We start from the raw sequence: 139,780 nt of genomic DNA, 5'->3' as shown, positions 1-139,780 counted from the left end.
CCAAATCCCCGACCTTCCACTTTTCTTTACCTCCTCCCTTCATCAGGATTTCAGGTTTCTGTCTCATGGGGTCAAGCTCCTACTATTCTTTTCGGCATAAAGGATATTCGGTTTCCTGCCAGAGCTTTAATGAACACACACAGAAGTCTTCCAAGGTTACCTCGCTCCCCTTGCTTTCTCTCACTCCAGCACTATATTTAACTCCTGGAAAGCAGTTCGCACTAAGGCATCAACTTCGCAGCTGGGGTTTCTTTGCTCCTCTTTTTTCATTTTTTTTCCAGCCCGCATGAACCATCATCTTCCCTGCACACTCTGGGACAACAGGAAGTGTTTGTTTTAGTCGACAATGCCAGTCCAACCAGTGTGGTCCCCTCCGATGTACCGATGTACCGCCACTGTTGGCCTTCACTTGGATTTAGAGAAGTGCTTGTAAAGGAAGGAAGTAGGCCGTCCCCATAGCCCCAAATGTGCAGCAACTTGGAAGAGACCCAGGAGAAAGAGAGATCTCTGTACCCCTGAAGTAAAGGGGCAGTGCTGCTGGTCTCACCTGTGTTGCTAGAGGCTTCTCTGCTGGTTAACCCAGAGCTGCACGTAGACAAAAGCAGCATCCTAAAGGAGCCCTGGGAGAGGCACCACTGAGCGGCTCCTCAGTGTCCTTCCCGTTCTGCAGTCCTCAGTTCCCACACCTGCAAAATTGGGCTAGACCACCTCGTTGTAAGAGTGAAATTATGTAACTAATACATGTGAATCTCTTACGTAATAATAATGGAAGAGTGATACAGACGGCTAACATTTCCTGAGTACACTGTTCTAGGCATGTGCTCATGTGTCAGGGCCCGTTCCTACTGATGAGCTAGGTGGATGTACTCAGAGGTCACCGATGACGTGCACGAGGATGGGACAGTTGTGCAAGTGTCCCAGAGGTGCGCACTAGGAAACAGGGAAACAGGACCAGAACTCACGTAGTCTGGATTGCTCAGTACATGTTAGTTTTCATTTCCTAACAGGCGTCGAGGTTAAAATCCACCAACTACAAAATGGGCATCACTAAATAATGGGCAGCCATATCCACGCAGGGATACAAGTTCAACTAAATGGGGCTTGGAGAGCTGAGCCAGTGGGCTTCTGGTTCCTTTTGGTCCCCAGGGCTTTTTGTGTCCTCTTTTTTCATTTTTTAAGCATCTTTTTACTATGCTGAGCCACTATGAGGACAGACATTGTCTCAGAATCACATTAACTAGCCAGTATACAGGGTTCGGCAGACGTAAGGCCTGCTTATGTACGGTTGGTAGGGTAATCATATGGGTGTAGTAATATATAGTTTTAATTTGAACATTTCACCTAAAATGTCATATGATGTGCTTGCACGTGGCATTGTTACAGAATTATATCATGCTCTGTAATAAAGTCTTTTAATAAAAGATCTTTTAATAAAAGAGGGGCATTATTTGTGCCAGACCCCTGTACTTTATTAACTCTGAAGAAAAATTTGCTTCACAGATTAATTCATTCCACAAGTATGTAAGCACTCATCTGTGTCAGGCACTAGCAAAAGCAGGCACTGTTCCTGCCCTCAGCGAGTTCAGGCTCGTGTGGGGGAAATAAATATTAATCAAAGAAATATATGAGTAAATGTAACATCTCACCATGAAAAGCACCACGGGGAGACGGGTGCTGTGATAGCATAACTGGGGGAAAGGTCGTGGTCCGGAGGACAGGGAATGTCCCCTAGGAAGTCCCGAGTGAATCAGAGCTGCAAGGGCACAGGACTGGTCTCAGGAGAAGGGAGCTCGGGTGGGCAAAGGGAATAGCGAGTGCACACACGCTGGTTCAGGGGCGGAGGAAGAGCCTGAGGTGGCCTGGAAGGAGGAGGGTCCCTCTTTGGCAGGGCCTGCAGGGGTGGAAGGTCACAAGAAAGCTCCTCCTCCTTTCCTTCCCCCACCTCCAAACACGGAGGTCCCACCTGTTAAGTGTTCAGCTTTCCGCTGCCTGGGTCATGCTTCATTGATGTGCTAGCTGGTTAAAACCCAGCATGCAGAGTCATCTCTAAAATCGTGATCAAAACTTTTGAAATAATGCACTGGTTCTCTCTGTGGGCCAGGAGCCTTTGTGAGATGAAAAGTGGGTTATTTTGCTGTTTGGAAATGAGACAGGAAATCTGAGTAAACCAAAAGAAAAATTGTAGGCCCTCTATAAAACCTCATTCTGACAGCTCATCCTATTTTGCATCTTTAAATCATGGCTGTCACGTTTCCTCTGACTTTGGAAACAAAGAAGCATGAGTTTTCTTTGTCCCAAAGACGCTTGTCAAGTAGTGAGGCGGGGAAAGGAGAAATGTGATTTCATTTACTGTTTTGCTGTTACTAAAGTTCTAACTTGCAAGCTGTTTCCAAGCATTTCTGTAAATAGCAGAGTCTAAAAGGTGACCAGGACTGAGATCAGACGTCAGAGTACTCACTGAGCCTACCTGGCTGGAGCCAAAACAAAGGTTGCTATTCCTGTGGTTTGCTGAAGTTTAATTTATTCACTTCTCTCCTGTCATGGAAATTAGACTCAGTGTCTTTGATACTTCTAAGTAAGTCCAGCCTTCCCTGCACTGGAACTGTACTGGCAGCGCTAAACACCTTTTGCTTGAAGGTTTCACTCCGGGTGCATCAGTTATAGACCAGGGATGTGGTCCTGGGAGCAAGTATAGAGCTTAATTTCTGCTCTATACCTTTTGATTTCAATTATGTAGTGAGGGTAGAGAAGCAAAGAGAAAATTTGCCTTAGTTGGATATTCACCAGGAGCAATAAGCATGTTGTAGTCTAATCTTAGATATATTTTTAACTAGGTTTCTAATTTTACTTGGCAAACTTTTCCCAACCCAGAGAACAGTTACAGCCCATCTTGGGTTTCTGTGCCTGCCCACCCCACGTAGTGAAGGATTGAAGACTTATAAACAATGATTAAACCATTTCTTCCTGTGTTTTTTCCTCGTTGGAATTCACTGTACCTCCCTAAGGCTTAACTAAACCAAACAAGATCAATGAAATGTATTCGTGGTTCTAAATAAACTTGAGACATAAAAGACAGGCCTGTCCTTGGTGCCCCCGTCTGTCCTCAGAAAGCAGAAATGATCTAAACCGAGAGCGAAGACCGGAGGGGCAGGTCAGTAATTGGTGACAGAGACCCTTCCTGACTGGGGTGGCAGGAACAGGGTTTCTGGGATGCATTACAGCCCCTCTAGCTGGAAGATGCTGTCTCCCCCCTGCCATGGAGGGGGTCCTCAGAATGTAAGCACCCTGGGGGACGTGGATCCACTGCCTCCCTCTGCCTTAAGCACCTCAAGCTCAGTGTCAGGCCTAGAGCCAGGCCAGTCCATGTGGCAGGGCTGCACAGTCCCATGACGTCCCCTCGCCCCCAAATACCGCCCTCCCTTATGCCAATGGCTGCACCGGCAGCTGCCGGGAGTCACGTATGAATGAACAGCGTGCCCGTTGAGTGCACTGAGTGCTGCACACATCACTTCATCCTGTCTTCACAGTGGCCACGTGAAGCAGCCACTGTTACTACCCATGCCGTTGGCAGGTAAAGAACTGAAAGCCTAGCAAAGCTAGGCACAGCCTGAGCTCCTCTAAGCATCAAGCTTTGTGCGAGTTTAACACAAGGTACTTTTAGTTTCGATTGGTTGTGTGGCCATCCCTAAGTCAGATGACCTCCTTGACCCACATGTCCTTCATTTTTAAATTGAGAGAGTTAAAGTCATGTTTATTAAATAAATGCTCATTAAGCATCTACTAAGATTGAGGCACAGTCCCTGTCCTCATGGAGCTTGTCACAACAACTATAGTAAATCTGTCACTACTATCTGATCAATACTCTGGAGTCTACATAGTCTTGGGGAGTACTGAGAATAGCAGCAGCAGCAATGCAATGACCCTCGTGCAGTGAGTGCTGCTTCCAAGCACAACACCACAGTAAGCACTTCAGGAGCATGACCTAGCCTAGTTCTCCCGCCCTGGAGGCCGGGATGCAATGACTCTCATTTTACAGATGAGAAAACAAGGGCTCGGAGTCCTCTAATGGGCCCATCCGTACAGCTTGGAGATGGCAGCACCGGAGTTCCAATTTACACAGGCCTGACCCCACAGCCTCGCCATCATGTTCTTCTAAGTAAGACTTCACGCTCTGGCTACTTACAAGTTTCTGTAGGGACTCTTAATCTCACCTGGATGACCAGTCATTTCAGAAGGGGGCGTCCAATGGTAAGCTTTTAAGGAATGAGGAGGTCTTCCCACGTCCCTTATGGTCACAGACATGCCCTGTAGTATGTCTTTGCTGGTGGAGTATTTTTACAGATTGAACCTTGGAATGCCTGCATCCGAATCACCCAGATGCCTGGTTGGTGTGTCTTGGTTGGTTCACTGTCATCCCAGGCACCAAAGGGTTGTGGGTTCAATTCCTAGTCCCAGCACGTGCCTATCTGCATTATATGATTTTTCTACAAATTAAATTCTCTGATGGTTTAAATCCCTGTGAATTATCTGTCCTTAAGGACACAGCTGCCATCCAAGGCTCCTCTGTGTGCACTGCACCTGAGAGCTTTTGGGGGAGTTCTATATTATCCTTGAGAAACCAGGCCCTGGCTGGAAGGGCTTTCCTGTATGAAGTATAAGGTTCTCTCTGGGATGAGAGCCCACTCTTAAGTCAGGTGTATGCTTTGAGATACATGACTTTGAGCTTGTTCTTCTTCTTGAGATATTCATAGAAGATATTCATATTGTTAGGATTCTGATGTTCAAAGGGGCCAGTGGGGAGAGGCCCGCTGAGCAGGAATTTCAGACCCACGATAAGGGTCTCTAACCCACCCGGTGAGGGCAGCCCCAGGTCAGGGGCCCCAGTGAAGTCACAGACCGGAGCCCTCAGCAGGAGGGTTTTGAGGGGCTGCCCGCCTGCTCCCCACCCCAGCCTGGCCTCTGCTTGCTCAGAGCCAGTCTTCTGATGAAGGACTCGGGAGCAGGGGGCAAGCTTGGAAGTCAAACAGACCCGGGCTCAAGGCCGGGCCTTACTGTTTACTGGCTGGGTGACCTCATTTCTCCTGGCCTCTGTTTCCTGCCTCGTAGGGCACAGACAGCAATAGAACGTGCCTCTCGTGAGCTTTATGAGGACGGGATGAGATGACGAGTGTGACTGCCCAGCGCACAGTAACGGTCCCTTTTCCGGGAAGGGTGCTTGCCCGTTCACTGTCTACAAGCTGAGCCTTCCCCCAGGGCTCACACTCCCTCCGCCACCTGCTGCCACCAGCTCCTTCCAGGCGGCAGAAACCGCCGCCAGCCCTGGGCAATCCTTCGTGCCTCTGCCTCTCCCAGAGTCACTTGCCTCCCTCATGCTCCTTCCCACAATCTGGACTTTATGACCACATCTCAGTTAAACAAAAAAGACTTCGAGTCGGCGTCCCACATTAGGAAACCTGTCAAGCAACAGGAAACAAAAAAAGTGTAACAAAGCTTGCCTGCCAGAGCTCGTGTTTGTATTTTTAAGTTTTAATTTATTGAGAGAGAGAGCGATTCGTTGCTCCACTTAGACCCGCAGCCTGAGCGTGTTGGGGTGATGCTCTGACCAACTGCACTGCCCGGCCAGGCGCAGCTCATGTTTCTTAATGCAGAGAACGCACTGGCAACCTAACAGTTATTACTTTACAGACAGTTATAACAAAGCTTCCATTGGAAGCAGGAGTGCCGCCACACACAGGCACTTGCTGATAGCAGCGAGGATAACTCTCTGGGACCTCTGTCACAGCAAAGGGAAAAGGGAGCAGAGGGAGAGGTGGGGGTGGCGGGGAGGAGAGGAAGGGAGGGACAGGGGGCGGCTGGTATGCATACTATTCACCAGTTAAAAGGAACAGAGTACTGCTTCACGCTGCAATATAGACGAACCTTGAAAACTTTATGCCGCCTGACAGAAACCAGTCACAGGAGGCCACATCATATTTTTTTCTTTAATTGACATGAAATGGTCAGAATAGACAAATTCATACATTCAATAGATAGGTAAGTGGCTGTTAGGGCTAGGGATGAAATGGGAGTTGGGAGTAGTAATGAAATTGTTCTAAAGCTGATTGTCGCAATGGTCTCACAACTCTGAAAATATAATGAGAATCAGTGTATGGACACTATTTTTTAAAAAGTCCAAAAGAACAGTAATTCTCAGGAAGTTGTGATGGAGGCAAGGGATGCCTAGGAGGTCCCCAAGATGCTTTCAGAGGGTCTCTAAGGTTGCAACTGCTGTCACATAGTACTGAGGACTTAGGTGGCTGTCCACCCTTGTGGTCTCCCTGGCGTCCAATGGCCTTTTCCAGAGGCTCTGTGCCTCGTGATGACATGATAGTTCTGAGGACTCATGAGCCATGTGCCTGTGCACTGTTGTGCTTTAAAGTTTTCTCTATCTTAATTCTTAACACAGTTAATGTTGATAGATATAATCCACATAAAACAAATGCTCATTGGGGTCCTGGGTAATTTTTAAAAGTGTGAAGGACTCCTGAGGCTAAGAAGTTTTGAAACCACTGGTAGAAGGATAAAGAGCCATTGCCCCCACAGCCCTGACATTCCTGCCTGACAATGGAGCCATGTCCTGGATTTCCAAACATGACCCCTGCCTGCAGGCCCCAAGAGAGCTCCGTGGTGGCCTGCAGTGCCTCCTCTGTGAGCGATTGTGTGTGTGAGGCAGGAAGTCAGGGAATGCCCACTGGAACAATATTTTATTCAATTTCTAATTCTCCAACGGGCATATAATTAGTGCTCAGGAAGTATTTTGGAATCCAGTTACCGATTTTTTCAGACTATAAGATGCACTGGACAGTAAGATGCACCTATGTTTTAGAAGAGGAAATTTGAAGCAAAAAATGTGGTCAAATATTGAATAATATAAGTAACATAGGCTGCCACCTCTCTCCCCCCACAGCGAGCCAGGTAAGCTACATTCAGACTATAAGATGCACCCCCATTTTCTTCCCAAATTTGGGGTGGTGTGTCTTATAATCTGAAAAAAAGACAGTAACTGACTTTTGGTGTGTCTGTTGAGGGTGCTGGAGAGGTTCGTGATTCCATTTGAAAACATTTCCTTCACAAAAGCTGAGATGATTTTAAATGATTTCCTACTTCAAAGAGGGACTCCCACCCACCCCGGAAGCCTCTGTCACATGCCACAGCATGTGGCATGGAAAGGACACAGGCCCCGGAGGCAGCAGGGCCTGCGGCCCCTTTCACTCAGGAGCTGAGGTGGGTGCGGGTGCCCCTTGTGGTTACGTGACTCAGCAGCTCTAGGAATCACACAAACTTGAACTCAGCCTGGCTCCTCCTCTTTCAAGCTGTGCAACCATCCCACAGCTACTCTGTCTTCTGAAACGTAGTTCCCTGATAGGACCTGCTCACAAGTGTGGGGATAAAATGCGACATTGTGCAGAAGTCCTGACCTCAGTGGCCAGAAGCAGAGAGAGCCCACGAGGTGGTAGCTGTCAGCCTTCAGCTCATTTCCAACAAATCTGAGGCGGTGACAGATCACCCCAGAGAGAGGCAATGTCACATTTTTCCAACAAGGTACACTCTCTATACTTAAGATTTCTATTTTTTTAAAAACACCTTCTGTGGTCTCCTGCTTGTTCCCTTTTTCCTCAAACTGATAGAGAGCACCCCCACCAAGCAGGCCCCAGACTAGATGCTAAGGAAGCTGAGATTCACCGTACCGTCCACACTTGTTAGAGCCTCGTAGGCTGCAGAGGGCCACAGACGCTCACAGAGATCCGCACAGCACAGACCAGCACGCTAAACACTATGGTGACTGTGAAAACAGCTGAGTTGGCATGAGCATTTACTACGTATGGGGCAAGGCATTTGTGATGCATGGCATAACTCATCTTCACAGGGACCCTAAAAGGCAGGTGCTCTTATTACCCCCAGTTACAGAGGAGGAAACTGAGTCACAGGCTAAGTAACTTGCCAAAGGTCCCTCAGCTAATGAATGATGGAGCCTGGACTTGAACCTAGGTAGTCTGGCTCCCAGGCCAGTTCTCTTGTGCAGGATGTTATAGCCCCTCTTACCCATCGGACCCCACGGCGATGAGTCAGAGTCTCACCATCTCCTCAGGAGGGCAGGAGGGGCCAGGGTGGGGAGAAGCCCATGAAGCTGAAAGTCAAGGGCCTAGAATGAAAGTCCTGGCCCTTCCGCTTGCATCTGTGTGATTCAAGCAGGTTACTTCATCTTCCCTGAGGTTCCTTCCTCTGAAAAGTGAGGCCTGCCCCAAGACTCGTCAGTAGGACTGTATAAAATACTGCCAGGCAACACGGTGCTATGGGCAAAGGGACGGAGCGAGGTACCAGGTCAAGGCTGTGCTGGCCGAGTGACCCTGGGAAAGTTATTTAACTGCTGTCTGAGCCTTAGTTTCATCCTCCAGCTAATGGAGATAATAAAATGCTTGATATGCGATTTAAGTATGTAAGAGATTTTATACAAGTATGAAAGGGCTTAGGGTTAGCTTTTATTATTTTGCACAAGGGTTGGGCAAGTTGCAAATCAGGACAATGTTACTACTGTAATGAGGCTGGTCTTCAGCTCTAAGGCAAACCAAGTTCCTGTGACTGTTCGGGACAGGGAGACATCAATGACATCATGGTCTTGGCACACTCCAGCCTTTAAAGGGTCCTGTGCTCTAGAATTCTGCAGCCCCATGTGGTCTCAACCAGCAGCTGCAGCAGCTGAGAGCCTGTCAGAAATGCACTTTCAGGTTCCACCCCAGACCTCCTGAGTCAGAACCTGCACTTTGACAAGATCCCCCAGCTAACTCCCATACACATACACTCAAGTTTGAAAAGCACCAGTTTAGCATGGAAAGAAGGAATGGTAATGACAGTTGTGGGCCTGGGATGGGAAGGGTTAATGTGCAGTTTGGCGCCTGCCAAGGCACCGGAAACAGAAGTTTTCAGAGATTGAAGTGTATGAACTGATGGGACAGGAAGGCTCCCTTCCTGCCTGTGTCCAGGATGGCCAGGGGCTCCAGCCTGGGACCTGCACTGAGCCCCGAACTGTGGTGAGGAAGGACCCCTGGGCCTGGAAGCAGAGGGCATGCTGGGACAAAGGGAGGCCTGAGTGCCTCTTCTCAGGCTACATTAGTCCTCAGGCCTTATGAGGTCTGAGGTAGAGTGCAGGAGCCCAGAGGAATGTCACAGTTAACTGAGCAGGGTTCTCCCGAGGGAGGCTGGGAAGCCAGCACTGGGACAGCTGCGTGAAGCCTCTGAGGCCTCCCCACTGCTCCCAGCCCTACCCTCTGTCCCCGGCTTCCCTGACCTCTCAGGAGGGGGAGCAGAGCTGGCATCCCGGGTGCAGAGCTGTGATCATGCTTCCTCCTCAGCGCTGGAGCAGCTGCTCCCCGAGCTCACGGGGCTGCTCAGCCTCCTGGACCATGAGTACCTCAGCGACAAAACCCTGGAGAAGAAGACGGCCGTGGCATCCATCCTGCAGAGCCTGCAACCTCTCCCAGGTCAGACATCGGCACTCTGCCTGGACCTCCTCCGGAACCTTTGGTGACTCCCCAGGGCCTGCTGGCAAGAGGAAGCCCAAGCCTTGGGGCATGGCATTCAGCACTCTGAGTGCTCTGGCCAGTGTCCTCATCCACTCAGCCCTTCTCCACACAACCCTGACTGTGCTCCTTGTGCTTCTCCATCCTCAACCCACTACAAATTCCCACACACAAGGCACACGCCACATATATGCACATACCACATGCACACCACATTCTCACATACGCCTCACATGCATAGCACATCCATAACAAACATGCACTACACAGGATACACACTGCACACACTCTCACCAACAGCACACGCTCACATATACAGAACACATGACATACAACACATCTCACACAACACCTACACAGAGCACATATACATCCCCCACTCCTACACACAGACACACACTCTCACACACACCCCTGGCCCCACATCACGCCCATTCCCCTCCCTCTCCTTCCCCCAGCTCCTCTGCCTCCCTGTCTCCCAGCAGCACGGCCTCCTCACCTGCCCCAGCCTTTCTCTGCACCCCAAGTGAGCCCATGAGGTGCCATGCGTAAACCAAGAGCCCAGTGAACTCTGATGAGCTGTACCCATGTCCCACACTATTGGAGGGGTCAGAATGACATCGTGGGAAGTCTCTACCGGATGACTCGCTGAGCCTTACTTCCCAGTGACAAAGCAGTCAATGTCCTTGGCTGCCCTCACAGGACTGGGAGGGGGAAAGGGGCAGTGGTTTGCTGAGCTTGCCGGAGCCCCTGTCCGCTGGCCAACTCCAGAGTAGCGCCCGTGTTCTGTTTTCTGTACTGGGCTCTGGGCACCCTTTCACTGGGAGAAGGAGATCCTCAGTAACAATGTAAAAATGAAAACATAGTTTGAAAACCAAAGAAATCATTTCGGTCCTGCACATGCTTTGCAAACTGAGTGTTGTGTCCTGTGTGGGACAGAAGTCCAGGTGGGGCAGGGGACACCTGGCCCCTCCTCATAGTCAGCAGCCTCCAGTCCCCTCCCTTCTCACCACAGAGATGTAGCAAAAATATTCTCCTTCCTCACAGCAAAGGAAGTCTCCTACCTGTATGTGAACACAGCCGACCTCCACTCCGGGCCCAGCTTCGTGGAGTCCCTCTTTGAAGAATTTGGTGAGTGCCCATCTCCCCATCTCGGGCTGTGGAAGGGCCCCGGACTGTGCAGGGAGATACCCGCACTCCAACCTTACAAAAGTGATCAATTAAGCAAGTTCCTGGGCCTCTCTGGGCCCTGCCACGTCCGAAAGTCTAGTCAAATTTGTACAGTTATGGGAAATCATCCCTAAAATTTGAGGAAAGGAAGGTGTGCAGGCCCAAGAAGGCATGGCACGTAGGGTGCTTTCTTGCCTGCCTCTTCACATTCATCAGCAGTGGCTGCCTGGGACCTGGGTTGGGCAGCTCAGTGGCGCCACAGGCATGGGCACAGCTGAGCCGGTGCGTGCAGGGTGCGTGCGTGCAAAGCCAGTTCTGTCTCCAGGGAAGACGGCACTATTCGACACAGGGAGAGAGCTGTGGGTCGGGTGAGAGACTGTCAGGGGCTGACAGACTTAGGGAAGACACTGTGCTTTCATGACATAACCCTTACACATTCCCAGAGCACTGTGCCAAAAGTAATTTCATCGGATCCTCTCCATAACCCTGCAAGACCGACAAGGCCAGGTTACAGCTGAGAAGACCAGGTCTCAGGAAGGAAGCCATTTGCTCATTAGGGCTACTACCAGAGTAGGTGGTGCAGGCCTTCTGACCCCAATCCTGCCCTCTTCCTGCTCTGCCACACTCATCCTCGGCTTTCTCTGCCCAATGGCCTGACGCTTCATAGACTGTGACCTGAGTGACCTTCGGGACATGCCGGAGGACGATGGTGAACCCAGCAAAGGAAATAGCCCTGAGCCAGCTAAGAGCCCGTCTCTGAAACATGTGAGTCATGGACGGGATTCCCCCCACTTCAGGCCCCTTTTCCTCTAGAGGGGGCGAGGAAAGCCCTCCCCCTGATGCTGGGGTGCTCCTGAGTGGACAGGACCCTGTTCTCTCTTCTGTGTGGTAATTAAGGGCAGAAACTGCACCGTGGAACATTTCAGTGACTCATGCTCACTGTGCCCCTGCAGAGCAGGCCTAATGGTGAACTAACCTGTCCCCACCCAAAGAATGTCCCCACCCAAAGGACATCCCCACCCAAACTTGTGCTTGTAGTAGTGCAGGTAGAGTCATAGAGAAAGCTCTGGACCAGAAGTCTGGTGGCCTCTGCCCTCTTCCCTGCTGCTGTGTGGCTTTAGGCAAATCATCTGTTCTCTCTGAGCCTGGGATTTTCTGAACCTACAAAATGAAGGTTTAGATCATATCTAGGGTTCCCAGCCCTGGGGCCATAGAATTGGGGGAAGGTACCCATGATCACATCGAGCATTGTCTCTCAACTGCATAATTCACTGTCATCAGCACCAACAGTACCAACTGTTAACCACTTTTTATGTCCTTTCCATGCTTGCAGCAACTGAGGTTAGCAGTATCATTATCCTCATTTTACAGATAAGGAAACTGAGGCTCAGAGAGAGTGAGTGACATGTCAGTGTCCCGCCACTGGAAGGTAATACAGTGTAACTGTAAGCCAGGGTTCGCTGGCCCGGGAGCCTAAGCTCTTAACCACGAGGTGATACCGCCTCACTAAATTACATGTCTCACATTTGTCCTGCTGTTCCTCCTACATATGCAGAGGCGGTTGTAGGGTTTTGCAGAACTCACAGTAGCTTTTGATAATTCTGCACGTGCTCATTCGAGTGTTTAACTACCCCTCTGTGGCAGTCTAAAAAACTTTTAGACATTACAGAGGAGCCCTGAGGCTTAAATCATTTGGATAAGAAACACAGGACCAGCCAAATAAACTCAAGGTTTCCCAGCTCTGCCCTTCTGCAAATCTATTATATGTTATGGCTTCGGTTAGATCCTGCCTCCCTGTCCCCAGCCTCCTTCCTGTCCCTTCGCTGCTCCCCTCTGCTCTCCTGACCTTCTTAATCTCACACACACTCCTCTCTGCCCTCCAGGCAGCGGGCCTGCCTCCACCGCTCCCAAACAGGCCTCCACCTGAGGACTACTATGAGGAGGCCCTTCCCCTGGGGCCAGGCAAGTCCCCTGAGTACATCAGCTCTCACAGTAAGTTCTGGTCCCCCTGGGAGTCAAGGGTAAGGAGCAGGAGGCTCCTCTCCTGAAGCTCCAAGCCTTGCCCTCACCCAGCCATGCCCACCTCCCGAGGAGGGGCCGCCTGAGCATGAGGCCTCTTTAGTGATGTCCTGGATGGAGGGTCAGTGTGTGCGACCCTGGAGGTCAGGAGTTCAGGCTCCAGTACCAGTTCTGTGTGCCTTGGACAAGCCCCTTCACCTCTCTGGGCCTCTGTTCCCCTGCCCTAAAGTAGAAAAGAGGGGACAGATAACACACATGTCAATGCACCAAGATGGAGGTACAGAGATCGCCACTGGAACATTGTTCCTAGCACTGGAACTGGTACTAACCTAAGTACTCCTCCTCTGTAGACTGGGGAAATAAAGTATGTTTCGGCAGAGTCACATCTTAAAGGTGGATCAGGCTGTCAAGTCAAGGCATATGGTAAAAAAGCACGTGGTTGAAATCAGAAGTCTTCAGAGTCTAGTGTGGGCACTCCAGGGGGTTGATGAGATGATACAGGCGGACGTAGTAGATGCTCTATTTATATTTAGAGCAACGCATCCTTTTAAAATTTCTGTGTGAATGTTTATAGTATTTATAATCTAATAATAGTATGATGCTTGTAATTAGTTTATATATAATTGTGTATATATAATACAAAATACATAATTATATATATACGTAATTTATACACATGAGTAGGACAAGTATATTTCATGACTATATTTCTACTTATATGTGAGCATAATAAAATAATTTGGAGAGCACTAATACAAATTATCTCTGAAAAATCCCTTAAATCGGCCACAAAGGAAAGTGTTTAGTTCTGACTGGTCCCTCAGTTGGTCCCCTCCAGTATTGTAAGAGGTGGCTGTCCCTTGGAGGATCAGATCAGGTACCAGCGTGGGTATGGGACTCAACGTTCCAGAGAAGAACGCACATGGTGGTTCAGGATGGTCCAGCACGGTGACTGACTTGTACACGGTGACGTTTAAGTGCTGCTGTACTATCGTTCATCAGCACACTGGAATACCTCCCAACCACAAAAAAGGAAAGAAAATAGGTCCTCTGTGCTGATCAGAAGTGAATTCCAGGATACACTCATTGGAAAAAATCAAACACAGAATACCACATGACTCCACTTATTTTTTAACAGGACACACGCAAATCATTTTAACAATTTTTCTAGGATATGCAGGAAACTCTTAACCATACTATACTGTGGGGAATGAAGACAAATCTAGATGGGGGAACATATATTCCCAAATTCTTTTGTGCTGATTGTGCTTTATGCTATGGGTATGTGTGTGTGTGTGTATATATATATTTGTAGTAAAATACAGGTAACAACACTGACCATTTTGGCCACTTTAAGTGTCCGCCCAGTGGCGTCCAGTACGCTCACAGTGCTGTGCAGCCATTAGCACTGTCTAGCTCCCAAACGTCCCCATCACCCCAGAAGAAGACCTGGTACCCATTAAGCAGTCGCTCCCTATTCCCCCCTCCCCTGAGCCCCTGCCAATCACCAATCTGCTATCTGTATTCATGGTTTTGCCTTTCTGGAAATTTCACATAACAGAATCATACAATATGTAGTCTTTTGATTGTGGCTTATTTCACTGAGCATGTTTTCAAGGTCCATCCATATCATTGCATGTATCAGTACTCTTTCCTTTTCATGGCCAAATAATATTCCACATTTGGTTTGTCCACTCATCAGCTGGTGGACATTTGGGTTGTTTCCGCCTTTGGCTACTGCGGCATACTATTTTTATAATTACTAAACTAGTTAAGAGAGAGTGAAATGGCCAGGTTGGACCTGTTGACCAGTGTCTCTCTTCAGCCTTCATAGTCTTGGGTCTCTCGTCACTGTGAGCAGCTGTTTGTATGTGAAACAGGTGACTTTATTTTATCCACTGGAGAATGGGGGAGGAAAAAGGGAGCAAAGTGCTGCTGGGCCCTGACTCCCAGGCAGCCCGCAGCTGGGTGAGTCTGCTCCGCCCCCGCAGAGAGCTCATACCCCTCCTGGCTGGGACAGAGAAGCTGCCTCTGCAAGCAGTGGGGATGCTGGGGCAGCAGGGAAGGGAGGGCCTCAGGAAGGGCCAGGGACCTTGTCCAGGGAGAGGGCGCCAAGCCCATTAGGGAGTATCCTTCCTCTCGCACACAGTATCCAGCCCTGCCAGGTGTCCAAGCACTTTGGCCAGGGTGTCCCCTCCCTCTTCTCCATCATGCCTCCTCCTCCCCCACTCCCACACCTCCTGTCCTGACTCCCCCAGGCCACCTCACAGCGCATGTCACTCTGAAGCCTCAGAGTGCCAGCTGGGAAAGGCGGGCCCTGAGCCTCACTTGGGAGATCAACCGGATGTCCCAGGTGCTGAGAATTTGAGCACTTCCGTCCTCCGGAAACAGATGGGCAGCAGGGTCTGGGAGCCCAGAGCAGTGCTCTGAAGAACAGTGGACATGAGAGCAAGTGGACTGTGTGAAGGAAGGCTTCCTGAAGGAGGGAGTGCCTCCTTAGGCTGGCAACCCCCGTTCTCATCCAGGGGCTGTCACTAGCAAAGGCATATAGCTCAGCTTCCACATCTGTCAAATGGGCACTGGTGAACCGTGTTGTGAGAACTGGTAGAGACAACGATAATGCTGGCTGGCCTTTTTTGAGCACACGGTGTCATGCCCTGTGCTGAGAGTTGACATGCATTGTATCACTAAGCCAAGATGGGACTGTTCATGAGAAGAACCCGAGATGCAGAGAAACTGTTACCTGTCCAAGGTCATTCAGTAAATGGTGGAGATAGATTTAAACTCAAATCCGGTCAATCCCGAAGCACATGCCCTTAACCTGCAGAACTTCAGGGTGTGTTCCAGAGACCGTCTACATCAAAATAACCTTCAAAAATCACTCCAATACACATATTTTCTATTTTTACATATGTTTTTAAATGTCCTATTAAACATTTAGAATTTCTTTAAATGCAGATTCCTCAGCTGAATCCATACCAGTGAATCAGAATTTCTAGGGATACGGCCCAAGGATCTGCATTTTTAAAAGATGCCCGGTAACTCTGAAACAACACATGTGAGGCAGCCCAACCCCTTACGGTGCTGCAGCCCTGAGTGGGGCTGTGTCTGGAAACTCGGCCCAGGCAGCTGTTGCACTCACCTTTGTGTGCTTCATCGCTCCCTCCAGCCCATCAGCCCCTCCGTGGTCGCAGGGACTTAGGAGGAGAACTGCTGTGACAAAAAGAGGGGGTGTGTCAGGGAGTGAGCAGAGGGGCTGCAGTGGCAGAGGAGGAGGCAGAGGCAAAACAGAGAGGGGGTCTGGGATACCACTCTGTGCATACAGGGACCCAGCTGTGACCAAGACACGCAGTCACATGCACCAGTGCTCTGGGGTCCTTGAGGAGAAGCTGACCACTCTCTGCCAGCAAAGGTCAGAGAAAAAAATCTCTGAGCTGGGCCTTGAAGGGTGAGTACGAGTTCTCTGGGAGAAAATAAGACGGCACAGGGAGTATCACGAACGATGCCTGGGGGTGTGACAGGAACACAGAGGGCATGTGGGGAGCGACAGCAGACGAGGAGCATTCAGGAGGCCCCACAGCCTGGCCCGGGACAGCTGCAGGGTGCGCCACTCTCCCTTCCCTGAGGGGGTGGCGTCGGGCGTCTGCACCAGCCCCGGCCCCTGCACTCTGCCTGCAGTTCGCCAAAGTTTGGCTCTTTCCGCCACCCCCACAGATGGCGGCAGCCCAGCCCAGTCCACCGTGGACGCCTACTACGAGGACGCGGACAGCAGCTACCCCTCGACCAGGATGAACGGAGAGCTGAAGAACTCCTGTAAGTTCCAGGCGGGCTTTCATTGAGGTTCTGTCCCCTTGACCTGACCCTTGACGTGCATGTGCCTACCACCCCTGGATCTCCCTGGGGCCACCAGAGAGGCCCCAAAGCCCTTCCTCTCAGTGACCTCAAGATTCAGCAGAAAGATCACTGGCACAGGAGTCAGGGGCCCCTGCCCTGACTCTTGGTGACTGTCCTTAGACAAACCACCTGTTCTCTTGAGCCTCTGGTCTCCTCATGTCTACGATAGGGACTTGCTGGAGCGCCACGAGAATGACCTGAGACAGTGGATGCAGAGATGGCGGGGTAGTGACCATCGCTGGTGGTCACTGAGCACTCGCTGAGTGCTAGGCCCTCAGCTAAACTCTCCACCTTCACTGAATCTCACAACAGCCCAATCTGGTGGATGCTATGCTGCCATTGCTCATGAGGGCCGTTTTACTGAGGAGGAAACTGCAGCTCTGAGGAGTAAAGTCACCAGGGTCACAAAGCTAGTGGTGAACGCAAAACGCAGTGCCCGTGTGGGGGTTTAGTCGTTACCGTGATCACAGCTCACACCCACCCCTCACGGGCCCAGGGCCCCAGAGCAGGGATGCCTGTGGAGGGGCCAGGAGGGGCCTCCCAGCTGATGGCACAGTGGCAGGTTCTTTCCCATGGCACCTGCAGACAATGACTCTGACGCAATGAGCAGCTCTTACGAGTCCTACGACGAGGAGGAGGAGGAAGGAAAGGGGCTGCAGCCCACGCACCAGTGGCCCTCGGAGGAGGCCTCCATGCACCTGGTGAGGGACTGCAGGATATGTGCCTTCCTGCTGCGGAAGAAGCGCTTCGGGCAGTGGGCCAAGCAGCTGACCGTCATCAGGGAGGACCAGCTCCTGGTGAGTGGACAAGGGCGTGTTCCTCTCCGCCTCACGCAGTCGTGCGCTTGCATCTGTGTGTGTGGGCGTGTCTGCCACGGTTACTCTGGGCTTGTGCACAGAGGCTCAAAGCCTGGCACTTTGAAGATTGGAGCAGAATTTTTTTAAAAAACCAAAAACCTCAGAAGACCTGCCATGGACTTTACCAAAAGTTTATTTTGCCAGAGACACATTTTTTTACACTTTAAAATAATGGTTATTGTTTTTCATTATGCAAGTAAAGTGTGTTTATTTATAAAATAGAACAAAACAAAATGAAGACATTATTTTTTAAAACACCTCCTATAATCCCATTGACCGACAGCTAACCACTGATAATTTTTTTTTGAGACTAAGTTCACTGAAGCTGCAGACAGTGAAACAAGGAAGGGCCTAGGACAGAAGAGCATCAGGAGAGAGCCCGGGCGGGCTCCGCGTTGGCCGTCCAGGGCTGCTGTCAGCTCACTGGAGTCAGAGGAAAGGGGGCCTGGAGACAGGCTCAGGGGTCGGCCCAGGACAAGCTGCTACTGCCGACGGCTCCCCTGGGTACAAGTCTTGTGGGGCCCTTAAGAGTTTAGGAGAAAGAAAATTCACTCAAAAAAGTAATTCAACTGGGCATGCCCCAAGGAGGGTATGCCTGTTAAGTTTCAATAAACATATTTCCACCAGCATTTTCACATACATCAGTCTTTCCCAAAACTGGGCCCGAAGCAGCCCTTACTTTCTTAAAAGTTCTTTTTATTTTTATTTATTTTTTTATGGATAATTTTTTTATTGATTATGCTGTTATAGTTGTTCTATTCCCCCCCTTCATTCCCCTCTGCCCTACCCCCTGTCCCCACCATTACCCCCCCTTTAGTTTATGACCATGTGTCTCAAGTTCTTTAGATTCTATATTTCCCATGCTATTCTTGCCCCCCCATCTATTTTCTATCTACTGTCTATGCTACTTATTTTCTGTACCTTCTCCCCCCTTCTCCTCCTCCCACTCCCCTGTTGCTAACCCTCCTTGAGATCTTCATTTCTATGTTTCCACTCCTGATCTAGCTGTCCTTTTAGTTTGCTTTTGTTTTAGATGTGGTTGTTAATAACTGTGCATTTGCTATCCTTTCACTGTTCATGTTTTTTTAACTTCTTTTTCTTAGATAAGTCCCTTTAACATTTCATATAATAAGGGCTTGGTGATGATGAACTCCTTGAATTTGATCTTATCTGAGAAGCACTTTATCTTTCCTTCCATTCTAAATGAAAGTTTTGCTGGATAGAGCAATCTTGGTTGTAGGTCTTTGGATTTCATGACTTGGAATACCTCTTTCCAGCCCCTTCTTGCCTGTAAGGTCTCTTTTGAGAAATCTGCTGACAGTCTGATGGGGACTCCTTTGTAGGTGACTGTCCCCATCTCTCTTGCTGCTTCTAGGATTCTCTCCTTCATTTTAATTTTGGCTAATATAATTATGATGTACCTTGGTGTGTTCCTTCTTGGGTCCAAGTTCTTTGGGACTCTCTGAGCTTCCTGGATTTCCTGGAAGTCTATTTCCTTTGCCAGATTGGGGAAATTTTCTTTTATTATTTGTTCAAATAGTTTTTCCACTGGTGGTTGTGTCTTTCCCCCTTCTGGTACCCCTATAATTCGGATGTTGGAGCGTTTAAAGATGTCCTGGAGGTTCCTAACACTCTCCTCATTTCATTGAATTCTTGCTTCTTGACTCTTTTCTGTTTGGCCATTATTTGCTTTCTTCTGGTCCACTCCATTGATTTGAGTCCCAGTTTCCTTTTCATTGCTATTGGTTTCCTGTGCAATTCCATTCATTTCAATTAGTTTTGCCTTCATATATTTGTCTAATTTGTGGCTATAATCAACCAGTTCTGTGAGGATCCTGATCACCAGTGTTTTAAACTGTGCGTCTGAGAGTTTTGCTATTTATTCATCGCTTAGATTTATAGGCTCTGGGGCTTTGAGATCTTCTTGAGTCATTTTTGGTCTGTTGGCGCCCTTTAAGTGTGAGGAGCAGCACCTTGGACTCCCAGGTCGCTGGGTTGTGATGCTGTATGTGGGGGCGTGGTCAGAGCGGGGAAATGGCGACACCCTCTGCTGTTTCGTGCTGTTGGGTGAGGAGCCGCGCCTTAGGTGGTTCACCTGGGCCCGGCCACTCAGAGTCGCTGGGTTATGACGCTGTATGTGGAGGTGGGGTCAGAGCAGGGAAATGGTGGCGCCCTCCCTGCCGCTTGCCGCGGGGACCCGCTGGGTCCCGGTCCAATCGCCCACTCCCTCGCTTGTCTATCCGCGCACCAATGCACCACCACAGTCAACCCGCAGCCCTGCTCCCTCGCTGTTTCCCCGAGGTTGCTCGCCAGGTCGCTCACTAGGTCCAACCCTACGCCTGGATTCCGCGCGCCTGAGTCCTCTGACCGAGTTTTCCTGTGCAACCCCGCTCTGCCTCCTGCTGGTTTCGCCCCTTACTGGTCGGGCTGAAGAATTTGTTGTTAACAGACTTCCGAAAAGTTCAATTTTCTGTGTTCTGGCTATGTTTTCTGTTGCTAATATTTAGTTGTCTCTAAACTTGGTTGTGTGGGAAGGCACGGCTTATCCACCTATGCCTCCATCTTGGCGGAAGTCCTTAAAAGTTCTTTTTAGTTCACCATCTCTCATCACTATTATTTCATAAAAGAAAGTGTACCCTTCCTGGCTGGTGTAGCTCAGTGGATTGAGTGCAGGCCTGCAAACCAAAGGATCAAAGTTCAATTCCCAGTCAGGGCACATGCCTGGGTTGCAGGCTAGTTCCCAGCAGGGGACCTACAAGAGGCAACCGTACATTGATATTTCTCTCCCTATCTCTTTCCCTCCCTCTCTAAAGATAGATAAATAAAATTTAAAAAAAAAAAAGACAGTGTACCCTTAATTGCAAAGTACAATGGGCATAACTTCAGAAAGAAATAGTTCTTTACCCACAAGTCTGTTGACAAGCCTTGACTCACATATATTCTTTTGAGAGCTGACCTTTCTCATCCTGGAGCAGTAAAAAGCTAATTCTAGTCCAGAATCAGTCCAGGGTCATGACTTAATCTTTCCATTCTGCACATCCTCTATTTTTCTTGACTTATTGCACTGCCTAGGAATTCTAGCACAATGTAAAAAGAAGTGGTGAGAGTGGGTATCCTTTGCTCAGTCCAGATCTCAAAGGAAGGTTTCAGTAATTTACCACCAAGACTGGTATTGTTGCAAGTTATTTGTAGATATTTCTTATTATCACATAAAGGAAGTTCCCTTTCATTCTTGGTTTAGGAATTTATGTTACAAATAGGTGCAGAATTTGATCAAATACTATTCCTTCTTGTATTGAGATAAATAGTTTGTCTCCTTTTTTCTGTTAGTATGATGAATGACATGGTTGGTTTTTGAATGTTAACCACTCGTGCATTCCTCCGAATAAACCTTGGTCTTGATATAGTATGCTTCTTATGTGTATATAAATGTCATTTGCTAATATTTGCTTAGGGCTTTTGCAACTGTTTATGAGAGAAATTAGCCTATAAATTTCCCATTGTAAGGGCATTGTCAGGTTCTGGTATCCAGGTAATGCTAGCCTCATAATAAGAACTGGGAAGTGAGAATCATTACTGATAAACTGTTGACTTCCCAAATTCAACCCTCTATCTCTGCTAGAACTCTCTCTCCCACATTCCTACCATGTAGCCCATTAGTAGCAAGGAACTGACTTCCTTGCAAGCCAGCCTATTTCTTCTCTTCAGAAAAGTTCTTTGGCCCAGAAGTGGTCTTCCTAGACTAGAATATCGCTTCCTAACAGGTAGCTGTGCCCCCTGGGGCCCCTCAGTAGCCCACTAAATCTGAAGATTCCCCAAAGATACCCCCTCTCCTCTGGGGTGAAGAGCCACAGCCCCTGTTTTCATGCAGTGCCCACAGTTGGGCTGGGTGGGGGAGGTCTCGGTGGGGCAGAGCTCCTCCGAGCCTTTGTTCGAGGGTGTCTTCCTCCTCCACCCTCCACTCCAGGAAGCCCTGACCTCTTCTCTTCCTGTCCAGTGTTATAAAAGCTCCAAGGACCGGCAGCCACATCTGAGGCTAACACTGGACTCCTGCAATGTCATCTATGTGCCCAAGGACAGCCGGCACAAGAGGCACGAGCTGCGCTTTTCCCAAGGGGCTACCGAGGTCTTGGTGCTTGCGCTGCAGAGCCGGGAGCAGGCCGAGGAGTGGCTGAAGGTACGGGGCCTTTGCCCTCCGCCCACCTGCCCTCCCTTCCTTCCTCTCCTTCTGGGGAACAGCCCTCAGTGGGGTGGGCTGCAGTCCCTGGAAGAACAGACCTTGCTCAACCGAGGTGTCAATGCCTTTGCACAGCCAGGGCTTACATGTGCAAATAGGCCTCGAACAGCCCCAGGAGACAGGCCTCAGGGTGGAGGCTTGTTTTTCTTATAATTTGAATCCCCTCCCTAACATCCCTACTGTGGGCTTGTGCAGCCTACACTTACTATATACCTCCTGGAATGGAGAGCTTAATATCTACAAAGGAAGCTGATTTTATCATTAGATAAGCTAATCCTCTTTTTTCTTTTTTAAAAAAAAATCCTTCTTTGTCTTATGTGAAATATGCATCCTTATAACATCCCCTGTGGTCCATCTTCTGCATCTTACAGCTACACAGAACTATTAGAGGCATCATGCATTGGCCACTTACTTTGAGTCATGCATTGTGACTTCATGTGACAATAATAGTCCCAGTGGGACTATCATTGTTTCCATTTTACAGATGAGGAAACTGAGGCACAGAGAACTAACATGATGTGCCAAAGGCCACTGAACCGAGTGTCTGGGGCCAAGATTAGAAGCTAACAAGGAAATCCACACCAAAGGCCGTGGGCCAGGTGTAAGTGATGATAAGGGAAGTCTTGGGTGACACACAAACTTGAGTTCAAGTAGCAGGCCTAAGTGGCTGTGCAATTGATCTTCTAAAGATGACTTCGCCTCTGTTTCCTCCTCCATCTACTGGTCCCAGTAAGAATTCTAGAGAGCATTCAATATAGTGTCTGCCAGGCAGTAAATGCTTAGTACTTGTCAGGGATTACTGTGCAATAATGGGGAAGGCCACCCCCCCAGTCCCTTTCCACTGGCCCTCCAGCCCTACACACTGCCTCCATTCACTCTGGCACCTTCCTCTCTCCAACTCTGATCTTCCTGCAGGGACCAAAAAACCAAGTCCCTTCCTCCCCACCCTCCCTTCCTTCCTGTGATAACCAGCTCTCCCACTGGAATGCTGAGCGTCTCCTGGGGCTGCCTTTGTCTCGGGAAGGGAAAGAAGTGAGAGAACCTGACTGCCCTCTAGGGGCAGGGCAGGTCAGAGGAAGACGCCCTGGAAACACAGCTAAGAGGCTGTCTTATCATCTGGTTCCCGGAGGCCATTAGCCCAAAGGTTATGGGAGGCAACTACGGCTCCTTCTCTTGGAGCCTCCTCATCCTAACCAGTAACTCAGGGATCTAGTTGTCACTGCCCCACAGGGCTGCTACAGGGATACAAAGGCAACCATTGTTATTTCTTGATTTGGATGCTGATTCTGTGTGGCCTTAGATGAATAAGTACTGTATTTTGCCATGAATAATGCGTACTTTTTTGCCCAAATTTTTGAGGGAAAAATAAGGGTGTACACTATATGTGTATAATATTACACACCAGGGGTATAGTAATGGGTCTAATAATCCTGAATACAATGTGTACAAAACATGGGTGCACGCTATACATGGCAAAATCCAGTACATGCCTTGGTGTCCCGGTTTCCATATCTTTGAAATGGAAACAGTAGCCCTGGCTGCCCCACGAGCCATTACAAATGTCCAACACAGTCAACAGGAACAAGTCCCTCACCTTGGAAGCCATAGGAAGCAGGGCATCTCGGTTCCTATGGCCCTGCTTCTCACTGGTCTCCAGACAACCCAATGAGGTTGTAACCCCTGTTACAGATGGGAAATCGAGGCCCAGAGCGGACAAGTGACTTTCCTCAAGGCCACACAAATAATTAGCAATGGAGTGAGGTCTAAAAGCCAAACCTCTTGGTTCCCAGCCCCACACACATCTCTTCAATTCAAGGGACAAATAGAGGAGGAAGCCTCTGCAAACCCTGATGTGTCCCACATGGGTGACAGCAAGCCCCATCTGCTCCTCTCTTCCATCCAGTGGTCCCACACCTCAGCTCGGTGGCCCTGGCCACACAGAACGCTTCTTCCCTCTGCTTCTGCAGCACCCCTGCCCCCTGCCCACAGCTGTGCATCCTCTTCACAGGTCATCCGAGAGGTGAGCAAGCCCATCGCTGGGGCCAACGGGGCAGACGTGCCCAGATCCCCAGTCCTCCTGTGCAGACTGGACCTGGACAAGGTACATCTATCTCCACGAGGTCTTCTCTGGGGCAGGCCATGGGGACTTGGCACAGGCTCTCTCGTGGGGGCCCTCTGGCACTGTGGTGAACCAGGCACTCACGGTGGTGTTGTACAAGCCACGAGTGCCCAGCACAGAGCCGGCAAACATTAAGTGGAAGAAAAGGATAGGAAGGGTGGGGACTGTGCCCCGTGTGCTGGAGAAGAAGCGCAATCCCATCCTCACTTAGCCTTTGCTGTTACCCTTAGCCTTTGATGGTGTGAGAGAAAATGTGTGTGTGTGCATCTGCAGCTACACGCTCCTGTGGTGCAGTTCAGAGGGGTGCATGGAGAGAATAAAGAGGCAGGCTTGTAGAGGTGAGCTCTCCTGTGGTTGTGTGTACAGGAGAGGATAGCTAAAGTGTTTAGGGTGGTACTTTCGGAGGACAGTGTGGGTGGGGATGTGGTGCTGGTAGGTCTATCTCTCCATGGACTCATGTGACTGAAGAAGTCCCACCAAAACCATGAAGTCAATTCTAAAGGGCTCACAGTGTCTCTCTCTTGATGAAAAACTTGCTATCTATCGCAGAATAAACAGAACCATAACTTCTGTTTCACAGTTTAGGGGGGTGGTTCATTATACCTTTGCCCGTCTATCCCATATCTGGCAGTTGCCGGGTTTCCAGCCTTTGGAAATTGAGGGGAGTACGTGGCCTCTCCTGTCCTCCGAACACCCCAGTACTGTGTTTACGGGGAAGCACCCCTGAGGCTGGTCTGCAGGGTCCCTGGCAGGAAAGGCAGAGGGGCTGCAGAGCTCTGTAACCCCACCTGGCGGGTGGGTGTCACTTCATCCTGTGCTGAGTCTGGTGGTTGGCACAGTTTAGTTTCCTAAGTGAGATGGCAGCACACCAAGCAGGTGTTAGAAATGACAGCCCGCCGACCTAACAGAGTCACCGGGGCTCCTGGTGCCTCACAGCAGCCCAGTCGACAGAGTGTAACTCAGGTGGGAAAACTGAGACTGGGGGACGAAAGGATCTCTCCACATTCCTGTAGCTAATAGGTGGTACTAGAGATCTCACTTCTTCCAAGGTCCATCTAATTACTCTGTACCATATCCCACTGTACCTCCCAGGCACTTCATTGACCTGTCGTGACTCTTTAAAACGCCACTTCATCTCTTTTTCTCCATCCCCACTGTCAGTTTGGTTCTTCCTGTTGCCCAGGATGACCCTCTGTTAACAGCTCTTTAGCTTCTAATCTTTCTCGCTCTTGTCCATCCCCTGCGATGCCACTGGAACCAACTCGCTAATCTGGTTGCATTATATTAGTATCCTACTTAAATATCGTCCCAGCTCCCCGTTACCCGGTCCAAACTCCTAGGACATTTATCTCAATGTGTTGTAATTCATTGTCTTGCTCCCCAAATAGACTGCGAACATCTCCAAGATCCATCTTAAGTCATCATTGTTCCCCAGCCCCATACCTGGTATGGTGTGAAATACAAGAGAGTTGCTAACAAATATTTGTTAACCAATCCTCACATGCAGGGGTTGTGGGGAGACTGGACTAACAGAGGGGACCTCTGATGTGGGGCTGTCTGTGTCCCTTCCCAGAGGCTGTCCCAAGAGAAGCAGACCTCCGACTGCGACAGCCTGGGCATGGGCGACAGCTGTTCCACCCTTGGCCGCCGAGAGGCTTGCGAACACGGTAGGAGCCTGTGCACGATCGAGCAGATGACGCCAGAGCTGGGAGGGGTCTTGCCCCAGGCATGCAGCGCAGAGCAGGTCCTGCCCACTCTGGAGACCTGGGTGAGGTGACCTAACCTGCCCACATCCGGAGCTGTGGGCCGGGCCCTGGTGTATAGGCTGAAAGGGACTCTGGGAAGGCTAGAGGTGGGCAGGCCTGGGACTTAGGGCTCCCTCCCCCCTCTGACACATGTCTGCAGCAACAGGCAAAGGGAAGAAGAGCAGCCTGGCAGAGCTGAAGGGTTCAGTGAGCAGGGCTGCAGGCCGCAAGATCACCCGCATCATCAGCTTCTCCAAGAGGAAGGCGCTGGCCGATGACCTGCAGGCGTCCTCCACGGAAGAGGAGGTTCCCTGCTGTGGTGGGTACCAGGCCTGCCAAGGAGAATTCGGCACCTGTGAACACAGGCCACCAAGCACAGGCCAGGATGCCCTCCAGGCCTCATCTGCCTTGCCCCCAGGGCAGAGGAGAGAATGCTCCCCCTACAGAGCTAACCTCCACCCCATCGACGGTCCATGTCCTTCTAACCACTTCTCTCCCCAAGAGGCCCTGGTGCTCAGCAAAAAGAAAAGCCAGCTGGCTCCCATGTTTCCATGTTACCGTGGCCCTAACTCCCATCATTACCTGTTTCTGAGCCTCAGTTTCCTCCACTCCGATGAGAGTGTCTTATTTCTCAGCACAGAACATGCCAGATGTGTAAGTTACCACCCAGACTTACGAGGAAATTTCTTGGATAAAAATATTAAGTACTTTTTATTATAAATGCATTCCATCTGAGTTAAAAGTGGTTTGAGAGGGAAAACATTATTTTGTTCATTTAAATGCAGTGTTCCATATGCTGGCATTCAATAGAAAATCATTTATTTTAGATATAGAGTAGTATTCTAACCCTGAAAGAATATTATAAAGGCACAAGGCTATACAGAAATATTTTGTAAGCAGCGAATCAGGTCATATTATGGTAAAAATAAATGTGAATCTAAAAGGTTAACAGGGAATTCCAAACAGACTGTACCTACCCCATTTAACAATTCTTTCCTTGGTTAGATGTTTTTATTCCCGCATGCTGCCACCAGGTGTCAGCATCGCCCACTATTTTCTATCCTCATTAATAGTTTTGATAACTTGGAGAAAGGGAGAGTTGTCTTTTGTGTATTGCACATAGCAGCCCCTGCCCTTTTCATCAACTTGGCATGACTCCAAGGCTGCGTGGAAATGTGCATGTGTGATCGTGAGCCCCATTTCACAGACGGAAACTGGAACTCAGAGAAGATGCCCGAGATCACAGGCCAGGAGGGAGTGCTCTAGGAGGCCTTCCAGCTAGAGAACCAGGGCCGCCCGGGCGCTGTGTCCCTGGGGTCCAGACCCACGCATGCCCCACCATGGGGATCCTCATGGCTGGGCTGTGGGGAGGTCACACTGCTGGTCTCCTGCCCCAGGGTATCTGAACGTGCTGGTGAACCACGGCTGGAAGGAGCGCTGGTGCCGCCTGAAGCACAACACTCTGTACTTCCACAAGGACCGCACAGACCTTCGGACCCACGTGAATGCCATTGCCCTCCGCGGCTGTGAGGTGGTCCCGGGCTTTGGGCCCAGACACCCATTTGCCTTCAGAATCCTGCGCAACCGACAGGAGGTTACCATCTTGGAGGTGAGAGGGGAGGATCCAGGCAGCCCTGGGTAGTGGGAGCTGAAGGGAGCACTGGCCCGGGTGTTGGCTTCTGCCCCGGGGGGGGGGGGGGGGGGGGGGCCTTGCTACTGACCACGTGGGGGCTGAGGAAGAAAGGAAAGGAAGCTAACTGCTGCCAAGTGATCAAGCAGAGTTGCCAGTTAAAGTGCAGAACAGCCACTTACGTCTGAATTTCAGATAAGCAACAGATGTTTTTGATATGATAAGCCAGGCAACATTTGGGACATAACAGCTAAAACTTCATTGACTGTCTCTGAACTTTGCATTTAACAGAGCATTCTACTTTTTATTTGCAAAATCTAGCCACCCTGAAACCAAGGTTTCTTTTTGCTCCCTTATCCTAAAAATCCCAAGTCTGAACCTGGACTTCAAGTGAGAACTAACATAAATATGCATTTAGTTGGCCAGCAATTTCTTGAAGATCTTCCTGTAAATAATTGGCAATTATAATACAAGAAAAATGCGATTGTGTTACGTGAGAAGTAGTCTTCTCTAATAAAAAGTAAATGTGTTTAAAGACAATTCGGGGAACACCGGAACATTGTCTTCACATAGAAATGGTCAGGAAGGCTCTGAGGACAGTGAGCAGAGACGAACAGAGAGACAGCGGGAGCCGCTTGGACTTCTGGGTGCGTGTTGCAGACTTGTTCTCCTCGGATCCCTAAGTAACGGGTGCATAACAGGCACCATATAGATATGGGTTTGGCTGAAGTGAGAGGTAGCCAGAGACCCCGACAGTGCCAGAGTGAACTCAGCTTGTGCCTGTCTCCCTCAGGCAAGCTGCTCAGAGGACATGGGCCGCTGGCTTGGGCTGCTGCTGGTGGAGACGGGCTCCAGAGTCACTCCCGAGGAGCTGCACTACGACTACGTGGACGTGGAGACCTTGACCAGCATTGTCAGTGCAGGGCGCAACTCCTTCCTGTAAGAGTCAGCGTCCCAAGGCTCGTGTCGGCCATGGACAGTTCCGATCTCAACTCCCTCTCCGAGGCTACGAGTCCAACCCGGGGCGATGGGAGGGAAGTCTGAGGAGGGCTCTGCTGCCTTGAGAAGTAGGCACAAGTAGGCAGGACTGAGCCGGCTAAAGGAGGGAGCCCAAGGTCAGCAAAAGCTGTGGATGGAACGAGTGAAAGTGGAGAAGGCCTTTTTTGTGATGACATGGGCTCTGCTCTGATGCCACAAAGCCGTAGGTTCTCACACCCTTGAGCGTCTGGGTGGGCAGGCACTGGGCTGGTATGCAGAGTTTGGTACTAGGAGAACCGAGTCAGCTCTATCACAATCAACAGTTTGGCTGGTTGCGGGCCAGCTTGGATCCTCTGTTTCTCAATTCTGTAGTGGAGGCATTCCTTTTGGAATGCCCATTGCCTGTCCCCTGGGTTGTTGTGAGAATCATGTGGATCCCTGCCCGTAAAGCCCTTAACACTGCAATGGCCCAGTGCTACTGGCAGTGGTTGCTGTGACTAACCTTCCACTATCCATTGTCAGCAGCTGCCAGAATCAAATGAGAGAGTACATATACAAGCACTGCAAGCTGCAGGGTGTCGTCAGCATCATACCTTATATTTTCTAGATATGCAAGATCTTGCCAGGACCAATGGCCCGAGCCCCGTATCTATGATGATGTCCCTTATGAAAAGACGCAGGTACGGTCCCTTGGGGCTGCCCAGGAACATGGCAAAGCCCACTTCTTAGCTCTCCCTGTCTCTTTCCCTCACTACAGTCATGCCCCACTTAATGCCAGGGGCACATTCTGAGAAATGCATCATTGGGCAATGTCATCCTTGTGTGAGTGCCACACAATGCGCTTACACAAACCTGGGTGGTCTAGCTACTACATGCCGGGGCTACGCGGTGCAGGCTACTGTTCCTAGGCTACAAGCCTGTGTAGCACGTTACTCTACTAAACAAAGGGAAATCAGATGAAGCACAAGAGAAAACGATGTCATCGAGAGATGAAGCAAACACGAGATGTATGTATGAGGCTGCGGATGTAACACGGTACACTATTTTATGGCACACTTTTTCTTGTAAGTAGAAAGAGAACACCCTAAAATAACAAAAGTACAGTAAATACAAAACCAGTAACCTAGTCATTTGTAACTGTCCAGTACTATGTACCGGACATAACTAACTGTATGTGATACACATTTATAAGACTGGCGGCGAAGCAGGTTTATTTACACCAGCAGCACCACAAACACGTGAGCAATGTATCGCACTGCCATGTTAAGACAGCTGCGATGCCACCAGGCAACAGGGACTTTTCAGCTCCAGTATAATCTTACGAGACCACTGCTGTATATGCCCTGACAGAAGCATCAGTATGCAGCACATCGCCATACTCCTTTTTCCCTTTGCCTCAGAGAAATTGTTTTGATTTAACCAGCAGCTGATCAGACGCTGGTGGGTGGATCAGACCTGACAGGTAGGTAGGGGAGGGGAAAAATCAAGCTGCCTAGAAAAGTAGCTATGGCAGGACCCCTGCCTTGGACAGTGCTAGATGATACTCTGAGCTCAGGCCTCTAGGACTCCCTTTACATGGTCTTTCTTCAGACACCAATGCACCAGTAGAGGCAGCTTGAGCTCTTTCTCAGTTGCGGAATTTAGTAGCAAGACAGCTTAGTACTTGAGGATGCAGACTTTGGACTCATGGCTCAGTCTGGGTTACCTTCAGCTCAGTCTATGGTCCTCACTTTCAGGCTTCAAATGGATATGATAAAACCTACCTGTTTGGACTATTGCAAGAAGTAAGTGAAGTATTTTAAGGAAAGAACTTAGCACAGTGCCTGGACAGAAAGGTCTTATACACAAAAATAAATCATACTGCTGTTACCAATATCATTATTATGTTATATAAATATCGTATTCTGCTCATGGCTCCTGAACTTTGACAGAATTTTGAAAGTTCCTAATACTCTTCAGGAACAAATGTATTGTCAGTCTAAGTTGTATAACTTCTACAGTAGGCTGATCCCATCCATGACCTTTTTTTTTTAAACAATTCAAGAGACTTTAAGGATGCTTTGAAATAAGGTGAGGACAAACTATCTAAGAGAAATTATACATGATCTCCCATGATCTTTTCAGACTTCTTAACTTTCCTCTCAGCAGATGTTACAATTTAGGGTTGTCTTCGGCGGCCCCCACCCCCCCTCCACAGGCTGGTGTGAGGACCCAGTGGAATGCTGCTAGTGTAAGTGGTTTATAAGCTGTTCCTTGCTGCACCAGTTTAAACATGCAAGGCCAGGAACGCAGAGGTCCCCCGCCCTCACCCACTGAGCACGACCAGAGCACGCACACCCGTGTGGATGACTCGGAGCCTCCCGGCACTTCCTCACCTTCCTCCATCTCCCACCCAGGACGACAAGCTGGAACGGCCCACTGGGGCCCAGGTGAAGCGCCACGCCTCCTCCTGCAGTGAGAAGTCCCATCGCGTGGATCCGCAAGTCCAAGTCAAACGCCACGCCTCCAGTGAGTTCTGCGTGGGAGGGAGGGAGGGGAGGGAAACAGTCCATGAGTGGAGGGGGTCTCAATATCGTATTCCGCCAGGGACCAGGCAGGTAAATAAGTGAGCGCAGTGAAATGTAAGGAAAATAACATCACAAGGACAGAGATGGAGGGCAGCCAGCATGTGGTCTCCGAAGAGAAACAAAGAGTGGGGCGGGGAGGCTGCAGGAGATCTGCCGCACCTCTAGCCAACGGCCCCCACGCAACACTGCCAATTATTCAAGAGAGACCAGAAACCCAGACCCTCTATGAAATCTACTTGTTTTTCACTACTAGCAACTATCTTTTTTTTATTTTAACATCAAATAATGCCAAATATACATACATACATATAGGCACACATACATACATATTTATGTACTTGTAATAAAGTTCCTCCTCAGTTGTGTCTGTTAGAGAAGCTAACGATTGATAATTTCTGATCTGGGGTAATTCTGTGGAGGACCGAATTCCTCCACACACCCTTGAGGCAGCTGCCACGCACGGTATGGCTCACCTCTGTGTCCCGGCCCCAGCTCTGCCTAGCACCCCACTGGGACTCCGTTAATTGCCTGGTGGCCACACTACACAATAATGGCTAAGTATGCCAGACAGCTATGTAATAAGTTCTGTTTGATTTCCAACACTAATCTCTGCTGTTCTGTGATTTATCTTTATGAGCAAGCCAACTTTCCTATAGGATAGCATGTTCCAAGAGTCTTGTATTTGTTGCTTTACATTTCTTCCTCCTGCACCTTAACAAAGTCAGTTCTGTTCTTTCCTTTTTGAAGCTTTATTTTTTAGAATACCTTTTTTTATTGTAGCTCCATTTTATTAGCATAGATGATCCCTTCTGGAGGTCAGGATGCCCATATTCCTGTATCACTTGGTCACTAAATTACTAGTGTCCCTGGAGAAGTCCCTTCCCCTCTCTGGGTCTGAGTTTTCCCTCTGCACAATTAGAGGGTTATTGTGAAACACTCCTTACACGCTATGCTCAAGGACACTGGAAATATAGGACCTTTTGGAATGCCCATTTTAAAATGGAAAACTAACTGAAATAAGCATGTACGATTTAAAAACTCACAAGATATATTTTTAAAAACCTAACAAAAAGATAATGAAAACAGACTCATATCTCAAATCAAATCTTATTTTGAAGCCTGGTTATAAAAGATATAAAGACGGAGCTGCTCTGGTTGGAGCCCGAGGCCCACTTGGCTCACCTCTGCCCCCTACAGGGCCAGTTGGCCAGCCCTGGGAAATCTCAGGGCGGCCACAAACCATAAATCCAACCACGTTTTTCAGGCAAAGAAACTGAAGAATATAAAAGAGAAAGTCTTGCACAAGATCGTGTTTTAATTACTGTTGCTTCATAACAAATTACCCAAACTTTAATAGCTCGAAAAATAAGCGTGTATTACGTCACAGTTTCTGTGGGTCAGGAATCCTGGAGCAGCTCAGTTAGGTAGTTCTGGCGTGGCATCTCTGATGAGGTTGCAGTCTAGGTTAGCCAGTCCTCTGGAGTCCTCTGAAGGCTTGAAGTGCCAGAGGACCTGCTCTCAAGGCAGCGCACTCGCATGCCTGGCACATTATACCAGTTGTTGGAAGGAGGCTTCAGTTCCTTGCTGTGGGGACTACCTGTCCTCATGACAAGACAGCTGGCTTCCCCCAGAGCAAGGAACCCAGGTGGGAGTAACAGAGAAGAAGCTGCAGTGTCTCTATGATCTGGCTTTGAAAGTCACACTCTGTCACTCTGCTGTGTCTGCCATATCCTAATGGTCAGACAGGTCAGCCCTATCCAGTGTGGGAGGAGACCGCAAAAGGACACAAATATCAGAAAGTAAACATCATGGGGGCCAAGTGGATGGCTGAGAAAGTGGTGGTGTGAGAAGCTCCACAGAACCACTCTCCAGCAAAACTGCCAGAACTGGGGCAATTACTAATACAAACGTCTGAAGGCCCTGGAAAATTTCCAGAGCACACAGCAAATGAAGAAAGGTAGGAACAGTGGGAGCAGCTCCACAAGCACAGTAAACTAAACCAAGCTAGTTCATCAGAGCAATCCAGGGAAAGAGAGAACCAGGGAAGCAGAGAGCTAAGAAGAGCCCTCCTGGGGTCAAAACGAGACTAATCTCAAAAGACTGGCCCCAAAAACTACACTAATAAGGGGCTGGATTGAATCAGATCAATCCATGGAGCAACTGATACCACAGGGAATCATCAAAAACAGCAGAGCCGTCTGCTGACAATTACAGGGACCTCACAGCTCGGTTTGATGCCAACAGAAGCAGACAGCTTCACAGCAAGATCGGGAAGAAAATCGGAGCCCACCAAGACCCCTGTCCTCACAGGGTGGCTGTACAGGTGCGCAACAATGTACCTGTGAGAAGCAACATCAGAGGCACTACAAGGGAAATGGGCTTCTCCGAACAAGCCATGTAAGTCACTGAACAAGCAACCTGGGGGTAGGGAGGTCAGTATCCAGATGCCACAAGACAGTATCTAAAATGTCTAATTTGCAAATAAGAAATATGAAACATCCAAAGCAACATGAAAGAGTGACCTGTACAGAGGGAGAAAAGAATGAAGGAGAACAAACAGCCTCAGAGAAAGCTGGGGCGCCGTCAGCACGCTAGCATACGTATAATGGGAGTACCGGGAAGGGAGGACAGAGAGGAGTGCAAACAAGTAGTAAATATCGGCTGAAAACTTGCCAAACTTATTGAAAAGCATTATTTATACACCTAGTATACCAGTGAAGTGCAAGTAAAATAAAAGCAAAGAGGTTTATGAAAGTCACATCGTGGTCAAAATACTAAAGCCTAACACAAGGAGGAAACCTTGAAAGCAGAAGAGAACTTCGATTTGTCGCTTACAAAGGATCCCCAATAAAATTATCAGCTGGCTTATCAGAAACAACTGAGGCTTTCCTCTTAAGATCACCTGGAATATTATTCAGCAATGACAGGGAATACAGTACCAATATATACTACATTAGTGCAACAGTTACACTAGTAACTTGGACACTAAACATTCGTTTTCCTCCCCCCCCACTGTGGAAGCCCACATTTTTCTGGCAGGTACCTGGGCAGTGCTCGCTAACACTGTGGGGCCCACTGAATTATAGCTCCTTACTGCAGCCTGGTTTCCTCCTTCGCCACCGTCTGAGTGACTCAGGTGTCACAGTGGGAGTGTGAGACAAGCTGCCCTCCGTGGTGCTAATATAGCAGGCCACACCAGCGCAGCGGCTCCCCAGACTGCCTCCACTCACTGGGTCAGACCCTCAGAACGTCTTCACGTCCGGCAGTGGGGTGATAAACACAGCACAGTGCATGAGGGTTTTCCCAAAGCTAAACCTATTCAGTGTAAATGACCGCTTTATTCTGCATTCGTGTCCTGTCCAACTCTGGGGGTGTTAGGATATTATCTATTTTATAAATGATTGGGAATAATTAGATGGTAGTTGGGCTTTTTAAGGACCTTATCTGACACATTAACAACCCTTAATTAGGCTACCCATTTTCTAAAATTTTACCAGTCTATAAAATTCAAAAGTCTGGGAGCCAACTCCCCTGATGTGCCGTGTAAACCAGGGAAGTTGGAGGATGTGTGGGCCCCTTCTCTGCTCCCCTCCACGCTTCACTTATAACATGGCTTGAGCTGCAGGGTGGTTGTGGCAGGAACTGAGTTTTGCATGGGTCACTGGATAACCACTGCAGTGTCTACAAGAACTGGAGAGACAAGACCCACACGACTATCAGTAAATCATGGGAATCACTCCACACACACCCGGCTTACAAAGGACTGTGTGCAGCTGTCTGTGGCAGCAAAATCAGTAACACTTTCCCGGAAAGGTTGGACCATGGCCCTGCCCCAGCTAGAGCAGTACTGCACGGCACAGACCCTGGAGTCAGGTGGACACGGGTTCAAACACAGGCTCTGCCATCACCAGCAGTACCTGTTTCCTCAACAACAGAGCCAATAATAGTAAGATTTTATTAAAATTAAGTGGAAATGCATAAAAATGGCCTGGTATATAGTAAACAATAAATTTCTGCTGTAATTATTTGTTGTTTTTGTCCATCGTCACAGTGCAAAGCCCATAGCAGACTACTAAATCCCCGTCCGCCCCCATCCATTTCCCAGAAATAAAATGGGTAATGCCTGGCCCTGGCCGGGTACCTTGGTTGGTGACAGCATCATCCTGATTCACCAAAATTGCAGGCGTGATCCCTGGTCAGGGCACATGTAAGAATCAACCAACAAAAAAAAGAAAGAAAGAAAAAGAAAAGAATCAACCAATAAATGCATAAATAAGTACAACCACAAACTGATGTTTCTTTCTCTCTCTTCCTTTCTCTCTCCCCCCTCAAAAATCAATAAACAAAAATAAACCTTAAAAAAATGGGCAATGCCTGACTTTAGCCCGAAGTCTCAATTCTCTACAGATTTGAGTTACATATTCCTGTCTCTTTGTCTTATGCATACCTGAGAGTTAACTTCCAAACATACCCTTTTAAAACCAAGGTGTGTTACACATCACAAAATTTGTTTTACGTTTTTACTATTATTATCATCATCATCATCATCATCATCTAACCTTTACTAAGCACTTACTATTTTCCAGATATTACGCCAAGTACTTTTCATGAACTATCTCATTTAAAACCTACCACAACGCTAAGACATAAATATGATCAATATCCACATTTACAAATGAGGAAACTGGGGTCAAGAGGGCACGAAAACCCCACCATTCGCTTTTACCGGGCGTCACATGACTAGTAAAGGGCAAAGGAGAACACAGTGCTCTGTCTGTCTAATTCCGAAGCCCTTCTCCTCATCCCTGTGCTCTCCTACCTCCCTTTTGTTCCTTGTTTCCTTAGAGGAGCCACACTAAATATATGTACGGGATTAGATCTGAACATTCCCATTGTGTAGATGGAGAGGTTAAGGCTGAGAGAGAAGCTAACACTGCCCAAGCACCCTTATCAGAGGTCAGAACTGAGGGCCTTTGCCTCACATCTCCTCAGGTGCCAATCAATACAAGTACGGTAAGAACCGAGCCGAGGAGGATGCCCGGAGGTACCTGGTAGAAAAAGAGAAGCTAGAGAAAGAGAAGGAGACGATCCGGACAGAGCTGATGGCGCTGCGGCAGGAGAAGAGGGAGCTGAAAGATGCCCTCCGGAACAGCCCAGGTACCTGCATGGGTATGGCCCTGAGGGCCCTCGGGAGGCTCAGCCTGGACACTTCCTTAGCACAGATCACCTGGGGTCTAACCCAGGACCGATGAGCTTCTTCCTTTCCTCAGTGTCACCACCACTACCATCATCGTCGTCATCATCACCCCTCCTAATAGAAGTGCCATGTATTTAATAGCTGCTTTGGGGTAAAGAGATGAAAACGCATCACAAAAATGTGTACATTTAATGTGGTGAGGTAGAATCTAATTTTAGAAATGTTAAAATGTGAACAACAGAGTGTGCCCTAGAATCAAAGAAATAAAAGACCACTTTGAACCTCACATTAACTCGTTCATTCACAGGTGCTGAGCACCTGACTGTATGAAACATTGGTCCAGGTGCTGGGAACTATGAACAGTGAAAATTTGCCAGGATCTTCTTCCGAAATCCAGGGCCGTGATCTCCATAGGTGCTGCCTGCTCTGGGCTCCTCTGAATCCCAATTTCTGCTGTTTCCTCTTAATTCTCTCTATAGCTGCAATTCCGCTCACTTTCAGTACTGTGTGAGATGTTGGTCCAGATGCTTGGAATGATGGACAGTGCCTGGTACATAGCAAGTTCCCAATAAGTGTTTACTGAATGGACAATTATATGAATGAAAAGAATCCATCACTACCTAGTGCTTGTCTCAGAGCAAACCATGGAGTTAAGTTTTAAACCTGGTAAGGCCCAACATAGTTCTTGGCACAAGGAATGTTCTAATACAGGTTTGTTCAGTTAGAGGAACCCTTGGTCATTGTTATGACTCTTGGTTACAAGTAGCAGAAACCAAAGTTAAACTGGCTTAGAAATTTTTAAAAAAACTGCAACTGAAAAATTGAACCATCAGATATAATGAGGTCCAGGGACTTAAATGATATCACCGGAAAGCATATTTCTCTAACTCTTCCTTCCGCCTCCCTCTACATTGCTTTCATATTCTGCCCCTCATGGTGCAAATGGCTGTGCAGCTCCAGCCCTCACCTAATCCTCTCAGCCACCGCAGCAGAGAGAACTTCTCTTTCCTATGGCCCCCACAAACACTTCAGGATTCACTCTGACCACCTTTGATCCCTAAACCCATCACTGTGACCAGAAAATGAGATATGATTATGTCCCAGGACTAAGTTATGTGCCAACCCCTTGCACTAGGAGTAAGGTCAGCCCCATCTAAACTATAACAAATGAGAGAGGAGAGATGATTTCCCAGTGGAAAATCAGGGTTCTGTATCCAGAAGATAGGAATATGGGTATTGAGAAAGTAAAACCCCAGGCCCAGAGTCCATCTCTTAATCAGGACTGAGAATAGGAAAGGCCCTGGGTGGGGGAGGGTCAGAGTACAGGCCGAGGTCCTGCCAAACTGCTGGATGCTTCAGGCCAGGCTCAGCTATTTTTCATCAATGTCTTTGGACACAGGAGCAAAGATAAAGGTTCTGGAGGAGGCCGTGGCCACCCTGGAAGCTCAGTGCAGGGCGAAGGAGGAGCACCGGATCGACCTGGAACTGAGGCTGGTGGCTGTGAAGGAGCGCTTACAGCAGTCTCTGGCAGGCGGCCCAGCCCTGGGACTCTCCGTGAGCAGCAAGAACAGGAGTGGAGTGAGTCCACTCCCTGCTGCACCAGGGGCAGCTGCTCCTTCATGCCCTCACATGCCACACATCTTGATTGCTCTTAGCGGTTAAGAGTTATGCTCACATACAGGTGACAAAACAGACCCTAAGGGACATGCTGTTGGTGGCAGACCTAGGAAGAAAACTCTTGCAGCAAGTTCTCTGACCTGTGTTCTTTCCATTGACACATCACCAGTTGACTTTGAATCCTGAATGCAGTCTCAGAAGCAGCCTTACTGATAATGATAACTACTATAGTTTGAATAAGACTAACAGACTTGTGCTGATCAATTACCACAGCTCAGTACAGTATCTTGCCCAGTATTAGCTCACATAGTCTTCACAGCAGTCCTATGAAATAAGTACTATGTGCATTCACCCCATTTGACAGACCAGGGAACTGAGGTTCAGAGGTGTGAAATGTTCAAGGTCACCAGCTAAGTGGGAGACAGGATCCCAAACCCAGGAGGTCAGACTCCAGAGCCCTGTGTAAGCCACCTTGCACATGCCCTCCTCCGGGATCCCCAGTGTACCAGGCCATATTCTTGGGGCTTTGCACCCTTTATCTAATTTTCCCAGCAACACTGCAAGGCAGAGACTCTTACCTTGAATGAGACTTCCTCAGGGAGAACTCTGCTGACCCAAGTTTATGTCACAGTGTCTCATCCACAGCGCTATTGACATTTAGGAATGATAATTCTATTTCTAGGGGACTACAGTGTTCATTGCTGGCTGTTTAGCAGCATCCCCAGCCACTAACCCCCAGATGCCAACAGTGCCACATTCCCAGTTATGACATCCAAGAATAGCCAAATGTCCTTGGGAAGGCAAAAACTGCCCCCCATGTGCGAACCACTGGTCTAAATTACCAACATTTCCATCTTATCGGCTATTCTTCCTCATAGCACTTCACCACAATGTGTGTGTGTATAGATACAGAGAGAGAGAGATTTCTATCCTTACTTGTCCGGAGTCTGTCTCTTCAACTAGATAGTATTTTTATTAAGAATTGAACTATATTTTTATCATTATAGCCCTAGCCCTTTAAATAGTCTGAAAAATAGTAGGAGTGTAATAAATGTTTCTCAAATGAATAAATGTTATACTTGCTTTTAGACCAGGAAATTAAGGCTCAGAGAACTGAAGTAATTTGTCTGATAAGTGTGCATTGTCATTTAATCTCATTGTTGTCCAAGGTCACAGCTACGTGGTCAGACTGTACCTTATAACTGGGAAGCTAGGGCTCTTTCTCACATCCTACACTCCTCTCCATGGGGCATTTCCAACCCCATTTAAAAATGAAGAGATTAAGGGCCAGGGACCAAACAACTTTACAGAGTCACCGAGGGCTGGTGGACGAGCTAAAAGTGGTTCATTCGTCCCAGCTGCTTCCTCCCACCCGCACGCCCTGATGTTCACATTCCAGAAGACTTTCCCTCCACTTTTGATCCTTTCCATGCCTTTGGACATAAAGAAAAGTCCTCTCTAAATTCCCTGCAGGCTAAAGCTATGGATATGTCTCATTTAAGGAACGACATACAGTAAGGTATTAAGGGCAATCATCTAGAAATTTTAAGGATTCAGGGCAGTATAGAAAATGGGAAGAGGGAGAGGGTAAGAGATAGGACTGTGGGTTAGAAATCCCAGCTCTCCCACTCACCAGCCATGTGACCCTGAGCAGTGATTTGACCTTCCCATTTTTCTTATCTGTAAAATAAGACAACTAATAGTACCTACTTCATAGGCTTGAAAAGGCTAAATAAGCTAATCCTCCCAGGTCCCAATGCCTAGTACATAGTGAGGGTTCAGTAATTTTAGCTGTCGTTCCAAGGTCCTCCAGCGTCTTCCTCCCCTCACCCTGTTTGATGCTGGCACGTTTGCATAGAGCCTTCTATGTGCATTCTTTTGAGGGCAGGCAGGGAGTAGGTAGCCAGCATTAGACTTCACCTATGTGATTATTTTCTTATCTACAGGAAACTACAAATAAATCCCAGAATAATGCCCCAGAGCAACCTCCACCTGTCAACTGTGTTTCTGAGCTAAGGAAAAGAAGCCCATCAATTGTAACCTCCAACCAAGGACGGGTGCTGCAAAAAGCCAAGGTACAGCAATAGCTCAGCTAACCAAAATTCAGAGATCGGCCAGCCTCCTTTCTATGGGAACTCACCAAGAAACAAAAACAGTCAGCTAATGAGAAAGGCAAAGAATTGCCAATACACAAACACAATAAAATGCCTGAGCTTTGCTCAGAAGAAAAGACCCTCAAATCTCATTTAGAACCTATTTAACTTTTTCTTAACACATAGTTCTAACAAGCTGTGGTCTCTGAGCCTACAGTGTGTTTTGAGACAGGAAAGAAGTGTTCCATAGTTAAGAAAACTGAGGTAAAGGGTCATGCAGAACACCATTGTGAGAGATGCCTTGCAGATCCACCCCTTCCAATTCCAAGTTCAGGGCTTACTCCATGAGACTGGTCCACGATCCCATCTCTGAAACTCTTGGGTCCAGCTTATTTCAGAACATTTTGGACTTTAGAATGATAATATGGTGTATATACTATATGCAAGTTCTCAGGAGGTACCCTGTAAGCAAATATGTTAATAATTCTATAACAAGATACATGAATATTCATATCATATGGAATAAAGAGATTATAGATAGGTTTTGCCACCACATGAGTTTGTACCAAGAAAAATTTTGATCTCTGGACTTACTGGATTTCAGAATTGCAGACGAGAAAGCGACGACCTGAAAAACAAATATCCAAGCATTAACCAGTCAGGAACCAGATCACCTAAACCAGACATCAGCAAATTTTTGATGTGAAGAAAGACCAGACAATAAATATCGGAGGCTCTGTGGACACATGGTCTCTGTCACCCAACCACTTAACTGCTATTGTAGCAGGAAAGCAGCTATAGATAATATGTAAATGACTGATGAACGTGGCTGTGTCCCAATAAAACCTTATTTATGGACACAAAGATTTGACTTTCATATAATTTTCACATCATTAAAAATGATATTTTTTAACATTTAAAAATGTGAAAACCATTCTCAGATTACAGGTCATACAAACCTGGCTCACTAAATGTTTTTGTATAAACATGATCCTTGATTCTCGTAGGCTGCTGGAAGAGCTTTCGATTTTGTTCTAGCATAATGAGAAGTCAATGGCAAAATTTTGAGCAAAGAATTTTTGGATATGAATTATATTTTTAAAAGACCATTCTGGCTACTATGTTGAGAATGGATGAGGGGATGAGAGAGGCCAGTTAGAACCAGATGAGAAAGGTTTAGTGGAGTTAATATGAAGTGGCTAACTTTGGAGGTAGAGCCAAAGGATTTGCTGAAGAGGATGTGGAGGGTGCAGAAGACAAAGGAATCAAGGATGACTCTTAGGTCACTGACCTGAGCAACTGTGGTTTGGGTGGCAAAGACTGGGAGAGGAGCAGGTTGGGATTGGAGAATCCTCCCACCAACAATTTTCTAACTGCCACACCATCACCTCCAGGGCTGGCTAGAAACTCCATGCATCATACATAGGTAAACAGCCATCCACTGTTAGTCATTATTTCAATATCCCCTCAGATGAACTCCTAGACAGGCCCTAGAGAAGGAATGGAGCCCTGTGACAGGCCTGCTCTCACTGTTCCTTAATAACCTGCTTTGGCTCCTCCTCCATCAGCCTCCTACCCCCACCCCAGCAAGGTCCTGTGGAACAGCACTGGGGCCAGAGGCAGTCCCCACTCCACTCTTCATTCTGAGCCTGTTTTCTTGTCTGAGAAAGATGCTTTGTGATATTTTAGCCCCCCTCAGAAATAAGTCCCAGTGTGGAGAAATGACTTACCACAGCCAAAGAAAGAGAGTAGGACTGAGACCTATGGCTGTCTAATATGGCCAGTGGAGATCTTTATACAACTAGGTGCAATGAAATGTTTTTATTCTACAAGTCACACTACACTATTCAACAAACCACTTTGTCTTGTCTTTCTGTACTTCAGGAATGGGAAATGAAGAAGACCTAGAAAGAGGATGAGAGTGTTATCCAAAGGAAATACCAGCTTGCCCAACTAAGGAGGAAATGCTTTTCTCACAAGGCGATAGCAGAAGACCGAAAGTAGCCCCCACTCTCCGGGGCACCCAAAACACCAGCCTTTATTGTCTGCATGATTATAGGGGGTATAGGGAGGGAAGAAGTAGAAGGAAAGAGGGAAATGAAGGGCATCTTTATATAACTTTACAGAGGGTGGAAAATGGGGGTGGAGGGAGACAAAATCTGCACAGTTGTAAAGGTTTTGTTAAATGTCTTTGCCTTCCCTTCTGAAAATGAAAGCACATGTGAATAAGCCATTCCATCCCATGCTCAGCATCCCATTCCCAGTCCTCAGAGCAAAGGAAGGCAGTGCTGAAGCATCAGTGGTGCAATACAGAGAAAAGACTTGATCATCCAATCACACTTGCATCAGTTGGATTTGTGTTGTCATTACTGACAGCCTTTGGGCAACATAAATAGGCTGAAAAATTAATAAAACTATCCCTGTCTACATAAAGGTGAACAAAAGCTATAGAAAACATGCAAATTCCACAGTCATCCTACATCTGCTTTAGGCAGGTGCAACTACCAGAACTCCAGATTTGGGTTGTTTTCATATCAGAGATCTGAGTAGGCAGGAGGTAAAGCTAGAGTCAGTAACTGACATATCTGAAGCTCAGAGTGATACTCAGTGACAGGAGCATGGATTTCTAATGTCCACAAGATGTTGCAAACTTTGTAGGGTGGGGTCATTTGCTGTCATTTAAATCCTTTATCTATTTTATATGACTCTCGGGCTCTAGGAGTTATGATCAGAATTGTGACTCTTTACATGTTTATCCTTATCTTGCACTGAGAGGCCCGAGTGTCTGCTCTTCCTTATCTGCTCTCAGGAAAAACTATCAGGGAGAACCAAGAGGACAGTGGCTCATTTCTGCTACATGAATGCCTTTTAAAACACTTGATACTTTTATAGAGGAACAAGGACTTCAAGTCCTGGTCAGTCTCCTTATGGTGCCTCTCATCACTTATTCAACACTGTAGGCACTTTATAAGTCTTTAACACATTTCCCTCCAACAAAGAAAAATTATTCAGCTGTGTGCACTCAGACGTTAGCTCAATGAGAGAGAAGGGAAATACCGTAACTTCTGGACACTTTCCTAGAGGCTTCACATACTTCACCCTGCCTAAGGCTTTACATACTTGAGCCTCATCCAAACTTTTCCATCCTCTGAGGTTGCTGGAGACCAGAGCAATAAAAATAACCTGACCCAAAATGCCCATTTGGTCAGTGGCAGAGCATAAGGCTTAGGGCTTATAGAGCCCAGATCTGGACAGGGCTGGGTTTGAGCCTTGCCTCTACCACTTAATAGCTGTAACTTTGGGAATGTTACTTGACCTCTCTGATTTTTTTCTTCCTTACCTATCAAACCAAGTTAACAACTGTACTTTCCTCCCAAGACCGTTGGGGGAATTCAATAAGATGATAATACATGGGAAGCATATTGCACAGTGTCTGAGAAATATTAAATGCCCAGTCATTGGTGGTTCTCACTATTAACTGGATAAGAAATGTCTGGCTCAAAATCCTGTGTCCTTTCCACTGAAGAAGAAATGACTTTTGCATAATCAGCAAAAACTATAAGGCAAGCAATCTGAAACTGAGTTTTCGTCCAGATTCCACTTGAGTATCTTCAATGACAAAGGCACTCACATAATCTGTATTGTCAATATGCTCTTTAAAAACGCGGATCTGGAATGTCACCTGACAACCCAGTTGTGCCCTCATTGTCTCCCATACAGTTATTTTGAAGCTAAGTATCTTTTTCCACCAATAGATCTTAGACTCTTTGAGAAGTGGGACCCTAGGAAATTAATAGTTAACATTTACTGAACATTCACCATGCATAAGGCACTATGTCAGCCAGAGCAGGTTTCACAAGCAAGCTGCCTGTGCAGTCATGCTTAGCAGGGCTCTGTGCTTGGTTGATTGCCTTGCTGCTGTACTCTTAATACATTTAGAACAAGGGGCTCCACATATTCCTTTTGCCCTTTAACTTATGTAGGCAGTCCTGGTGCTAGTGACTTTTCTAGGCATTATCCCTTTAGTCTTCACTAAAATCCTGTGAGATAGGTACACTATCCCAGTTTTCACAGTACAGGAAATGGAAACCCAGAGGTTAGGTAACTGGGAGCCAGTATGTGAACACAAGGCCTGACCCTAGACGCCTTGCTCTCAGTTCCAAGGCCCCATTTCATCCGCTTCCCCCCTCCCTGTGCACTGAAGCATTCAGAAGCACACTGGCACTTAATGAATGGATGCATATATGCAATACATTGTAAGTTGGACAACTAAGAGAATCGTAAAGAAAATAGCTAAAGCATACATGCCAGCTCCTGATTGTAAAATGGTTTGTTTGGTTGTTTTTCAAAGTATAGGCTCACAGATCTGAGTTGAACTTGAAACTATCCTTCCCTACACTACCAGATGTTTGGACTATCAGATTTCTAGTGTCACTAATCCTCAGTGGGGCACCTTGAGCAGGTTCACCAACCTCTCTGAGAGTAATTTTCTTATATGTAAAAGGGACTCATAATCCCCCCTTAAGTCATTGTGCTCTTTTCCTAAGGCCAAAAGGAAACAAGGTGTTGGCTTCAACATATCTGAGCTGGGCCTTGGATAGAATAGAAAAATGCAAAAGACTACAGCTCTGTCTTCATGGAGCTCACAGACAAGCAGGGAGAAAATCTGGCCCAAATAGCTACAAGTAAGCCATGTCATGGCATATGCACACAGAGTGATAAAAGCACAACTCCCATCCCTTAATTTTTTTCCTTTAACTTTAGGGGCCATCCAGTAACTAGTTTGCAAACTCCAAATACCCTCAATCCCAATCATCAGTTCATCCTCACAACTGTGCAGCTTTCCATACTAAATATCTCTAAAATACAACCACTTCTTCCTATCTGCACTCATCTTCATTAATTCATTCCACAAATATTTATGGAGCACCTACTTACTGTACCAGATGTGAATAAAACAAACACCCTCGTGAAACTCACACTCTAATTGGGAGAACAAACAAAAAAGAAGGCAAATAAATTACTAATATGGAAACAAAAATGCTCTGGACACACCTAAAATAGTAGCTACTTTAGATAAGGTGGTTAAGAAGGTCTCTGTTGAGGTGATCCAGCACCTTTGCTGTTCCTAACAGCTTGTTTCCCTATGTCCTCGCAGTTTCACATCCTGTGATCTCCTCCCTACAGTAAAGGGCTACTTCTGTAAAGACTTTGTAGCATGCTCCCATTGCATTCAGAATAGGACTCAAGTGCATTCAGAAAGAACGGTGATCTACATCAGCAGACTGACTGTTGAAAATCAACAGACAAAAAAAATCTCTACCCTAATGGAACTCACATTTTAGTGAGAGGAAATGAGAAAATTGGAGGGGGAAAGCGGGGAAGAGTGATGGATGAAGGAGGGGTATCAGGCTCCTATTTTTTTAATCCCTGAGGTGACCGTGTGGCCACGCCCAACCATCCGTCTTTTGTGGTCTCTCCCCTCCCTCCAGTATTTCAGCCCCTACTCGCAGTACTCTCCCCTCCTTGTTGGGTCTTCGCGGAAGCTTCTTACTTCTACCTGAACTGCTTTCCTGCTGTTTCATCTACTCATTCTTCAGCTTTCAGTTCAAATATTATTTCCATTAGGAAAACTTTGCATGTTCGGCCATATTGTACTCTAGGCATCCGCAGCACCATGCCCCTCACCTTTAAACCTTGCTCTTATTTTGACTTTATATGGCTTTGCATTTGTTTGTTGTTATAATTTCACATAAGCTTCAAAAGAGCACAGCTGGGATCCCTTTGTTCGCCGCAGACTCCACAGCTAGCACCGAACTCATCGTTGTGACAATAACACATACTACGCGAGAAACTCACTTGAAGACCAGAAGTGTTGGGGGGGGGGGCGGGGGGAGGAGGAGGGGGGAGGAAACAGCACCGCGCACCGGAAATGAATGTTAGCGTCCGGCTGCCCTGGGAGGGAATCGCCCGCGAGGGCTGCCGGGTAGCGAGGTTTTGGGTTTGTTTTTTTTTTTTTTCCCCAGCGAGCGTATCACGTTACTTGCAGCTAGTGAGCGTGCGCTGCTTCCGTTGCCCTGGAGTGGAAACATGGCCGCGCGGTCCATGTGGGCGGTCCGGTGGCGGGTGCAGCACCTTTTGGCCTCCGGTGCCGCGTCTGAAGGCAGGTAAGCAAGCGAGGCAAGCCTTGGGTCGGGGACGTGAGGACAGTATGGGGTGAGCGAGCCGGAGGGCGGGTTGCGGGCGAGAGGACCCATCAAGCCTCTCGGCCGCTCCTATCAGGCGCTCACAGCCCCCTTGTACAGAGGTGCAGACTGAACCCCACCACCGCGCTTCTTTGCCCGGCGGAGAAGGTGGGAAGATCTAAGGTCACGTCCTCGGAGGTGGGAAAGCTTTTCATCCCCAAGCGTAGATTGAATTGGGGGGGTATCTCTCCCGGCCCCTTCTTCGCCACTGTGGTTGTCTGCAGGTAAATTGGGATATTCTCCCCTGACTCCTCTGTGACCTTAACGCCAGTCCCTTCCCCATTATCCGAGCGTCACTTTACCTGTCGGGAAAAGAGAGCTTTGGATTTGGCCTCTCCTGCTTCGGAAGTCTGAAGTTCCAGTAACTTTTTTAATCAATGGGCTGCAGTACTTTTTATCGATCACTCATGCCGATTGCAGAACTATGGGTAATTATTTTTATTAGGCCCTGTTTAACGGAGGAAACTGAGGTTTGGAAAATGGAGTAACTTTCCGCGATAACGTTCGGGGAATGGTGGAACCCAGGCTGGAAACCAGTCAGGGCTCCAGAGTCGGCGCTTTTAACTAGTAAACAATGTTGATTATTTTCCGGCAGTATTGACTACTGTTGACTACTACTTTCTCGGAAAGAATAAAATAGGGCTGAGTAGGCGGATGGATAAAGTTGGACGTCTGAAATGTAAATAAATTCGTGGGGGATTCTGAGAATTCGTGGGGGAGTTTCGTGGGGGAGTTACTATATGCATAACTATGTCACCTTTTTGTCCTAACACACCTGACCTAGCTGGCACCCCACTGTAACACCTGGGTGAGAGGTTGAGTTCAGGGTTTCGGGCTTTATTTTTTATTGTGATTAATTTTTTAAAGTCTTTATGGCAGTTTGTAAGGTAGGGAAGTAACCAGAAGAAAAATGGCTTCTTATGATAAAATTAACCCGCACTCCAGAAGCAGTAGGACCTTAAAGGATCCACCACAGCTACACTCTCTTTCATGACTTGTGTTCTGGCCATTTTCCCTTTAAATTGGTCCTGAGGATATTGTGACCTATTTTCTGTGAATAAATGCCGCTCGTTAGGAGTTTATGAGGAAGAAGCCATTTCATATGTATAATCTGACACCAGATCACAATCAGCTCACAGGACTGGCCTGGAAAGTCTGGGAATAAAAGTTGTGCCGGGTACACCTTAGGCCGGCTGTTCTCTCTTCCCTTTCTAGAAGCAAACCCTTTACCCTCTTAAACCTTTGCTCAGGTGTCACCTTAGCGAGCACTCTTCAATATATGCTAGTTTATATAAATAAACTTTTTAAAAGACCTTTCGCACTCACCAATTTTCTTGATGATTTTACTTAACATCAAATTATTCAGCAGGGCCCTGGCTCGTGTAGCTCAGTGGATTGAGCACGGGCCTGCAGACCAGAGTGTCTTGGTTCTATTCCCAGTCAGGGCACATGCCTGGGTCGAAGGTCAGTTCCCAGCAGGAGACGCATGAGAGGCAACCATACATTGATATTTCTCTCCCTCTCTCCTTCTCTTCCCCTCTAAAGATAAATAAATAAAGTCTTTAAAAGAAAATTATCCAGCAGGTATATTGGAAACTTCATTGAAGGAGGGGCAGGAACTGCTACTTTGAAGGAACTGCTACAATCCAAGATCTACAAATTAGTCCCTACTCTAAACTTCCTCCTATGTAAACTAATGAAATGTCAAACATTTTAGCTGTATAAAACTGTAGATTATAAGCATAATGGAATACAAAGATTCATCTGTTTATAATTTGCAGTCCATAATATATAGTGTTTTATGCATATTTAATTTCAGTTGATTTTACATATAGTTGAATTAGCATCTCAGAATTTTGTCTTATTCAGCACAGGTTCTCCTCTCTAAAAAAGCCTTACTTACAGCTTATAATCGAGAAGCTTTAGAACTCTAGGCCTAACTTCAGTTTGATAAAAGTCCCTTTACAGGGCTTTATTTACCCCAGCTATAAAACGAAGGATTGAACCACAGCTGTATGGCTTTTTGGTTTGAATTCCCGCTATGATAAATGCCCCACTGGTTCTGAGTATCAGCGCTTGTTTTTTCTTGCTAATTTTTGTGTCCCCATTTCTGGCTATGTCTGTTGACTGGTGCTCAGTTATCCTGGCTGCATAGAATACTAGCTGTGTGATCCTGAATAAGTCTTAAGCTTCTCTGAGCCTCAGTTTTCTCCTCTGTAAAATAGGGATGCTAATAGTACTTATCTCACACATTGTTATGAAATGAAAAGATGGTTTAAGGAAAATCCTAAAAACAGTGTCTGATACTTAGTAGAGCTTTATAATTGTTCATATTGTTAGCGTGACTGAAAACACTTTGTCTGGAGTTCAGTCTGGAAACTTCTGGGTCTCTGAACTTGACTGTAACTTTGGCTGTCAATGGCGGCATTTCTTCATTCCATGCTCCCTCCCTCCCACTTTAGGGGAAGTCCTCATCCTTTCAGCACTGCCACCCAGAGCACTGCTGGGGAGGACTGCGGTTCTGAGGACCCTCCTGATGAGCTGGGGCCCTCTCTTGCAGAAAGAGCCTTAAAGCTAAAAGCTGTGAGACTGGAAAAGGAAGTCCAGGATTTAACAGTGAGTAGATTTTATCTGTTCAAAATTGTTTTCCCTCATTGGCTCTCTTCTCCTCACCCACTTCCACTCCCTTGCTAGATATACTGGGCAAAATAATCCATAGTAGTTAAAAAGTATCACTGACTAAGGATAGTCATCTCTTTCAGTTCCCTGTTGTGTTTCAGTCCTTGGGTATCTGATATTTGGTAGCTTTAGAGGAACTACAGTGCTTGGCAGGTAGTTGACAATATTTGTTGAATGAGTGAGGTCATTTATCATTACACTCTGCTGGTCAGACTACCTTAGGCATTCTGTGCCCAGTACTGGGTGACAAATGCACTTTGACGAAGATAGACATTAAAGTAATACAAACAAGACCAACTGGAAAGGTAAGGCAATTGGAAAGATGTTTGATGAGAGCAGTTAAAGGAACCAGGGATTGTAAGAATGACAAAGAAAAAGACTAAAGAGACTGAAATAACTGCCTTCAAATAGATGACATGTTTTTAAAACATACTCTTGGTTGTCTTAGAGTTCAATTCCGTGAACAAAAGTTGGACGGTGGTAGTGTTGGCTGAATGTGAAAAAGAGGCTTTTTCTCAAGATGAGCTTGAAAACTAGCAGGCTAAATGATGGCCTTTCAGGGCTGCTATAAAGAGTAGATTCCTGCTTCACCTTGGCATTTGGAATAACTGATCTGGAATTCCTACAACTCCTTTTTTTTCTCTTTTTTTCTTTTAATTTAAACCCTGTCATGAGGGTACCGTTTGTAAAATAAGCAAAACCATTCTTTTCTACCAAAAAGCATTTGTTTTCTTACCATACTGACTTTGCTTTTGATGATCAGGTGAGATACCAGAGAGCTGTAGCTGATGGTGAAAACATAAGAAGGCGAACCCAGAGATGTGTAGAAGACGCCAAGATATTTGGTGAGAGGTTTATTCTTACTTAAGATCCTTACTAACAGTTCTGCCAACTGAACATCGTGAAAATGCATCTGAGTCCTTAACTGATCCCTACCCTGCCCTACCCTTCCCTTATTCCCATAGGTTTTCTGTGCTACTCATAGGAAATGTCAAGTGAACCATTCACTAAAATACTGCTTATCTTTAGTTTGATCAAACCTTGGTTGTGTTCTTTTCCAAGCATGTACACTTAACCACTGTAGTGCTCATACAGTTGTGTTTAACTCATTAACAAACAGGTGAATCATCAAGGTGTTCAGTGGAGAATTCAAAAAACAGACACATTGACAATTGGGGCTGCTGAAATTGCTTCACAGAAGCAAAATTGGTCTGTATCTGTAGTGCAATAATCCATTGTATCTCCACCAGACAATTTTTACGATTGTGGACAAGAATTATTTGTATTATTCTCAGTATTTTTCAACTTTCTGCTATAAAAATAACTCAGAGACATAAGGACCCCATGGAAGCAAATAACCCTGGAGGCTGTGCTAGATCACATCAATTTTCATTGATGACGTTGAATAACCTTTTTGGTCCATTTCAAAGTGTTTCAGCGATTTTTCTACATATGCACCACATCTTGTTCCAAATGTGTTCCTGAAGGTGTTAGTTGAGTAACAGGGCTTCAAGGGTAAAACGCAAATCCGTGGTGACTTGCTCACAATGTAATATGTAACATTATACTTCCTCTACGCGTAGAAGGAAAGTGCTCAAAGGGGCCCTTGGGTCTATCTAGTCCAGTCTTTTACAGGTAAGGTGACAAAGGGGAATTTGTGATAGATGTGGACGTGAGCTCATTGTGTCCTGGCCCCTCGATGACTATTCTTTCCCCGGTGTCACACTGCTTCCTGCTCTCGGCATTTTATCTGTGCCTCGGGTCGCTTCACTCCTGTCCCATCTGGCCCCGGTACTTTGGTATAGTCTTCGCTCTTCTTTCTGTGCAGTGGACATCATGTTTCAAGGCTTCAGTTACCAGCTAAAGGCTAAGTACTGACCCCCAAATTGTATTCCTGGTATTTCATCCACATTTTAGTCTCTAATTTCCAACTACAAGACTACAGCCTACAATCCAAGCCTGCCATCCAAGCCTGCCACCTCTTAGTCCATGAAGTCCTGAGTTTCGTCATTAAAAACTCATAAAAATTTATTTTCTTTTTTGTTATATAGTCACCTACATAAAATCCCTGATTTTACCTCTTGTCCCACAAAACGTAAAATATTTACTATACAGCCCTGGCCAGTGTGGCTCAGTTGGTCATCCCATAAACTGAAAGGTCACAGGTTTGGTTCCTGATGAGGGCACATGCCTAGGTTGCAGGTTCAGTCCCTCGCAGGGCATGTGCAACAGGCAGCTGATTGGTTCTCTCTCGCATTCATGTTTCTCTCCCTCTCCTTCCCCTTTCCCTTCTCTCTACAATCAATAAGCATGTCTTCAGGTGAGGATTACAAATACACGTGTATTTACTGTGTGACCACTTGTGGTGACTGGGGAAGGCTTCCCACCTGCTTGAGGGGAGCAGGGTGACTTGGCTCACCAGAAGACAAGCTTTAAGTTAAGAACCAGCTCGTATCAGTTTCCTCAAGAATTAACAAGGTCCCCAGAAACAAGTACATATTCACTAAACTCAAAAGAATTTAATAGGTAATTTAATTTGTTTACAGAGCAAGATGTGTCCAGCAAAACATGCCATAAAAGTTTCCTTAGGTCATTTCTTCCTTGTAACCAGGGATACTTAGAAAATTGAAGTGAGCATGGAAATGAGAAAAAAGTAGGATGCTTTTAAAGGACATGGCATGAGTCTGTTCTTCCAGGGATGGTTTTGTCTCAGTAACCCATATTCTCTAACAGTTCACAAAGGATCCTTTTTTTCCACTAAGAAATGATGCAGAACTAACCACTTTTGAAATAACACAGTAATTAGAATAGAATCAAAGAGTGGAAAAGAACCTAGGCTTCTTCTATTTGCCCCAATTTACACAGCTTTACTGACTAGAAGCCAGGGCTCCTTGTACCACAGCAGCACACAAGGCAAGCCCAGAAGCTTACAGCTTTCAAAATGCTATTAAAGTGTCTGTCTTCTTTTGAATAACTGGCAGGGAAGGGGGGGGGGGGTACTTTTCATGTTCCTGATTGATCTTTTTAAGACATTCTTTTAGGTGAAATACTAATCTTATGGGCATGCTTTTCAAGCCTTTGGCCAAGGTCTTCTTTCACAGCTGATCTCATTAAGAGTCATTAATATTCTCTGGCTGCCGTCCCTGATGGGGGTCAGGGAGTTGTCTTCCACAGCCTGGATCACATCAAGTCTGGGTCCCTGGAAATACCTCGTTTTCACTGTTTCCTCTCCATTGCCTTCTCTCCTTCAGACTATATCATAGCAAGATCACTTCAATTGGCTCCCCTAGTTTTTTTGATATCTTCCTTGCCTGCCCATCTATTATGCTGCCAGCCCCCCAAAGTTCATTATGTATGTTATTATTAGGCTAATTTGAATCCCAATCTACTTGTTTGGTTCAAGAAGCTATAATGGATCTCTTATCCTGCCAAAGTTAAAGGAAAAATTCCCACCTCTCTGTCAGTCATTCCTCTATCTGTAGTCTTTTTTATTGCTTACCTCTTGGTGGTATTCTGATTCCCTCTGAATACAGTTGAGGTGGCTTCTTGTTTGGATACAGGGCCTTAAAACTCATCCTGGATTAAAGCTGGATCGACGAAGTCCTTTGCCCCCACCATCCCCTACCAGGTCACTGGTATTCCCATGGACAGCTGTAGTGGTGACGTTGCTTATCCTTCTTATGGGGAAAATTAAGATACAGTAATGGGAGTAATGAGATTTCTCAACAACCGAGTTTGCTTTTATAACAGTTCGTGTGACTCTGAAAAGGTAAAATAGTTTGGGCTCATCTCTAGCAAGTATGTAGAACTTTATAGCAAGCGGTTGGAGACTCATTATGGATGTGTCTTACTTTCCTCTTTCTACTTAGCTAGTCCTCAAAATAAACCACCCTTTTGAGTCCCCTTAGTCTGGTCTTGTCAGCTAATTTTTTATTACGGCCTCCCATGAAATGCTAACATCTCTGTTGCCTCAACATGTCTGAGACAGACAGGAATTTTCAAAACTCAATGCTAAAAGTGAATAGCAACAAAAAGACAAGAAGCATAAAGATGGTTTTAAAGGACCAGTCCCCGAGCCCATTGTAAACAGTCATTCCTCGGGTTCTGCCATCATCCGCATTTCCCAGGAGGCCTCCTAGTCAAATGCCCGCCAAGGGAAACTGGCTCATTGGTTGGGCTGATGCTGACCCCTGAGTCCTGTGGGCAGTCATCCCACTTCTGCTGTGCCCAGTACACTGGCCCTCCCCGGGCCTTCCCCAGACCTCGCCCCCAAAGGCAGAGTGGTTTCCTCATAAACAAGAACAGTTCCTGCTTCTCCATAGGAATTCAGAGTTTCTGTAAGGACCTGGTGGAGGTGGCAGACATTCTGGAGAAGACTACAGAGTGCATTTCTGAAGAGACAGAGCTTGGAGACCAGAAGCTCACTCTGGAGAAGATCTTCCGAGGCTTGTCACTTTTAGAAGCAAAGCTGAAAAACGTGTTTGCCAAACACGGCCTGGAGAAAATGACCCCCATTGGTGACAAATATGACCCTCATGAGCACGAACTCATCTGCCACGTGCCGGCTGGTGTGGGGGTGCAGCCCGGCACGGTGGCCTTGGTAAGGCAAGATGGCTACAAGCTTCACGGCCGCACCATTAGACTTGCCCGGGTGGAGGTGGCGGTGGAGTCCCAGAGAAGACTGTGAATGGACGGTGAGGAGCTGGATGTTCTTCAGAGCGTCGCCACCGTGTTCCTTTATTTATTAATCTAGGTTTGTACTGTACATGAGCTACTTCATGTGGTCTGTTTTGGATTTAGTCATATTGGCTTTATTTCTAAGATACTGTATTGATTTATGGTGACCTCTTTGGTCTCATCAGAAGTCTTGCCATTGGGCATTTGAACAATGTGACAAGTGTTCCTGTGGCCTTTATCAAAATACGTTTAAGAAAATTTATTTTTAAATTAGTGCTCTGATGACTTTCAATCCAAAATCTTTTCAAAAGGTGGAAATGAGTATATGTATGTTTATGTGTTTTCAACTGATTATTCCCTTCTAAGTCCTGTGACAGGAATTGTATAGAAACGGGTGTTTGTGGGGAAAAGGAATAGCTCAGCATTTGGGTACTTAGGTGGTAAAGCTTTGTAGTTGTATGAATGTAGATCACTTGGGTTGGTTTTTATACGTATGGATTTTCAGGACTTTACCTATTCTTATTTTATTTTCCTTGTAGCCATTTTTTTGTCCTTACAGCACCTGCCAGGTAGATTCCATCTTCACACTCAGTGTCTTTTCCGATCCCCATTTACAAGGGCTGAAGACCCAGGCGAGACTCGGAAGGCGGGGCATGCAGAGAAGTCAACCCAGTTCCCTGTCTGTCACAGAGAGTGCAGCCGTAGCACTCCCGTTTCGTGTGTGACCTGGAGCAGTGAGCCTGTGTTTGTTTTTGATTTTTGTTCCTGCTTTGTATGCCTGGTGTTTTGTAACAGGTTTGTTCGACATGTGACTTAGGGAATGGGCGATACATCAGACTTCAGAAAAGAGGTTACTACAGCTATTTTAATGCTCAAAGAGGCTTTAATGATGACCTGATTTCACCCTACCCCCTTCTTCTGAAATATGAAAACAGTGTTTTTAGAATTGGGCTCAAAAAATAAATCTGTAAAACTAATGGACTAAATTTCAGTGAGAATTTGAATGAGGAACAACTAGGTACCCACTTCAGTCAAGATGCAGTAGCTCTTGAATGAGCATGTGAAGGCGTCCCCAGCAGACAGTTAAATGTCAGCTGTCCAGACTGCATAGGATTGGGGTTTGTTTATTTCTTTTCCTTAATATGTTTTAATTGCATAGGGTTAGGTTTAAGTTAGTTACCCACAAAATAAATCCACTTCTACTGGAACTCTGACCCATTTCGGTGGAGTGGTAAAAATTAAACACCATATATAATTCTAGGATACTACACAGACTTGTATAAATAAGCCATCCCCCAGTGGGCCCTACAATCTCCACAAGATTTAGACACTTAAAAAAATTACATGCTTTTAAAATGTAAACAAAACACTGGTGGTAAGACTTTTAAACCAGAACCTCTTGGCATCCCACTAAGTGCATGGTGTAAATTTAATGAGCAGTCAGAGTTCACATTGGGAATTTGTCTTTACTTGCCTGTATTCCTTTGAAACTAACAGATGGTGACAGTCAGAAAAGGAGCCCATTATAATTATTCCTGCATTCTTGAATTACTAGCTGTTAATTACCATTGAATTAAAATAACCGTGATTTTAGGTATGGAATGTTCTGATTACTTGAAGAATGTTCTGATATTCCTTGTAACTTCCTGTTTTAGCTAGCGGATTGAGAATAATTTTGGATTCTTATTCAGTAGTTTTGCAGACTTAAAAGTGTAAATTTAGAAAATGGAGCCATAGCAGTAAGAATCTCAAAAAGTGGAAGGGCTTTTGGGAGCTGGGGTAGCGTGCTCAAGCATAGGCTTGTGGGCATGGACTTCAGCTGAGTCCCGGTTCAGTCACAGTGTGACCTTGGGCCCCACTCGTTTCAGTGTTCTGAGCCTGCTTTCTTATTGGTAAAATGGTTATAATTTTATCACAATATTGTGAGGATTAAATGAAATGTGTAAATTGCCTACTGTAGTAGGCCCTCAAATATTTATTTTTAATTGCTTTTTATTATACACATTGTTTTTCCAACATTTTTATACCTGCCTTAAAGTCTAGGAAAAGGGAATCCTGGTTAAAAACTGTTTAAATATTGAAACTTAATAAGCTAATCGGAGTGGCTCCTTTTCCTTCCAGCTTCTGATTGTTTTGGTTGAGTTTTTTTGTTTTGTTTTACCATAACACAAGAAATTCATGTTTTTAGGCTGAAGGAGCAAGAAAATGGTGTCGGTGCTCTGAATTATTTTCACCTTGATGGTAATATGAAAAGACATTGGCTTACAGAGGGCAAGTAAGGAAGCTCTGGCTCACTTGAAGAGGGGATCTCGGTGTTTTAGTACTTGGGTTCTACAAATCTTACAGGTTTTCCTCACTGCCATAAAGGAGTCAGTTGGTTTGATACTGATGGAATTTCTTTGGTGCTTTCATGGCAAAGGATTTGATAAGTGAAGCAAGGTTCTTAAACACTAAAGCAAAATGAAATAGGGAAAACTACGGATGATATAAAACATTCAGAAATAAATAACTTTAATAAAACCTGACTTGAAATAACTGCAGTCCTCACGTAGTGCCTTTGTTTGCCTAATTCATGTTGTGTGTTGACATGCATGCTATGGTCACAGTAGTGACCGCTGACCCACCTTGTTCGATGCTCAGTAGAGGCACCTTGAGATTCTGCAGCAATCCAGCCAAATGAATGCAGGGTAGACATTCCACACCCTCCCCCCCCCGTGCGGAAGCCTTGTCTGTTCTTACACCTCCCTGACTGGGCTTCTTTCTGGTTCCTCTGTGTTACTTAGACCTGGACTCCTGTTTCTGCCATCCTCTCTGGAATTGCCTTATTTTCTTGTGCTTGCTTCTTGGTTATAATTGTCTTACCTGCTTTAACCACTTCAGTGGAACTGCTGGACCTCCGGCCGTCCCGTACACCAGATTACTAACACGTGACCTTGTTCTGCCGTGTCCTTCCCAACCTATGCCTGGCCTTGTCTTTACCTCTGTTCAGGCTTCTACACACCCAGCCTTCTCAGTGGCCCTCTTTGGAGCCACCCTCTCCTGAAATGTGGCCTTGCATTTTCATTCTTCCATTCTTGTCTGCACACCCTGGTTCCATAATCCATCGTCTCCTATATTCTCAGTCTTAGTACGTAACTTCTTGTTCCTGTGCCCTCAGAGTTCATCCACACTCTTAATTTCACTGTGGAGATTTTAAAGCACGGCTCCAAATTTCCTTGAATTGGAACTTTGTGATTGACCAATGGACTATAGTAGAAGTGACACTGCCAGTTTCTAGACACAAGCCTTCCTATCTCTGGATGCTTACTTGGAACCTAGCCAGCAAACCAAGAGCAAACCAAAGCAGCCTGCGGGCTGGAACTGAGGGCCCTAGCTAAGCTTTCAGCTGCGAGCCAGAACCACCCTGCCAGTCATCTCGGGGAGCCACCGTGAATGTGGAGCCACCTGCCACCACGTGGAACAAAGACGACCTGATCTCATCCCTGCTCAAAGTAGAGAATGTAAGGCAAATAAATAATTGTTGCTTTTAGCCCTGGCCAATGTGGCTCAGTGGATTGGGCGCTGGCCTGCAACCCAAAGGGTTGCTGGTTCAGTTCCCAGTCAGGGCACATGCCTGTGTTGTGGGCCAGTCCCCAGTGTGGGGTGGAAGAGGCAGCCACCCCTTGATATCTCTCTCCCTCCCTTCTCTCTAAAAATAAATAAAATCTTTTAAAAAATAATTGTTTCTTTTAGCCACTAAAGTTTGGGATAGTTATACAGCAACAGATAACATACCCAACCTAAAGGACCCTAAAGTTAAAAGCAAAGTAAAGAAGTTACTTTAATATGATTTACCTTATCCTCCCCCCAAAAAACCCTACACAATTAGATTAAGTCAGCACATAAAAACTTCACACACACAAAGTTATCAGTGAATGCTTCAATGCTTTGGGAGTGAAAAGGTTCTGCATTCTGACACAAATGTTGTCAAAAGGTTTTATTTTTCCTTCAAGATAATGAGGAATGCACATTCATGTACCATTTTACTAGTAATCCAGTGTGGCCCTGTTAAATCAAGACTGAAAGCTGACTTAGGACCCCAGCTTTATGCACTTTTACTATTCTCTGAATCCCTGGACAGTTCCTTCTCTCAGCCATAATCTAACTGAGTGAATATGGAGTTCACTTGTTCTGAAACTCACCCCCAACTTTATTTTCTGCTAGAAGAAATCTGTCTTTCGGTGTGGTAAACTAGCCATGCTGACTGGTCTTTGAAAATGGGAGTTTATCCCCTCCTCCCCTGTGAGTAGAGAGTGAATGAAGACCGTTTGCTTTGTTTTTGGTTGTTTGGTTTTGTTTTAGGTAGAAGGCAGAGATATTAGCTGTATGTAGAAACTCAAAAAACAAACAACAACAAAAAAAACTAACAGCAGCCTCAAAAGCATCTGGCCTTATTTCAGCCTGGCCAGCAATTTCCAGCGCTAGCAGAAACTGCCAACCGTTTTCACCTTCCTTAGCTCACATGATTGTCTCAAGCACTGAGAAAGGTAGAACTGCGAAACTGGATGAGACAAAGAAGGCACGTGTAACGTGACAGTTAGTAACTGTCAGAGGTTGGGAACCCAGGAGGTCGGGGCTTCAATTCTTTCTCTCCACCAATCGCCCCACGGCAGGATCCTGGTCCTGATGCTGAGCCTCCGGAGAATGCACACCTGCTTTGGAGCATGAAGAGCCAGCCAATGAGGAGCCCACAGTCCGGAGGCGGGATGGGGAAGCTGCCAATGACAGAGCCTTCCCTGAGAGAGAGGCAGCTAATGAGGGCCTTGTGTTGGAGAGGAATGGCTACTTGTCCAATGAAAGGCCGTAATTGCGAGTCTGGAAGGCGGGATGGCCAGTGGCGCTCCAGGGGCGGGGCGGCGAGCACAGCACCAACACACTAGCACCCCAGCCCCGGCGTGCTACCCCTGTCGCGGCCGCCATGGCCCGCACTGCCCGCACTGCCCGCACTGCCCGCCTCTTCGCCGCGCTGGCCACACTCCTCACCGCTGCCGCTACAGGCGGAGACGCCCGGCCCAGTAAAATCGGTGGGGGAAAGACGCGATGGGGTGCTGTGTTGGGGAGGGCTGCGCGGGAAAAGCGTTCTCAGCCGGCAGCAGCTGGGTGGGGGATGGGGAAGACAGATGGGTGACGGAGGGGTCCTCAGGAGAGGAACTGGGTGGAGAAGAGGTAAGAGACTGCGGCGGGACAAGGAAGGGAACTGCCTACCGCAGGGAAGGTGCTAATGCGGAGGGTGGTGTGGACATTTGTCCCTGGCTGTCTCCGGCGGGAAATAGGCTTGGGGCAGGACAGGCCACTGATCTCACGGAAAGATTCAGAAACAGTAAGCATCTGCCATGGACCTGGCTTTTTGCCAGGTGCCCCGATGACAGAGAGGACAGACTCTGGAAGGTTGTCGTACACAAAGGCTTATTGAAGGCCTGGGTGGTACACACGGTGCCCATAGTTCTTCAGGAGAAGACTGCATAATACGTGGAAGTACATACGTACAAGGCTGTAAGTGCCCTGATGTAGAGGAAGAGCGCTTCACCTCAGCCTTCCGTGGCTGGGGGGGGGGGGGGGGGGGGTGCCGGGGGGCTTCCTGGAGGCAGCATCTAAGCCAGAACCTTGTGAGAGTAGGAGAAGGCCTTAGGGGAGATAGAACCCATGGTAGGTCTGCTGGAAATAGATTTGCTGAGTGATACAGTGGGGAACTTTTTGGCAGCAGTCATTTTATTTGTGGGGTTTGGTTGGGTTTTTTGGTTTGGTTTTGGTTTTTGCTTTTTTCCTCAGTATTTCATTTCAAAAAATTTCAAACATACACCAGAGTTGAAAGAATTATGCATTAATCATCCGTATACTCACTGTCTGGTTTCTGTCATTAACACACTGCTACTGTACTTGTCTTATCACATACCTATCATATACATCCATTGATCCATCTCAGTTTTAATGGATTTCAAAATAAATTGCAAGCATCGGGGCACTTTACTAAGTACTTCATTATGCGTATCATTCACTAGCATTCCATATTTTTTTAATTTGATTTGATTTTATTGATTATGCCATTACAGTTGTTCTATTTCCCCCTTCATTCCCCTCCACCCTGCACCCCCCCCCCCCCACCATTCCCCCCCCTTTAGTTTATGACCACATGTCTCAAGTTCTTTAGATTCTATATTTCCCATACTATTCTTGCCCTCCCCCCTATTTTCTACCTACCATCTATGCTACTTATTTTCTGTACCTTTTCCCCCCTTCTCCTCCTCCCACTCCCCTGTTGCTAACCCTCCATGTGATCTTCATTTCTATGGTTTGCTCCTGATCTACCTATCCTCTTAGTTTGCTTTTGTTTTAGGTGTGGTTGTTAATAACTGTGTATTTGCTGTCCTTTCACTGTTCATCTTTTTTATCTTCTTTTTCTTAGATAAGTCCCTTTAACATTTCCTATAATAAGGGCTTGGTGATGATGAACTCCTTGAATTTGATCTTATCTGAGAAGCACTTTATCTGCCCTTCCATTCTAAATGAAAGTTTTGCTGGATAGAGTAATCTTGGATGTAGGTCCTTGCCTTTCATGACTTGGAATACTTCTTTCCAGCCCCTTCTTGCCTGTGAGGTCTCTTTTGAGAAATCAGCTGACAGTCTGATGGGAACTCCTTTGTAGGTGACTGTCCCCTTAGCTCTTGCTGCTTCTAGGATTCTCTCCTTCATTTTAATCTTGGCTAATGTAATGATGAAGTGCCTTGGTGTGTTTCTTCTTGGGTCCAACTTCTTTGGGACTCTCTGAGCTTCCTGGATTTCCTGGAAGTCTATTTCCTTTGCCAGATTGGGGAAATTCTCCTTTATTATTTGTTCAAATAAGGTTTCCACTCATGGCTGTTCCTCTTTGCCTTCTGGTACCCCTATAATTCAGGTGTTGGAGCGTTTAAAGATGTCCTGGAGGTTCCTAAGCCTCTTCTCATTTTTTTGAATTCTTGTTTCTTCATATTTTTCTATTTGGTCATTTTTTCATTCCTTCTGGTCTGCTCCCTTGATTTGAGTCCCAGTTTCCTTTCCATTACTTTTTGTTTCCTGTGCATTTCCATTCATTTCAATTAGTTTAGCCTTCATATGTTCCTCTAATTTGTTACTAAAATCAACCAGTTCTGTGAGCATCCTGATCACCAGTGTTTTGGCTATTTCTTCATCACTTAGATTTATTGGCTTTGGGGCTCTGAGTTGTTCTTGAGCCATGTTTTGATCTATTTGTGCCTGTTATGTATGAGGAGAGGTGCCTTAGGTGTTCACCAGGGCGGGGCCACCCAGGTCGCTGGTTTGTGATGCTGTATGTGGGGGTGGGGTCAGAGAGGAAGCTGTATGTGGGGGCGGTCCTCTCTGCTTGCCTGGTCCACCTCACTGCTCGCCCCCAACTGTTTATCTGAGTGCAAATGTGCAAGCCTGCCGCCCTGCTCCGGGGCCTGAGCGGTCTGTCTCAATGCTCGCCTCTTCACTGGTTTATCTTTGCGCAAATGCATGACTGCAGACAGCCAGCCATGCGGCACCTTCCCTGGGTCTGCCTATAGCTACCCCACACCTGGGATCGCGCCCTCAGCTGCCTGCACGCCGCCTGGGTCCGGGACCTTTTTTGCCTGACCTGCTTCGCTGCTGGTTTCTCCCCTCTCACCGGTTTAGTTGAGCGGTTCATTGTTTTTGGACTCCGTATTGTTCAATTTTCGGTGGTTTGGTTGCGTTTATTGTTGTCAAACTTTGTTGTTTTTAGATTTGGTTGTGCGAGGAAGCAAAGTGTTTTTCCACCTACGCCTCCATCTCGGCGGAAGTCCCCATTCCATATTTATTTATAGTTTCTTCCTGTTAACAATTGTCACTTAACTCAACATGACTCAAAGATTGTCATGTCCCTTACATATAAAATGTCCATAGTAGGCAGAGATGTTGGGCTTCTGGCCTGGGGGAGTAGGGGTCCCTGCTCCACTTATCTGCCCTCTGTGCGCCCCACTTGGCAGGGAGGGGCGCACCACAAACTTATTTTTAGTGCAGTGCTAAGGCTTCGTGGGTTACGAAACCACAGCTTGGGCTGCAGAGGGTTAAGACAGACTGAAACCTACCAGAAATCCATTTGAGACCGACAGTTCAGGGTTTTCAGAGGAAAGAGAATCTTGAGGGCTAGAGTGGTCAAAGAAGATGTGGAGAAAGTAGATTTTGAGCCAGGCTTTGAAGGATGGGGAAGAGTTAGGCAGGCAGTGTGTGGAGGTGCTGGGCACTCCTCCATCTCTTGGGAATGGACAGCAGAGAGGGACACTCCCCACGGACCACTGCAGACGGCTCAGGGCCTCCTCCCAGCACTATTGCTTCTGGCAATGCAAAGGTTGCAACCTGCCTCATTCCTGCTGGCCCTGCCTACCTTGCCCCAGGGGCATCGAGAGCAGGACACTTGGCAGTGCCAGCCTGCCCTGTAGTCTCCTGATTGTCCTCAGCCTTCTGACAGGAGCCTCTGTCCTGCTTTGGTGTTTTGGACTGTACCCCATTGAGAATGAGGAGCTTCCTGTTAGCACAGCTTAACCCTCAGACTGCTGCTGCAGGTTCAAATCTGAACACCTAGGTGTGGCATTGGACCCTTGAAATCCCATAGTTCCACACACTGCCCTGCTCACGCTCCTCTCCCTGTGAAGAACGTGTTTCCACTCACGGAAAGAGCCTGGTATCCTCCAAGGTCCCAACCAAACGCTTTTTCCCTTTTTGTCCATCCACCCTCAGGCAGAACTCATTGCTTCCTCCTCAGGATTCTTTGGAACCCTGTTGTTGCACTTAATCACACGTTGTCATAGCTGATGGTGCATGAGTCTGTCTGCCTACTCCAGCCTGGGCTCAGAAGGGCAGAGGCCCTGTCTGATTCTACTCGTACCCCAGCACATCTTAACCGTAGACCAGAGAGCAGGTGTAAGTCAGTTCATGGGTATTGAGTGAGGAAGGTCTTTGCCACCCTATGACCCTTGGACAGCTTCCAGGCCCTGTGACAGCAGGTTCTCTAGAAAAATGGGTAATTTGGGGCTCTTGCATATGGAGGGGAGGTGAACATACTGGTTTTAAAAGGTTAATGGCATTCTTGGAAGTGTCTTTGTAAACACCGAGAAAGAGGAAGTGGTTTGTTTTTCAAGGTACAATAAATACTTAATGAACTCTGCCACCTGCCAGGATCTGGGGGCATAGGTACCTGCTCTCAAACCTTAAACAAACCATTTGAGCAGAATGAGCCAAGGACCAGGCCAAGGGTAAGGAGAGTGTTATGTGGAAATATGCTGGAGGGACACCTGACTTGCCTTAGCTGGGTCAGCCAAGGCAAGTGATGACGTGAGGGCCATAGGAATCAGCGAGGCAGAGAGTGACAGCGCATTCCTGGAAAAGTGAGCAATGCAGACAGAGGCACAGGCAAGAGAGAGCAGTCACGTGCTCCACAGCAAAAGAAGTCCAGACGGATGAGAAGGTGGAGTATTGCAAGGGCGGGGCAGGGAGTGGACTAAGTAAATGGAGGCCAGAGGATCAAGAACCTTTTTTTTTTTTTTGGCCGGGGGGGTGTTGGGTTTTTGCCTTCTTGGAAGGCACTTGTGGTTTTAGCATTCAACATAGGTCTAGCAAGAACAAATCACACCAGATTTACCTTACTCTCTTTTTGGATAGGGTTCCTAAACTGTCATATGAGAGGATCAGATCCATGGTGGGCAAAGATAGTGGGTAGGGTGTCAGGCCAGTTCAGTAGTTCTATAGCTGCTTTACTGTCCACTCCCAGTCCTGTTCAGTATTAGTGTCTGTCTGGCCATCGGTTTCCCATAGTACCTCACAGCCTTGTGCAGTCAAATGTTTTTTACCAGTGACTTGGATAAGAATAGGATGGCATGTGAACAAAGTTTGCAAATAACAGGAGAGCAAGAGGTATAGAAAAGACAATGGATGATAAGATCCACAAAGACCTCAAAGAGCTGAAACTTTGTAACAGGTGTCCACACTGGAATAAGGTGCACTGTAAGGCAATGAGCAACCCGTCACAGGGCGCATTCCAATCCTGGCAAACACAGATACAGAAATGATGTGTCAGGTAAAAGGTTGGACTAGACCAAGGGTTGGCTGTCTTCTTCAGTAAAGGGTCAAAGAGTAACTATTTTAGCTTTTGCAGGCCGTACAGTCTCTGTTGCAGCTACTCAGCTCTGCCTCACATGTGCGCAGCCAGAGACAATAAGCTAAAAAAAAGTGTTTGGCTGCATTCCAGTAAAACTTTGTTTGCAAAAACAAGCATCTGTGTGGGTTTAGCCTGTAAACTATAGCCAACCCTTGGATTAAGAAGCAGTTTCCAAACACTGATCTGCCTAACAGTACCTGTCAGTGACTAGGTTTTCATAGTGAAATAAAAATAGGCGCAATGCAATGAGTTTTGTATCAAACGAAATTTATTCTCTTTAAATGATCATCCTGAATTTTGAAGTACCTGCTTTTTTGCTGCTAGTGTGTCATTTTCTTTACAAAGTGAGGGTTACAGTAGATGGCAGTTTTCAGATTGTCTTTTGTTCTTTACTAATAGCTTTACTAAAAACCAGTCTACAGATTGCCTTTTTTGAGATGTTACAAGCCTATGCAAGTGCCTGAGAATCACTGGCCCAGGAGGCTGAGAAGGTGTGGCCCGAAGTCTCATGCCCATTCTCTGTCTCTTTCCCTGTCTGCTTCCCGGGCCTGCTGACAGCTGTGGTTGGAGCTGGAATCGGAGGCTCTGCAGTGACCCATTTCCTCCAGCAGCATTTTGGCGCCCAGGTGCAAATTGACGTGTTTGAGAAGGGAACGGTGGGTGGCCGCTTGGCCACCATCTCGGTCAACAAGCAGCACTATGAGAGCGGAGCCGCCTCCTTCCACTCACTGAGCCTGCACATGCAGGACTTCGTCAAGCACCTGGGTGAGTGTGCTGTCTGGGGCTCCCTCGTGCAGCCTCCAGGGCTGGCGGCAACCATCAGGCCCCTCCCAGATTGCCCCAGTGGTCAAGGCCAGAAGGTCACATAGCCCAATCTCCTCATTTTACAGATGGAGCAGCTGAAACCAGAGAGGGGAAGGAACTTGCCTGAGGTTACACAGTGAGTTAGTTGCAGAGCCTGGATTACAGCTCAGGTTTGACTCAAAGGCCAGTTTCTTTCCCTTTTAATTTGCTGCCTCTTAATAATCATAATCAAAATGGCTTGCACATGCTATGTGCTTGCCAGGTACCTGGCATCCTTGCAGGTGGTATGGTATCCTCTAATCCTCCCTACCAGCCTACAAGAGGTGGGTTATATCTCCTCCTGAGGAAATCGAGGTTCAGAAAATATATATACCTCGGCTAAGGCCATGTAACTAAAAAGTGAGAGAGCTGGGGTTTGATCCCAGCAGCATCTTTTAAAACCACAAATACATATACTGTCTGGCACTGACATTCCACTTTGCAAAGAAGTGGCACTTGCACACGCACAAAGAGGTACACACACAAGCTTACTCATCACAGCAATGTTTAAAACAGCAAAGGGTTGAAAATACCCTGCCTACCCACCCACTGGGATCTGAAATTAAATAAGTTATTCTTGAAGTACACAGACTGGTCGGCCCGATGAGAATGTCCTTTATGGCTAGGTATAAGACAGTCTCCAAGACGCAGCATATCAGTGAGGTGCAGAACAGTGTGTACAATGTGGTGAGGCAGGATAACTCACAGAGATACACCATGCATGGTATTTGCACAAAATCTCTCTGGAAGGAGGCTAAGTGCTTACTGGTGACTCAGAGACAGGGACGAGAGGGGAAAAGTCAAACCCGTGATGTGGGGCAGGCCCTATAACCTCTAAGCCTCAGTTTCCACACTTGACACCCGCCCTGCCTCTTTGCAGGCCGTGAGAGGAAGGAGAGAGATACTCCTGTGCTCTGTAAGCTGTAGAGGGTGGATGGTTACAAGGAGCTGTGGTTTGTCCCATGTGGTCTTGGTGCCCAGCACTGCCCACCCCTGACATCCTGGGATGATATCTGAATTTCACTTGTAGCTGGGAGGATTCCTTTGGGGGGAAAAAATGTAAAACAGTACATTATTTTCATTTGCATCTCTATTGACTAGCCAGGCCCAACACTTCCCCAGTGTATTCGCTTCCTGTTGTGAGCAAACAGCACAGGTGAACAAACCATAGTGTTCATATTCCCATCAGTGAAGCCAGTGTATCCGTGTCGTTCAGGGTGGCTCGGAATTTCAGCTTTAGGCCCCACTAGTTCTCCTGGGGGCCCTCTGAGGGGGACCTGAGGGGCTCCCCCTTGTCTCTGCAGGGCTGAAACACCGGCGTGAGGTAGTGGGCAGGAGCGCCATCTTTGGCGGGGAGAACTTTGTGCTGGAGGAGACTGACTGGTACCTGCTGAATCTCTTCCGCCTCTGGTGGCACTATGGCATCAGCTTCCTGCGGCTGCAGATGTGGGTGGAGGAGGTCATGGAGAAGTTCATGAGGTAGGGCTGGGTGGGGCTGGGGGGCTTCCAGAGGGAGAGAGAAAAAGAGATGGGGAAGGAACCCAGGAGTGTTCCGTCCTGATCCCGAGCAAGCCCCCGGTGTGAGAAACGTACTGAGTTGGTGCAGGCGTGGTCTCTGGTACTGTCGCCATAGCATTCTCTTTCCCTCTGCTAAACTAAGCATGGGTTGTAAACTCAGGCGCCAGGGAGGGCCAGCCTGGGATATGCGGCAGCGGGTGGCAGAGGAGGGTAGACAGGTGACTTTTGCACCTGTCATTCAGTAGAGCCCCAATGTAAAGCCAGGCCTAGTGGGACACCACGGTATTTGCCCTTCCGTCTGCGCTGTCCATCTAGATGGGACAGGTCCACCATAGCCAGTGAACAGGCCAAGGGGGATGTAACCAGTCTCCCTCCGACCTCTACGTGGAGAGGAGGGCGGGCCCCTGCCAGGCCTCCCAGATGTAGTGACCCAGTAGTGGGTGATCGGCCCAAAGACCTTTCTGCACAAAGGCTCTAGCTCCACGTGTCCCCCAGGATCTATAAGTACCAGGCCCATGGTTACGCCTTCTCAGGCGTGGAGGAGCTGCTGTATTCGCTGGGGGAGTCCAGCTTCATCAACATGACCCAGCGCTCTGTGGCTGAGTCCCTGCTCCAGGTGGGCGTCACACAGCGCTTTATTGATGACATCGTCTCTGCCGTCCTTCGGGCCAGCTACGGCCAGTCAGCAGCGATGCCTGCCTTTGCCGGTAAGCCTGCAGCCCTCGGCCTGCCCACCTGCCCTTCTCTGGCCCAGCGTGGCTGGGATCCCCACAGTAACCTCACATCTACCCAGCTCGGTACAGTTGCCTGAGCACTCTGTTGTCCTAACCCCACTTGATTCTGGCATCAGTCCTCTGAGCTGGCGGGAAATGGTATTTACCCCACTTCACAGATGGTGAAAGCGAGGCTCAGATCTCAGGTCTAATGGTTTTCCACTACTCCTGATTAGGTTAGTTTCAGGAACTATCACTTCATAGCATTGGTTGTGGGGGTCTCTGGGCCCTAGGTATTCATCTCTTAGCCCACCTCATCTTCCCACTCGGGACTGGGGCCAGTGGGCATGTGCACAACCCCTGTCCTCCCACACAGGCCACCAGAGGGGTCACAACTAAATCTTCCTTGGAGGGCCACGGGGCCCTATCTCCCCCAAGGCATGGCGACCATACTGGGCCTTGGAAGATGTAGGCTTTTGCTGGGGCAGTGGGAGGGTGGGGGGCTAGGGTATTTAAGGCCAAGAAATTGCACCGGCACTCGCTGGCCTCATCTCCCAGCCTGCTTGGCTGGGCCCTTCTCTTCTACCATGTTCGTAACAGGGAAAGGTCCGGGCTCGGTTCTTGGTCCTGCCCTCATGCTCCCTCAGTGAGCTCAGCCTGTCTCAAGGCGCTGGATTCCATCCACCTCCCTCCCCAACCTCTCTCCAGAACTACAGTCTCGGGTGTCAGCCGCCACCCCTTTGTCTCCACTGGGAGGTATAGAGGGTGTCTCAAACTCAGCATGTCCAGACCCGAGTTCCTGACCCTTCCCTGCAGGCCTGCCCCTCTCATCTCGGTTGGTAATTGCTCCTTTCTGTTGGCCTGGCCAAAACATCGATTCATTTCCTTCTGTCATATTCTTCACCTGGTATGTCAACAAATCTCATTGCTTTACTTCCACACCTACCAGAATGCAACAGTTTCCCACCACTGCTTCCTCCCTGGTCTAAACCACTAGCATCCCTCACCTGGATTACTACTGCAAGTCTCCCACCAGGTCCACCCACTTACCCACCACCCCCTACAGGCTGTTCTCAACACGTCTGCTGAATGATCCTGTTAAAACTAAAGACACCATGGCAGGCCTGCATGTGAAACTCCATAAGGGCTCCCTCTTTCCTCCAAGAGAAACCTGAAGTGCTTTCAGTGGCCTTCAAGGCCCTGCATGGCCCAGGCTCCACCACCTCACCCGTACTCACCCCAGTCCAGCCACCCTGGCCTCGTCCCCCACTGAGTGCTTTCACGTGGTCCGCCCTCTACCTGGAACACTCTTCCCTGAGTCACAGTCATGGTAAACTCTCTCCCCACCATGTCTTTGTGCAGGTGGTACCTTTTCATTGAAGCCACCCTACCTCCCAGTTTTAAGTTATACCTCAACCCCCACCCCCAGCAGCCCCGGTCCCTCTACCCTGCAGGTGTCATCTTCCCGTGGACTAACTGTTAAATTTAGTTATTTTATCTCCTACTAGAATTGATGCTTCTTGAGGGCAGGAATCTCTGTCTCCCCTGGACAGACCCTTGTAGGCACTCAGCCCATTTTTGTTGAATGAATGAATGAATGAATGAATGAATGGAAAGATTTGGAATTAACAGGCACCTCCCATGTGCCCAGGATACCGTTCCTCTGGCTCCTTCCCAGCCTTCAGATCCTACCACGTGTCCCTCCATGGGGCTTCCCTGTTCACTCTTTAGTATTTTGTGTGTGTCCTTAAAGATATAATTCACATAACACACCACTTACCCATTTAAAGTGTACACGTGAGTGGTTCTGAGGATATTCACAGTTGTGTATCCTCCACATTTTTATCGCCCCCAAAAGTAACCTCATATCTTTAGCTTTGGCCATCACCTGTCCAGTAGCCCCTCCTCTCCAGCCCTGGGCAACCACGAGTCTGCTGTGTCTCTGTGGATTTGCCTGCTCTAGGTAGTCTGTATAAATAGAATCCTACAACCTGTGGTCTTCTGTAGCTGGCTCTTGCATTGAACGTAGAGTTTTCACTTTATAGCATTGGAAATGTGTTGTATTTATCTTCATGTGTGTTGCCTCTCCGTGCCTCTCATGTGTGTTGGGAGGAGTCTTGGCCTGGGAGGGAGACCCAGACAGTGTGGTGGTGGATTCTTCAGCCCCACTGCCCAGTGGTTCTGAGAACCCACCAACCCCCCTCCCCCTGTTGCCCAGGAGCCATGGCACTCGCCGGGGCCCAAGGCACCCTGTGGTCTGTGGAGGGAGGCAACAAGCTGGTTTGTTCTGGTCTGCTCAAGCTGTCCAAGGCCAACGTGATTCATGCCACAGTGACCTCTGTGACCCTGCAGCATACAGGTGAGTGGATGGAGCAGGGGGCGTGGCCATTCCTTTCCTAGACAGTGAACACTTACACCCCTTCAGTCCCTAAGCCCCAGTCTGTGATGTGCCAGGGAGGATTCCAGAAAACCATTGGGAAGCCCCAGCACTGCCAAGTGACACCAGAGGGCACTGTTGTCCCAATTCAGATGTCAGAGCTGGAACACTGAGGTTTGTTTCAATCTGGCTCTGTTCATTTGACCGCTGAGGATTTTGAGCCACAGTCAGGGGCAAAAGCAGAGCCAGAGTTTGAGTCTCCTGACTCCCGGTCCAGTGCTTGCCCTGCAGCCACACCAGCATAGAAAGATGAGGACCCACCGTTGGGACAGCCCAGCTGTCCCCAGGGTCTCTTACCCTCTATGCTGGGCCCCAGGTGGGAGATCAGTGGCTAGAAGCCAAGAAATAAGCTGACTTTTGTGCTCTCTTCCAGAAGGGAAACCCTTGTACCTGGTAGAGTATGAGACCGAGGTGGGCACTGGCTTCGACTTCTACGACATAGTGGTCATCGCCGCCCCCCTGCACCTGGACAACAGCAGCACCATTGCCTTCGAGGGCTTCGACCCGCCCCTTGACGCCACCCAGGACTCCTTCCAGCCCACCGTTGTCTCCTTGGTTCATGGCTACCTCAACTCTTCTTACTTCGGTTTCCCGGACCCTAAGCTTTTCCCCTTCGCCAACATCCTTACCACAGATTTCCCCACCTTCTTCTGGGCCCTGGACAATATCTGTCCCGTCAACATCTCGACCAACTTCCGGCGGAAGCAGCCTCAGGAGGCAGCCGTTTGGCGAGTCCAGTCCCCCAAGCCCCTCCTTCGGTCCCAGCTGAAGACCCTCTTCCGCTCCTATTATTCAGTGCAGATAGCCGAGTGGCAGGCCCACCCCGTCCATGGCTCCCGCACCACCCTCCCCCGGTTTGCACTCCATGACCAGCTCTTCCACCTCAATGCCCTGGAGTGGGCGGCCAGCTCTGTAGAGGTCATGGCTGTAGCCGCCAAGAACGTGGCCCTGCTGGCTTACAACCGCTGGTACCAGGACCTAGACAAAATTGACCAAAAGGATCTGATGCACAAGGTGAAGACTGAACTGTGAGGTCTCTGGAGTGAGCCTGGGAACGTCCATCCCCCACTGCAGATGGATCACCCCCTTGGTGGCCGCAGCTGGGCAAGCCATTCTTGCCGCCACGCCTGCTTCTGGCCCCTCCTGTGTTGAGTGTCCTCTCTCCAGCATGGGTGCAGGCAGCCTGCTCTCTGCCTCTCTATCTTAAGGATTCTCAGAGTAGTTGTTCCAAGGGACAGAGTAAGAGGGGAAGGAAATTCAAACCAGTGTATTCACTTTATTTATTTTTTTAAAAGAAGAAATAAAAATCCATCTTCTCCAGCCGCTTCTAACTTGGTTTTCTAACTAGGAAACAGGGATAACAGCGGGAGGGAATGTAAGACAGAACTCAGAATCCAGTTCTTTATTGGGTTTCACTGACTACGCCCAAAACATACCTGTGGCAACACCAGCAACGACACGTGTAGCCAGATGGTTACAAATAAAGTAGAAGGGGAAATCAGGAAACAGAAGACGTGATAATAGCTCCCATTTACCGAGGACTTTTTGGATGTGAGCTACCTCATTAAGTTATTAGACACCGTCCAAGCCTCTCGGCAACACCAGCTACTGGGGGGAGAGGACTGTGGCAGGACCCAAGGAAGAGGTGGTCACCCCAACGGGGCTGTCAGCATAGTCCAAGCTTCCTGGTAACCAGTGGAAAACGGGAAACATGCCAGGCCCAGGCCGTAGGAAGAGGAAGCTTCCTTAGCACCTGGAGGGATTGACCGCTCTGTCCTCTGCACAGGAGATGTGGGTGGAACATTGCCTTGCAAGGAGACAAGGCCCCAGGTGGTGGAGGGCAGTCTCACCTGACCCCCAACATTAACCCCAGCAGAATAGGGAAGAAAAGGTGTTGGGATGGAGTTCAGCGTTGACCTGGGTCAATGCCCAAGCCCTGCCCAGACCTGCTAAATCCAGCTCTGGGGTCGACCTGGAGGACAGACACTGCCAAACACACTGATACCGGGGCTTTCCCAGCAGGAAGAACCCCAGAGGTCACCCGGCTGACTTCCCTTGTGTTAAAGAGATAGAGGTAAAAGCCCAAAGTGACTATATAACTTGCCCAAGGTCTCTTGGTGAATTCACAGAACAGAGCTTAAATCTAGAGCTTTTCCTTAAAATTACATGAATTCCATGCCAAGGCGTTAGTAGTGGTCATGGAAGAGAAGGTGCCTTTGAAGTGCAAGAAGCGTGCCCTTGGTTATTACAGGGATCGTGAAGTTGGCACATAGGTAAGATGACAAACTTGATGGAGTAGAAAGCCAGACTCACACTGGCCTAAGCAATAAAAGGGTGTTACTGGTTAGCACAACAGTCCGGGCTCAGGGCACTGTGCAGTTCCAGTGTCATTTCTTCTCTCATGGTCAAGGATGGCTGCCAACAGCTCCCAGGGTGAGAGGGTCTTCTCCCACGACCTCTGAACCACAGTCTGGGCTCTGGGCCAGTTGGGGCCCTGTGGAACCAGTTACTGTGGCCAAGTGAATGCCACATGCTGATTGGCTTAGGACTCAGTTGGGATGAGATTAAGCTAATTGGCTTAGAATAGTCAGAACCCACCTCTGGAGCAGAGGCGATGCAAACTAAGGTTGGAGGGGTAGGAAAGAGAAGCACCACGTCAACCACAGCTAAAATGGAGCTGTGCCTTCTCATTCCTCTCAGGTCCGGTGAAATCTATGTACAATGACATATTTTCATGCTTTGTACCTAAAGTGAAGGCGCCCCAGGCTATCACGGTGTAACTGATGATCATTGGTATTGGCCAGGGCAACTGAGACCAATACCAAACCGCTTCTGATAACCACCCCTTGCGTCCCTGAGGATGTGCGGAGAGAAAAAAACAGGGCGTTTTACATGTGATCCCCCAAGCTGGCACTTGGGCTCCCTGCTCCAGCCTGACTGCTGTGGAGCTGGCTGCTTCTCCAGGAGCTTCCTTTGTCTGGTTAGGCAGGCCTGAACAGCTCAAGACCAAACCAGGCCGGAATGCCCATGCTGCTGCTTCTCCAAGCCCAAACCTGAGAGCTGGATCTCACCAGCTTCCCACCTACAAGAAGAGGGCAGAGATTCCTGAAGGCAGCGGAAGGGAGCATGAGAACCAGCAGGAAGCATCTGTCCCCAGGCCCACCCTCCCCTTCAGGCCAGGACAGAACCCCCAAGGATCCATGGTTCTCTGGAAGAAGAGAGAGAGCGCGCGTTTGCAAAGACAGAGCGAGCCCTACAGTCTGCCAAACAAAACAGGAAAGAGGCCACACATTCTCAGCAGTCCTGGGGGCAATGTAGTACACGTCCAAACTCCTCAAAGGAACTTTGCCCCTAGAGCAGGTGACTCAAGCAAGATTTCAACTCTTTCAGGGGAGGAGGGATGTGGACGGTAGAGTTGGGGGCAGGTAAGAAACAGTGGGGAGGGAGGAATGCCTTGCTCCTGACCCACTTTTGGAGGAGCAACAGAGGGAGCTAGGGACAGATCTTGGGCTCCCCTTGAGGCCTCTCTGTGTGAATGCATGCATTCATTCATTCACCAAGCGCTGCACCCCTGTTTTGCATATGGCCGTGTGCTAGGTGCTGGGGATTCAACGCTGAAGCTGGCAGATGCGGCGCCTGTTCTTATGGAGGGGGGGATTCTCACCAGAAAGGGGAAAGCATGAAACACATCTGAACTCAGACCAAAGGAGTTTAGGGGCACAGTGCAGACCCATTCTCCATAGGTGCTGAGCTCCCTGCTGCCGCCTGCAAACCAGGGCACTGGGAAGGGCCCACTCCAAGCCCAGGCTCCGGAGATAAAGCTCCCAAGTAACAGAATGATAACACTGCAAAAGACTCTGGAGAGACCCAAACCCCATTTGTTCATTTAACAGATGAGAAAACTGAAGACCGAAAAGAGGAAAAGACAATCTCCACATGAAACTAATAAGCTCACTGGCGCTTACTGAAGGTGTCTCTGTGTCTGGTGGTCTGGCAGGAGCCCCACCAGGTGAGGAGTTCCTCCACCCAATCCCCATGCCCTGGGACACCCGGGGTCTCCTCCCAAAACTGGAGCACACTTCTGCCACTCAACTCTTCCCTGGCCCTACCAAAAGGCCTTGGGGGCCATGGGTCCTTCATGTGCGGCTCAAGTCTTAAGGCCCGAAGAGCAGGTTGTGGGGGTCTCAGAGACAAGCAACCCCCAAGGAGGAGAAGCGGCTGCTGAAGGCATCAGCTTAGGCTGGCACAAGAAATCTATTTTCCATGTGTCTGGAGCCAGGCCGAAGCTTCCTGGGGTAATTTTAACCAGTATCCACTCTAGGACAATACCAAAAAAGGTAAGTTACTTACCACCCCAGACAGACACATACCTAACCAGTGCCCTTTCATGAATTATGGAGCTTAATACATTCACAGCTAAAGCTGCTTTAAGCATGGAAGTTAGAGCAGCCAAGTATTTCTATACTGGCCGTTAGCCCTCTTGTTGAAATTAACTCTAACATGCCAGCTATTCTTACCCTCGGAAAATAGCCGGAGCCCCTCAGCTGTCCTGGGGGAGGGCAAGTATTTTTAGATCTAAGAGCAGCTGATTTAGGATTTGTTGAGGGGGCTAGGAGGGCAGGAGAAGGATTGAATTGCAAGGGGCTTATGGGTGGGTGGGAATTAGTATCTAGGGGGCAAAGAGCCAGGAGAAGCTTCAGAGCAAATCCATCAACACTGCCTTTTTGATGAGCCAAGTGTCTTGATATAAGCCAGTGGTTCTCGAAGTGTGGTCTCCAGACCAGCTGCAGGAGACACTGCGTTAGAAATGCAAGCCTCAGCCCCTACCTCAAACCTACTGACTCTGAATCATTCTGTGAGGGCCCAATAATTTGGGTTGTAACAAGGCCTCAGGGTGATGCTGGTGCTATCTGAAGTGTGAGAACCACTGATATCAGCAAACCATCTAACCAGATCCCCTTGTGGGTAAGCCTGGATGGAAGAACGATTTGTGTTGATGCTTCTCAACTCCAGTGTTTGTGCAAAACCAGAGATTCCCCAGTTACAGAATGATAACTCTGTAACTCTGATAACTCTGTAACTCCCCCCCTCCAAATTCATTCCCACATGAAAATTTCAGGGGCTCACTGGCCCAGGTTAGAAACCCCTGCTCTTTGGCAACCTGGAGGCTCTTTTCTGGTATAAGGCTGACCTGCAGAGAAGCTGAGTTGAAAGAGACCTTATTCGACCCAGAGCAGGAATCTGCTCCACAGTATTCTTGAGAGGCTCGGCCTTAGCTGGACCCTCCCAGAGATGGGGAGTTCGCTGCTTCTGAAGAGACTGTTCGCAACAGTCCCGGCCTTAACTGGGGAGAGTTAACTTTTGGTCACTCCTGCATAGGTTAATGCCAACCAAGCTCCAACAGCATGGCTGAGGTAAGGCTTATAAACCCAAATAAAGCACTTTAAAAAGTGCTTTAAAGGAAGTGTGTGACTGTCCTAAATGGCAGAAATAAATACAGTGATTTTTTTAATAACCTATTTCAGTGTTGGAGAACTCTGAGTGATGGAAAAATCCTCCTTTATATTGATCTGAAATCTACCTCCCTGGAACCTCCTACTCCCACCCTAGTTTTGGCTTCAGAGCCACAAGGAGCAAACCCAAGGTCTTGCTTTGGAAAGACAGCGTTTACTTTTCACTGGCCTCACGTGGTATAGGGATGCAGGGCAGACGGTCTCCAGCTGCCTGCAGACTCTGGGCCCGGGCGGTTCAGAAGATGCAGGTGCAGCCCACGGCAATGGTCTCCATGACCGCGCGCTGGCGGCAGGGCCCAGTGCGCGGTGGCAGCGGGCAGAGGCGGCGGCGCACGGGCACCTGGCTGAACACCGGCACGCTCACCATGCTGCGGTCCTCCTGCATGGTGAAGGGGTTCACGCAGCCCAGACACAAGCACCGAGCCTCTGGCAGGTCCTCGGGGATGCGGCTGGGATCGTGGTTGATGCTACAGGGAGGCAGGAGAGAACAGGACTCAAGGAGCAAATTGGAGCCCACGCACCATGCCCCTGCTTTTCCTAACCCAGGTTTTCCGTCCCACAGCAAAACCATGCTAGCCATAGGGAGAGCAGTAATCGAGTCCATGTTCCAGGTGAGAAAAAGAATCTTGGAAGGCAAGTCAGGTCTCCCAAGGTTATCCAGGTTCAAGGTTACCAGGCAGTCACCCAGTTTTCTTCTTTTATTCAGCAAGATCCCTATCCTAATACTACATGGTGCTATGGGGTTACAAGGAAGCTAAACCCCCTCTATCTCCTTTCCCCTCTCCCCCTTGTTTATAGTCTTGAGGAATTTAATCCACAGGAAGTAACATAGGACATTTATGCCTAATTCCCACTGCAAGAGGAGTCAGGAGGCCTGGGGTCTATTCTGACTTAGTTTCTATTCATGCAACAAATATTTTTCACACGCCCATCATGCAAGTAAGTCTGAATACCCAACAACGCATTGGGTGTTCACTGATGGGCAGCACAGAGGAGTTCCCTCCTACAGGTGGGAGTGTAGGAACTTGATTTGTGACCTGTCTTCACTGTGCCTCAGTTTCCTCAGCTGCTAAATGTGGGCAATGAACTTGACCTGTGGACCTGCAGTGTCAGGATCATCTGGGAACCTGTTAGAAACGCCTGTTGGACTTTACGCCATCACAGAAAGGTCTACTGAACATGTTATTCTGGAGTCTCGGGACATCAGTTGTGCAGCCTGGGTTTGTGAGTGAGGACCCTTCAGGTTAGCCCGTGTCTTCATTATTCATTCAACACATACACAGGTGGCCCCTTCTATGTGCCAGGTGCTAGGCTGGGATGTGGAGCTGCATGCAAACCAAGGTAAGACCCTTCCCTGTCATCCAGAGGCAGCAAGTCATGATTCCCAAACCCAGCGGCGCATCCTAATCATGGGGCTATGCATAAAGTCCCCCTTTCTGGGCCTCAGCCCTGGAGGTTTTAACTAGATGAGGATCCATGGGTAACACCAGTGCAGGCACTGGGAAGGTCCAGGTCCAGCATGAGTTTGATACGGACACAGTCAATTCAAGGCCACCTGGAAGTGCAGTGACTGAGATGTGCATACAAGACACTCCAAGCTAGAGAACGCGACATTCAGGCAAGGCCTTGCAGCACTATTGTTCTATTGAAGAACAATAACAGCGGTGCTCTGCATGGATGTCTCTTTGCAGAGAGGCTAAGCAACTTGCCCAAATCTACACAGAAAGCAAGAAGCAGAGCCAGAATTCCATCCTAAGCACTCAGGCCTCTGCCTCCAAGGTCTTAACTCTTAATAATGACAGAGACCATGTACAAGGTGTTCCCCCTCCCCCTGCAGCCCTCAACATGCAACCCAGCTTGTGCGGGCTGGCCTACCTGTAGCCCCATGGTGACAGGCTTCTCTTGTTGGACAGCCACAGCTGCAGATTGACCTCACACTTCCTCCTCACTGGCTCGGAGCTGTTCCTCAGCTGGGCCACCATCTCCCCAAGGTTCCTCTCATATTCCTCCATTCGGGCGTATGGCTTCACCCGTGATACCAGGTCCAGCGGCACCTGATGAGGCCCAGGGGCCAGGGGCCCAGGCCGCCCTTGACCCTTCCTCTTGCTTTTGGGGTTCCTGGGCTGACCCAGCCCCAGAAAGATGGAAATGGTGAGAAGAAACAGCTGAGGAGGAAGGTCACAGGTCAAAGATGAGAAAGCCAGGACTCCATGTAGGCCAAGACTCAGCACCCAGAGAGGGGAGAGGGGAGAGGAAAGGCCTTATGGGGGCGTGCCCTGCCCGGGTCCCGCCAGCCCGCTGCACACGTGTACCAACACTTTCATGCACCACACTCATTGCTCAGTCCGGTCTGGTACACCTTTGAATACCCTCCCCACCCATTTGAATTGAAAAGGTTTTTAAGGGCCAAGGATGGATCTTTTCTAAATGCTATTATTTGTAGATAAAGTCTTTTTTCCATCCCTGAAATAAGAATCCCCCCACCCATCCTCTTCTCTGTCTGCTCCACTATCCTCACTTCCTTGAATAGCTCAGCAGTCTCCTGCCTGGTCTCCCCAAACCCCCCCCCCCCCCGTCTCCTTCCAAGCCAATCTCCACACCAGGGCTAAGCGCAGCTGTTTGAAACGCCCATCTACTCGGGTCACCTTCCTGGGCCCGTGCTTCCTCTGGCACTGGTGCTTCAGCCTCCGGTCTTTTCTCAGTTCCTTCCTCTCACCATGCTCCTTCCTGCCACAGGGACTTGGTGCAGGCCATGACCTGCAGAGTCCTGCCTCTCCTCGCTTTCTAAGAGCCTCTCAGCCCTCCAGGGTCCCTTGCTAAGGGGTGCCTTGGCAGGCCTTTTGCGCCCTTAAGGCCACATGCCTTTGCTCATAAGACTACTGTCTTATAGTCTGTATATGTGAGACTCTTCTCTATGTCTGTCCCCTGCTAAGCACAGACTCCCTGAGAGCAGGCAGGGGTCAGCATCCACACCCTGTCTTATCCCCGTGTCCAAGTGGATGCATGGCTTTCACCATCCCTGCCTTCTGTAGCTTAGAGTCTGGGAGAAAGAACAGATGCTGAACGTGAAAACAAACACCTAAATCTCACTAGAGACGAGAGTGATGGTGGGACTGTGCAATGCGTGGTTAGAGAAGAACAAGGCCACCCACGTAGCCAGGTGGCGGCGTAGGGGCCCTGCAAAGCCTTTCTGAGGTGTGGGCATGTCAGGCGAAGTTTGGAGGATGAGAAGGAGGCAGATGGGAAAGAGTGTGAGAGATCTGAGTTGGGTAAGAGCTTTGCTGAAAGGAAACAGTGAGGCTGAAGTAGAGTCTGCAGGGGGAGGGGCACGAGATGAAGCTGGGGAGATGGGCAGGTAGAGCCAAGGATCTCTGATGGACTCCCTGACACCTGTGCTCCCCTCCTGCAGCCTCTAACCCTCTGCCCGCCCCACCCCTCAGCCTCTCCTCACCCACTTGTGTCCACCCCTCACCTGCTGCTCTCCACTTCTGCCCTCAGAGCCGGGAGCGTCAGGAAAGCCTCTGGCTCACCCCAGAGAGGACCCAGACTTCTCAGGAAGCCAGGGAGAGAAGGGCCAGGACTTGGGTGGGGCCAGGGCTGGCCAGATGGGCGGGCTGACCTTCGGGGGGAATTTCACCTCTTCCCGGAATCTAGCCAGGCTCCTACCTGCCCTGTGTCCCTCACCCCATGGTTTGCATGGCCCATGCCTGCCTTATCCAGGCCACCCAGCAAGTCTTGACCCTTGGAAACAAGTTCCAGCGAAGTCCTTCTTGGCAGAGCCATTTCCTGGAGCAAAATCCATGACAGAGATTCAAGACGCTAAAAGTCTTCCTTTTTGGTCCTAGATTCTGGTGCAGAAAACTGTCTTTCTAACAATAGACTTTCTCATCTCATCTGAGTTTCTCACCTGGCATTCTTATACTCCAGTTCTTCATCCAGAGAAACCCAGAATGGAATCAAAGTCCCCCTTCCCTCATGCTGCAAATGGGAACCAGAGGCACCGAGGGACTTGCCCAAGGTCACACAGCCTGGCTCTCAGGACCCAAGGACTCTTTGGAAAAACCCTGATAACTGAGTTTGCCAGGATCGCCCCAGATGCCTTTGGCCTGAAAGGGCTTCAGTGTGGACGGGCTGAGCCCTACTCAGAGGCCTGAGCTACTGGCCATGGCTGCAGTCTGTGAGACCAGTCTGTTTCTCTCTAGTCCTGCAGGAGAGGACAAGGGGAGAACTCTGCAGGTTCCAAGCCAAACAGAGGCAGACATTAATCAATAGGAAAGAAGTACTGAAACACCCAGGCCCTAAAGAGAGGTGGGGGCGGGGGAAGCACCACGTACCAGGTTGTACAGCCAGTCCATCCCGACGAGCCAGGCGGTCAGCCTGCAGCTGCCGCCCGCCTGGAACCCCAGATGCCTCCACCAAGAGAATGGCAGCGACAGGATGAGCGAAGCAATTATAGCTCATCAGGGGGCTGCTGGGGGTGGGTGGGCTTGTCCTCGCTGGGAGCCTCGGGCCCCCAGCTGGTTGGGCCTGGCGCGGTGGCAGGCGGTGAGGGGCGTGGGGGCAGGCCAGGAACCCGCAGAGGTGCCCAGGGCTGTTGACTGAGGGACAATGCCCTGTGTGTCTGGTGGGGCTCTGGAGGGTGGCACCTCCGCCTGTGGCCTGCGGCCGGCCCGCTGGCCAGCACCCACAGGGCCAGCTAAGACAATCAGCTTCGTTTGCTTTGGGGATGGCAAGGGGGTGAGGGCAGAGGAGGGACAGGCTGTCCATTGGTCAGGAGAGCAAATGTGCTCAGAGCGTGCTGGCCAGGAGCAGGGCACAGGCCCCCGCTCCCAAGACGGCAGACTCGGGTGCTCTGGCCTCGGCCGGTCTCAGGTGAGCTCCACAGCCCTTGATGACCAAAGTGCCACTTCCTTAGTTCACAAGTGGGGAAACTGAGGCCAGCTGGAGCAGAAAGGGACTTGTCCTGGATTACAGTGAGTTACAGATGCCAGAGTAGGGGTCCCTCCCTGGTGCTGTGCAGGGCTCTATCCACCAGCCCACACTGTTTTTCTTGGGATATTTTCTGTGCAGTTCTGGGCTTCTGGGAATGTGTTTCTGAATCTGTGTTCTCACACGGGCCAAGTCTCAGACCCCTGAGGAAGCTTGGCCGGTTGTTCTGGCCTTCCTGCTGTCACGTTCCCCCTCGTACGGAGGAGGTCTCCAGCCCAGCGACCTGGCTCCATGCAACTGTCTGTGACTTTGATTCTCTCTCAGCCTCAGTTTCCCTCTCAGTAAAATGGGTGTTGCACCCAGGAATCAACAGTGGCCTAGCCCATTTCTCCCTGAAATCGTCCAAGGCTTAGTTCTCATGTCTCTAGAATGGGAATCATCAAGGCCTTTACCATTCGGGGCTGTTATAACGACTGAAAGACATAACCCATGTTAAACAGCTGGCACGGTGCCTGGCATGGAGTAACTGCTCAATAAACACTTAACAGTTTATTATGGAAGATTATTATAACATAATTTTACAGTTGTTTTTTATAAACATCAGCGGTTCTGATTAGCCTTAGCACTAGCACAGTTCCCACCGCTCTGCCAAGGGAACTTCTACCCCATCGGGCCCACCCTCCTGGCTGAGAGAGCTCTGGGTTTCACAGGCTCTGGGGACAGTTTCATGAGCTCAGGTGACCCCAGGGTCTATGTGTCCTGGAATCACATGCTGAACTGACCAGCCCGGCAGGACACTGGTCGAGGTCTCTCACTCAAGTGAACGGCGCAACCAATGGTGAGCAAGCAAGTCCACCCAGGGAGGCAGAGGAGGGGATGGAAGGGAGGGACACCGTGAGCAGGCGTCCAGGACTGCAGCGTCTTGTTGAGGGGCCACTCTTAGCCATTTACAGGAATCAGCCTGAGGGAAGAACGCGGGGTGCGAGGCCCTCCTGAGTGTCACAAGATTAATCTGTCCAGGGCAGGTTTCCACAGCACAGCCGAGAAGCTGGCTGGGGCTTGAGCTCATCGAGAGATACCACCATATTTGGTCAAATACTAGACAGGGCTCCATTCTATCGCTGGAAACTCCAGAGGGAGGGGGAGTCTGAAAATACCTCCTCAGGCAGCAAGGGCCCCCACTCCCACCCCCGGCTGGCCCAGCCCCACCACCACTGTCCTTTGAACCAGTGCAACAGCCAGAGAGACTGGGCAGAGGATGGAGACTGCCTGGCTGTGTCTTGCGCATCCCCTCTTCTGCCGAGGGCGGTGGGGTCTGAGGCCAGCAGCTGGGCGACCCCTCCCAACCTCCGCAGAAAGGCGGGAAAAATCAAGAAGGAGACTGGGTGCAGGGGGTGCCTCTGCTTCTCAGGACCCCGAAGCCACCACACTGTCCTCGTCATTTCCATCTCCCAGGCAGGAGTGATGATCAGCGTCCTCAGCTTCCAGCCTGGTGCATGTGGATGCAGATGCCGCAGTCCTTGGCCCGGAGTTCTGACGTAGCCAGCCCGCGAGCTGCACTTCAGGAAAACAGCAAGTCTGCTAGCAGCAGGAACTGTTGCCATCCTCCTGCTCACTCCTACCCCCCCCCCATTCTACCACGAGGCGACCAAGGCCCAGGGCAGGGCAAGCCCTCCCCCTACGCCTACAGCACATCAGTGCCAGGGGTGAGCGAGGCTGGATAGAGCACAGCACGGCCTCCTAACCCTTACTGCTCCTCAGAAACTTTATACACACAGCTCTGGGCCCGGCTGGGGCTCTGTGCTGGTCTAGAGGGGGCGCAGAAGCTGGGTCAGTCCCTCTGGGGACCCCAGAGCCCTCCCAGTGGAGAGGGAGGTCTGCGGGGGTACTCAGGCAGTCACCGAAGGAAGTGACCATCATGGGATTTCCCATTCCTGGCCAGCCGAAGGCCAGGAAAGAAGCCCCTTCCTCCAGTCTCGGTTTCTAGAAACTACTGGTGGGTCACCTGCCTTCGGGCACATCCTGAGTGAATTCTGGCAGACCCCAGAAGGACCTGCCCTGCAGGTCAGAGCCAGGCCAGAGAGGGAGGCATAGTGACTTGGACTTCAGCGGCTTCTGCCCCACAGCAGAGTTGGGGTCCTTAAGCCTTTACACACGGAAGGTGTCAGTACATGTGAATGAGGGAAAGGTCAGATGGGCCGGATGGAGAGTGAGGGGCCGAAGGCCATGGCACTCGGAGCAGCGGAGCCCCAGCTGCAGGAGCAGCGCTGTGCTCACCGCCAGGTGGCACCACCAGCCATTTCTGAGGAGCCCTGCAAACCCTGATGGCCCCTCTGCACCAGCCACCCATTCTCTGGAATGGGCTGGGGGCTGTAAACGAGGAGCCCGGGAGAGTGAGTTTGGGTCCTGTGCCCGCCCCTAGCTACTCCAGTGACCGTACTGTCTGTCAGTGAGGACCAGTGCCCAGGACACCTTCCTCCTCAGGGCGGGAATGGCGCAGCTGGTCAGGAGTTGGGGCGGCAGGGTGAGGGATAGTGTGGGGGCTCTCTCTGCTGGTGGGTGAGTCCCTTCACCTGGAGCACCTCCTATGTGCCGGGCCCTATGCACGTGACCCCTGGACACCTTAATTTCCAGAAAAAAACAATTAGTAATAATAATATCTACTCACTGACTGGCAAACTTTGTACTAAGTCTTTATGTGCATTGTCTCATTAAATCCTCCCAGCCACATTTTATGTTCTAAATTTTCTACATTAGGAGTAAAATTAGGTCCTAGTTAGGTTTTAATTATCCTGAATGTAGAATGGGGAAACTGAGGCTCAGGGAGCCAATGTCATAGAGGCTTCAAAGCAAGCTGTCTGGTCCATGCACATGCTGCTCCCTGCAGTGGGGACAGGAGAGGAGCAATGCAACCAGGACAGGAGGGGGATGTCCAGCCAGTCTGTCGTGGTCATTGGCTGGTCATTGGCAGTCACGTGGTCAAGGATATTGGGAGTGCTAATGCTTGCTTCAGCCTCACCCTGACATCCTCAGACCATCTAGACCCTACGTGTTGGGGAAGACCCTGAGCCCATGCCTGAACACAAGTCCTCTGGGGGATCTGAGAGCTCCAGGGTGTGGGCATGGCACCCAGCAACGTCCCTAACACAGAGGAGGCCCCCGGTATTTCACGCATTGAATCAAACCAGCGGTCTGTCCTGCAGGGTGGTACTCCCGGGGTAGAACGTGGGAGGCCAGAGCAGCCGAGCCCCAGAAGAGCAGGGGCTGCCCGTGGACTGGTCCAGACTCCAGAGGGTGACAGACTTGAGTTTTAATCCTGCTTCTACCTGGTCACAACTGTGTGACCTCGGGAAAGTTACTTGACTTCTCTGAGCCTTAGTTGCTTCCCCACAGTGGAGATAAAAATAATTTGGCTCTCAATAGATTGTTGTGAGGATGGAATGAAATACTGTGTGTAAAGCACTTAGCAGAGTGCCTGACAAAAGTGAGCACTCCGCGAACCGCGGCTCCAGTGATCACTGTCGTGGTTAAAACAGGTTTAAGTTGGACCTTCTAGGATATTTCTGGAGTGTTCCTAGGTAGGAAGGGCATTGTCAGGTGGGGACCAGGACAGAACCAACAGCAGAACGCAGAGGCCCTGGTGCCCGGTGGGTCTGCCCTGGAACACCAGCTGGGCCAGCAGGACCCGCAGGATTCGGTCTAAAGACCAGTCCAAGTGGACCCAGTAAGGGGCTGGGGAGGCCAGAGGAGACTAGCTGGCGCCTCTGCTGCCAGATGGACAGGGGCTGTGGCCAGGAGGGCGCATCCTCCACAGGAGGTCTTGGCTCTCCTGCCATGCTGCCCACCCCACCCTCTCCCCTCCCGGGTAAGGCTCCTTCTCCCAGGCCCATATTTGCACAAATGCCTGCCTCACTGCTCACGCCAGAGCCCGAGCCAAGAGGCACTATTTTAAGCTCCCTGGACGGGAACGCTGTTGGTGGGAACAGACCCAACCAGCTCCCACTTCTCAAAAAAGGGAAAAGCCGCAGGGAATGGGCAGCCCCCGGGATATACAGAGGGGCTGCCACATCCACAAGACCCTCTGCCCAGGCCAAGTGCCAATGCCTCCTCCCTCACAGGGGACAGACAAGAAAGTATGTGTCGGGGTAGGTGGCCAAGAAGAGGTGGGCTTGTGCTCTGGGACTGGGTGGCCAAGGCCTCCCTTTAGCCCAGCATTCAGCCTTGAAAACACTGGGTTTGTTTCTGGGTTTCATACTGACATTGCATTGCACCTCATTTCTTGTTAGCACTTGCCACCCATAGAACCTCAGAGCCGGGCATTGTCTTGTGTAGCTCCTACCTGTAGGAGGAGTAGGGACCGCTTCCAAAGTGCCTCTGCTGGGCGCCTCCAGCCTCGGCAGGCCATTTCTCTCTGAGGACGCACATTCCATGTTTTAAAGCTGTGGCTGTTGAAGATGATCATTGTAATTATACATGTCTCCTCTCATGATGCTAAAGTTTACTTCCCCGCCCCACCCCTGCTCCATCATGCACTGGGAGACCCCGTGGTATGGTGGGAGATTGCAGACTTCAGAAAAGGTGACTGGACCCTTGCCACTTCTTACGTAACCATGCCCACTCTTTCTAACCTCAATGAGCCACAGTTTCCCTACAGGGTTGTTAAAATCAATGTATCATAAAAATTGTGATTTACCTGATGCACAACTAGTGCTTCATAGTTGGCAAGTTGGGGCTGTTTTTATTGTCACTCGGTTGATTTTGTGTGTCCCTGTTTGTTATATGCAGTTTTGTGGATTTATGTGCTATTTTTGTTTTTGATTGGAAAGACACAGTATAGGCAAAGATTTAAAGCCCAAACTTTGAATGCAGCAGCTGGGTGGTCTTGGGTGAATGGCCTAACCTCTCTGAGCCCACATGTCCTCCTCAAAAGGAAGGGGGATTTAACCAGGGAAGTGCCTGCCACAGAGCGGTGCCCAGTAGATGGCCTGGCTGCTGTTTCCCTGTGCATGTTGTTTTTAGCTCTGCCCAGTCGGGTCACACAGAACAATTCTAGTTAGCTCTGTTCTGGAGCTTTCTAACTTCCCAATCGCAATAATAGAATGGCTCGCCCTGGGAAAGGGCGAACTCCCCATCAGCCAAGGTGTTCCAGCAGAAGCCAGAAGACCAGCTGGGAGTGCTGTGAGGGAGAGTCAAGAAGAGAAAGGGGTTGGGCTCGTCGTGCTTTAATAAATAGTTCCCTTCCAGCTCAGAGAGGTTTAAGTGCTATGTCCAAGGCCTCCAGCCCCTATCCACCCCCATTAAGGGGCTGTCCTGCCTGCCTTGTCTTGCCCAGACCTGGAGCAGGAAAGAGCCCAAGAAGGCCTGTGGGATGTGGAATAAACAGCCTGTCCCCAGGGCAGACGGCGGCGCCGGGGGCCCCTTGCCCCCAGCGTATCCTCCCCTCATTCCCAGGGGATGTTTATACTCGGGTCGGAGTTTACAGGACGTCTGGACTTACAAGATCCAGAGTTCTGGCTTTCCCCCCGGAGCTGTCGGCCCCTCCTTTTGCAGGGTGGATCTGTATCTATTTTGGGTGGGAAGCGCCATCCTCAGAAGCAAGAAATGGCTATGGCATGAGAAATGTTCTCTTCGGACCCCCAGAATGTAGACCCTGGTGGAAGAGGAAGCCTGGGCTGCAGAGGATGGGAGAAGAAGGGGGTTGGAGCCTTCTGGCTGTCACAGGCAAGGAGACCCGGCACAGGGAGAGGGGACTTCCTTTGCAGCTTGGGTTCAAAGGCCTGCTCCCCAGAACAAAGCTAAAAATGGATGGTACTCACCAAAGTCTGCCTTACATATTGGCTTCTGTTACTGCCTCAGACAGTGCTGGTTTTATTGCACTTATTTTGGTATATATCTGTGTGAGTGAGAATTTCTGAATGGGGCCTTGTGTGTGTGTTGTCAATTTTTTTGTTTGTTTTGAAGAATCGGGCAGTCAGCATGACTTATTGACACATGTCCCTCTCAGAGCCTGCTCTGGGGACCTGTAACCATAGTAGGTCTTGCCGAAGAGGCAAAGAAACCCTGAGATCTACTCACTACCCACCACCTAGAGGACAGGCAGTGACTCCAAGACACATCATGTCCCACTTCAGCACGGAGCCTTAATGGCCATTGCCAAGGTCTCCGCCCCTAACCTGCCTCCCACACAGAAAACAGCCTCAAAAAATGTGCAGGCTCTTAGGACTCCAGCGCCTCCCAGCCCTGGCTCCACGCAGAAGCTGCTCTCTGTGGCCTGCAGCTGTTAAGAGGTGATCTTGAGAAAGTGCCCCAGGTGGTGGTTTAAGTACATTGCCTAGGAAACTCTGGAAGTTTCAAGATATGGGCAATGAGGACCCTTGGGAGTTCTTGAGGAGGGTTCATTCACTTCATTGGACAAATACATACTGAGCATCTACTGTGGGCACACAGCAGTGAACAGCTAAAGGAGTTCCTGAGCTGATGCTCTTAGAGAGGATGGCAGGCATTACAATACTGATATTTTAGGACCAGCCTACGGTAGAGAGACTGTTGCTGGGCACCTCTCCTCTTGGTCTTCTAGACCTACTGCATCCTCGGGAACTGCCGGGTCTCCCGCAAACCCCATGACCTCAGCCCTTGAAACACACGGAGGAAGGCACAATGTTTCCAGAAGGTGAAATCTTGCCAAATTTCCACTGGAAAGTCGGTTCTCATAAATATTGTATTTGTGAGGAAGGAGGAAGAAATGGCTCCTCTGGAACCTGGCCATTTCCAAAGTCTGGTTCCCAGGAAAGAAGCATCTGTAATTGTTCTAATATTAGAAGACATTTTCAAGGTTTCTGACCCTGGGAGACGGAGATGGTCCAGCCAGGGACCCAGACAGATGCGACCGATTGTTGCCCCTGTGGTAGGAGTGATACCCTTGGTAGGTGTACAGCACTCTACAGTTTACAAAGCACTTTATATCTGTGACTTTATTTACTCTTTGTATCAATCCCATGCGAATATAAAGATTTTTACAAAAGAGAAAATGGAGGCCCAGGGATGGGAAATAACCTGCCTGTGGTCAGATAGCATGGGGAAAGGGGCAGAGCTTAGGATCCTGAGGCCACTTCTGACCACTACCCTCCGTAACCTTTGCCCCAGCCTAGGAATGAGCCCTGGAGCTAGGCGGCAGCTGCCGGGGACCCCTGCCTGTCATTCAGCAGTGTACGCAGAGTGCCCAAGGCCGTCCAATGGTTGCTCACATGGCCTCGCTGTGTTCTATGAACAAACCTACATCAGAGGGAGGAGTGTCTGGTGAGAGGGCTAGGTGCCAGGGGGATGTCTTTTCTCAGTCCGTTCCAGAGAAAATTCAAGGGTTGGGATGACCCCAATCTTCCTCTCTCCAGTGCTGTGTTCTTGGAAATGCTGGGGCGGTTTGGCTCTTCAGTCTGGTGATCACATAGCTATGTCTGTCATTTTGTCTCCACGTTGGGATTCCATTGCATTCTGTCCCATTACCCCAACCACCAAGCTAGCTCTGACTTCCTCATTTCAGATTCACTTCCAAATCTTCTCATTTTTTTAGACCATTTATTAGTCTCGGGCTCAATGAGACCTTCCTGGTCACTTTGCTGGATTCTCAATGATACTCCTATTCAATGCTCTTGAGTCTCTCATTGGTCTCCACTTGTTTTAAATGTTCACCTCCTTGCATCTTCCACCTGCTGATGACTAATTTGCTCTTTGAGAATACCCAGGAAAAAAAGCTGCTCCCTCTGTCTTATGACAAGGAGTATCTATCAAGAGGGGCCAGGTTTTGCTGCAGTAACAAACAGCCCCCAGTTGTCGATGACTTCACCCAGGGAAGGTGTCTTTTTTACAAGTATATGCTGCTCTGTTCCTCGGAATCACGCAGGGACACAGAGTCACTATCACAATGGAAGCTTTATCACAATGTTCGATTCCACAAGGGATCAGAGGCTTATAGGCAACCAATTTATAGAGGTCAAGAATAGGTTCTGAAACCTCTGTTCCAACTAATTTCCTTTCATCTTTTTAACTGTCAGTTTCTTATCTGTACAATGAGGATGATGAGAAAGTACCTACCTTGCAGATTTGCTACAAAGTTAACTGAGAGGGTGGGTGTTAACCAGACTCTACAATCCAGACTCTACCTCAGCAGAGTCTGGTTTGTAGAAAGAACTCAATAAATGTCAGCTATGATGACATTAATACAACATTAAAACGTGGACTTAACTTGGCAGTGGCTGCCACCTCCAGGCGGCACAACTCTGGCTCTTGGCCCTGTTCCTCATGTTGACCAGTTTGAATTCCTCCGAAGATTTAAAGCATTATTTTTTTCCCTGCAAGTCATTTTCACATTGTTTTTCACGTATTTTATCTCATGAGAGAGGCCTTTAGGGGTTCAGAGCCAAGGGAGGCAAAGGTATATCTATGTGTCTTGCCGACCCCAAGTTCTTCTGTGGAATCTAGAGAAGAGAGGTCACATTTGGAGAAGAATCCTTACCTGAGACAAACTCAATGGCAGAAAGACACAGAATCAAACTGCAGAATGTCAGAGTTTGAAGGGACTTTTAGAATAAGCAAGTCTCATCATCTCTTCTCTTTTCTAGATGGGGAGACTGGCCCAGTACCTTACAGAATTTATAAAGATTTATCTTTAAAATCCAGTCCAGAGAGGGAAAGAGACAATGTCACACAGCAGTTCAGGGTCAGATTTGGAGTCAGAGCTCACTTCTTTTAATCCCAGTCTTGGGGCTTTCTACACACCCCACAAGGGGACAACATTCTTCACCATTGGGACAGGGTGGGGTGGAGACAGGGGTAGGAGGTATCTCCTTGGAATTATGGCTTGTCTTTGTTTCACAGGGTTGTATTCCAGCAGAGATGTAAAGTTAAGAACTTTATAAACATTACCTTATTAAGGCTTCTTGGACACCCGAAGTCGCAGATCCTCTGGGTCACGGGACATGCAGTGAGCACCCAGTGAACAAACAGAGGGTAGTGTTACATTTTTCATTTCATTTAGAAAACCTGGCTTCTAATTATAGGGTTTGTTTAACAGTCCTGGGTGGTTTATAAAGGCCTAAAGTCAGCCTGCCGTCCTAAGGGCTGGCTGGGGAGTGTCAGAAGGGAAGACGTGGTCAGGCGGGGACAGTGTGGTAGGAAGGGGGCCTCAGCAGCAGCAGGGGGTGATGAACAAGCTAAACTTAAGCCAAGGAAGGCCTCAAGGGGACTTTAAAGTAATTTTTCCTAATCCCACCAAACAGGTTGCTCATAGCTGGAGACTGTCTCCGAGAACTCCCCTTTGTTACCGCCCCCCCTTACCCAGGCAGTGAGCACGAGCCTGTCCCACGGTCAGCAGGTGAAGCAGCGATCGGGTTACCCTTGCGCTCCCTGTCACCCGGAGGCGCCCCCACAATAGCACAGCCCCCACCCCAGGGATAATGGGCCAGGGGCTACCTCCATCTTCATGATTACTTAAATAAATTTAAGTAACTTACTTTTTAAATAATTCCTTATAAAGTCTGTAAAGTACTATTACACTGATAGGTTATATTCCCTTAACACAAAAAATCAGAAATTAGAAAAAGCACAAATAAAAATAGAAGTCCCTAATGTTACATGTAATTATATTATAATATATCACTGAAATCCCCATAGTTAAGTTCATTATCTAAGGACGCAAGGGACTTATCTAAGGGGACTCTGGGGTGGGGGAAGGGCATCGTGATGAAGCTGAAAGGCTCCCCTACTCATGCAGCCCAAGTTGGGTTCTGGGGATCTTGCCACACTGCCCCCAAGCCAAGACCCTGAAGGTCCAGCCCATCCACCACGCAGCCACTCCCACTCCACACGGTGGGCTCCGATGCAAGCTCAGCCCAGGCCCCTCCCTCCCTCTCAAGAAAACCTCTCCAGATCCCATGTCTCCCCAATGTCCCAGCACATTCATTGCTGAGTCAGAACGTGAGCTCTTGCACACACACACACACACATACACACACACACACACACACCCCTCTAAATCCCTTGGGCAAGCCGGCTCTATGCTTTCCTGAAGCCGGGCCTGTGGTTTCCAAAATGGGTTATCGCTCCAGGCTCAGGAAAAATATTAGGAACTTCTGTTTTTACTTCTACCTTTTCCGATTTCTATTTTTTTATTTATGTATTCCCTCTGCCCTACCCCCTGCTCCTCCCAGGCTCTCGCCTCCCTATTCTTTCTCCCCCAGGCTGCCCAAGGAGGCTAAGAGGTCTCTCCTCCATTGCTGGGGGAGACCGCATTGATTACAACTTCTGTGGGAGGACAGGGAACAGTGCATCTCAGGATCACAAATGCACATGGCCTGTGGTCCAATGACTGCTCTTCTAGGCCTTCATCCGGAAAAGGCGTCCCCATGTAGAAAGGACACAGGCACTGGGACGGTCTTTGCAGCATTGTTCATGACAGGAAGGGATTAGAAATCCTGAGCGGGCTCACCCGTACAGTCACGCAGGGCGGGTGACACCTGCCCAGTGGAACATGGCCCTCTCTGTGAAGACAGGCTGCATTATCTGAGAGGTGTTATGGAGGAAATGAAGTTCAGAACGGTGTGAACAATAGGCTTCTGTATGTAAAATAAAATTCAGGGACTGTATTCGTGTGTGGGTGTACTTGCTAGCATGAGCCCAGGCTTCCTCGAGAAATAGACACAAAAATTGGTAACAAGATGTCCTCTGGGGAGATGCAAATTAAAACCACAATGAGATACCACTTTACACCGGTCAAAATGACTATCATAAACAAAGCAACAAACAACAAATATTGGAGAGCTTGTAGGGAAAAGGGGACTCTAGTTCACTGTTGGTGGGATTGCAGACACCATTATGGAAAACAGTATGGAATTTTTCTAAGAAAACTAAAAATGAATATGCCTTTTGACCCAGCAATTACGCTGCTAGGGTTATATCCTAAGAATCCTGAAACACCAATCCAAAAGAACCTATGCACCCCAATGTTCATAGCAGCACAATTTACAATAGCCAAGAGTTGGAAGCAACCTAGGTGCCCAGCAGTAAATGAATGGATCCCAAAACTATGGTACATTTACACAATGGAATTCTATGCAGCAGAAAGAAAGAAGGAGCTACTACCCTTCGCAACAGCATGGATGGAACTGGAAAGCATTATGCTGAGTGAAATAGGCCAGGTGTTGAAAGACAAATACCATATGATCTCACCTTTGACAGGAAGCTAAACAACAAAACAAACAAGCAAGCAAAATATAACCAAAGACACTGAAATAGAGAACAGGCTGAGGGGACCAGAGGGGAGAGGGGAGGGAATTTCAGGGGAAAAGGGGAAGGTTTCACAGGAACAAGTATAAAGGACACATGGGCAAAAACTAACAGGGGTAGAAGTGGGAGGGAGGTGGGGAGCACTGAAGGGGTGGCCTGGGGTGGGAGTAAAAGACAGAAAACTGTACTTGAACAATAATTAAAAATTTTTTTAATGGAGGAAAAAAGAAATGTACACTTGAAATCTATATATTCTTATTAACCACTATTGCCTCAATATATTTAATTAAAAAATAAAATAATAATAAAAATAAATGACAACAAGTATATTTTAAAAAAGATTTCCTCTGGGGGGGGGGGGCTAGGGAGGAAACTTACTGTTCATAGGACACCAGTTATACACCTTTTTGATGGGAACAATAGGCAAGTGTTATCTAGTCCAATAATAAATACTATTTTTAAGTTTAAAAAATACCTGTCACTGTATGATGAGGATCATTTCATTCCCTGCTTTCCCTCCTCTCTGGGCTGGGCGCAGGAGCCGGTAACTTTATGAGTCAGCAGAGTCATCTAGAAGTGCGTCAGGTCTCGCCCCTCCGAGGCAGGAGCAGCCGCATCCAGCGTGGGTGACTGTTTTCTCCGTTCTGTCCTTAGTAACAAGTTGTCTGACCCCACTTTGGTACAAATGAAAAAGCTGGGGCCCAGACTGGAGTAACCCACTATCCACTGTCCCCCAGTAACTAGTGGCTGGCAATTGGTCATGGTTCAGAGAAGACAATCATCTTTTTTTTTAAATCTCAGTGTATCAAGAAAACACAAAGAAACAAATTTGGGTGGGTGAGCCGGTGAAGAAAATGCATGCTGTTAGCTCCTAGCATGCAGCGCTCGGGCCTAGAGCGAGGCAGTGACGGTGAGCGCCGGAGGGCGGGGCTTCCTGCCAGTAGGTTTTGGTGAGCTGCGGTTGTTGCCCTGTCTGTTGAGGGAAGGCCAGGCCTCTGGCTCCCAGCTCCTGGTTCTGAGACAGGGCTGTTTCTAGTCCCCCAAGCTCGTCTGCTCAGAGCTGCGAATTGTGGCCAGCTGCAAAATGACTTGGAGTGGGGTGATGGTTAGACGGTTTCAGATTCAGGAGGGTGGTTTGGTGGCTTGGCAGAGTGTCCATCTGACCTACTCCTAGAATGCCTTTGTTGCTACAGGGTCTAATAAGCTGAAAACATTTCCCAGGCCTCCTAGGGTTCTCGATAGAAGTCGTATCCCTGCTTCTTCCTTGTAGCTGACATCAAGCACCACCATGCAGGTTTTTCCAGAGCAATGTTCCATTACTCATGTATGGGCTGAACTGCCTCTCCCCCAAATTCACATGTTAAAGTTCTAACCTCCAACATGTTAGAATTTGACCTTATTTGGCAATATGGCTGTTGCAGACATGATTAGTTAACATGAGGTCATATTGAAGTAGGGTGGCCCTTCATCCAATATGACTGATGTTCTTATAAAAGGGGGGAATTTGGAGACAGACACACACAGGGACAATACCATGTGAACATAAAGCCAAAAGGCGCGCTGACGCATCTACAAGCCAAGGAGCACCAAAGACCGCCAGCGAACCACCAGGGGCTGCTGGAGAGGCCCGGGACAGACTCCCCCTCAGAGCCCTCAGAAGGAACCAGCCCTGCCTCACCTTGATCTTGGACTCATAGCTTCCAGAACTGGCAAACAGTACACGGCTGGTGTTTCAGTCATAGAGTCGTGGCACCTTGGAGCGGCAGCCCGAAGCAACTAAAATAGCCACTGCTGGCCTGGTGGGCGTCGAAGGGCAGTTGAGGCAGACGTGAGAGTGGTTTCCTGACCCCCTACACTCTGCACGACACGTGTTCTCTAAGTCAACAGCGAGCAGCCCTTTCTGACGCCAGCCCTTCCGACGGCAGGAGAGGCAACAGCTGCCCCAGCGTGGCAGCTCGGTGGGGTGGTCGGCCCGGTCACATCCAGGCCCTGCTGGGAGCTCCTCCGGCCTTCCCAACAATCGTGTTAGCACCTCGCTCCCTGTCGTAAATCCCTGTCTGCTTAAAATAACGGGAATGCTTTCCTGCGCCGAACCTTGTCAAACATTTAGCACTGCGTTAAATTTTCAGTTTTATACAGTTGGCATACATAAGTTCTAACACAGAGTAAGTTGTCCAGGATTGTTATATGCCTTTTTCCATGTGACAATCGCCTTTTTTTTCTGATAGTGAAAACAACAAATGCTCAATATGAGTTAGGAAAAAATCAAATACAAAAAACAGTAATGGCATAAGCCAGAACTACCCAAATTCCCACACTCTTTCAAATATGTAACTGCATTTCCACACACAGGTGCAATCACATACACACACACGGGTCCCTGGGGTGTTCCTTTGCACGGTTCAGAGTGCCGTTAGTGAGACCCCACTGGCCCCAAGAGTTTCCCTGTTCAAGGCCCCCATGCTGGTGGCAGCAGGAGGTCAGGCCTGCAGCGCACCCTCTCCAGGGCTCCGACCTCCTTCCTCTCACGCACTCCAGGGTCTCGGTGGGGGGCGGGGGTAGTGTCCAGTCCCATCTGGTGCCCAAGGGCTACATCCATGGGCTGACCATGGTAGACATGAATGTCTGAGCAGAAGCTGGTTTGGGAGAGTCACACCCCAGGTTTGGGGTTAAGTCCACAACCCCCAAAGCAGCCACAGAGGCAAAAGCTAATATTCTCTCTCGACCAGCGCAGGGCCCCAAGCCACCCACCCAGGGCCCCTTAACACAAGCTGTCCCATCCTCATCAGTATTTGAATGCCAGGGATATTCAGACTGTGCACACCATTGTGCCCTCCCCGACCACCATTCTCCCCCGTGCTTCCCAGAGATACTCGCATCGGGCACTCCACAGTGGCCGTCTGTCCTGGCCTGTCTGTAGACAAGGGTCTGACAAACTCGGCCTCCACCAGGGCACCTGGCTGCATCCCCCCTACGCCCTCACGCAGACACATCTTTTATTTTAATTATGGCAGAAGGCACATGGCATGAAATTGGCTATTTTAATCATTTTAAGCGTATACTTAAGTGGCATTGAGTACGTTGCAGTATTGTGCAACCATCATCACTGTCCATTTCCAGAACTTTTTCACTGTCCCCAAAAAGGAACTTTACTCCCGTTAGACAGTAACTCTCCACATCCCTCTTCCTAGCTCCTGGCAACCGCCATTCTCCTTTCTGCCTTGATGATTTGGTTATTCTAGATACCTCATGTAAGTGGAATTGTACAGTATTTGTCCAGGAAGTTCTTCCTCTTTGATTGTTATTATTATTGCCATCCTAATGGGTTTAAAGTGGCTTCTCATTGAAATTTTGCAGACACGTCATTCTACTTAAATGGGATTATACCATGTATATTCTTCTGTACCATGATTTTAAACTCATTAATATGTTGTAGACAGCTTTCTACAGAATGATGTTTTTGAGAAATTGCTTTGATTACAATTATAAGCATTTTTTTTTTGCTACTTGACTATTACTTCTCAGAATCAAATTAAATTAGTGAAAAAAGTCTTACGCTTATCAGAGGAAACATGGGGAGCCTGATTTCTAACTCGGAGCTGACGGCCCTTTCCTGTTCCAGTGCGCAGTAGCCTCCCGCCAGTCACCTCTGAGCTACGTGAAGTTCAGGTTGGGGGTAGGGACAGGTTGGGGGTGGGGAGATGAGATGTGAGACAAAGTTCATAGGATCCCAGCACTAGAAGGGACTTGCAAATTGTCCTTCGGCCTCTGCTTGCATTCCTCCAGGATCAGAGAGCTCACAACCTGATCAAGCTTTTTAGCCCATTTCCTCCTTGAGTAGCTCCACTGACTATAATTACAAAGTCCTTTTATTCATAGTAGTGTTAATTATTATATTATCATTTTATCCTTGCCCAAGGACATTTTTTCATTGCTTTTAGAAAGGACAGAAAGGAGAGAAAGAAACATTAATGAGAGAGAGAGAAGCACCTACGGGTTGCCTCCCATAGGTGCCCACGCCGGGGATCAGCGCCCGGACTGGGGACTGTGCATGTCCAGACCGAGGATCACATGCACCTGCACCCAGATGGGGTGTCACACCTGCAACCCAGGTATGTGCCCTGATCAGGAATTGAACCCTCAACCCTTCAGCTATGGAATGACGCTCCAAGCAACTGAGCCACACTGGCCAGGGCTTTTATTATTTTTAAGAGTTACAATTTCATTTGATTTAATTGGGGTAACTGGTCAATAACATTATGCAACTTCCAGGCGCACGGTTCTGTAACACCACATCTGTATACTGTGCTGTGTGCTCGCCACCCTCGAAGCCCTCCTTATGTGACTCTAAACTCCATCTTCTTAAAGGCTCCAAACTGCTCCAACTCAGCCTCCTCCTTGATCACCCGTACAACGAGGCATCCCTCCCGGCCCCACTTGTCCCCTGTTCCTCAGCCCCCTCAACCTCTAGGCTGGGGCCTTCCTTGCCCCTGACTGCACACACCCTCTAACGACACAGAGCTCACCAAACGTCCTCTCACGCCCAGCTCGGAATGAGAGCCCTCCCTTCACCTCTCAAGACGCCTTTTACCCGCACGCACTAAGAGTATCAATGACCTGTTTCCTCCGGGCGTGGAGGGATTTCAAGGCTGCTTGCCACAGTCTGGAAGCAAAAGCCACTTCACACAGTGATTAATAAACCTAAAGCACTCCTAACTCCCAGAAGGGACTATGGGAGGAGATAGAAATGGCTGTGAGATTTCTGAGACAGATTTATGGAGACTGAGTCACAGATGGCCGCCTTCAGTTAGCCTTTCGGGATATTTAGTGCCAGGACACCTCTCCTAGCATGTCCTAGGGACCTGTCTCTGGGTCGCCTCAGTTCCTTGCCCTGACCTCTGATAATGCACTTTCTGATAACTGAGCCCCACGGTGCTTAGCCAGGCACGGAATTTGGGCATTGAAATGGTGGCTCCCAGCACAACTTAGACTGACCAGTTAGATGAAAATCCCTGATACTTACACAGTAGCAGAGCAACCAGAAGCATAAATTGAGTTTCACAGTCTCCAGAGTGCTCTTCCGTAATGTTGATGATTCCACAGGGCTGGCTTCCTCTTTGCCCTGGGACCTCATGGCGATGCTGGGAGTCTTCAGCTGGACCTCCGAGTGTGGGCGGGGAGTCGGGTTCACAGGCCTTTCCCGCCCATCGTCATAACCCAGGTGGCGTTATGAATGGAATTCGTCTTCTCTGTTCAGGAACGAAGGGGATGACATGAATGGCCAGTCTGTCGTGTGTCAGCTCCAGCGTCAGGACACAATAGTAGCTCGTGCTCACGGAGCACTTACTACTCTGAAGCAGACCCCAGGCTAACCCCTTCCTAAGCATGGTCTCACTTCATCTCCACAGCAATCCTAAAGGTGGGTGCTACTTCTCACTCCATTGTACAGAAGACAGTGAGGTTCACAGACATGAAGTAACTTTCCCAAGGCCCCCACCGCCCACGCTCCCCACCCACCCCCACCCTGTGGGCCGTGGCAGAGCCCCAGCCTAACCCATCCCTAGGGCGGGGCGGGGCCGCAGGCAGGAAGAGGTACCCCACCTGACCCTCAGGCAACGCTGCCAGGCAGGCCCTGCTATCTCGTTTCACAGAGCAGGAAGGTGAGGCTCAGAGCTGCAGGGAAGTAACTGTGCCAGACCTCAGAGCCAGCAAGCGGCTGAGCTGTAACAAGCACACGGGCCTCCCATAGCCAGAGAATTATTTCCTCCGAGGGAAAGAAGAGGAGGTGAATTGGGATCCTTGTAAGGGCGGGGTCTGTGTCAAGTGGAGCATGCTACACCCCTTGGGGTCAGCCACCAGCCCCACACAGGATGGCACAAGCCAGGTGCTGGAGGAACCGTTGCCCCAAGGGAGGAGCAGGAGGGGCAGCCAGGAGTCGAGGGACCGTGAACTAGATGGGGCAGCAGCTCCGCGCCCAGGACACTGCTGGCCACTGGGAGGAGCCCTTCTCCAGCCTCTGAGCTCCAACGCTGGTGGCTGCCCTTCAGCAAACCCTGGCACTGTGGGAGGTCTGGGGACGCAGACCCTGAGTGGGGAGTCGCACTTCCCTGGAAGAGCTAGACAGACAGTGAGCAAGGAAACCAGCAGACGTGTAAAATGAGTACATGTGGGGAAGTCCCAGGGGGCAACAAGCAGGGGCAATGGCAGGGAATTACAGAGCAGCCAGACCCGGCCTCACCCAGAGGTGACTGTGGAGCTGAGACCAGAAAGAAGCAGGCGGAGCCAGCTCTGGAAAGCTCTGGGGAAAGGGCCCTTTCGGTAGAGAGAACCGCAGATGCAAAGGCCCTGCGGCATGGAAATGCTGAGTGCCTGTTGAGGCCAGTGGTGCTGAGGCACGAGAGAAGAGGGGTGTGTGAGGGGATGCACACAGTGCCAGCAGGCGTCCCGGGTTCGAGCTCCTGTCCGGTGACACGGACAAGCTTGTCCCTCCTCAGTCTCCTTTGCCCAATGATGGGGCTGGCCTTCCAGGGTCCTTGCTTTCTGGAGAGAGGATGTGCTTCCTCATGGCCCCCTGTTGCTTACCATCACAGCCAGGCCCCAGGAGCCAGGGCGGGTGTCTTCCTGACTAGAGGTTCCCAGAAAAATCTCAGAGCTCCTGCTCCAGGCCCGGGACACAGGGGCCCGAGAAGAGGAAGGAATTCTCACACACAGCTTGCTCCCAGGGATTTGCTCATGTTCCCAGGCTGACAACTGGCAACCCTCAGAACTCCATCCCCCACCCCCTTCCTCCTCCTCCTCCTCCTCTTCTTGCCTCCCTCTCCCCCAACCCCCCTTCTTGGGCTTAATGACTTCCACATGGGCCTCTGGCAGCTGGAGCCAAGCCTCCCAGCATTGTCTGAAATCTCCAAATTTAGAAGAAATATGAAAATTGTCAACCACTCCTTCCTTAGGGGGTAAAAGCAACATTCAGCACCGGGGGCAGGTCAAGGCGAGGCAGTCACGTGGCAGGCGCCTGAGCCAATGGGGGGCCCCCGGGAGAACTCAGCACCCGCCTCACCCCAACACTGGGCTTGCTTCTTCAGCTCATATAAAGTAAAAGGCGGAGGGGCCTCTGTGGCCAGAGAGCGGCGAGCAAGGGGCTAAAAGGAGGGGGGTCCAGTGCCAGCCATTTAAAAATGTCCTGGTGGCAGTGAGGGGTACCAGAGTCCCAGTCTAGTTAGTTGGGAAGCAGTGACATCCCCCCAAAGCCCCCAGTTGGGCTGGCCCCCACCTCAGGCCACAAGAAGCCACACCTGGACCAGACACAGGAGAGGTAAGAACCAGTGGTAGATGTGGGGCGTACCAAACGGGGGTGAGGGCTTCCGGCATCCAGGAGCGCGCTATGTCGGAGGTCTGGTCCTTGTTCTCTCGCTAACCCACCCTGTGCCTTCTGCCTGTCTGAGCCTCAGGTCCCCCATCTGCACAGGGGCTGGACTTGATGGTCTCTAAGTTCCCTTCCTGCCCTGACAAGATGGGCAGAGTCCGTGGTCCCGTTGGCATCAAGGACTTCTTGTGGTTGAGACTGAGTGAGGGTGGGAACAGAGCAAGTGGGCAGTGTTAGCATCTTGCCAGTCTGAGCTGCTCTGCTGTGGCCAAGTCTGGGCCCATGTCCCTGGCTTCTCTGCACACAGTTTTCCTTCCGTGTTCTTTGAGGGTTGATTTCACAGCTCCAAGAGCTGGGGGCTCCTGGCAAGGAAAACTGTTTTCCAATAACGGCTTCAAGAAGCAAAGCTGGAAGAGAAACCCCGATCAGCTCGGGCTCTGGCAGACCGGCAGACAGGCGGGAGGGCCAAGGGACTGGCTGGCCACAGCCCCGGGGCAGGCGTGATGGCTGAGAAATGCGGCTTGGGCTGCAGCCCCAGCTCTGCCTCTCACTGCCTGGCCCTGTGGCCTTGGGCAGGTGCCCTATCCTCGCTGACCTACAGTTTTTCTTGGTACCTTGAAGCTGCTGGATGACCAAGTATCCACGCAGAATGTGGCATTTGAGTCCCATCTGAGCCTAAAGTGCAGCCTCGAGAACAAGCTCCGGCCACAGCTGGGGCCCAGAATAGACCTAGTCTTCCAGCGTCAGCCTGTCCAGCATCCTCACCTCCCTCCTCTGGTCACACAAGGCCCAAGGCCATCATGGCCAAAAGGAGACTCTGGAACCCAATTGCCTGGGTCCAGTTCTGGCTTGTTTACTTCCTAGACAAGTGACCCAGGTGTCCCTGAGATGAGTCTGCCCTTAGACCGCTCATCTCAGGGACACCTGGGATGAGTCCAAGCAGGTGACACCTGGGATGAGCCCATAGCCTGTGCAAGTTTTCGGAGATTGAGCCTCAAGTGAGGAAAGGGAGCCGAAGGGGATCTGACGCAGGCATGGACCCAGGCGGCCTCTGGTGGGGAAGGGGCTGATCTCTGGGTCAGGACAGCAGCGTGGGGTGGGGACAGAAGAGACAGCAGAGAACTTCAGGAGGGTGAAGTGGTGGCTGTGGGGACTCAGAGGAAGGCAGGAGATTCAAGATGGGCATCACGGGAGGCAGGCCTAGGAAGAGGCAGAGGTCTGAGGCCAAGACTGGGAGACAAGTGGGCCACATCACTCTTCTGAACAAGCTTCGGCCACAGCTGGGGCCCAGAATAGACCTAGTCTCCCAGCGTCGGCCTGTCCAGCACCCTCGCCTCCCTCCTTCTGGTCACACAAGGCCCAAGGCCATCATGGAGACTCTGGAATCCATTTGCCTGGGCCCAGTCTGGCTTGTTTACTGCCTAGACAAGTGACCTTGGGCAAGTCACTTGCCATCTCTCAACCTCAGTAGGGCGTAGCTTGGACCACGGGTCCCAAAGTGCGGTGTGTAAACCACTGCACATTCACCTGCTGACAGGAAATCCGGGACGGGGCCCAGGCATCTGCACTGTAAGCTCCCTGAGTGATTCCCAGGCACGTGGACTTTAGGGAATGCTGTGCCACCAAGCAACTAGGGACCATCGCAAACAAAGCCGAGGCAACTGAATGCACAGAAAGAGGGCCCTGGCCTACGCCACCCAGAGAGCCGACGGCAGAGCTGGAGCGGAGCCGGTCTCCCTGCTCAGCCCAGGCCTCCCTGAGGTGGCAGGGACAGGAAAATGAGATGCGATGGTGACGGCCCAGCACTACCCAAGGCCTGAACACGAATTAACTTGTCTGATTCTCACAACAGCACTGTGAGGTGGGTGCAATTATTATCCTTATCTCCACTGTGCAGATGAGGAGATGGAGACACAGGTTAAGTAGCTTGCCTAAGGTCACATACCTCACCAGTCCTTAAGCCTGGACACTGCACATGTCCCGCTGCCCCAGATGCTCTTTCCACGGAGGTCTCCCACCTCCTGCCCTGCCCCTGGGCCACCTCACCCTGGAGGTTCCTGGTATCCTCAAGGCACCAATGAATGTCTGCCGGATTTTCCTGGTGCTGGGCTGAATCTCTTGCATCGTCGTTTAATCCTCCCAGGACAGCTAGGAGGCAGGAGGCAGCATCATTCCATCATCCCTGGTTTATAGGGCAGAAAACCCCTGGGGCTTACCCCAGGCGGCACAGCTAGAAAGCAGCAGAAGGAGTTCAGACCCAGTGTGCAACCTGGAAGCACTCACTCTCAGCCTTCCCCCCAAGGCCGGGCTGAGAGCAGTGAGGAGGCATTGCCACCCCCCAGAGGCTGGGGGCGTGGCCGTGCCAAAGCTTAAACCCAGGTCTTCTAGTTCTAAGGGGACCGCCCAGCCTTCTGCTCTGCCACTTCCCCAGGACCGGAGAGAGACTGCTTGTCTCCGGTCCCTAAGAGCCACAAGGCAGCTCTTTGAGCAAAGCCAGCGCTTTCCCTGCCTGGCCAGTTCTCGGGAAGGGCTGACACACGTAGCCCTAAGGAACAGGAAGTTCCAGGCCCAGTGGCACCACGGACTGTGTGAGCCTGGAGGGACCTGGGGGGACGGTCCCTGAGGTCCTCACCCGTGGGCTGTGCCTGGGCCTGCCTCTATTGCAATTTTCCAGCTAGACAGTCCCCCAGGGCTCAGGGCCGTGGAGTTGCGCAAAGAACTGTGATAAAGCCTCTTTCTGATTAGTGTTACTACGGGCACTTTCGTTCACATCTCCTAGTGCACAGGAGCCACAGCTTCTCGGGGTTCATACCCAGAGAGGGATGACCGGGTTCTGGGGTGCACGCCTGGCAACGTTATAGAGGAGCCGCGTGTTGTTTTCCAAAGTGGCTGAGCCAAGTCACGCAGCCTCCAGCAGTGTGGGAGCAGCCCCTCCTTGAGAACACTTGAAATGGTCAAATTTCTTAGAGTACGTGGGTAAAGTACTTCATTTTTTTACCCATTAAATCTGTGGGTAAAGAACGTAAGGAAGACACAAAAATGCCGCCACACCCTATCCGCCCGGGTCTCTAGAAAGTGCCCTGTGTGTGGACCGAGCTGCAGAGCGAGCGCCCTGCAGGCACTGAGGCGGCAGGGGCACTGCCCAGGGGCCCCCGCCCCCAACCTGGTGGCATGCAGTGGCCACGGTCCAGTCAGTGGTCACCCGTAGGACGATGTGCAGGAATTCGGGTGAAAGAGCCCTCAGTGGCCGCCACCTCCTACAGGCCTGTCTAGACAGGCCCCGCGGGGCCTCACCACACATTTCCAGGGCCGGCCCCTTTCCCTCTTGCAAAAGAGGCTTGTTGGTGGCGACGCTTCACCACCAGAAACCTTTTCTCCAATTCAAAACATGCCTGGATAGACAGCAGGAACCACCCATTCTCGTGGCCTATGGAGACCACTTCGCTCAGGGCCATTTTTGTTCGGGTGAGGAAATGGAGGCCGACTCCAGAGCCGGGGGTCTGGAGATGCAGGGCAAATCCCGTGCCCAGGTGAGGAGGTGAGCAGGCAGGGAGCAGAGCACTCCTGGGATGCGGCTGAGGAGCGCAGGAGGCTGGTTGCAGATGTCAGAGGAAAGTCAGGCTGCTTGGGTTTGAGTCACAGATCCGCCTCATACCAACTGTGTGACCTTGGGTGGGATAAGCACACCTGTCTTGTTAGGGCATTGAGCTGTCTGATTAAACGAGTAAAACCTCAAACAGCCCTCAGAACAGTGACTGACACACGGTAAGTTCTCAATAAGAAGTAGTTGCAAAAATGCGAATATTAAAGGAAGCTTCTTGGTGGGGCGGGGAGTGAACCGTACTGAGCTCCAGCTCTTCTTTCCACCTGAAGAGGGAATAAACTGCTCCTTCGAAAATAGTAGTTGGGCCCTGGCTGGTGTAGCTCAGCAGACTGAGTGTGGGTCTGTGAACCAAAGGGTCACTGGTTCGATTCCCAATCAGGGCACATATCTGGGTTGTGGGCCAGGTCTCTAGTAGAGGGTGCAGGAGAGGCAACCACACATTGATGCTTCCTCCCTCACTTTCTCCCTCCCTTCCTTCTCTCTATAAATATCTTTTAAAAAAAAAAGTAGCACATATCAACTCTGCCCACGCCCACACGTCCGGTCCCTTTGCCCACTCTTGGAGGTAAGAATCATTATCCCTCTGGAAACCTAGAGGCTCAGAAAGGTTTAGTCATGTGCCCAACACAGCTTGTAAGAGGCCGAGCTGGGACTCCAAGCCCGGTCTGGCTCACTCTAGAAACCATGTGCTTGCCCTCTAGCACCACCCCGTGAGCAAGAACTAGCCCTGGCTCCACCCTGCCTAGTAGGAGCAAGTTCTGGGCAGGGGCTGCTGGAGCCCGATTCTCCCCTTCTGATAAGGGGGTGGGCAGAGCTCCCACCCCACCACCCAGGTCCCACCCCCCAAGCCTGTTCAGAGGCAAAAATGGACCCTGGCAAAAGGATCCTTCTGGCCAATGAGCAGCCAGCCCTTAGTGCAGCTGAGTCCCTGGGGGCCTCAGCAGTCGGGGGCTGCCCCTTGCCCCACACGGCCCGTGGAGCTTCGAGGAAAGGGCGGTGGGCAGAGGCCAAGGCTGGAAGGAAGGAGCAGCCTCACCCTGGCTCCCCCGCCACGAGCCCATATCAGCCACAAACCTTGGGCCCCCTCCTCAAAGACCGTCAAAGACCTAAGCCACGGTCAGAGGAGAGGAAAGCTCCAAACTGGAAGACACATGGACCCCACAAGCTCCACAAGGACAGTGCTCAGCTGCACACATGGTTTGGAATAAAAGGGAGACAGGTCAGGTTACCCCATGCACTGCAGTGGGTGCAGACTCAGGGAGGAAAAATCTGGGGTAGGGGTGGGTGGAGTAGCAGGGGGCACACTTTGGTGTTTTGTTTTGTTTTTTAAGAAATTTTGTTTATTTATTTTAAGAATTTTATGCATTTGTTCATTTATTTGTTTGTTTATTTTAGAGAGGGGGAGGGAGGGAAAATGAGAGGGAGAGAAACACCAATGTGCCATTGCTTCTTTCACGTCCCCCACTGGGGACCTGGCCCACAACCCAGGCATGTGCCCTGACTGGGAGTCAAACCAACCACTCTTTGGTTCACAGGCTGGCACTCAGTCCACTGAGCCACACCAGCCAGGACTGGTGTTTTTTTTTTTTTTTAATATTTATTTTATTTTTAATTTTAGAGAGAGGGGAAGGAAGGGAGAAAGGGAAGATCAAAAACATTAATGCGAGAGAGAAACATCAATTGGTTGCTTTTCGTACATACTCCAGGGGACCAAACCTGCCAGTCAGGCTTGTGCCCTGACCAGGAAATTGAACCAGGAACCTTTGGTTTGTGGGATGAGGCCCAACCAACTGGCCCACCCTGTCCAGGGGCACAGTTTGGATCAACAGAGAAGAAGGACGAAGGCCTTCCAGGTGGAGAGCTCTGTTGTCAAAGACAAGGGGGCAGGACCGGAAGGACATTTTCAGGAGAAGAGTCCATTCGGTTGGAACCAGGGGTAGGTCTAGAAACTTCGTGAGGTCCAAGGAGTGCAAGGTGGGACAGGCCTGGTCATGAAGTGGCTTGGATGGCCAGACATCAGAAGGTGGGACAGGTTGGTTTGGGGGGGTTGGCATCTGTCTCTGGGAGAGAGTCCCTGTCTTTAGCCTGTTTGTCCCCTTCCCCAAAGCACCATCAGGCCAAGAGCTGCGCTGCGGGGCAGAGACCTGGGCATTGGCGACTCTGAGATGTAGAACGGGAGGCCTTAGGGTGGGGTCAGGAGGGTAGGGAGCGCATGGGCTGCATCACCATCTGAAGAGCTTTCTAGGGAACAGGAATTTATTCTTTCTACCCCCAAAGGACAGGGCGTACAGCCCTGGAGAGGCAGGCAGGTGGCAGCGGGCTGTTAGGAAGGAATCTCCGGGAGTCTTATCCAAAGAGAGGTAGTGCAGGGATGCAGTGAGCTCCCCGTCACAACAGGTATGCAAGCTCAGCAGACACTGTAGAGACTATAGAGAGAAGTCAAGCATTAGAGGAGGTTGGGCTTCAGGCCTTTCCTACCACCAGACAGGGACTTCACATCACAGCCCTAGCTGCCTTGGGACAATTGTACGGGGCTGAGCTACGCTGCCGCCTGAATGTCAGATTCCCAGCGAGGCATCTGCCCTGGCTGTACACGGGGGGCCTCCAGGGACCCCACTCCCTCCAACTTCCTTTCACCCCACTGCTGTCTTCTGTCCTTCCCAGGGAACACCAGGGAGACCTGGAGCCTGGCTGTGGGGCTGGGTCCCTGGGGAACATTCAGCTGATGGCCTTCCACCCAGCAGGAATGAGGCAGAGGGGACCAGGGTCCCTGAGAGCCCTGTTCACACGCCCCAGAGAGTTTACATGGAAATTCCAGGAGGGTCACAGGGAAACTTAGAACAGATGCTTTATTTTTGTCCCTTTTCTTTCCTGTCCCTCAATCCTCCTCTTTGGACTGAGTCACAAAAAAAGACCAAGTGTGGAGAGAGGGGGTGCAGGGCATACGGGGAAGGAGACCAGGCAGGGCCTGGGGAGGTGGGCAGCTATGTGGGACAGGGTGGAGGGAAGGGCAAAGTCAAGGGGACAGCCAGGGCAGGTCTGGGCAGGGTCCTGGGCAGTGGGCACAAATGTAGATCTGGCCAACAGGCATTCTTGGACACTCAACACCAGAGCTTCCTGAGCTCTGGGTTCAAACTGGAGTCCGAGAGTCAGCCCAGGTTCCCAGAATTGACAGTGTCTGAGGACTGGGGCTACCAGGGACCCTGGGCACTCAGCCGACTGCAAAGCAGCAGCGTAGGACTCGATCCCTCTCGTTCACCCCGGTGAACCTGGTGCAGGCTTAATACACTTTCCTGGTGTTGAGTCCTAAACTCAAAGTGCCACAGTCCTGGTAGAGAGGGAAGTCCTGTCAAGAGCACCTTCAAGGCCACATCTTGTGTTGTGGATGCAGAACCCACAACCAACACCGCCACCCTGCCAGGGTGGCTGCCAGACCTGTGTGTCCTCCCTTCTAGTCAGATGAGACCATGGTATTGTCCTTGCAGCCAAAGGAGGGGGACAGAGAAGAGATGGGTGACCTGCCAGAATATAACTGTCTTTAGGAGGGAGTCAGAGGACGAAGACCTATCTTGAGTTCTGGCCGCTGTGTCTAGGAAGGCCCTTTCCTGGCCACAGACGGTCCCCAAAGTTGCCAGCTGCTGCAGATGGGAGGCTTCCTGCAGAAGGAGCCCGAGGCTGGGAGGGAAAAGCCTTGGTTCTCCTCCTGGCTCTGCCCCAACTCTCCATATGACCTTGAGCATGATCTTGAACATAAGGTCCTCTCTGGCCTCTGTGTGTCCAGTGAGGACCTGGACCCAAACAGCTCGGACAGGGATTTCATCCACGATTTATCCCAGTCTCCGGTTGGACCTGCTCTCTCTCTGTTTTGGTCCATTGGCACAAGGAGGAGGCCAGGCACTGCAAGAAAAAAACAGGCTACAGATCCCTCCCTGCCTGGAAGCAACACCCTCTATGTCCAAGCTTTGCTCTCCAGCCTTGAAATTACCAGAGAGGCAAAAAGATGGAAAGGCCCTTAAGATCACCCAGCCAGGGAATCCGAGACCAGAGAGGTTTGGCAGATTGCTCAAGGTCACACAGCAAATCATGCACAAACTGGAGGTGGGCCTTGGGTCCCCTGAAGGTCAGACCAGGGCTCTCTCCACTGCCTACCCTGCCCTCCAGAATAATAGACCTGGGCACTGACTTACCTTGACACCTCAAGCCCCTACACAGGGAGCCTACAGTCTTTACTGCTCTCTGGGACTAGGTTTCTTTTCCTATCAAACAGAAAAATGGGGTGGACCAGATGTGTCTAGGAGCCCTGCCACCCCAACACTGGGCCTCTAGTGTTGCTGCCTCAGCCCTTTCTTCACAAAGGGTGAGGCCACCCGGGCCAGGAAGTCCTACCAAGTCACAACCCTCACCCAGCCCTGTCCCACCCCAGACCCCAGAGCTGGGTTTTATCCAGAACTACAGGCTCCGGCCCGGCTCTCCCTTGAAGATCTGGAATTTTCGTACCATAAAAGGGCAAGTGTGCCTCTCTCCTTCCCTGCTACCAGCCTCACTGGGGGAAAGGCTGACTATTTATAGAAAACTCCAGGGTTTGCTCCTGAACTCAAGACGGAGCCTGCACCAGGCAGGCCCCCTCCCCACTGCCCTCACCCACCTTCTCTCTTCTTCCCTTTTCACCTGTTGTCCCCTCTTCCTTCCCTTTATCTTCCCCTTTCTGCCTCTCTGTCTTGCTCCCACTCCATCAGTCTCTCTTCCTTTGTCCTGTCTCTCTCCTCTCTGCTTCCCCCTCGCTTCTCCCTTCCGCCCAAATCTTCTGAGTCCCTCCCCTCCCCCATTCCCTTCCTTGGACCTCGTTTTTGGTGGTTGGTGAAAGAAACATATCTGCACCCCCACTCCCTTCTTAAACACTATTTACAACATAAATTCCAAACATCCGCCATCTGGTTCTGGGAAGGGCCAAAAGATATTTGGAAAAGGAAGTCATGATTATTCCATGTTCAAAGCCAAAGGAACTTAAAGGCTCCCCTCTCTCCCTCCTTCCTGCAGGGCCCCTTTGTTAAGATCGGAACCATTAGGATTCCTCCGTGAGTAGAAGGGGCCGGTCCCGGCTGGGCCTCCGACAGACAGCATCACCTTGAGCTCCTTGCTTCTTCTCTCCATGCCTCAGTCTCCTCTTCTGAACCAGCACTAATTAGTGCATGAAACCAGCACTGATGCTCAAAGACATCAAGTCCTGCTGGTCCAGGCCACTTGGGCTGCTTTGCACGGAGCAGTAGGGGTGGGATGGGGGCAAAGGAAGTGAGAGGCAGCTAGGAGAGCTCCAGGCTCAACACGTACTGCCCCATGTCTGTTTGTCTGCCTCTCCCTCTCTCTTACCAAGCAGATTAGGGGAACTGGGTAGGGTCGACCATCCCCCCATATTTGACCCTGGGAGGACTCTGGACACCTGAAGTCCCATCTGCTCCCACCATCAGGATGAGGCCCAGAGAGGGGAAGACACTTGTCTACAATTACACAGCACAGCTGCAGGGGGCCTGGTCCAAAGCCACTGCTCTTCCCATCCAACATGTTCCCGGAGAAACCAACATCTGTGTTATGCAGAGGCATCACTCAGGCCCCGCCAGTGGGGACCCAGGAGTGCCCAGATCTTTGCAAAGTAGACAGAAAGGAGAACTAACCTCTTTATCGTGGGGTCTTGTTTTGTTTTTTAAGCAGACACCATGCAAGGGAGAGATTCTGTGGGAAAGAGGCGTAACAACAATGAAAATGAGACATCCCCTCACGTCTGGACACATGCAGCCCTTGCAGGGCCCAAGTGGCCTCCACTTTCTCTGCTCACAACCCCCTCTGTGTACAGACTCACACACACCTGACAAGGCGCCATGAGATACCGACTCAGGTTGTCACTCTGTCAAAATGATGCTGGGAACTGTCTGGTCTTACAAGGGAGCCATGAAAATGCACAGTGGGCCTCCTGGGGCCACTCCTGACCCTGACACTTACGTAAGTGCTGCTTAAAGGAGTGCCGTAACCCCCGGAGCCTCAGGGTCCTCATCTGCAACAGGGAATAAGAGTGGCACCTAACTCACAGGTGATCGTAAGGAGCAGGTGAGAAGACCAACACAGAGTAAAGAGCTGTGCAAGCATGAGAGCGTCCAGGGAGTTAACTGTCACGCCCAGCCTGTCAGCTGTTCCTTGATCATGCAGGGTAAGCCTGATGGGTGGTAGCTATCATCACCGTCTCCGTTTTCCCAGTTTTTGTTCTCACTGAAGGTCAGGTCATAGGGATACTGGTTCCTACTCTCACTCTCCCAGAGGCCCAGCTACTTCAAGCCGGGCCCCGTCTGAAGGGGGCCCCTCTGTTCCCCTCTTCCGGCCCCTCCCTTCCCCTCTTCCCCCTTTTCCTCATCACTCTCGTTTCCACCTCAAACTGCATTCCCAGGGCTTGCTCAGAAGTCCCCAGGCAGCAACCTTCCCTGGGGAGGAAACGAGGAGCGTGTGAGGCTGGTGAACTCGACTGGGGTGTCAGGGGGATGGGCGGGCACTCGGGAACAGGAAGCCCAGAGAAGCTACACACAGAGCGGACAGGGAAAGGGCCCTCCACGGTGACTCCCACAAACGCCTCCATGTCTTCTCTGGGTGCCACTTCGGGCCTTTGCCCATCCTTCTCACCTCTCCCTGTCCCTGTGCGCATAGTGGAGGTGGCAGCCATTTCTCATAAGCTCACTATGCACCAGCAAGCGTGCTTGCACTTGACATTCTACTTTCACAACTGTGAGGTTGGAAGCCACGGCTCAGAGAGGTGACCCCATTAGCTCTAAGATCAAGCAGCTAGTGAGTGTCAGGGTGAGGCTCCGCTGCAGGTCAGCCTAGCTCCGGGGCCTGGGTCTTTTCTCTTCATTCCAAACACAGTGGAAACCCTAGGGCCCTGGAGCCCAGGAAGCACATCAGCCCTGGTACGTGCACTTGCATCAAGGAGCCAAGGAAGGTCACTGGGCAAGGAAGCCCCTCGTGAAAGAACACGTGGGTCCACGCATCTGCCCGGAGCCCCAGCCTCAGCTCTCCCACAGCAATGCCATCTGGCTCACAGATGGGGCCCAGCCCCGGCCCCAGCCCCTCATGTTTCTTGGAAATGAGCGAGGCCAGAAAAGGGCACTGGGGCTTCTGCAATGACCATGGCGACGTGAGCTTTGTTTGGTGTCCATCGAGCCAGCTGCCGCCCAAGTTCAGGAGACAGCTGGATTGAGCACGAACAGCCTGGGGTTCAGGCTGGCCTCTGGTGCACGCCAGCAGATGGCCCTGGGCACCTGGTGGAGCCTCTTTGAAGATCACTAAGCAGGGAAGTTATTTCTACCTCCAGTGGCGGTTGTGAGTGTCCCGGAGTCACGGGAAGGAGTTTTATGCAGGCTGCAAACTGTGCGCAGCTGGAAGCTGTCACAGGTGGCCCAGGGCTGTCCCTTCAGTCTTGGCCACAGTGTTAACCCCAAGTTTTGATCTACCCCTAAATGGCTCTTTTCCAATGTGTGAGGCCAGAGGTGGGGTCTGAAGGGCCTTTGGGAAATTTCCATCAGCCCATTCTTTCACTGATAGGGCCTGGCTGTGCTTGGAGTGGGGCGGGGCTCCATCTCCTGGAGCTTGGAGCTGCTCAGGAGACCCCTTTTGGAAGCTAGGCAGGCCAAGCGGGAACAATGGCTGCCTGGGGCCTGAGAAGCAGGCTCTTGGAGGCCTGGAAACTCTCAGCAGGTTCAGCCGGACATTTCCAAGGGTCCAGCAGCAACCTAGATCCACCCTCAACCCCTCGGGGCCTGGCATCCGGTCAGAACCCCCAAAGGCCACAGGGCACCCCAGCATCCGCTGACAGGTTGTACCTTTGTCCCTTTCAGGAAAGGACACAGTGGAGCAGGAACCGTCCCTACCACCCTGATGCTGAAGGAACAAGCGCGCCAAGGCAGGGCCTCCTGAGGGTCAGAGAAGGGCAGACACCGGGCCTGGAAGTGCAGCTGTGAGTGCTCCCCACCCACCTACCCCACGCTCACCCCAGCCTGACAGTGCCCCCGTGGTAACACCGGTCCCTCGGGGACTCCCCAACCCCAGCCCTCAGAATGACCTAGAAACCAGGCCTCAGGGTGGGGAGAGCTGACGAAAGGCCCCTACTGATTGGTAGGGGGTAGGCAGTTTGGGGCTGTTGGGTCTGGGTTGTAGAAGAAAACGAGTGAGACCAACGGAGGAAAAAACAGCCAGGGGCCAAATATCCACTCTGCCTCCCGACGGGCGGTGCGAAGCCCTGCTGCCGCAGAGGAGGCAGGACTGGTGGGGAAGGGGCGATGCCCGTCTTCCCAGGGAAGGCACAAGCGGGGCCAGGCTCTGGAGACATCTGGACGCGGGAGAGGGAGCCTGGTGACGACAGAACCAGTGCACAGGGCTCTGACGGGGCCCGTGAGGCCAGGTGTATGTCCCGGTGACCGTCGCGAAACCACGGCCGTCGTTTTTACCACCCATCATGTTCTTCCCATGCTTGCCAGTTTTCAGCGCCCTGCGCAAGGTGCAGGCAGGGTGGTGTACCAGCTCCGTAAGACAGGTGGGCAAACTGAGGCCCGGGGAGATGAAGCAGCTCACTCAGAATGGCACAGATAGTCCACTGCAGACGGGCATCCTCTGGCACCAGATCTCATGACCGCAGAAAAAGTGGAGAAAGACTTGGAGGCGAGCAGAGGAGGCCAGGAGCTGACGCTCTGGGGATGGGTGACAGGCGCAGGCCTGGCTGACATAACGCAGCACACCTGTTCCCCTCCAAACACCCCACACGTGTGTGCAAACGTGCAGCCCAGCACGGCACACACACCCTAGCCAGCAAGCCTCTGAGACTGCATCTAAACAAATTGGATTAGGAGGGCCACAGGCGCCTCCTCCCCCCACTTCTCCTGCTCAGACACTGAGCAGGCCTGCAGAGCTGCCAGCTGCGGTGTCTCGGCCAAGCTGACAGCCAGCCTGCAGCCCCCACCCACCCACCCCCGGGGCCCCCGGAAGACGGCCGGGGTCTGAAAGGATGCCACGATGATGGATGGGCTGAGGGAGGCTCCAGAGCTGGCTTAAGAGCACACAGGATGTTAGTGCTCATGTGAGGCTCATCGCTGAGCTTTTCCCAGCAACCCACCCCCACCTCCCCTCCTGCCCTCCCCTCCCGCTTCTCCCACGGTCTCTGAAGCTGGAGCCCAGGCCCTGACCGGAACCACCCTCATCTTGGTCCCACAGCTGAACTGACCAGGGACTGGCCAGCTCAGAAGGCGATGGCCTGGGGGATGAGACACAGAGGGAAGGAGGAACTTGTGCACAGAAAGAAAATGCCATTGTAAAGGTGGCATCTCGGTGCTTTCTCACCCTTGTCTTATTCACTCCTTAGAGTGTGACTGGCAGTTAGGCAGCTGTGCCCACAGCACAGATGGGGCCCCTGAGGGTCATTTAGTCACTGGCTCCACATCTCTCCCTTCCTGAGCCCTGACTTTGCACCAAGCCCTGGGTCGGGGTGGTTAGGGACCCCAGGATAAGCCACTGCCCCCATTGCTTAATGGAACAGTGTCCTCTGGGCTGGGCATGGGGCACTGGGGCCTCCCTGGTCTTCCGGGGTGTCGCTACAGGAGGATCCCTTCTCCATGTGGTGCACACAGGTAGTTGCATATTGCCACCAAGAGGAGCCTTAGCAACCCTCCCATTCGGGGCACAGACCCCAGAGTCAGACAGCCCCAAGTTCAAATCCAGCCTTGCTCCCTTTTTGCTAAATAGCCGTGGTCCACTCAGCCTCTCCAAGCCTGTTTTCCCTTCAGTGAAAGAGGGACACACAGCTGCCTCCTCAAGGAGCTGACCAGGAGGGTTAGGGAGGGTCTTCCACACCCTCATCCGGCACAGAGAGGAACAGAGACAGGAGTGGGAAAGGCTTGGCCAGGGTCACACCGTGAGCTGGAGGTGAAGCCAGAACCAGGTGGGTTCCTTCCTCTCCACCCCTTGTCCCAATAAAACTCTCCCCATCTGGGCCACTGCAAGCAGCCCAGAGGCCACAAGGAGCCAGGTCATATAAGTAACTGTGGGGACACATCCTGGGCTCCGCCCTCCACCCTCAGCCCTGCCCTGGCCTCTGCAGCCCCAGGGCCCCCAGGTGACCAGCAGTGGCCCCCAGCCCTCATTGGCGGGAGGGTCGGGGAGCCAGCACAGGCTCCCAGCCCAGAGAGGCCTGGCCATATAAGGGAAGGAGCCAGGGAGGCCTCCTGGCTCCAGCAGGCGAGAAAACCCAGACGGCCACTGTTTATTTTCTCCTTCCCAGCCTCCCCAGAGCTTCCCGGCAGAAGACAGCGGTTCCCCCAGGCTGGGATACATTTTCTGAAGACTGTGGGGAGCAGAGAGCAGAAAAGGGCTCATCCTCTGGGAGCAACCCCCCAGCCTGCCCACAGCTGACACCAGGTAAGATGCTGAGGTCACCTATTCAGCTGCCTCCTTTGACAGAAAGGGAAACAGAACTGCAGGCAGGAAATGCACCTGTGATAAATGACTGAGCCAGTCAGTGATAGAACCTGAGTGTCCCAAGTGGCCCCTGCCTCCTGACTAGGGACCCAGAGTGAGAGGGGGCCTCTTGTGGGGTAAGCGAAGTAGGAGAGCTACCGAGGTCCTTCTCAGCGAGGTCTCATTTGAAGGAGACAGGGGTCAGGGCCAGTGCTGTCTGCCTGCCAGGCATGTACACAAGCCTCAAGGGAAGAGTTCCAGGGACTAGGGAGCCAGGTCCTTCTAGCCCACCACACCACCTCCTCCTCCAGGAAGCCCTCCCAGTTTTCCCCAGGGGCAAGAACCTCTCTGTCCTCTAAGCTCTCTCATGCCACCCAGGTCTGTCCCCTGTTTGCCTCGCTTGGGGCATTGTCCTTCCACTTCAGGCTGAATGCACTCCTCCAGGGCAAGGATCCCATCGAGTTTATTCTCATCTTGTCCTTGGCATGTAGATGACAAACTCAGTTTGCGGAATGAACAGGTGCAAGGGTTAGACCCCAAATGCAAAGGATTGGAAACTGGTCAGGGAAGAAGATGTTGAGCTTAGAGTTATAAATGGGGGCCCTGGGGCTGGCTGTCCTGAGTTAGGTGTCCCAGCTTGGCTCCCAGCTCCCTGCCCTCAGAACATTCCCTTCCCATGGAGCCTTGGGGACGGACAGAGATCAGCACAATTAAAACACTCAATAAATGACTGTTCTGAGTGCGGCTGCACCAGAATGGTTTTCCTAGATACAAAGGAACAGAACAGGCAGCCTGTAGCCACAGAGGAAATGGAGGTGAACCCCTCCCCTGATCAGAGGCTGTGCCTCAAGCCCTGTCCCTGCGTCAGAGTGACTCCGCAGGACCGTGGGACTACCCGTCTACTTCCTGTTCCTACACCCAGGAGAGCTGCTACTCCTGCTGCGATATTCTGAGTCCAGTGGGACCGTGGGACGTGCTGGAAATAGCCCTCAGCACTCCCCCTCACTCCGTTCCCGCTGGGCTGTCCCCTCCCCTTCCTGGACCTCCTCGCAGAGGCCAGGAGCGCACCTTACCAGCCTGACACCTCGGCCGTTCTGCAGATCGCACAGGCCGGGCAGGGCTCCCCAGGCTGCAGTCGCTCACATGCCCTTCTTTAAATCTTTTGCCAGATCTGCAGGCAATCGTATTTTAAAATTTAAGATGAATAATGTTTATACCTCACTATAGAGAGTTATGTAGAGGGGAACTGGAAAACAGACCCTAATCAGGAGAGAAAAAAGAACTCAGGTAGCGGGATGAAACAGAGTTACTTCACTTGCCCTGGGGTGGTGGCTGGCCAGGCCCTGGGCCTGCGGCTGATGAGCAGGAGCCAGAAAAGTGTCAGAGACGAGCGAGCACCCAGCTGAGGCTTTGTCCGCACTGGGAGACAGGACTGTGAGCGAATGGACAGACCTGAGTCACTGTCTTCCAAAGTTAGGTAGTGCCGAGGCCACGGATGCTCCGCCAAACCGCTCGCTCCCTGCAATGCACCCGGGAAGTAGAAGGTGGTTTTGATGAAAGGGCTTTGGGGAAAAATTGAGCAGAAGGCAGGGGCTGACCTTATCGGCCTGGTTCCCGGGAACAGATGATCACTGTTCTGGAGCAACCCTTCCTGACTCCTCACTGAAACCTCCACATGGGTCAGGCAAGCATTTTCTCCCCCAGGGCTGGTCGGGGCGTCTGAGAGAGGAGCGCGTGGGCTACCAGGCCTCCCAAGGCTCATCCTGACGTTGGAATCCCTCCCCAGCCAAACGCAGTCCGGAAGGAGTTCCCACAGGAAGAGTCCCATACTAGAGGCAGGCAGAACTTGGCCTCACGAAGGGGCTGCCGCCTCAGGGGGCCTGGGGGACTGACCTACCCCTAGTGGTACAGCAGGGGAAACACTCTTCAGGTCGGGCCTGACTCAGACTCCTGCTAGAAGCATCGGACACACTTTACGTTTTAAGGTTGTGTTCTTCTCGCTCCCTCCCGGCCCTGAGGAAGGGTCGTCCACCCACTTTCCCCCTTTAGACGTCCCTGAAAATGCACGTCATCGGACATGGAGGCCACCACCGTGGGCAACCAGAAAAGCAGGAGGGTGCTCTTGGGGTGTCCTGTGATCATGGGGGGCGGGCAGGAGGAACGCAGAGAGGCTCTGCTAGCCCGGTCTGATGCTCTCCCCCAGCCAGATCTGAAGAGGAAAGGGGACCGCCTACAGGGACATCAATCGTTCACCAAATGGCATTCATTCCCTGGGCCTGTCAGCATGTACAAAGGCCTCAGCAAGGCCCAGGGACAACCCCAAGTTAATGAGATGTGGGTGCTGTCCTCAGGGAACTGGAGGTGCAGCCCCATCGGAGCCATGTGCAAACAGCCTGGGCACTAGCAAGAGAGGAAAGCCACCCAGCCATCCAACAACGCTCTGGGGGTCCGCGCTGCCTGGACCTGCTTTTGGTGGGAGTGCCGTCGACAAGGCCCCTTCCCTCGAGGGCGGGCCATGTGGCCCACGAGTGGAAGTGGGATTGAACAAAGCAACTGTGGTAAAGAATTAGAAAAAGGGCACAGGATGTTTGAGGACATGACCGGGGTATGCTGACGTCCCAGAAGGTCGGGAAGCAACCCAGAGGAAGGGGCCATCGAGCAGACACTAAACCCACAGAGAGGAGAGGGCCAGGGGAGCGGCGTGGCCCCTGGGAGCCAGAGGTGGTGAGTGCGGGCCTCCCTGGAGGAGTGTCCAAGAGGAAGAAGGCGGCTGTGGCCAGGTGGGGCAGGCACCCTGGCCTTTGGTGAGGGTTTCAGAATCAAGCCCGAGGGCAGCGGGAGTGCTTTCAGGAATTAAGGAGGGGAGCAATAGGACCCTATTTGCATGTTGAGAAATTACTCCGGGGGTTGTCAAGGAAGGATGGGTGGGAAATCTGGGGGTTCAGGGTCGTAGAGGCAGGAAGACTGGGTAGGAGGCCACAGCAGATGATCAATCGTATCAAATATCAAATTCCATGACTGCTGCTTGGCTGGGATACACAGAGCATGAAGGAGGCACGTGGGGTCAACCTATTGGAAGACTCCATTTATTGAAACGTCTAGAACAGAACAGGCAGCTCTAGAGAGAAAGAATGTGGCCTGCCCAGAGCTGGGCTGATGGGGATGGGAAGGGCGAAATAGTAAGAGGTTTCTTTTTGGAGGGAGGAAATATTTTAAAATCGGCAGTGGCGATGGTTGCTCAACTTTGTGAAGGTATTAAAACCTCATTTCATTGTGCACTTTAAAGGGGTGAGGGGATCTTCTTGCCATAAAGCTCTCTGAAGAATAAAACAGAAGGCACGTTGAGGCTTGGTCCCAGAGGGCGCTAAAGCCTGGCCAAGGGTGGGGCACACAGGCCGGGCAGGCGGTGGGGCCGAGGCCCCTCTGCCGCCCCTCCCTGGCCGAGGCCGGACTCCCCGCTGCAGCCCGGCGCCCTGTCCCCAGCCTGAGGTGCAGTGCTGCATCTCTGGTCAGTTGGGAGTCTGAGATGAAGCACTGTAGCTCGGGAAGGGAGAAGCTGTTCTGCCACCTCACTCCTGGAAGCGGGAAGAGGTGGTGCTGGGGGCACCAGGAAGGACGGACGTTTCCACTCTCCATAGTGCCAGCTGCTTGTGCGGAGGAAGCTTCCGGACTCACACCCTACCCATGCCACCACCTGCTTCGCGATTCTGGGCAAGTCCCAAGTCTCCCAGGCACTTTGGCCTGTCTGCCTGTAAGACAAGGTGTTGGAGCCTTCAGGGGGGCCTGGCAGGCACCCTGCCTCCACCCCCGGCAGACACTGCTCATCTGCTCAGGTGTCCATCCTTTAGGCGCTTAGACGCAGCTTCAGAATCCTTCTGAGCACTAAGTCCTATGAATGACTCAGCACTGAAACCCACTCCTCATTTGTGGATTGCACCAAATCTTTCAATCCCCCAAATAAAAGTCCTGGGCTTTGGGTCCGGCTCTTCACGCCTAGAGCTCCTACCTGGCTCCAGGCCATGGCCTAACCCAGTCCAGTTGTCTCACATGTCTGATGTCTCTTAGGGGCTTCAGACAAGCAAGAAACAGCCGAGGATAATCCCTGGGCTAAGCACAGTTTTATGTGACCTCCCAGTAAGCTTGGGAGGTGGCAATGTTATTGACCCATTTACTAATGAGAAAACTGAGCTCAGTTAAGTAACTCACCCAAGGTCACACACATTGTGTTGAGTCAAGGTTGTAGCCTAATCTCCCTGCTTTCAGATCTGTATCCTTTGCCCACTACTAGGGACAGGGGACCAGCTGGTGAACATAATAAATCCTGCTCTGCTCTTGCCCTTACATATTGGGTCACTTTTAGCGAAGGCAGACCCGGAGACTTTCCCTCAATCCTATTGTCTGCCTTCTTCCTCCCTCCCCTCCCCCCTACCGCCCCAAATTCTATGTATCTCATGGGGTCCAGTAGCTCCCGCTCTATCCCATTCCACGACTGAAGAAAGCTGAGGTTAAATGCCTTGCGGCTGCAGGTCACCAGCAAGGAAGCTGTCCAACAGAGACCAGGCCCCGATGGGCTCCACTGGTGTAGAGTGAAACCCTCCCTGTGGCTGGAGACTCAGGAATGTGCACAACTCACGGCTGTCCCGGGGAAGGGGCTGGGTTGCAGCCGGTTGCTGCTCCGGGAGGTAGCCTTTGACCACCAGGAAAGTACCCGCCAGGGCACTTGAAGTTCCAGTCGCTACGCCCCCTGGAGCCACATCCTGCGATCCGCGCGCGCATCCGTGGCTCCTGCAGACAGGCTGCACTGCACGCAGAAGAAAATTCCAGCTGGCCCGCAGGGACGTGCCCGGACCCTGGTGCTGAAGGCCTCGCTCTCACCTTGTCCTCACGGTCCAGTTTTCCCAGGAATCCCTTAGATGCTAAGATGGGGATTCCTGGAAATACTGTTCTTGAGGTCATGGTTTCACAGCTGGATCCACCGCCTCCCACCCCGGAGCTGTCCCCGCGGGGCTCGGCGCAAGCACCGCGCTCGGGTCAAGTGGGCCGCTGTGCGCTGGAGGTAAGAGGGCTTGGGGACTGAGTTGACCTTTAAGTTGCTTTTCTTTCCATTTTGTCCATTTCGTAACATCCCTGGGAAGCTGGATGTGGGAGTTTCACCAAGGTCGCCCTCGTGGGAAATTAGTCCCGGCACTTGGCTGAGCCGGGGCTGGACCACGACACCAGGAAGCACCCGGTTCTTCCATCTCCACCGACTCTCGCCACGCTTCCCAGCAGGCCACATGGTAGGGGCCACAGCATCCTATCTACGTGATTGATAAACTCACAAATGCACACAAATGTATTGTAAAGTTTATGCAATCAGTTAAGTAAACTGAAAACTCTAACTCTTACTTCAGTTTGGAATGCAGGCACAGAAAAATGAAAATTTGTTTCAAGGTAGAGTAGACGAAGCTCAGAGCACCCCCTTGAGGGGATGCCTGCCTCAACCCACTCCCGGGACACGGGCTCTCCACACCCTCAGCCCTGCACACCTGCGTGCACACGCACACGTGCACGTGCACACGTGCAGACTGAGACTCCTCCCTCTGCCCCAACCACCTCTGAGCCAGTGGAAGCTTTAGCACCGTCCATCATCTCATTACCAGCGGTGCCTCCACTCACAGTTCTCTTTACTTCCACACCCTGGCTTCTCTTCAAAGCTCCCTGAAGGTCAGGGTCATTGATGAGACTCAGAGAGGTGGAGTGACTGGCCCAAAGTCGCCCCGATAGCAACAGGGAGAGCCAGGATTCATTCCAAGTGCAGTAGCCTATAGCAATGCCTTCCCCAAAAGCAAAAGCTACAAGACTGAAAAAGAAGACTTTCTGGACAGACCTAGGGTGTGCTAATGACTGAATGCTGAAGACTGAGAGTGGTCCAGGTGCCGAACCAGAACTTTCTGCAAACTCTTCCTGGTCTTGTCATGCGGTTGATAGAGACAGTCGGTGCCAGGGCCCCAGAATACTCACTTCGGGGCACGGTCCCCAAATTCCCAGGTGTCTCCCACACGTGTCTCAGACTGTCTTCTTAACAGACCTCATACACAGAGCCTGGAGCTAGCCTGACCATGAAGAGATGTGACTTGGTCCTAATAATGACAATAAATAATGACCATAATAATAATAGCTTCCGCTCACTGACCGCTTACACTTTCCCGGACAGTGTGCTGAACTAACTCTCAAGCTGAAATCAAATCACGTCTGTGTTGACACTTTTCAGCTGTCCCGGCCCCGCCCCTCCCACCGACCTGGGGGGCAGGGCTGCCTCTCCATGACTTTCTCTGGGGGAAAGGGTCAAATATGCAGTGTCTCCTGTGTTCTGTGACTACAATAAAGTGCCGGACCCTCGACTTGTGTCCTGTTTCTTCCTGGGGACACGGCACAGGGTGCGGAGGAGACAGGGAAAGAACCCGAGGGCCTCCGTGCAGTCTGTTAGGCTGATCACAAAGGAGCACAGCCCGGGCAGCTCCGACGGACAGGTCCCTTTCTCCCAGTCCTGGAGGCTGGACGGGACTATGATGGAGTCTCAGGGTCGATTTTTCCTGAGGTCACTCTCTTTGCCTTGTAGAGGGGCTGTCTTCTCCCTGGGTCTTTGCTCTATGCCTGTCTGCCTGCATCCCGACCCCTTCTCGTGAGGACACCAGTCACGCTGGATTAGGCCCCACACTAATAACCTTATTCCACCTTAGTTATCTCCTTAAAGACCCCGTCTCCAAACACAGCCACTGCTCGGCCCATAACACAGCCCCCCCCCAGGTGACCCACAGGTGACTCCACGGGCCCCCACACTTCCAGAGGCCAGCACGGAAGCAATGAGGACCCACACTGGGAAGTCGGTCAGAAGCCCCAGGACAGGGGGCTGCAGCAACAGGGCTGGGGATGCCCCACTGCGGTGGGGGAGGGAGGGAATCAGAGGAGGGAGGTAAGGCCCACGGGGGTGGGACCAAGACAGGAGCTGAGAAGCACTCGGGGCCTGGCCACACAGCCGCTCACCTTTCATCCCCAAGGTGTGACCAACCAGGTTAAATAGGAAAGCATCTTAAATCACACCCCGCATAGGTATTAGGGTTCAGAGTGAGCTCTGGACTGTAGCTGAACCATAGGCGTAATGGCCAACACGCAGGGATATTTGAAACACAAGTACCCCACCTTAGGCGTGACCATCTAAATTTCAAGAAAAAAAAACAATAATCTGACAACCTCTTATACGATGATAATCAGGGTCACAGGGGCTCCCCATATCTCTCCTTTGCGCCCCAGAACAAGCTCAGAGGAGGGCCTGTGAGCCTGCACGTCACAGCTGAGGAGCCTGAGGTCCGGCGAGGGTAGCACTGTGAGGACAGACTCCTTCACGTGCACAAGGGTGCGCATCTGTGCTGCCCTTGCAGAATTTCAGTGTGGAGACCATCCCTCAACACAGCCCTAAAGTAGTAACAGTTTCAAACACATCCCTACATGCTCCACCTTGTGAGGAGAAGAAATGGACACCCTGCCCCTACTCTCGTGGCAAGTCCAGTAACAGGGCCACAGGACTGGGCCCAGGTTCTTCAGGCAGTGGGGGAGGCCTGCACCAGATCCCTCCTGTGAGAGTGGCCACTGGGGACAGTGGCAACAGGGACAAGGCTTGAGCAAGGGAGAGAGTGCCCTCTTGTGGCCAATCCTGGAAAAACATGCTTCCTTGCTTACAAGCACTTTCCACGATCATTATTAATGTTATCAGTAATCATTATCTAACACATTTGCATAAGATCGTGAGTCTCAAAATGCACTTTCTATCCAATGACCTCATTTAATCCCTTCGATGAGGTGCATCTTGTCACCATATGTTTTCAGAGGCCCAGACAGTTTAAGCAATACTTAACTAAAATAACAGTAGCAATAATAGCACCTATGATGTATTGGGCTCTTACTCTGTGCCTGGTGAATTTGTTTTATACATATGACCTGATTTGTGAGATTCATGGTGGTCCTTTTGGAACAGATGGAGAATGGTTCAGAGCCTAAGACATGTGCTTGGGGTCCCCCAAAGCTGCATCAGGCAGCAAGCACAGCCCGCAGCCAGGCCAGCCATCTCCCACACGAGCTTAGAGCCAGCGGCGTCCATTCGGAGCCTCAGAGCCAGCAGCCCCTCTGCAGGGACCATCTCTTGCCCCTCCAGAGATTTTTTTCCTGCTTCCAAGAGAATGGCTTCTAGGCTCCTGGAGAGCTGTCTATCTCAAAGGGCACAGCAGGAAGGGTGCCCTGAAATTGTTGTCAGATGTGGTCTGATGATCCAGATAAAGGCTGTGAAATGGGATGTTCTAGTCCCGGAACAACAAGCCTGAAAGAAAGCGGCTGACTGCGAGGAAGCCCAAGGGAAGACAGAGGACACTCCAGCCTGTGGGAGATCACACAGTCCTGAGGGCCTGGCTGGCAGCCTGTGCAAGCCAAGGTCATTGCTGCAAAAGGGCAGTGGCCTTAGAAAGGGATCCGGGCCTGTCCTTGCATATCAGACCCAGACTGCCCCTCTTCGAGTCTCAGGAGCAGGCAAAGTGGAAACCAGCCTAGCAGGGAGGAAGGTGGTCCAGACTTGCTCCTTTTATGTGAAATATGGAAATGACATTCAAATGAACTCACTCCGGGGCCAGGCAGAGGCATCTCAATTGTACTGTAGCCTGTGGAAGGCCGGAAGGACCCTCAGCTACATTGACGGAGAGACTGTCATCTCTGACCCAGACCATGTGACACTCCTGCATCCCAGAGCTGTGTGTTTCCTTGGCCTGCTCCTCCCAGAACAATTGCTGACAGAGAGGCATGTATGTGTGCTTACACCTCCAGTGACCAGGGCCTCACGACCTCAACAGCCCTCTGCAGGTTTAGCTTGGAGGTCCTTCCCTTGCTGAAGTGAAAGCCCTGGCATTTCCCCCATTCGTTCACCACCCATGAGACTTACGAGCAGTGGTCCTGGCTTCTGTGGGATCCTTCCTCCAGGCTACACATGCCCCAGCCCCTAGAGGACCTCCTTTCTGCACAAACGCGCCCTGATTTTGAGACCCTTTCACGTCCTGGGGCCAGGACCTCTCTGAAAAGCTAACAAAAGCTGTCCGTCATCTCCATGAAAAGAGCCGCGTACCACCCGGCGTGCAGCACTCTCTGTTAGAGGGTCCCGAGCTCCACAGACCTTTCCTTGGTGCGCCAGTTTCTGGAAAGTGGCCGGCCTTCAGGTCTAATCTCTGTATTCAGCAAATGTGTATGGAAGGCCTACGATGTGCCAGGCACTCCTTCGGGGCCGGGATGGAGGTGTGAACAAACCAAGTCCCAGCTCCTCAAATGTGCAGCCAGGAGGGAGACAGATACCACACACATCAGGAAACCAACACGTGGTCAAGACAATGTCAGATTGTGACAAATTCAAGAAGGACAATGAACCCATGAGCTACCGTAAGTAACAGGGTCAGAAGTGTTATTTTAACTAGGGAGGTCAGGGAGGGCTGCTGGGGGTCAGGAGGAGTGACATTTGAGTGAGAACTGACGACGGGAAGGCGGTGGGAACAGAACAGGGCCTGAGGTTCAGGCAGGAGCAAGGGTGGGTGCCAGGACCCTGAGGCAGAAGGAGTGTGGGGTCTTCCTGCAAACAGCAGGCGGGGCTGCAGCCTGGAGAGCAGCGGGGTGTGGGTCAGGGCTGGGCTGGCCAAGTGACTGCGTTTAAGCAAAACGAGTGTGATACAGTTAGACGTTTTAAAAGACCACTCCTAAACAGCAAGGAGGAATCCTATTTTCTTCTCTCTGTAAAGAAACCCTTAATGAGTAGAAAAGAAACTAGTAAAGGTAATTACCTAGAAAAGCTAGATTCCTCGATACTCACATTTTGTGTTGTTTTGCCATTTGAACCACATGTATATGTGCTGGTTTCTTGTGGATGCTGTAACAAATCACCACAAACTGGGTGGCCTGGGACAGGAGAGGTTTATCCCTCAAGGGGCCGGAGGCCAGAAGCCCAAAATCAAGATGTCAGCTGAGCCGTCAGGGAGCTCCTGTTCCTGCCTCTTCCTCTTCTGGTGGCTCCCAGAGTTCCTCAGCTGGAAGCTGCACCCCTCCAATCTCTGCCCCCCACTGCCTCCCCTGCTCCTGTATGTCAGATATCCTCCTGTGTCTATTGTACGAACAGTTATCACTGAGTCGGGGCCCACCTAGACAGTCCAGGAGCATCATTGCAAGATAGTTAGTCACATCCAGCAAGTTCGTTTTCCTAAATAGGGCCAGTTTCTGGGAAACAGCATGAAGACATAGATTTGGAGTGCCATTCAGCCCATCACGAGACCTATTCAGAAAGATCAAAGTGAATTTAAAAATCTGGGTGCAGAAGGCCAGAGGTACCAGGACAGAGGCAGCAGGAGAGGAGGGGGCAGAGGGGGGTGTGTGTGTGGAAACAAAGGCCCACAGGATTTGCAGAGGATCTGATGTAGGAGGGAGGGAAAATCAGAAAGCAGTGTCCCCACACCATGAGCCTGCCCGAGTCTGGCTTGAGCCAGGAGCAGACTCTGATGCCACCGCTGAGGTTGGGGAGATTGAGGGATTCGGGGGCCAGAGGGAGGCAAGAAGGGAGGCCTGGCAGGGAGAGATTTTAGACGTTTCAAGGTAGAAGGTACCATGGAGGTAGCTGGATATACGCGCAGTGAGAGCTGCAAAGGCCTTTGGGAAATGGAAGTCTCAGGTGGTCAACGGGCCCAGTTACAGAAACTCCATCACCTCCCCCGTCTTGAAAGCTCAGCATGTGCTGACCAAGCCCAGGCTGCAGCGGAGTTGCAGAGGTGGCTGTGACTCAGTTGGGGAAACGTAGGTTCTCCCAGCCCACACTTACGCAACCAGTTCTTCGACTCGGCAGGCGACTTCCCGTCTCCTGTGTAAATTTCGGGAGCCCTATGACTAACCTTCCCGCCTAATTCTGCCTCCAGATGAAACAGGATGGAACACTTCGTGCAATCCTCCTTTTGTGGGGGAGAAAATGACTCCTTACGAGGATGCAGGGCCGGCCACAAATAATGTTCTTTTTTTATTACAAAATCTTTTATTACCAAATCATAAGCATGTAATTCTGCAACATAATATCACACTCAAGAATACCATACAACATTTTAGGTGAAATGTGCAAATTAAAACTATAAATTATTACACTCATATTATTATCCTACCAACCACACTCAAGCAGGTGTTACTTTTACCAGACCCTCTGTGTGTGTGTGTGTGTGTGTGTGTGTGTGTGTGTGCACCTGTGGGAATAAAAATGGTCCTGGCTGATGCGGCTCAGTGGATTGAGCACTGGCCTGTGAACCAAAGGGTCCCTGGTTCACTTCCCAGTCAGGGCACATGCCTGGGTTGCAGGTCAGGCCCCCAGTAGGGGGTGCACAAGAGGCAACCACACATTGATGTTTTTCTCCTTCTTTCTCCCTCCCTTTCCCTCCATCTCAGATAAATAAATAATATCTCTTAAAAATAAATGAAACGATGCTAATCCTCACTGAGGCATTCTGCTGAGCACTGCATGCTTTATTTCATTTAATCTTCTCAATCACACTTTGAAGTAGTTGCTACCATTATTCTCATTTTCCAGAGGAAGAAAATAAAGCTCAGAGAGGTTAAGTAACTTGTCCACAGTCACCCAGCTAGTAATTGTTGGGACTGGCCTTTGTGCCCTGGCATTCTGGGCCTTCGGTCTATCGTCACTACTCTCCCCGCCTCCGTTACGCCCACTCGTGGACGTGGCGACTTGTAACAGTTCCAAGAAGGTGCCCACAAAGCGGTACAGTGATTGGCCCGGAGCAGGGAATACACAGGCTAAACGGATCTGCCTGGTTTTGAACTGTCTGCGAGGAACGTGCTTCTTTAATTTAAAATTTGGGCATCTATTCATCAAAAGAAAAATCTGGAAGCACATCCACCAGAATGTCAACAGCACTCCCACCTGGGAACATGGGAAACTGCCTACCTTATGTACTATGTACACCATGTAACTCAGTGTTGTTTGAACTTTATGCAGTGAGCATAGCCTGCTTCTGTAAGCAGGAAAAAGTAATTAAGACTTAAAAAAAAGAAGAGGAAAGAAAAGAAGGCTAGAAGGAGGGGGGTGACTCAGCAGCTCCTCCGGGATTCCCAGCAGCTCCCGTCGAGGCCCCGCCCACCTTCCCCAGCCCTTCCCCACTGCTCCTCCTCCACCCGCCTCCCCTATTACACATCCTAACCAGAAAAACCTGTACCCGGCCTGGTGAAGCCTCCGTCCTGCCTCGCTCTCTTCCCAGCCCCCAGACTAGGCCATTGCCAACTCAGACCCCACAGGACCACAGTGTCCCCTCCCCCCATCAGCTTTGTAGTTTGCAGACACCTTCCCAGACCAGCTCACCTGTAATCCTCCCAGCAACGCTGCAGGCTGGATATTCTCATGCCCATTGTACCGATGGCAAAGCTGAGGCTCAAACAAGCTGAGCTCCTTTCCCAAGCTCACGTGGCCCGTGACTGTGCCTGAGCCCGAATTCCCAGGCCAGGCCTGTCCACCCCTGCATCGGTTCAAGCTTGCATCAGGAGCTCAAGCTGACCTGTTGAATCTCGTTTAGCCCCATGAGAGAGCAGCCATGTTCCTGTTCTCTGAAGAACCCAGCCCCACGGCACCCTAACACACTCAGCTCAGCTAGGTGCCTGAGACTCCCGGAGCCTCACCCTGCACAGCCCAGGCCCTGGGGCTGAGCCTGGAGGGAGAACAGAGCAAAAGGTCCTTCGGGCCCGGCTGAGGAGAGTGGGAGGAAGACTGGAAAGGGAGCAGGCAGCCATCTCGATCGCAGGGCAGGAGCAGGCAAACCCTGCAGTGTGGGTAGTGGGCAGGGCGTGGGCTGGGGCAGAATCCTGGACTTGCCGGGAGTGAATCGATTTGCTCAAGCCAGTTCAGTTCCTTCTGGTGAACATTCGCTGAGGACCCGCTGTGCCAGGCCCTGGGACAAGCCAAGGGGATACAGAGATAAAGTGGGCCCAGCTCCTGCCCTCACTTGGCTGGCAAGCCGTCAGGGGAGGCCAGCCCAGAAGGAAGATGACCGTTCATTCCCGCAGGCCTACAGTGTGCAGGAATAATGATTGGGATGCGCTGGGCCGCACGGTGTGGGGTCTCCAATGCCAGACTAAGTGGTCTGGGTCTTTTCTAGTCTGTCTGGGAACCACAAGAGATCTCAGAATGTCCAGCCCAGTCATCTCACATAGAAATAGAATCTCGGGCCCCGCCAGGTGTGGCTCGGTGGATGGAGAGCTGGTGAGAGGGCACCTGTTTGGTTCCCTGCCAGGGCACAGGCCTGGGTTGCGGACCGGGTCCCCAGTTAGGGGCATGTGAGAGGTAACCGACTGATATTTCTCTCACACATCAATGTTTCTCTTTCTTTCTTTCTTTCTGCCTTCCCTTTCCTCTCTCTAAAAATAAACAAAATTGAAAGAAAGAGAGGAAGGGAGGAAGGAAGGAAGAAAGAAAGAGAAAGAAGGAAAGAGAGAAAGAGAGAAATGGAGTCTTGGGCCCTGCGGTCTGAGGCCCCCTGAGCCATCACTGGGGCAGGCACAGTGGGGGAGGGGCAGCGCAGGAGGGCAGGACACAGATGCCTACCCCAGGGGTGGGACCGTCTCAGCCACAGCAGGGTAGCAGGGGGCCTGGGTGAGGCCTGCAGAGCAGACAGGAAGGGGTTCAGTTCCAGAGAAAGTAGCAGGCAGGGTTAACTGGGGCTATTTGGGAACTGGGGCCGATCGCAGGAGTGATTGCACTTTCTTTTGGCTTTTCTATGTTTTCCTTTCTTTTACACAGTGACGAGAACAGGCGGCCAAGCTGTCATTGTTTGGAAGTTCTGGGAAGGGAATCAGGTAGCCCTGCCTTACCTGAGGGGCCCAGGAACAGCTCCTGGGTAGGTGGGAGTTGGACTCCTGGGTAACAGGCTTGGTCAGACATGGGGAGCCTTGGCCTTGGGCAAATCTGGCCCCTCGGAACGGAGGTGTCCTCATCTGTCCGGGGAATAATGTTGCTGTGGCAGACAGTGGGTGGAGCGGAGGCGTCTGGCCTGCCCCGCCCCCCGCCCTTCGGCTCCCAGGCGCGTCTGAGTCCACCGCCTTCCTCCCAGGCGTGGGCCAGCTCAGCACAATCTGGCAGGACCAGCTGGGGCGCCCGGCAAAGACAGGCTGGGTTCCGGCTGCTGCCTGCCTCCCCAGCCCACCCGGTTGCCCCAATTTGTGGACAGCCTATTTCCCCTGGGGCAGCCCAGTCAAATGAGCAAGTCTCTTGCTAAGCAGAAAAAGGCCAGGACTTGCTCCCGAGTGAGGCCATTGCAGAGCAAGCCTGGGCTCCTGGAAGGCTCTGGATGAGCTCCGAGACCCCTTCTCCGGGCTTCGGTTTCTCCTTTGCCTTCTGAGCCAATCCACGCATTCGTTTTCCCTTCTGCTGAGGATCAGACCTGCAGTAAGCATCAAGGACACAGCGAATGCCCTCCCAGGCCTTGGGGGGAGTCCGGCCGGCAGGGCAGGGGAGGGGGCTTGGCCTGGGGAGCCCGCAACCCGCTGTGGCAGGAAAGCTGGAGGGGAGACTGCTTGGCGTGGCCAGCGTGCAGGGCTGGGCTTCCCTCTGCGTCCACCCTGGAAGATGCCCAGAAGGGGGCGGCAGAGGGCAGGACGCAGGGCAGGGAGCCTGTGACCTTGGCAGTCCAGGGAGCCCCAGAGGCCTGGGGATCTGCGTGTGAGGAGGAAGTTTCACAAGTGCCTCTGGTACATCGGCACCCTCTCACCTGGGCCCCCGGCAGCCGGCCAGCGTGCCCGCACTCTCCAGTCTCATGGGAGCCCCCCCAGGGCAGCCATAAAGCTGCGGAGGGCAGTCCAAGGGCGAGGGGAGAGCAAACAACCGTGACCAGCCCGGACCATCCGTCAGGACGGGGTCAACAAGTCAGAGGTGCGGGCCCCCTGCAGGGCCATTGCCCAGGTCTTGACATGACCCCTGCGTGTTTTCTACAGACCACGCCGCTGCTGTGGGGAGGCTGGACTCACACGCTGACTCAGACACTTGAACGCACACTCACGCAAAGTGAGAGTGTACTTGAACGCTGTACTCACACACTCAGAGACACGTGCACCAGCACAGTCATGTCCTAACACACACACATTTCATGAGCATACTTTTACATGCTTTTACACAAACATACCCATACCATGAATGCACACCCATTTTCACACCACACACCCACAGCACTCTCACACTCACACTTGTGTACACACACAACTCAGACACATCCATGCTCTCAAACATACTGATGCACACCCATTTCCCACGCAGCTCTCATAAGTACTCACACAGAAAACATTTACATCTGTTTGGTCACTCACAGGGGTGAGTACCCACACACCCGCACACCCGCACACTCGCATGCAGGGGACCTCCCTGGAGGTGAGCAGCTGGAGCAGGTGAGGCTGTCCTCTCCGGTCCCTCATGCTGGGGTTCCAGAGCTAATCCAGCTTTCATGCACCTGTGACCCACTGCCTCCCCCCACTTCCCACAGGATTTGACATGGTGGTTTAGTCTACAGGGGTGTCCGACATTTGGCATCTCTGGGCTACACTGGAAGAGGAATAGTTGTCTTGGACCACACGTTAAATGCATTGTGACATGTAATTACAAAAACATCTCAGAATGTTTTAAGTAAATTTACGATTTTGGGCCGCATCCACAGCCCCCCTGGGCTTCCTGTGGCCCGTGGGCCTCAGTCTGGACACCCCTGGTAAAGTTTAAGTAAAACAGGATAACAAAAAAAAGAAAACTGGGTGGTAGAAATATTAAAAGCACAACCCTTATTTCTCCAGGGCCAGGCCTTCAAAACACATACGGGTCTGTGAGGTTGGAGCCCCAGGCCCAGCAACGGCGCCTCACGGCCACCCCACTGTCCTCTGGCCCGTGGGGACCTCTCTCTCCCCAGGACTTGTCCTGAGGGGGCTGTAGAAGGGCTTCCTCCCTGCCAGCCTGTTCAGCTCTGCCTGGGGTGTTAGGGCGGCCCAGTGTCCACAGCTACCTCGCATGTGCGGAGGCTTCAGGTTTGCAAGGAGCTTTTGGTTCTGTGATGCAATAATATACCACACCTCGGTGCTGCTTGAGACACCTGGGATATATGCAGTAAGACTTCCTCACGCCTGCAACTGAGACACTGGAAAGCTTTCTCCAACCTTCTCCACTTTCATAATAGTAATGCTAATAAAAATAATGGCCCCTTCACAGAAATGTAAAGGAACCCATGACGTACGACACGATAGTGCAAATTAAAAACAGGAGCAGAAGAATAAAGAAAAACAAAGGATCATAAAACTTAATCAGCCAACAGATGAGAAAACATCATAGATGCACAGAGAGCGACCAGATACTTTGCTGCCATTTCTCAAGTGCTGATTTTTCACAAGGCCCCGAAATAAGCAGGGGGAGCTATGTAATTAAATCTTCATGAGTACCTTGCAAGTTAGATATTATCACCAATTGCAAATGATGGCAATGAGCCTTCAGGAAATAAGGACCCTTCCTAGGCTCCCACTAGCTTTAACGGTAGAGTCAGCTCCTTGACCGCCTGCCCCTGCTCAGCCCTCAGACAGGCTGGCCCTGTAGCCAGCCCTTCCCTGCCCCTCTTCTCTTCCCTCTCCGACAGTTTGCAGAGTCTCCTCCTCAGCGTCCCCCACAGTTTAGAATGAGGCCTCTGCTCAACGCCTGCCTCCCTCCCTGAGGCCGGGGGCTCATCTGCCTTATTTGCTGCTGAATAGGCAGCACCTGGGAAAAAGCCTGGCAAATTCAGGGGCTGACGCTTTGGCAAACGAGTGGCCCCCGATGTTCGTAGCCATTAGAGCACCGTGCTATCCTGGGAGAGCTCACTGAGGCTTGATTCCTGGAACTGAAGGGTCCCTCGGGCTCCCTTCATCCCATTTCTGCCTCACGGAAAGGGGAAACTGAGGTCAGAGAGAACAAGGGACTTGCCAGGGTCCCCCAAGGGTTAGACACAGAGCTGTGTGGGAGAGCGGGTGCTTGCTCCAGGCCAAGGGCAGCCCCAGCTGGGTGAGGTTTATATCTGTGGAGGGACAAAGTGAGGCAGGACAGCCCCCATGCAGCTGGGAGGAGGGGCTGCCTAGAACAGTGGGTCAGTCCTGGGGAGGAGGAGGTCGGGGAGGAGGTAGAGAGGCCTGCCAGGCGGGGAGGGCATTGCGCAGGGGCCTTGCTGGGTTTCCTCCCTGCACAGGGGAAGTAAACACATTCCTTGGGCAGCTGTGCAGGCATCCCCCAGCTCCGTCCGCCACACCAGCTGTTGAGCTACAGAGGGGAGGGCCCAGAGAGGGCGCATGATTCACTTGGGGTCAGAGTGGTGTGTGGTGGCTGGTACCCTGGGCCAGGTTGCCTCCTGAGAAGAACAGAGTGTCTCTCTCCCCAGGAAACCTGTGCACAGGCCCAGGGACAACTGGGCTACATCTCAGCCAGGCAGGGTCTCTCTGAGGATCAGCACCTGGTCGCCTCCACTGGCCAGGACAGAGAGGGAAAAGGCAGTGGGCACCCGACCTGCACAAGGCAGGAACGGCTTCCTGTGGTGCAGACGGACTAACCAAGCCCCAGAAGGGTGTGGGCTTGTCCCAGGTGCCACGGCAGGATTGTGACTAAGCCAAGGCCAGAGCCCAGGTCTTGTAGACAATGGTTTCCTGCATCCTGGCTGCCTCCCAGCCCCTTCAGCCCTCACCTCACCCCTCTGCTGGCCCTCAGCACATGCTCAGTCTTCTGCCCGCGATTCCCTCCTTGAACTTGCCTGACCCGGCAAATTCTTACCTGTACTTCAAAACTGTCTATCTGAGCTTGCCCAGCACAGAGACCAGGCAGCCTGGGGCGGAGCGGGCCCCAAGGAGCAGCAGTCCTCTGTCCTCAGAGGCCGGCCAGGCTGCAGGCGCAGCGGCTCTGAAACCTGCTTCTTGGCCGCAGCCAGGAGTGATTCACTCGGAGTGGAGGGACAGGAAGGCTTGGCTGTTGCCCTGTGTAAAAAGTTTGAGGGTCATGAAAAAGTGCTTAGGATCTGGACCTGCAGACTTGGCCCTGAGCAGGGATGAAGGGAGCTGTCAGCCCCTCAGGGGCACATCATGGAGGCTCAGGCTCTGGAGTCTGGAGTTAGAACCGCAGAGTGGCTATAAAGTTGGGTGTCAACTGACACGTGCAGTTGATGGGCTGCGTGGGGCGCTGTGTTAAGGAGGATTCAGAGGAAGGGAGTCTGGAGGTAGACCCACCATTGATTTGATACCCCTGCGCTGAGATGTCTCTGAGGGCCCTGCCTGTCCTATGATCTGAATCAGCAGCTCCGTGGGCAGCTCAGGGCAGGGCCTGAGGGCAGGCAATGGGGCTGTCTCACCCCTCCAAGCCTCTGGCAACCACACTCTCACATACATACATACAGGCACACACCAGCCACTCACAGGAGATAAGGGCCCTTCCCAATCCAGTGGTCGCTTCATCCCTCCCCACTCTGTTGGCCCCAGATAAACTTTCTCTCCAGCTTATTCCAGCCTCTGCTTCTCCTCCTGAGTCCCTGCTGCTGCTGCTGCTGCTGCTGGCTTGTTGCTGCCAGGTCAGCACAGAACAGACCTCAGCAGGGCATTAGGCTAAGCTGCTTCCTGCCTGCTGCTGGGAAGGGCTGAGAGGGGTCAGGGAGAGGGAGGAGAGGAGGGCTGGCAGGCTGAAGTCCAGACCTTGGGCTGATGATAAGCAGCGCTGGTCATTGCCCTGAGAAGGATTTTCCATTCCTGCTCCCTTCCCTCTGCTGAGCGTGGCTCTGGTTCCTCCTCCAGCGCCATCTGTGAAGTGGGGAAAGAGTACCAAATTCATCCTGACAGGTTAAGGGATTGTCCTGGGCTGACTAGAGTCCCCCCAGAATTCGTGTTCACCAAGAACCTATGAAGGTGACCTTCCTTGGGAATAAGGTCTGGGCACATGTACTCAAGCTAAGATGAGGTCATGCTGGATTAGGTAGGTGCTGTGACTGGTGTCTTCACGGGAAATTTGGACCCCGAGGCACAGACAGCCACAGAGAGAACGCCGTGTGAAGACAGCGGCAGAGGTTCGAGTCGTACTGCCACAAGCCAGGGAACGCCAGAAGCTGCCAGAGAGGGGAGGAGCCAAGGAAGTACTCTCCCCTACAGTCTTTGGAAGGAGCGTGGCCCTGCTGGCACCGTGATTTTGGACTTTAGGCCTTAAAAGCTGAGCAAGGCTAAATGGCTGTTGTGTTAAGCACCCAGCTAGGAAATTACCACAGGGGTGTCCACAAGCATGTCTCGGCCACACAGTAGGCCCTCAGTAGAGGGGGCCCGCACAGCTGGCCCTGGTGTGCTCAGTTCCGGCCCGCCTCTCTCCTCCAACCCTGTGCCCCAGCCCCCAGCCGTGGTCTTCCTGACTCACAGCCCAGGGTGCGTCCCTCCCCGTGGGCACAGGTTCTGTGGAAGCCTCCCCAGCTGGCTGGCAGGGAGCAATCCAGGCGGGCAGGGAGGGTGAAGCCAGACCCGCGAGGGTGGACGTCAGTCTCATCGAGGCTGGCTGAACCCAGGCCCAGCGAGGACCGGTTTCCCACAGGGCGAAACACAAAGGGGGCAGGGCCCTCAGCCGCCGCTGAATTCTATCCAGATTCTGTTACTCTGGACTCCGAAGTTCAATTGGGTAAATGCGAAGGTCTAGTTGGCTTTATTAAATGATTTGTGAATCCGGGAGCTTACTGCTTTACAAGTGGAAGGGCACTTCGAGGTCGTACAACTTGGAAAGGTTTTACTGGCAGAAAGAGGGTGGGACGAGACAGAGAAAAGAGGGATTATTTCAGGCAAGGTCACCTCCCCGCAGGGGCAGGCAGAAGGTCCCACAGAAAGGCAACCTCACCAGTGCTGACAGGACATTCCAGACTAATTGGTTTAGAATTCCACTCCTGCCAGCGGCTGACACTGCTGCTGGTGCTTAGCAGAAGTGACTCCATTTCAGGTCTGTTGTTTCTTTTAACAACTGTAAGTTCCACGAGGGCAGGGGCCAAATTCGCCCCACACCTTCAGCACCCGGCAGGAGTCCGGCGTTTAGTAGCAGTTACTGTGTGCCGGGCCCCATTCTAAGTGCCTGTATTTGTCCCTCACGACAATTTTGTGAGGTCGTCCCCATTTTGCAGCTGAAAAACTGAGGTGCAGACAGCCTACGAGACTTGCCAGAAGTCTCACTATTGTTAAAAGGATTCAAATCCAGGCAGTCCGGCTGGGAGCCCTGGCTTTTATCTGCTTACTCTCAATATTTATTGAGTAATGAAAGGCCAAAACCAGACTGCAGTTCGCAACAAATTGACGTATGTTATCTTAAGGTCTAGTCCCCACCCCGGCTGAGACCTGTCTCCAGACCCCCGACTGAGGGCAGCTGTCACAGGGAGGAGGCCACAGTCTCCCCACTGTGGCCCAGAGAACTGCACAGGTTCTAAATGGAGTTGGCTGTTCCTTCAATCAACGCCACTCCCTCCTCCATCTCACTGGCCTACCTGCCCCCAGTGGGAGCCGCCGTGACACCTGCAGCTGGAGGCTGGGACCAGCAGGCCTGCCGGGTGGCCCTCACCCTTTGGCCCCGGTGCAGAAAAAAATCCCTTCAGCCAGAGCCAGGTTCGGTGGATTACGGAACCCTAATGAGCAGAGTGGCAGACGTGGTTTTTGTCCTCTCACACCCTGCCCAAGGGGACTCCCCAGGGCACTGGCGTGTCGGCTGCAGGAATTGAGGGGTTGCCTCTCCTGGCTGTATCATTAACCCACTCAGCTTCTCTCCTCTTTCTCTCCCCACTTCTCCGTGATATAGCTTCTGTTTTTGTGATTGACTGTTCTACTTTTGGTCTTGAATTCACACGCCCCAAAAGGATCTACTTGGTGCAATTAATTTTCCCACCAGGCCACCTCAAAGGCTGGTGAATTAGTCTATGAGTCGAGTCCCCACTCGAGGTCCAATCGGCTGCCGCCAGGGCAGTGGGGTCCCATGGCGCCAACATGACTGCCTGTGAGGAGGATGTGGGAGTGGCGGGCAGGCTGAGACTGGCTTGGACGAGGCGCATCCTGAAGCTCATGCCGTCAACTGTCTCCTTCGTCTCTTAATTCTCCTTATACACCGTAGAGCCCAGATCCCTCTCATGGACTCCCCGAAACCCCAAGAAGGGTCTCCGAATTGCCCCGTAGACTACAGCCAGGACGTCAGTTTGGCGCAAACCCACCACTTCTTGCTCTGTAACTGTGGCAGGTATTACAAATTAATCCTGGCACTTTGCCCAGGTCACTGAGCTGAGCACAGAAAGAGACAGACTCAGAATCAACCGTGCGCTCTGGGAAGCGGTCGACACCAGATTCCTGATGACATGGAAGAACTGGATGGGATGGGACCGTCTCAGAGCCGCCCAAAGGCCCTGGTGTGGCCTGAGTCTCAGCCAGCACCTCTGTCTCAGCAGAATGCACGGCCCAGGAGGGGTCAGCGACCCCAGGGAAGGTTCTAAAGGTGTATAAGCCTTAGGGTCTTGGCGGGGGCCAGGCTGTTGAGGGTTTGCCCAGGCGAAGAGCTACGCCGAGGGTGAGATGCTGACTCACGCTCTGGGTTTGAAGTTCATCACCTGGTCTCGTTCTGTCAGTCTCTCCCGTGAGTGAGTCACACAGGCAGCCCTCCCCACACCACGGAGCTGCTCCCCAGCCGCTCACTGAGGCCTGTCACGTGCTTCGAGAAGGTACCCAAACATCACCCTGTTGGGGGGGGGCCCTGAAGGCACAAGGGACCGGGGTGTCTGTGTGCAGGGCACCCACAGTGTGCAGTGGGGGCCATTGGACTTCGGGAGACAGCAGGGCTCCTCAGCACCTTGGCGCAGGCCTGCGATCCGAGCTTCCCAAGCAGGGCAGAATGCGCAGGGATTCCCTGAATTATTGGACTTATTTTGACAGGTGGGACTAGTAGGAGTTTTTAAAAGTTCACCCGCCTGTGGAAGGAGGCAGAGAACAGACCCCCGGGAAAGGGGCCAGGAGTAAGGATTGGCTGCAGTTGGAAGGCCCTTGGAGGAGGAGCTCGGGGCTCTGTGCCTGTTAGAAACCAGAGCGTTTAGGCGCCTGGATGACTCGTTTGCCACCTGAGGCCCCAACTAACCCCACACAAAGGCAGACTCCAGAGGGGTTAGTCTCCATGGAAGAGGCCTAGCTACACGGTTAGAAGAATGAAATGAGGGGAACACCTTTGTGACCCTGAGGCAAAAAACAACTCCTTAAACTGAACTCAATGGGCATTTGCTTATAACAAAATAAGGATTTGAGTTCCATGAAGAGCACCTGGAGGCAAGGGAGTAGACGAAGGAGACTCGAGGAGATGTATGTGATGTCAGGATCAGAAAGGTGCTAACATGGAGAATACACATGAAAACCCGGGAGAAACACAGGGAAGCCAGATACGCAGCCTCAGAGAGCTGAGCTCAGAGCCCTGGTGGCCCCCACGTTGCACTCCAGTCTCAGAGTCTCCCACATTCCACTCTTGGATATTAGACAAGGTAACCTATCTTGAGTCATCCAATACGACAGCCTCTGGCCTGGGTCAGTTTGCAGCTCCTTCCCCGGCCACGGACTGAGGCCTCCTCCTTGAGGCCTCTCGGGAGCACAGGGAGCAGAGAGAAGATGCGGGTCTGGACCACGCAGCCCCTCTGAAACTCTCCTCCTCCCGCCTTAGCTCCTCCATCATCCCAGCCCTCTCTGCCTACGGCCCTGGCAGAGGCAGAGTCAAGCCTCAGTTTCTTCACATCCATAACATGTGGAGAATAAAGGTCCCCACCTGGAATAGCTTGCCGGGGCTATTTTAGTAAAGGACCACAAACTGGGGCATGGGGAGCCTTGAACAATAGAAATTCTACTCCTAATTCTGGAGGTTAGACATTTAAAGCCACAGCGATTCCTTCTGAGGGCTGTCAGCGAAGAACCGTCCCAGGCCTTTCTCCTAGCTTCTGGGGCTTTGCTGGCAATCTGTGGCAACTGTTGTTCTTTAGACTCATCACCCCAATACCTGTCTTCATCGTCACATGACCTTCTCCCAGCGTGAATGTCTAAGTGTGCAAATTTTTCCTTATTATAAGGACACCAGTCATGTTGGATTAGCGCCCACCTTAATAATCTTAACTTGACTGTGGATGAAGACCCTATTTCCAAAGATGGTCACAGTCACAGTTACTGGGGGTTAGGGCTTTAAATTTGGGGGGGCGGTGGACGTACAATTCAACCCATAACATCACCTCCCAGAACTGTGGAATGGACTAAAGGAGCTAATGCGTGAAGTGCCTGCCACACAGTAATCGACAAATGTTCTTTAATGTTATGTTGTTATTTCACTGCAGAGTGGCTGCCAGCATGTCCTGCAGGGTGAGGTGACTGGCCCAGGGACAGTGTGCTGTATCCCTGGAACGTGGCTGGTGGTGGCTCCTGAATTCACTGCGAGGCTGAACTTGGGGGAGGAGGGGAGTTAGCACGCTCTCTGAGTCCCCCTTAATGTCCGACTCCGAACGTGTCAAGTGCCCACCCACATCCAATGCATTGTTGCTGTTGTTACAATGTCTGTGGTGGTCTGAGGGGAAGTGAGGGTCATCACCCGTGGTGAGCAGGGTGGGGAAGCGCTGCCCTCGACATAGCCATTGCATGTGCCACGTCACTGTGGTCAGGCTGGTCAGTCACGGGAGGACATTGGGATTCTCATAGTGTGCCCAGGCCCCCTCGTGGGGCTGTGCCTTGAGTGTGGCCGCACCGGTGGGGACAGCAGCTTTCTGGCCAGTGGGCCCCAGACCATCGGGAGTGGGCTCGGCCTTCCCCGTCTGTGGCCGCGCGGAGTCTGAAACTGGTGTCTGCCTTCTGCTGTTAAGCTACTTCTTCACCCAGCACTTTGTGAAGCTCAAGTTCAGAGTCCCGAATGGAAGATCTGATAACGAATCTTCTCAAAGGAGGATACAAAGGTCTCATTCTGGCGTGTGTAAGAGGCCCTATATGTGTGTGGTTTCTTGTATTTCTTCTGGATCCCGGTTGCTCTCTGTGGCCATCTATAAAAATGTTTTAAAAGTTGGGGAAATGGAGGCCAGCTCAGCCAGAAAATAGCTGTGGATTGGCCTGTTGGGCAAAGATCCCAATAAAGACAATTATGCAGAAGTGTCTGGTGCTCTAAGCCATAATAGAAACAACTAGCATTTATAAAGCATCCACCATCCCTGAATACCAGCCTCACGCATCATTTTCTTTAATCTTCGCAGCAGTGCCACATAGTCATAGTATAATTAGAGCTGCATTTTACAGATGAAGACAACAAATGAAGGGTTAGCGGCTTGCCCAAAGTCACCCTGCCCAGAAGTGGCAGATGAGTCATTTGAGCCCAGGCCTGATTCCACGATGCTGGCCCGCCTTCAACATGGGGCTGTGACGAGGTCCTTGAGGCTGGATCCAGGCAGCCAAGCCTCCCTCTAGCCTGCGCCTGGACAAAAAGCCAGAGCCCAGAGGGCCGGCTGAGTGAGTGAGGGGACCCTGTGTCCTCGTCAGCCCTGAAGATGTGGGGAGGAATATGTGTGTATATGGCAATAAAAAGAGCCAACTCCTGTGACACAGGACAATGTGGGGGGACCTCACAGACACAATGCTGGGCGGAAGAGGCCAAACACAAAAGTACGCCTCCTGTGTGACTCCATTCAAGTATCGTTCTAAAGGGGACAAGCCAGTCCCGTGGTGGCAGCGTCAGGAGCGTGGTTACTCTCCAGGAAGCCTCCTGCTGTGATGGAAATTGGTCACACCTTGAACTGGGAGGTCACTAATCGAGTGGACGTACACGGAAGGGCCACCACGCTGCATGCTTCAGATGCCTGCCTTCTGCTGCATCTGCTGGTACCTCGATTAAGCAAAAAAAGATGTGAAGAAACCAGAGAAGACTCAGTACAGAGCGATTTCCGGGACCAAGGGGTGCACTAGCCTCTCTTTCAACAATAAAAGTGTGTTTGATGAGTGGAAGTGGCAGGTGTACCTAATGGTTTTAATGGCCAATGTCTTTTTCTTTTAATTTTTATTTTATTTATTGATTTTAGAGAGAGAGAGGAAGGGACAGAGAGAGGGAAAAGACCACATCGATTTGTTGTGCCACTTACTGATGCGCCCATGGCTTGATTCTTGGACGTGCCCTGACCGGGGATTGAACCCACAACTTTGGTGTATTTGTACAATGTTCTAACCAGTTGAGCTACCCACGTAGGGCCATAGCTAAGATCTTGACCCACAGTTTGATCCTTTCCCTCTTATAAAAGTTTGCATCTGGCATTTCTCAGGATTTCCATACGGAGAAGGCACTCTGCCTGCCCAGGAGGACCAAATAGCCACTTGTCAGTCTCTTCATTCCTTTGTGCATTTCCTCACTTACCCTTTCAATGCTCAGCAGCACTTGCGGAGGGCTCGCTCCGTGCCAGGCGCTGTGCTGCTTCGTCCTGGGGCGGCAGCCGTAAGGAGACCTGACAGAAACATCTCGCCTGGCCCAGACAGAGGTTTCGGAGATCATTGTTGCTTCGAAGTAATAAGTAAAGTACACAGTGTGTTTGTTGGAGAAAATCAAACAGGGAGAGGGTGAGGAGTGAAGGGCAGGTTGCATCTTCAAATAGGGTCAGGCAAGGGCTCCCAGGGATGGGGTCGGCTCAGCAAAGACCGGGAGAGGTCTGGGGAACGTGCCGCAGGGCGGCTGCAGGTACAAGTGCCTGAGCCAGTGGGGCACGCATCTGGCAAGCGGGAAGCAGTGAGGGGTCAGGGGGGCTGGAGGGACATTGAGGGGCAGCCATAGATTGAGTATGGAAAGTGACGGAGGGCGAGAGAGAACTGGGAGTTCAGACTTGGGCTCCACTGGCCTGAGGTGGGGTTTTGAAAGGATGGCTGACAGGATCTGGCTGACTGTTTATAAGGGAGCCCCTGCTGCTGGCTGCTGCCCTGGGGCAGTCCTGCAAGTCCTGGGCTCCCTCACCTGTGGTTCTCCAGGTGGACCTTGACCGTCAGGGCAGTGAGAGGAGAGCAAAGGGCCTTGCCCTGTCCCCTAGGGAGGCCACCAGGATGGGCCAGAAGGGGGTAAGGAGCAGCCCCCAAACCGCTCTGGACAGGGCACGCAGAGGCCTGTGGAGAATGCAAACTGCAGGCGTGGACTGTTTGCTTGTGACTTGCCTGGAGGCTTTCCAAGGAGGCAAGGTTTGCCTGGCAAGGTCTCTCTAGCTGTAGCCTGAGCTGAGCAATGAGGTGGAGACTGTGAGATCATCTCAGGCAGGGCTGCTGACCTCACCTCTCCTCTCAAAGGTGGGAGGAGAGGAGACAGGAGGGGCAGGACAAAGGGGTCCCTCCCTACAGCAGGGCCCTTTGTCAAGGGGCGGGGGAGGGGCTAGTGAAGGGGCCGGTAGGGCAGCGCTCTCTTACAGGGAAAGTCCTTGTTTTCTCTGCGTGTCTGTCTCCCCACAGGGGAGATCTGTATGAAGGGAGGACCCTGCATGTGTAGGCCTGGCTCTCCTGCTGCCCGCTGTGCAGGCTGTGGGTATAAGGCTGTAAGTGGGCAGAAGCTGCATTTCTTTTCTTTAAAATTTTTTTTTTAAAAAAAACCTCACCCAGGGAGATGTTTACTGATTTTAGAGAGAAAGGAAGAGAGAGAGAAACGTCAACTGTCTGCCCCCCATTCGTACCTCGAACAGGGATCGAGCCAGAAACCTAAATATGGGCCCTGACCGGGAATCGAACCCACAACCTCTCTGGTGCATAGGATGGCGCTCCAACCAACCAAGCCACCTGGCCAGGGCGAAACTCCATTCTTTACCATGACCTTTTCTCCTTTCTGTCTGTCCACTCCCTTCCTTGTAATCATTAAGCCCTCAGGACATCAGATCCCGGTCAGCATCAAACTGTCTTAAGAATGAAGCCTCAAGTCTGTGGACAGGGTTTCCATCAGGCTGAAGACAGCGTCTTGACTTCAGTTGTGTTTCCGCCCCAGGCCTTGGCAAGTGGAAGGACCCTGCGGACCACACCCTCAGAACCAGAATGCACAGCACCCTGGCTGGCATCAGGGCCCCAGCTATCGATCCACTTCTCCTGACCCTGGCCCGGCCAATCAGTGCACACCCACAGCCCCCACAGCCACCAGTGATCTTTCCGCTGTATGACCCACCCCGAAAGCTGTCAGGGAGCCAGGCCTCTGAGCACTGGCTTCCCTGTGACTCCAAGCTTGGCACCATTTCCTCAGCTAATGAACTCCTTTCATTGCTGCAAACTCCTGTTCAAGTCTGGTTGGGCTTTGAGGCAGCCAGGTTTTAAGACCCCTTGAAAGGGGAACAGACCCCTTTAGTCCAGTAACCAAGATCCCACTCTGGGCTGTTCTCCCTCCTGCAAAATATGGGCCCAGGCCAGATGCTCCTGCTTTCCCCTCCTTCTACAGCCCTATCCAGAGAGCCCCTGCTCGCTGGTCTCCACCCTGGGGTCTGGGCCTTACGGAGGAGCTCAGTCCAGGTGCCTCCTACAGCTGAGCCTTGGGTCACTCAGTAGTGTCTTTCCTCCTGGG

At 50.8% G+C, this 139,780-nt stretch overlaps 4 protein-coding genes and 4 long non-coding RNA genes across 11 annotated transcripts in view; 4 read left to right on the top strand and 4 right to left on the bottom strand.

The window, feature by feature from the left end:
* AFAP1L1 (actin filament associated protein 1 like 1) overlaps positions 1–42,113 on the top strand; it is a 57,844-nt gene extending 15,731 nt beyond the window's left edge. The window contains exons 2-19 of one of the 2 annotated variants that reach the window (XM_037161899.2): positions 9,390–9,518; positions 10,605–10,688; positions 11,395–11,492; positions 12,611–12,719; positions 16,461–16,559; positions 17,226–17,437; positions 21,495–21,674; positions 23,743–23,835; positions 25,427–25,520; positions 25,759–25,917; positions 26,996–27,207; positions 28,022–28,167; positions 28,814–28,886; positions 30,603–30,714; positions 35,766–35,930; positions 37,370–37,548; positions 39,534–39,662; positions 41,565–42,113. In XM_037161899.2, the coding sequence (XP_037017794.2) occupies positions 9,390–9,518; positions 10,605–10,688; positions 11,395–11,492; positions 12,611–12,719; positions 16,461–16,559; positions 17,226–17,437; positions 21,495–21,674; positions 23,743–23,835; positions 25,427–25,520; positions 25,759–25,917; positions 26,996–27,207; positions 28,022–28,167; positions 28,814–28,886; positions 30,603–30,714; positions 35,766–35,930; positions 37,370–37,548; positions 39,534–39,662; positions 41,565–41,588 (2,297 nt within the window). In that variant the 3' untranslated portion in view covers positions 41,589–42,113. Of the gene's footprint in view, positions 1–9,332; positions 9,519–10,604; positions 10,689–11,394; positions 11,493–12,610; positions 12,720–16,460; positions 16,560–17,225; positions 17,438–21,494; positions 21,675–23,742; positions 23,836–25,426; positions 25,521–25,758; positions 25,918–26,995; positions 27,208–28,021; positions 28,168–28,813; positions 28,887–30,602; positions 30,715–35,765; positions 35,931–37,369; positions 37,549–39,533; positions 39,663–41,564 lie in introns of both variants that reach the window. The other variant, XM_053665915.1, reaches the window with a different exon arrangement.
* On the bottom strand, positions 17,765–45,539 carry LOC128627538 (uncharacterized). The gene is made up of 5 exons (XR_008391761.1): positions 45,369–45,539; positions 40,275–40,308; positions 34,915–34,965; positions 30,582–30,721; positions 17,765–18,020 (listed from the first exon to the last, which is right to left on the bottom strand). It is a non-coding gene; the product is annotated as an uncharacterized LOC128627538 (long non-coding RNA).
* Positions 45,540–45,700: 161 nt separating this feature from the next.
* GRPEL2 (GrpE like 2, mitochondrial) lies at positions 45,701–53,554 on the top strand. Its single transcript, XM_037161928.2, has 4 exons — positions 45,701–45,847; positions 48,388–48,541; positions 49,368–49,449; positions 52,927–53,554. Exons 1-4 carry the CDS (start codon positions 45,771–45,773, stop codon positions 53,289–53,291), a joined length of 678 nt encoding a protein of 225 aa, XP_037017823.2. The 5' UTR covers positions 45,701–45,770; the 3' UTR covers positions 53,292–53,554.
* Positions 53,555–58,180: 4,626 nt separating this feature from the next.
* PCYOX1L (prenylcysteine oxidase 1 like) lies at positions 58,181–70,301 on the top strand. Its single transcript, XM_037161927.2, has 6 exons — positions 58,181–58,344; positions 64,029–64,235; positions 65,618–65,792; positions 66,327–66,538; positions 68,763–68,903; positions 69,355–70,301. Exons 1-6 carry the CDS (start codon positions 58,239–58,241, stop codon positions 70,011–70,013), a joined length of 1,500 nt encoding a protein of 499 aa, XP_037017822.2. The 5' UTR covers positions 58,181–58,238; the 3' UTR covers positions 70,014–70,301.
* Positions 70,302–74,729: 4,428 nt separating this feature from the next.
* Positions 74,730–78,849, bottom strand: IL17B (interleukin 17B). The gene is made up of 3 exons (XM_037161852.2): positions 78,829–78,849; positions 76,370–76,659; positions 74,730–74,961 (listed from the first exon to the last, which is right to left on the bottom strand). Exons 1-3 carry the CDS (start codon positions 78,847–78,849, stop codon positions 74,730–74,732), a joined length of 543 nt encoding a protein of 180 aa, XP_037017747.1.
* Positions 78,850–80,023: 1,174 nt separating this feature from the next.
* Positions 80,024–97,407, bottom strand: LOC119061368 (uncharacterized). 3 transcript variants are annotated; one of them, XR_005084765.2, is made up of 5 exons: positions 97,283–97,407; positions 95,724–95,949; positions 88,343–88,381; positions 83,763–83,868; positions 80,024–80,977 (listed from the first exon to the last, which is right to left on the bottom strand). It is a non-coding gene; the product is annotated as an uncharacterized LOC119061368 (long non-coding RNA). The 3 variants fall into 3 exon arrangements; XR_008391764.1 differs by lacking the exon at positions 97,283–97,407 and having other exon boundaries at positions 80,024–80,982; positions 95,724–96,110; XR_008391763.1 differs by lacking the exon at positions 97,283–97,407 and having other exon boundaries at positions 95,724–96,110.
* A 424-nt stretch (positions 97,408–97,831) lies between these two features.
* LOC119061367 (uncharacterized) lies at positions 97,832–118,532 on the top strand. The gene is made up of 3 exons (XR_008391762.1): positions 97,832–98,012; positions 109,542–109,660; positions 111,974–118,532. It is a non-coding gene; the product is annotated as an uncharacterized LOC119061367 (long non-coding RNA).
* Positions 118,533–125,714: 7,182 nt separating this feature from the next.
* LOC119061369 (uncharacterized) lies at positions 125,715–130,739 on the bottom strand. The gene is made up of 3 exons (XR_005084766.2): positions 130,456–130,739; positions 130,007–130,206; positions 125,715–126,629 (listed from the first exon to the last, which is right to left on the bottom strand). It is a non-coding gene; the product is annotated as an uncharacterized LOC119061369 (long non-coding RNA).
* Positions 130,740–139,780: the final 9,041 nt, after the last annotated feature.

The sequence above is a fragment of the Artibeus jamaicensis genome, unplaced genomic scaffold (assembly GCF_021234435.1).
Source record: "Artibeus jamaicensis isolate MK-2021 breed Jamaican fruit bat unplaced genomic scaffold, CSHL_Jam_final contig_432, whole genome shotgun sequence".
NCBI lineage: Eukaryota > Metazoa > Chordata > Mammalia > Chiroptera > Phyllostomidae > Artibeus > Artibeus jamaicensis.
Note: the sequence above shows the minus strand (reverse complement) of the source record. Positions and strands in the feature narration are given on the sequence as shown.

Coding starts and splice junctions, on each gene's coding strand:
- GRPEL2 (XM_037161928.2), top strand. CDS start 45,771: ATGGCCGCGCGGTCCATGTGGGCGGTCCGGTGGCGGGTGCAGCACCTT. Junction 45,848..48,387: donor GGTGCCGCGTCTGAAGGCAG/GTAAGCAAGCGA, acceptor CTCCCACTTTAG/GGGAAGTCCTCATCCTTTCA. Junction 49,450..52,926: donor AGAAGACGCCAAGATATTTG/GTGAGAGGTTTA, acceptor GCTTCTCCATAG/GAATTCAGAGTTTCTGTAAG.
- IL17B (XM_037161852.2), bottom strand. CDS start 78,849: ATGGACTGGCTGTACAACCTG. Junction 76,660..78,828: donor TGGACTGGCTGTACAACCTG/GTACGTGGTGCT, acceptor CTTCCTCCTCAG/CTGTTTCTTCTCACCATTTC. Junction 74,962..76,369: donor CTGTCACCATGGGGCTACAG/GTAGGCCAGCCC, acceptor GCCTCCCTGTAG/CATCAACCACGATCCCAGCC.
- PCYOX1L (XM_037161927.2), top strand. CDS start 58,239: ATGGCCCGCACTGCCCGCACTGCCCGCACTGCCCGCCTCTTCGCCGCG. Junction 58,345..64,028: donor CGCCCGGCCCAGTAAAATCG/GTGGGGGAAAGA, acceptor GCCTGCTGACAG/CTGTGGTTGGAGCTGGAATC. Junction 64,236..65,617: donor GGACTTCGTCAAGCACCTGG/GTGAGTGTGCTG, acceptor TTGTCTCTGCAG/GGCTGAAACACCGGCGTGAG.